The sequence below is a fragment of the Capricornis sumatraensis genome, chromosome 3 (genome assembly GCF_032405125.1).
Source record: "Capricornis sumatraensis isolate serow.1 chromosome 3, serow.2, whole genome shotgun sequence".
Taxonomy (NCBI): Eukaryota; Metazoa; Chordata; class Mammalia; order Artiodactyla; family Bovidae; genus Capricornis; species Capricornis sumatraensis.
Window position 1 is genome coordinate 151,884,290 of NC_091071.1, and position 134,241 is coordinate 152,018,530.

At 57.4% G+C, this 134,241-nt stretch overlaps 8 protein-coding genes and 1 non-coding gene across 17 annotated transcripts in view; 6 read left to right on the plus strand and 3 right to left on the minus strand.

The window, feature by feature from the left end:
- Positions 1–3,460: 3,460 nt before the first annotated feature.
- On the plus strand, positions 3,461–10,443 carry DES (desmin). 2 transcript variants are annotated; one of them, XM_068967293.1, is made up of 9 exons: positions 3,461–4,038; positions 5,016–5,076; positions 5,198–5,293; positions 5,412–5,573; positions 5,743–5,868; positions 6,280–6,500; positions 7,792–7,835; positions 9,357–9,439; positions 9,652–10,443. In XM_068967293.1, exons 1-9 carry the CDS (start codon positions 3,461–3,463, stop codon positions 9,691–9,693), a joined length of 1,413 nt encoding a protein of 470 aa, XP_068823394.1. In that variant the 3' UTR covers positions 9,694–10,443. The 2 variants fall into 2 exon arrangements, with proteins under 2 accessions (XP_068823394.1, XP_068823395.1); XM_068967294.1 differs by lacking the exons at positions 5,412–5,573; positions 5,743–5,868 and having other exon boundaries at positions 6,424–6,500.
- A 6,982-nt stretch (positions 10,444–17,425) lies between these two features.
- SPEG (striated muscle enriched protein kinase) lies at positions 17,426–75,079 on the plus strand. Of its 2 annotated transcripts, XM_068967617.1 has the most exons (41): positions 17,426–17,813; positions 27,036–27,125; positions 27,208–27,544; positions 30,360–31,660; positions 33,711–33,854; positions 34,230–34,412; positions 44,401–44,576; positions 44,804–44,892; positions 45,893–46,068; positions 48,546–48,806; positions 49,931–50,089; positions 50,193–50,382; positions 50,497–50,720; positions 53,396–53,515; positions 53,754–53,858; positions 54,440–54,646; positions 55,040–55,163; positions 55,275–55,450; positions 57,969–58,081; positions 58,370–58,538; positions 58,748–58,844; positions 58,946–59,146; positions 60,492–60,549; positions 61,098–61,175; positions 61,291–61,469; positions 61,999–62,025; positions 62,652–62,804; positions 62,978–63,020; positions 64,291–64,359; positions 64,603–66,604; positions 67,114–67,245; positions 70,274–70,390; positions 70,541–70,708; positions 70,807–70,929; positions 71,082–71,249; positions 71,377–71,992; positions 72,458–72,697; positions 72,778–73,001; positions 73,833–73,908; positions 74,133–74,282; positions 74,632–75,079. In XM_068967617.1, the coding sequence occupies exons 1-41, from the start codon at positions 17,426–17,428 to the stop codon at positions 74,822–74,824; spliced, it is 9,846 nt and encodes a 3,281-aa protein (XP_068823718.1). In that variant the 3' UTR covers positions 74,825–75,079. The 2 variants fall into 2 exon arrangements, with proteins under 2 accessions (XP_068823718.1, XP_068823719.1); XM_068967618.1 differs by lacking the exons at positions 17,426–17,813; positions 27,036–27,125; positions 27,208–27,544; ... (30 more) ...; positions 74,133–74,282; positions 74,632–75,079 and adding an exon at positions 47,412–47,883 and having other exon boundaries at positions 31,172–31,660.
- On the minus strand, positions 35,230–35,302 carry TRNAC-ACA (transfer RNA cysteine (anticodon ACA)). The gene has a single exon. It is a non-coding gene; the product is annotated as a tRNA-Cys (tRNA).
- Positions 75,080–78,121: 3,042 nt separating the features above from the next.
- SPEGNB (SPEG neighbor) lies at positions 78,122–80,241 on the plus strand. The gene is given in 7 exon segments (XM_068968482.1): positions 78,122–78,264; positions 78,868–78,925; positions 78,927–79,185; positions 79,784–79,906; positions 79,909–79,921; positions 80,104–80,210; positions 80,213–80,241. Coding segments are annotated over 7 exon segments (732 nt in total).
- A 702-nt stretch (positions 80,242–80,943) lies between these two features.
- Positions 80,944–88,199, plus strand: GMPPA (GDP-mannose pyrophosphorylase A). Of its 4 annotated transcripts, XM_068967528.1 has the most exons (13): positions 80,944–81,207; positions 81,873–81,933; positions 82,039–82,136; positions 83,339–83,442; positions 83,700–83,886; positions 84,249–84,308; positions 85,367–85,497; positions 86,530–86,664; positions 86,771–86,868; positions 87,035–87,081; positions 87,293–87,385; positions 87,496–87,664; positions 87,946–88,199. In XM_068967528.1, the coding sequence occupies exons 2-13, from the start codon at positions 81,894–81,896 to the stop codon at positions 88,044–88,046; spliced, it is 1,263 nt and encodes a 420-aa protein (XP_068823629.1). In that variant the 5' UTR covers positions 80,944–81,207; positions 81,873–81,893; the 3' UTR covers positions 88,047–88,199. The 4 variants fall into 4 exon arrangements, with proteins under 4 accessions (XP_068823629.1, XP_068823632.1, XP_068823630.1 ...); XM_068967531.1 differs by lacking the exons at positions 81,873–81,933; positions 82,039–82,136 and adding an exon at positions 83,607–83,632 and having other exon boundaries at positions 83,761–83,886; XM_068967530.1 differs by lacking the exons at positions 80,944–81,207; positions 81,873–81,933 and adding an exon at positions 83,607–83,632 and having other exon boundaries at positions 82,040–82,136; positions 83,761–83,886.
- A 7,546-nt stretch (positions 88,200–95,745) lies between these two features.
- On the plus strand, positions 95,746–117,641 carry ASIC4 (acid sensing ion channel subunit family member 4). Of its 2 annotated transcripts, XM_068968156.1 has the most exons (10): positions 96,134–96,715; positions 112,111–112,255; positions 112,343–112,470; positions 112,659–112,821; positions 113,334–113,390; positions 115,116–115,269; positions 116,680–116,771; positions 116,848–116,927; positions 117,240–117,344; positions 117,528–117,641. In XM_068968156.1, the coding sequence occupies exons 1-10, from the start codon at positions 96,134–96,136 to the stop codon at positions 117,639–117,641; spliced, it is 1,620 nt and encodes a 539-aa protein (XP_068824257.1). The 2 variants fall into 2 exon arrangements, with proteins under 2 accessions (XP_068824256.1, XP_068824257.1); XM_068968155.1 differs by lacking the exon at positions 113,334–113,390 and having other exon boundaries at positions 95,746–96,715.
- A 1,071-nt stretch (positions 117,642–118,712) lies between these two features.
- Positions 118,713–123,905, minus strand: CHPF (chondroitin polymerizing factor). 3 transcript variants are annotated; one of them, XM_068967941.1, is made up of 5 exons: positions 123,497–123,905; positions 123,343–123,421; positions 121,291–121,864; positions 120,616–120,795; positions 118,713–120,227 (listed from the first exon to the last, which is right to left on the minus strand). In XM_068967941.1, the coding sequence occupies exons 1-5, from the start codon at positions 123,654–123,656 to the stop codon at positions 118,968–118,970; spliced, it is 2,253 nt and encodes a 750-aa protein (XP_068824042.1). In that variant the 5' UTR covers positions 123,657–123,905; the 3' UTR covers positions 118,713–118,967. The 3 variants fall into 3 exon arrangements, with proteins under 3 accessions (XP_068824042.1, XP_068824044.1, XP_068824041.1); XM_068967943.1 differs by lacking the exon at positions 120,616–120,795; XM_068967940.1 differs by having other exon boundaries at positions 123,343–123,905.
- Positions 123,906–124,849: 944 nt separating this feature from the next.
- On the plus strand, positions 124,850–129,490 carry TMEM198 (transmembrane protein 198). Its single transcript, XM_068969504.1, has 4 exons — positions 124,850–125,015; positions 127,167–127,742; positions 128,780–128,982; positions 129,353–129,490. The coding sequence occupies exons 1-4, from the start codon at positions 124,850–124,852 to the stop codon at positions 129,488–129,490; spliced, it is 1,083 nt and encodes a 360-aa protein (XP_068825605.1).
- Positions 129,491–131,205: 1,715 nt separating this feature from the next.
- The window catches only part of OBSL1 (obscurin like cytoskeletal adaptor 1), a 21,008-nt gene continuing 17,972 nt past the window's right edge, over positions 131,206–134,241 (minus strand). The window contains exons 15-20 of the mRNA XM_068968082.1: positions 133,983–134,241; positions 133,188–133,300; positions 132,501–132,657; positions 132,168–132,329; positions 131,787–131,891; positions 131,206–131,483 (exon numbers count right to left, since the gene is read on the minus strand). The exon at positions 133,983–134,241 is cut by the window's right edge and continues 8 nt beyond it. Coding sequence (XP_068824183.1) covers positions 131,206–131,483; positions 131,787–131,891; positions 132,168–132,329; positions 132,501–132,657; positions 133,188–133,300; positions 133,983–134,241 — 1,074 coding nt within the window. The remainder of the gene's footprint in view (positions 131,484–131,786; positions 131,892–132,167; positions 132,330–132,500; positions 132,658–133,187; positions 133,301–133,982) is intronic.

The window sequence follows — 134,241 nt, forward strand, 5'->3', positions numbered from 1 at the left end:
CAATGGACCATAACAGAGAGCCTAGAAAAAAAAAAAAAAAACTTCAAATATATGGCTAAATTGTTTTCAATAAGAGGAAAAGGACAGTCTTGTCAACAAATGGTGCTGGGGAAATTATCTATCATATAAAATTCATATAACGTGTTAATAAGAAAAAGAATGAAGTTGAACCCTGATACTGTATATGAAAATTATTTCATAATGGATCAAAGACATAAAACTGTAAAGCTCTCAGAAGAAAACACAAGGGATAATGTTCTTCATATTGGATTTGGCAATGATTTCTTGGATATGACACCCAAAGCATAGGAAATAAAAGAATACATAGATAAACTGGACTTCACCAAAATTAAAAACTTTTGTGCATCAAAGGATAATATCAAGAGAGTGAAAAGGCAACCCACAGAATGATACCTTTTGCATTTTATGCTAAAGGTATGCATTACCCATCCAGATAAATTATCATTATTTTTAGCATGTCTAGTTCTAAAAAGTCCCAAGGGAAGTCTAAACTCTTACTTCGGTGGTGCTGCCTGGTTCAGAACACGCTTTGGAATGCTTCTCTTTCACCTGCCTTCCAAGCCTCCGAGTGTTGTTTTGCTGCCCTCCATGGTAGCAAATCCTTAGGGGTGGAACCAAATTTTGGAAACAGCTCCAAGTGGTTCAGAGCCAAGTCTGGTAGATGTTGATTTTGACTAGAGAATAGATGGTATAATTTATTTATTTGCTTTCTGTCTCATTTCACTAAGGAACTGAGGCCTCAGGCTGGTCCAAAGGGCAATTTCCTTATGTGGTCTGGAGACTGTTCCCAGAGAGGAGTCCCAAAAGTGTTCTGGCCTCTATAGTGTTGTGGAAATGGGCGCACAGTCTCCTTATAGCATATTAGCCAAGGTTGTTTTGATTACAAATGGCAATAGCCAATACCAAGTCTATTCAGTTAAAAATAAAAGGAAGAAAAGAAAAGTTTATTGGCCCCAAACCCAGGAAGGATACTGGGAGAGCTCACAAAATGGAGAACTGAAGAAGCAGGATCCCAGGAGATGGAATTTAGGACTTCCAGCCTCACATTCTCCTTCTCTCTGGGTGTCTCTGCTTCTCCCGGCATGCTGACCTTTTCTTTCCTATGCCAGAAAGACCTCCCCAGTGGGTAGGAAACATGGTTGCCAGAAGCTCCAGTTTAGTAATCCCAGTTCCATGTATAAATTCCAAGGTGGGTCTCTGATTGGCCCTGGTCAGGTCCAGGCCTGCCCCTTGAGCCAACCGCTGCAGTCAGAGGGATGCAGTTATAAGAGTGGCTGGGAGCTGAATCACCTGTCCACTCATGTACAGGTGTGTCTCATGGACATGTGTGTTTGTGTGCACGCAGTGTATGTTAACAAAAGAAGGGGATGGGAAAGAAATCTTTCAGGCTACTTTGAACAAGGACAGTGCTGCCTGTCCAAAGGGACGTGCAAAGGAGTCACATGGTCTCCCAAAAATTCTCCAGGAGCCTACAATCTAGTTTGGGAGACGAGACACAAAAATAACCAGAACACAACAGCTTGCACTGACTCGAAGGCTGCATAAGAATATCTGGAACTCCCCACCCACCTCATAAGCTTGTCTCTTGGATAAAAATTAGAAACTGAATGTGAAAGGGCTTTGCAAAGACAGCAGCAACAAAGCTCTTTGCAGTTAACCTGGCACATTCACACATACCCTGGGGACAAAGCATGGGCTCTGGAGTCAGACTGCCTCAGCTTCCTGAGCTGCAACATGGGAAGGGTACTAGCTCTTACTTCACAGGGGTGTCAAGAGAATTGGGGATCATGGGTGGGGAGTGCTTAGCAGAGTGACACATGGTGGGTGCTCAGAATATACAAGGTAGTATTATTTGCATGTTGTTACTTGAGCCTCTTCAAACCCATAGTCGGTAGACACTGCCAGGGTGACCATTCCTACTTTATAGTGAGGACACAGAGAAGGGAAGGACTAGCCTGCTTGTAATTACATCTTCAGGTGATGGCAGAGCTAGGATAAGACCAGACCTCTATTTCCAAACTTTGCATTCCTAAAGGGTCAGGCCTAAGAGAGACATGAATAGTGCCAGGTGGAGGTATGAAGAGACAGCCAATACTCATGGAGAAGCGGAAATGTCCTTAGGGGTCAGCCAATGCCTTGTACTAAGGAGGAGACCTGTGAAGGGATGGGCAAGCCCTATTCGGGGCTTCTCTGCTGGGGGCTTGGAGCATGAAGTGGGTGGGAAGTGATTGGGGCTCATCGCCTCAAGCTTCCTCCACCATCTGACACCCACGTCTCCTCAGGTACCTGACCCCCACCCCCCCTAGAGCTCCTCTCCTGTGCGCTTGTTTCCCGGACTGATGCATTCTCCTCTATAAATACCAGCTCTGGTATTTGGGGTTGGCAGCTGTTGCTGCCAGGGAGATGGCTGGGTTGACATGAGGCTCCTGACAAAACACAAACCCCTGGGGGTGGGGGTGGTGTGAGGAAGGGGGATGAATCAGAGAGGGGGTGGGGGTGGGCTCACGGGGACAGAAGCCCAGAGAAGTTGGCTGTGTGGGGGTGAGAGTATACAGTTATAATTGTTATAATTGGAAACTGAGAGCCTACCAGGCCCTTTCTGGAAATCACCCTGTCGTTTGTAAACTTGAGGCTACACCCTCACTGGTAGGGGTGGGGTGGAAAAGGGCCTTCATGAATCCAGAGGGAAACTGAGGCTGGGAGCTGGCCCTCAGATGCTAGTGGACATTCCTGAGGAGGTGGGCTCTGGTGGGGATGGCTGCCTGACCCAGGGAGGCCTTCCCATCCTCCCTGTCTGTCAGAGACCCTCCTCCACTAGGCCTGGCTGGGGCATTCCTGGTCTTTGCCTGAGCCCTCCGAAATGTTTGCCACTTTCGGAGAACCTTTAGGGAAAAAAAAAAAAAAAAAGGTGATTTGCAGACTGTCTTGGAAATAGGCCTTGTCTCTTCAGGAAATGACCAGAAGTATCTCCTTGGAGCCAAAAGAAGCCCCTCAAACTAAATGGAAGCCTTTCCCTAGTTCTCTCCCCTGATCACCCCAGGATCAGGCAGGCACCCAAGGACTGAAAGGGGGCCTGGCCGGGGGCTCCAGACATGCTTGCGCCCCGGTGAAGCAGCTGGCAGGCCTGCCCATCTTCTGCCCTCCTAGGTCCGCCAGCCTCTCCCACACCCCGCAGGGGCCCCCAACCACCCGCCCGCTGAGGGGCTCAGGCCTCTTGCGGGGGAGCTGGCCTCCCCGCCCCCACGCCAGGGGCCGCCCTTTCCTGGCAGGACAGCGGGATCCTGCAGCTGTCAGGGGAGGGGCGGCGGGGGCTGATGTCAGGAGGGATACAAATAGTGCGGACGGCCGGGGGCCCTGTCTCCCCTCGCCACATCCACTCTCCGGCCGGCCGCCCGCCGCCTCCTTCTCCGCGCCGCCCAGCCTCGCCCGCGCCGCCACCATGAGCCAGGCCTACTCGTCCAGCCAGCGGGTGTCGTCCTACCGCCGCACTTTCGGCGGGGCCCCCAGCTTCCCGCTCGGCTCCCCGCTGAGCTCGCCGGTGTTCCCGCGCGCGGGCTTCGGCACCAAGGGCTCCTCGAGCTCGGTGACGTCCCGCGTGTACCAGGTGTCGCGCACGTCGGGCGGGGCCGGGGGCCTGGGGGCGCTGCGGGCCAGCCGGCTGGGCTCGACCCGCGTGCCCTCCTCCTACGGCGCGGGCGAGCTGCTGGACTTCTCGCTGGCCGATGCCGTGAACCAGGAGTTCCTGACCACGCGCACCAACGAGAAGGTGGAGCTGCAGGAGCTCAATGATCGCTTCGCCAACTACATCGAGAAGGTGCGCTTCCTGGAGCAGCAGAACGCGGCTCTTGCTGCGGAGGTGAACCGGCTCAAGGGCCGCGAGCCGACGCGCGTGGCCGAGATCTACGAGGAGGAGCTGCGAGAGCTGCGGCGCCAGGTGGAGGTGCTCACCAACCAGCGCGCCCGCGTCGACGTCGAGCGGGACAACCTGCTGGACGACCTGCAGCGGCTCAAGGCCAAGTGAGCACCCGCGAGCGCCCCCAGAACCCCCTCCCTCTCCAGGGGCCGGGCATGGGAGGCTAGGCCTGGGGCTGGGTCCAGTGGTCAGTACCTCATCGTACCCAGGGTGAGGGTGGGCTAGCTGTGTCTCCGGGGGAGGGGGAAGAGGCGCCATGCCTTTCCCTGTGCTCTCAGGCTGCAGACGAGGCTACGGCCCCAATTTTCTTGGGGACATCATGGAGTGGAAATGGGCGACCTTGGGAGACCAGGTGCTTCTTACAAAGCATCTTAAGATGCTGGGGTGATGTTTCTAGGTTCAGGTGGGCACATGGAAGGAGAAAGGAGGCCCATAGGCAGTGGGAGGAAGAGGACAGGTTGGTAGGAGACAAGGAAATCTGGAGCCAGCAGTAGTTCTCAGTTCATCTGTGATGAAGCCCTGTGGTTGGGGGTAGAGAAGGGATCTTGACCCCTGGGCCAGACTTAAGCTTTACAGGGAGGATGGATAAACTGGAGGAAAGGAGAGAGTGAGTCTGGGAGGAGGGGGGGATGTGCAGCCCTCAGACAGATTGGAACACTGATTGTGGCTCCACCAGGCTCCCTGTGCTTCAGGCAGCAAGAATAGAGCAAATACTGGTGGGTCCTGCTTTTCTGCCCAAGTGATCACTGTCCTACCACCCAGGTCACAAACGTTAAATGAGCACCTACATGGGTCAGGCTGGGGCTGGAGCCTGGGAACCCGGAGGTGGATAAAATAAGAACCTGGAGGTGGACAAAATAAGACGCAGTTCTTAATCCCAGGGAGGTCACAAACTAGTGAGGACATGGACTTCCAGGGTGTGGCTCCAGGGCAGAGATTGGGCCACTTCCTGTCCCCTCCCTGTGTGGGCGGGCCCTGCTCACTCTATTCTGAGCCCACTCCCTGGGCAGCCCCCAGTCAGTCTTCTCCCCAGCCTGTTTCATCCTCACCATCTGTCTGTCCTTCTGCCTGTGTCTGCCAGGCTGCAAGAGGAAATTCAGCTGAAAGAAGAAGCGGAGAACAATTTGGCTGCCTTCCGAGCCGTGAGTCCTCTTGGGTCTCCCAGCTGCCTTACCCCTTCTGTCCCCTCTGTGTCACGCCTGGTCTCCCTCTGCCCTGCCCGGGTGATCAGTGTCCCTCTCCCTCTCACTTGACCTTTCCCAGGACGTGGATGCAGCTACTCTAGCTCGAATTGACCTGGAGCGCAGGATCGAATCTCTCAACGAGGAAATCGCGTTCCTTAAGAAAGTGCACGAAGAGGTACTACACCCTGGTGAAAGCGGCTGGAGGGGTGGCAGTGGTGCTGGACTCTGGGAGTGAGGGTGTGAGGGTATGTGTCGGGGCTGGTTGGGGACTGAAGCCTAGCCATACCCTGCAGGAGATCCGCGAGCTACAGGCCCAGCTTCAGGAACAGCAGGTCCAGGTGGAGATGGACATGTCGAAACCAGACCTCACAGCTGCCCTCAGGGACATCCGTGCTCAGTATGAGACCATCGCAGCCAAGAATATCTCGGAAGCTGAAGAATGGTACAAGTCAAAGGTGAGACTCTGGCGGCCCCTCTGCCCCTTCAATCCCAGTCTGGAGGTATTTCCTATGGCTCCATCTCTGGGGAGGAGGGTGAGCCCGGGGTCTCCATGCTTCTTTGCCCACCCCTTCCTGCATTCTGCATCCTCCCGTCATCTCAGGGACCCCCTCTCTCTGCCCGTAGGTGTCCGACCTGACCCAGGCAGCCAACAAGAACAATGACGCTCTGCGCCAGGCCAAGCAGGAGATGATGGAGTACCGCCACCAGATCCAGTCCTACACCTGCGAGATTGACGCCCTCAAGGGCACCGTGAGTCCCTGCCCACCTCGCCTGGCCCAGCCCTTCCCATCTGCAGCTCACACTCTGTGACCTCGGGCGCATCACACACCCTCTCTGGGCCCCTGTCTCCTCATACCTACCACAGGAGTAGAAACAGACAGGTGGACTCCCAGGGGGGCTCTCAGGAATCGTGGGACTCCTGCGTGGAGGCAGGAAGGGTGGACAGCCATGTTCCCTTGTTTCAGCTGTATTCTCTGATATTCCACATAAGGCTTCATTTGAGTTCCGAGTTCCCTGGCTCAGAGGACTTTGACAAGTCCTAGGCTTGGCCATCTGGGGTGCCTCCCGGCCCAGAGACTGTGCCTCTCTCCATCCTGGGCCCCGCGTGTCCCCCTGACCACCAGCACAGCCCATCCTTGACCTGGGCACCCCCTCCTGCAGAACGACTCACTGATGAGGCAGATGAGGGAGCTGGAGGACCGCTTTGCTAGTGAGGCCAGCGGCTACCAGGACAACATTGCCCGCCTGGAGGAGGAGATACGACACCTCAAGGATGAGATGGCCCGCCACCTGCGCGAGTACCAGGACCTGCTTAATGTCAAGATGGCCTTGGACGTGGAGATTGCCACCTACCGGAAGCTGCTGGAGGGCGAGGAGAGCCGGTGAGGGGCGCGGCAGAGGCTGGCCATGGGCTCCTGGAGGGGGTTGTGCTGAGGGCCCCCTCCTGCCCTGAAACGGGGCTCAGGATCACCATCACAAGATCTAGAAACAATATTATACAAGAGGCCACCACTCCGCTGATTACAGAGAATTAACCAAAGCCACCTGGGTAAAAAGTGATTTAATTAATAGCTTTTATAAAAAGAGAAATATAAGTATTCCCACATCCACCTTCAGAATTAAGAACCAGCAGCATAAAACCATATTCAGCAACTAGTAATAAAACATTACTGCCAGTCAAGGGAGAGATGGAAGCAGAGCGGGGAGTGATGAGGAAGGAAAGGGAGGGGGCAGATACAGATGAATAGAGACAGATGGAGCTGGGACATGATAGGCTAAGAGAGAAGGTGCAGAGATTTATGCTCAGAGGGTGCACACACATGTGTGGGTACACACACACATGTGCTCACAGGAAAAGATGCAATGACACGCTCAGAACAAATCACCTTTAGACACAAAAACACCATGCAACAAGAAAGGGACACAAGGGAACCTTCTTCATCGATGGAAATGTTCTATATCTTGATTTGGACTGGTGGTTACATGGATGTAGACACTGATCAAAACTCACTGGATTGCACTCTAAAGATCTGTGCATTTCACTATGTAAACTTAACATCAATTCAAAACAGGTCATTTACTCAACAAAATGATGCCCACTGATGCTCACAAAAATGATAAAATCTGAAGTTTAAAAAAATCAGCTGACATATTTAGATACAGATTTTTAGAGAGGAAGATTTCAGATACTGTAGAATAATATCCTCATATAATGACCCCTTAAGGTAGCTAAGGTCACACTGCATTTTCCCAGCTCTAGGCATAAAGGGGTGGGGGGTGGCAGTTCCTAGAACTTGCCTTCCTGTGAGTGGGCCAGAGATTCCCAGACTGACTGGAGGGTGGGCACATGCAGTGGATGTCATCCACAGCTCCTGTTGATACACCCTGCAATGCCAAGGGCAAGAAAGAAATCTGGGTACAGTGGAGGGTGCAGTGGGGGTCCTGGTGTCACACCAGCAGGTCAGAGATGGACTGGGGTGATCCTTCCAGAAGGGACAGTTCCTGGGACAGCTCGAGTTGGCCTTTGGCCCCATGCCCCAAGCAGTGTTGAAGTCAGTGGGACTGGGACAGCTGAGGATGATGTTTACAGAGGATCAGGGCAAGATTTGAGGGGTGGTGACGAGAGAGATGGAGGGTCCTAACCCTTTGGGGGCCTGGTCTCTCTCCTTTTAGGATCAACCTCCCTATCCAGACCTTCTCTGCCCTCAACTTCCGAGGTAAGTGCGTGTTGGCAAGTAGAAGCTGGAGTGGCAGAGGGTAGGAGGCCAGCGGGCACTGCCCGAGGCCAGCCAGGAGGGGAGGATACACCATAGGGACAGGGCTGGGGTCTGGGGAACAGAAAGGGGGCTGCTGCGGGAGAATGGGGACGTTTAGGTAGAGACATCTTCTGACAAAGGGAGCTTTTTATTATTATTTTTTAAATTTCATGGTGTTGTATTATATGACCATGTCCCCTGCATCTTCTGGGAATATTAAGTGGCCAACAGTTTCTTTTTTCTAATATACCCAAACTCTGAGGAAGTACCAGGGTATCCTTGGGAACCTGGCAGCAGAAGCATCTAGAACCCTATGCCTGAGCTACAAGGCACCCACCACTTATTGTCTGTTTGACAAGTTGCCAAGCACCCTCCACTGGCCTCCAGCTGCTTGCTGAACATTTCCAGCTTTCTGGAGCAAGATGTTGGGTGCTTGCTTTAAAAAATGAAGCCAAACCTTAGCAAAGCCAAACAATTAAAAGAACGAACTCCTAGGGCATTCTGCCATTCTGACATTAGTAATATGCAGATGGAGTGGCTTCCCAACCCCGGAGAGCAGAAAAACACGCTCTAATGATACATTAGGAAAGCAAGTTGGAGTCCTTGGCAGCTTCGCCTTTCCTAGATCAAATCTTTTATATATTCAATGTTCATTTCCATCAGAAAAAAATACATGCTGTGCTCCATCGAGTTGCAGTGTTCATCACAGGCTGGCTGACTGCTAAGGAGATTTATGAACACCAAACTCATAACACCAAGGACCTAAATTTGACCCTTCCAATAAAACTCAGAATGGCTCTCTTCGGTTAGCAGTTTATGCAGATACCAAGTGTGAGCCTTGCATTTAAAATCGCTTAATGGTTTTTCAAGTCAGTAGTTCTGGGCCATGACAGGGCAAGTACTGCTGTTACCGTTCATTTCACAGTGGGGAAACTGAGGCATGGAGGGACAAGTGACTGGCCATCTACACAATAAATCAGTGACTGATTCCTGTCCATCTCTCTTTCATTAAGACATCAAGTTGTTCATCCGGAGTCAAAGGGGGCTGGGTACCATGAGATCCTTCAAAAGAGTGCCTTGGTTCTGGGCTCTAGGGTCCTCACTGTCAGGGTTCAAATTCCTGCAGGGATCTCCTGGGGACCAGGGGTGGAGGGGGAGTGAGGAGGGGTGTTGGTGCGGGGGCGGGAATGCTGGGTGGCCTGGGGCCTAGGTGATCCCTCACCCTCTTGAACCTGCCAACACCTGGAGCACACCTGTTGGCTCTTTGTCTTAGCTCAGCCCTGGGCAGCCCCTTGGGTCTGCAGAGCCACCTACTGGGTGCTGGGCACAAGGAAGATGTTTTGCTGAAAAAGTAACAGGCCCATATTGAGGGGGTGGGCGTCTTCCGGGCTTTGCCCAGTGAGACCAGGGAAGGACTCCCAGCCACAGGAACAGCCAGGCCTGGCCTTGGTCAGGCTGAGCATGTGGATGAATCTGTTACAGAAACAAGCCCTGAGCAGAGGGGTTCTGAGGTCCATACCAAGAAGACGGTGATGATCAAGACCATCGAGACTCGGGACGGGGAGGTGAGTGGTCTGCCTGGAACCCTTACCCCTGAGGTGGGGGGGCCTGTGGGGTGTGTCTGGGGGGGGGTGCTGTCAGCCAGGTGTCTTCTACCAGCCGTGCTGGTTCTGCCTGGGGGCAGAAGGGTCTGCCATGCTGGGGAGGAGGTGTCCCGGGGTCATGACTCCATTCTCTGGCCAGCCCTGGGTTAGACTGGGTTTCTCTTCCTCTCCAGGTCGTCAGTGAGGCCACACAGCAGCAGCATGAGGTGCTCTAAAGCCAGAGACCTCTCTGCCGCCAGAGACCGTGCTCACCTCTGTCCTCACTGCCTCCTAAAGCCAGCCTCCCTCCATCCCAGGGCACCACCCCCAGCCACAGTGCTCCGCTCACAGCCTCTGACCCCTGCTCACTGCGACCACCCGTCCTGGTCCCCACAGGGGACCTGGCCCAACCCTCCCGGGCACAGGGAGCCCCTGCCGTGTGAGGTCTGGATGTTGAAGTGAGGGGGCCTGGCCCTGGGCCGCCCTTGGAGTGTGCTGGGCAGGGCCAGGCTGGAGCCAAGACATGGCAGTGACCTTACCCTTCCCACCTCCGTGACCTCAGGCTCTAGCATATGGCTTTGAAGGGGACTCCAGAGCAGGACGTAGGAACCCCTCAGGGTCAGGTCAAGCCCTGTGGACCTCCCCATTACCCCCTCCCCGGCCTGAGTCAGAAAGGCAGCATCCTCGGCAAGCCATGCAGGTAACTGGGGACATAGCCCCCACCCCCGTGGAGACTGGGGGGCTCAAGACTGACCCCATGGTCCCTTACTTTCCCGAGGTGGGCTTACAAGGCAGGGGCTGCAAGAGAGAACCCCCGAAGGTGCCAGATGTGGGAGCAGGAGATGCAGAAAGAGAGAGGGTGGGCGAGATGCTGGAGAGAAGAGGAGAGAGGAGAGAGCGGTCTCAGGCAGGTGGCAGGGGGGCCCACCTCCCCATGCCTGCCCCTTCCCCGCTGCAGGGGCTCTGAACAGAAAGAAACAATAAAAAAGATAAGCACAAGCCTAGCACGGCCCCTGCTGTTTTGACTGCCAGGTCTTCTCTGAGAGAGCCCTGTCGCACTACCTCTTTTTTTTTTTTCTTTTTTTAATATTTTTGGGCCACATAACACAACATGTGAGATCTTAGTTACCTGACCAGGGATTGAACCTGTGCCCTTGCAAGGGAAGCATGGAGTCCTAACCACTAGACCACCAGGAAATTCCTTGTATCACTTCTTGAGGTGAACTGTGTGCTGCCTTCCTGCGAGATCTTAGTTACCTAACCAGGGATCTTAGTTACCTGACCAGGGATTGAACCTGTGCCCTTGCAAGGGAAGCATGGAGTCCTAACCACTAGACCACCAGGAAATTCCTTGTATCGCTTCTTGAGGTGAACTGTGTGCTGCCTTCCTACCCAGCCAGACTGTCCCCCAGGGCCTGCCACCCCTTCTGTTCCCAGAGCCTTGCAGCCTGGCTGTATGTGTGTAGCATATGAGGGAGGGGGCTTTTGCTGGGGACTCACACATACCTCTTGTTATGCCCCATTACCAGGACTGCCCCCACGCACTGCTCTGAAGTAGGGCTCCTGTGGTCCTTGCCTAAGGTAGCTTACACCCTCTTCACACTAAACCTGGATCTTCGAAGCTCCAAGGCCAATTCAGGAAAAATGACCTTGTTAAGAAAAACAGAAAGCTCTATCTCATCCTTGGAAAAGAAGACTCACTGCTCTAAAAAAGTTGTCAAGTCATCCTATGTTAGCTTATAATTTCAGTGTAATACAATCTTAATTAAAATACCAAAGGGAAATCTTGGGAGAATTTGGGAAGATAGGGAATGTAGGACATATGGAAAAAAAAATCATAAAATAAAACATTAACACAGATATCTTAAAGGTTTCTGTGGGGAAACCTTAATTATTCAGTTCTGGGCATGGTAGACATGGACAGGGGCAGCAGTGAAATCTGTCTTTTCACTCCTTCCAAAAAATAAATTCCAGGTGGATTAGAGATTTAGGAAGCTTGATGGATCCATGTAGGTCTCTGTCTTCCAACCACTCCTCAGATTTAAGAGGTTACCCTTTAGAAGCGGGAAGAGGGTAGAGATCACAGACATGATAAATTTGGACAGTTTGTAAGGGAAATAAATCCAATAGAGCTTTAGTCCTAAAGTCCTTAATATGTTGTTCCTAACTGGCTTTTTCCAGAAGCTTCCAAAAACCTTTCTGGTGTCTCTTTCTCCCCCTTCTTGGATGCAGCCCTGGCTCATGAGTTGCCAGCCCCCCCCCCCCCCAACCCGTAACTTGTGCGGTCCCTCCCTCCAGGGCTCCAGGAGGGACCCCCTTCTTTAAGGTATGCTATCCTTCATCTTGCCCTGGGAGCATCTGGGGCTAAAACCCCATGTCTCCCCCCTCCCTTCCTTTCCCCACAATCCTCCAACAGAGTGAACCCTGCAGGCCCCAGAACACCCCCCCCCCCCCAATCAACCCGTGGTGGACCCCCAACAGAAATGAGCAGGGGCATTTCCTGTGCACACTGGGATAGAGGAGGGCAGCGCCTTCTTATCCTGGGCCTATGAGGGGCCCTGGAATCTGAGCTCCTCTGTGTGAGAGAGACTCCTGGGTGAGGTGGGCCCATGTGGGCGTGGTGGTGTTTGTGTATCTGTGAGTAACCTCCGGAGTCTCTCAGCTTGCTCTTCCCTCTGAATGAGTTCCGAGCATTCATCTACCGCACAAAGGATAAAGGGACATGAGGTCAGAGAAAGGCTTAGGGGCTTCCCTACCTTCCCAAAAAAGGTTTAGGTGTAGACTGGTCACTAGAAGGAGGAAGTGGAGGACTCTTTAAGACTGGCAGACCCGGATCTCAAAGGCCCCCAGGCCATGACTTGACCCCCAGGAAGTCCCACATCTTGACTAGCTGTCCTAAGGCTACGCTTGAATGTCTCTTGGGTCTAAGAACACACTGCCTCTTTGGGGGCCACTTCTTGCTGGGACAGCTCTGAAGGTCAGAAAGCCCTTCCTTCCCACACATATTTGTCTCTGTGATGGCTACCCACCTGGGAGGAGGCCCAGGGGAAAGCATGGTCTGAGTCAAGCCTTCCTGGACTGGAGCTTCTGGTTCTAAGCCCTCTGGTTTGTCTGTCTCCCTGGGGGTTGGACCATGACCTAGGAATCTGGGGCAGAGGAGATGCATGTGGCCTGATCCCAGAGAATGAACAAAAATAAACTGAAAAAGATCTGGGTCTCTGGTGGTCATACCCATACACCCAGATCTTCAGTGTGCACCCACGCACACGTACACCCCATCCCCTCCATGGCTAAACCTCTCCTACTCCTTGGGAACTGGCATCTGAACACTGAGAAATAAGAGGGTTCAGAGGGCTGACCAGCTTCCCACCATGGGAGCAGTTCCAGACCAACTCAGACCCCACCTGAGCAGGTGGAGTGGGAAGGATTGTGGAAGCAAATATGTCCATAAGCCAAGAACTGACGTCTCAGCAGGCCCTTTCCTATCCTGTCTGTCTCTGGCTATCCCGCCACCCCTGCGCCTGGAGACAAAGCATTCCACTCACTCACCGCTTCTCAAACTCCTCCTCTGACCACCAGCCTGCCCAGGACTCATATGCAAATCACTGGCCTTTGCTTCAATACCTAAAATGTCAGCTAACCAAGGGCAAGGTTTTCATTCATTTTATTCACTACTCTTGGTGCCTGGGAAAGGGCTTTGTCCATAGAAGGTGCCCATCAAATATTTAAATACTTGTTGAATGAATACCCACTGGGCACTTTTATTTACTTTTCTCTAAATTAAATATTTACCAGAAAGGTTGACGGTCCCCACTTCATTCACTGATTCATCAAACAGTGAGCTTTTGCCATGTGCCAGGCACATGGTGCCTCATTATGACTTGGAGGAATCTCCCGCGGCCCAGAGAGACGGGTGAACTGCCAAGGTCACACAGCGTATCATTGGCAGAGGAGGACAGGGGCCCCTGCTCCTTGGCCTCCAGAGAGCAGATTTCTTTCCATGACACCACAGGCTTGTGATTGCAAAGCAGGGCAGACTGGCAGCACACACCAGCTGGGCGCCAGGCCGCAGGGCACTGTGGGGCCGTTCTGAGGGACAGATGAGCGCCTTGCAGCCAGCTGCTCTAGGTGAGGGCCCTGGCGAGGGCTGGAGGGCTTCCGGCGTCACAGCCAGTGCGGGCTCCGCCAGGAGAGGGCGCCCGCGACTTGCCAGGGCCTGTGCCCTCCCGACCCAGGCCCACACACTCCTCCCCACACCTCAGCGAAAGCCCCCATTATGGTCATTCAACCAGGAGAGAACAAGCCACGTTCCAGGCTCTGTGCCAGGCCCTTTTAAATAGTTAATATTTGTTTTAATATTTAATATAATAATTTAAAGCCATCACAACAACCTAAGTCAGATCATGTAATTCCTCGGCTCAGAATCCTCTGAGATGGCTTCTCATTTCACTAGGAATAAAAGGGTCATGGCCTACAAGATGCTAGGCCATCTGGCCCCCACTGCCTGTCTGACCTCATGTCCCTCTAGCTCCCCCACACTCTCCCCAGCCCTGCTCTTCTGGAGCCTACAGGGCATATGCTTCCTGGAGCAGTCCTGCCCAGACTTCTGCTCCGTTGGTCTCCTCACCCCTTCAAGATTGGCTCAACAATTCCTGGTGAGGCCAATTCCTACCACTCTGTTCCGAAGTGCAAGCCCCCATCACACTCCCATCTCCCGTGTGTGTGTGAAGTCACTTCAGTTGTGTCCAACCCTTTGTGATGCTGTGGACTGTAGCCCACCAGGTTCCTCTGTCCATAGGATTCTCCAGGCAACAATACTGGAATAGGTTGCCATTTCCTCCTCCAGGGCATCTTTCTGACCCAGGGATCGAACCTGAGTTTCCTGCGCCTCCTGCATTGGCAGGTGGACCCTTTACCAGTAGTGCCACCTGGGAAGTACCCCCTCCCATCTCCCTTACCCTGCTTCATTGCCCCAGAATACTTATCTTCTACTGATCTTTATAATTTGTTTCTCTATAGTTGTCTCCTTCCTTGAGTATAAGCAACACGGGGGTAGGAACCCTCTGTTTCTTTTTTAAAATTTGTTTATTTATTTTTGGCTGCACTGAGTCTTTGTTGCTGTGTGCAGGCAGTCTTTCTCTGATTGAGGCGAGTAGGGGCTACTCTCTTGTTGTGGTGCCTGGGCTTTTCCTTGTGGTGGCTTCCCTTGTTGAGGAACTCGGGCTCGAGAGCACAGGCTCTGGAAGTTGTGGCATGGGATTCGCTGCCCTTCGGCAAATGGAAATCTTCCTGGACTAGGGATCAAACCCATGTCCCCTGCATTGGCAGGCGGATTCCCAATGACTGGATCACCAGGGAGGTCTCCTTTGTCTGTTTTGTTCGCTGCTATTTCTCTAGAGGCCAGCACAGTGCTGGGCACACAGGAGGAACTAAAAAGTGTTTGTTGAATGAATGAATAAACCCTGAGTTGAGCTACTCCAATTTATAGTTGAGGAAACTGAGGCTGAGAGATGTTAAATAACTTGATCAAGATCACAGAGTTAATTTATTCAACCAACCAGCCAACGTTTATTTGCAGACCACCTACTACATTCCATGCAAATTGTTGAGGCATAGTGCTAGAAAGTTTTGGGTTATTGGTTTTTAAAAAATAGTCTCAAATCTTTCTTTTAGTCTTGGTGTTCCATGTGCTTACAATGTCTTCCCCGCCTCCCCATTTTTACTTTATAGAATTCAATTTACGTTTGAGAATTCAACATCTGTGGGTGCCTGAGTTGGTGGAGGGGGCATGGTTGACTATGAAGGAGACACTCAGGCCCATCTTTAGGGTGATGAGACTGTTCTGTACGGTCCTGGGGAACCAGGTGCACAGTCGTCCACATTTGTCAAAACCAGCAGAACTGCACATCACGAAAAGTAAGCGTTAATGTACGTAAACTAAAGCCAGAGATTTCATTCGTCAAGGCTCTCATCCCTGTAGACATAATCCAGTGTTTACATGGTTTCTTCTCTGCCCTCTCCGTGTACACATAGACACAAGCACACTTTCTTGAGCCTCCCAGAATGACAGTGGGGATGGGGAGGGTTGGCAGGGAGGGAAAAGGCTAACTTTCTCCATCTAATGACTCCCAGCTCCTCCCTGCTTTTCCCAGGCTTCATCCCTCAGGGCTCAAGGTCAGATCTGGCTTTCTCACCTAAACTTTTTTAAAGCATTTTATTTTGAGATCATTGTAGATTCACATGCAGTTATAAGAAACAGTACAGAGAGATCCTGTGTATCATTTACCTGGTTTCCTAGAATGGTAACATCTTAGATAACTCTAGTACAGTATCACAGCCAGGAAACTGCCATTGATACAGTCCACCATCTTCTTCAGATTTTATCAGTTTGTGCACTCATGTGTGTGTGTGTGTGTGTGCGCACGCGTGTGTGCGCGTGCAGGTATTTGGTTCTATGAAATTTTATTACATGTGTAGACTCACACGACTACCACCAGAGTTAAGACACAGATCGTCTCATCATATAAGCCTCACTTAGACTTTTAAAAGCAATAATGTCTTCGCTTGACGTTTTTCAAAGTACAGCTCTCAGGTGCATCAGAGTCACTGGGCCAATTCCAGGGCCCTCCCAGGAATGGAGCCCTCTGGGAGTGGAGCTCGGAAAGCTGTGCTTTTAACAGAGGCCCATGGACAGGGGAGCCTGGCGGGCCATGGGGTAGCAAAGAGTCAGACACGATGGAAGCGACCCAGCACAGTACACAATACTTTAAGAACCACAGGTTCTAACGGGCTCCCAAGTCTTCCATCTCAAATCCACCCTCCCCACTGTGGCTGCCAGAGGAATCCTTCTAAAAAACAGTTCTGACCATATTATCCTACTGCTTAATGCCCTGCAGTGCCCTACTCGCGTCCCCCACCCCCCACCCCAGGGCCATCAGGATAGAGACCTTAGGGAGCAAAGGTCCTCCTGTCAGGACTCACCCACTGAGGTTCAATCCTTGCAGACTCCTCTGATTCTCCTTTTGGCTTTGCTGGGTGGCCTGTGAGATCTTCCTTCCCCTACCATAGCTCAAACCCTGTGCACTTGGCAATCAAAGTGTGAGTTCTAACCACTGGACCGCCAAAGAACTCCCCAGACTCCTCTCATTCTTGGCACACATCATCTATTTTCACATGCTCTGATTTTGGTCATGTTGTTCCCTCTGCCTGGAACATCCTTCCCACTCTTCTCTGCCTGTTGCAACTCTGTACAACGACTCAGTTCTTACAAATGAAGATGTGGAGGTTGAGAGAGGTTTGATGTCACCCAGCAAGTAAGGGCAGGGACTAGCTGGGGGCTGGTCCACCTGACTCCCTGCTCCAGGTCTTACTGTTCACCACGGCTGTCATGGAGGCTGGGGGAAGCCACTGGTCCCTCTTGCCCAGCCTCTGCTCACCTCCACTTGGGCCTGCTTGCCCATCTGCCTCTCAGAGGTCTCACCCGGGACCTTCTCTCTCTCTCTCCTCCTGCCGCGTGGGGCTGGGAATCAGAGACCTAGGAGGAGGGAGGAAGGGAAATGGGATTTAGCCCAAGGGTAACCCGACTCCATGAGTGGGTGGCTAGGGGGCGGGGCACACCACAGGGTAGGGGGCTTGGAAAAGGCCTCAGGGACCCGTATAAGCCAAGGGGGTGGGGGCGACGGGGACTCCTAAAGGAGGGAGAAGAAGCAGAACAGAGTCCAAGTCCCCTCCTCTGCTGCCCCCTCCCTCCACTGCTCCCTCGCAACCCGAGCCGGGGGGCCTAAAAATAGCCCCCGAGGCGCAACCGCGGCCGCCCCGGTGACCTTCTGGGTAGCACAGGCCGAAGGCGGGCGGGCGGCAGGAAGGCAGGGCGCCGGCCCCCCAGGACTCATCTCCCAGGGCAACATCCCCCGGGTGCCCCCGTGGCCGTCCAGTTCCGGCGTCTCCCCAGCTCAACTCGCAGAGGCCATGCAGAAAGCCCGGGGCACGCGAGGCGAGGACGCGGGCACGAGGGCACCCCCCAGCCCCGGGGTGCCCCCGAAGAGGGCCAAAGTGGGGGCCGGCGGAGGGGCGGCGGCCGCGGTGGCCGGGGCGCCGGTCTTCCTGCGGCCCCTGAAGGACGCGGCGGTGTCTGCGGGCAGCGACGTGCGGCTGCGGGTGGTAGTGAGCGGGACGCCCCAGCCCAGCCTCAGCTGGTTCCGGGATGGGCAGCGCTTGCCCCCGCCGGCCCCCGAGCCCAGCTGCCTGTGGCTGCGGAGCTGCGGGCCGCGGGATGCCGGCGTGTACAGCTGCAGGGCCCAGAACGAGCGGGGCCAGGCCTCCTGCGAGGCGGTTCTCACCGTGCTGGAGGTCGGAGGTAATGCGGCGGTGGGGGCCAAGCCGGGGGGGGAGGGGGTGCTCATAGGTAGAGAAGGTTACCCTGGCCGCCGCTCGGTAGAGGCATCTGCTCATCCAGCCTTTTCCTGGGTGCTCTGGCTTCTCAGATGTGCTGACCCAGGAGTGCCCGTCAAGAGGAAAGTGCAGGGAAAGTGGGTGTCAAGGTAGAGAGGCTCCCCACAGGAAGGTCAGAGGTTAAGGGTCAGCGTTTGGTAAGCCAAGCCTGAGCCCCACTCAGGCCTCTCTGAGCACTGCATAGTGGGAACCCTCCTAATTTCCCTGTAGAGGGGGGCCTCCTGGGGAAACTGTTTTCCCCAGCTCTGATAATTTAGACTCGGAATCTGCCTCTTCAGCCATGCCTGCATGTCTGAAGGAGGAGGCGGGCTCCCCTGGTTTGGCTGTGGTGTTGAGGGGATGGGTCAGAACTCCTCATAGTCCATTGCCAGGGCAGGTTGGTGTGGTCAGCACTAGGCTGGAAGGGGCCAGTGGGTGGACAAGTACGGATAGGGTGCAGAGCAGCAGGATAGAGTGCAGAGCAGCAGGATAGGGTGCAGAGCAGCAGGAGGCAGAGCCTGGGTTGGGGGTTCCCAGCACATATGGAGGGGAGTGCCTGAGAATCCACACGCAAGCCCGCCGTGTGCATGTGCACGGGCGGGCAGTGCAGGGGTCTGGTGGTGCCAGCAGATGAGGGGCTTGTGGAATTGGTATGGGAAGTGCATGGGCCATGTCTCCCCCAGGTTCAGAGGGCATGGAAGGGGGCATGGCCCTGCTTGTATCTGTGAAGGAGTGGGTGATGGTCCTAGGTGGAAGGGAAGGGGCATAAGACTGGGCCCTGTGCTCAGGGTCCTGCTGGGGCTGGTGTGGGTGCAGGCCAGGGCCAAATCTCCTTGGGTCAGTGTTTTAGGCTTCCTTTTTGACTTCCTCAGCCCCTAAACCAGTTCTTCTCTAGGCTGAAGACAGAATCTCAGCAGACTGAGTCTTACGAAATAGATTTCTGAGGAAGAAAGCTGCAACTGGGGGAGATGGCAAAGAGCTTGGAGATCATGAGTTTGTCCTGGACATTTTCAAGAGGGAATTCTCACCTTGGCTGGGTAGTGTCATGTAGGGGGACTGCTGAGGGACTGAGGAGAAGGCATACCATGCTCCCCGGGTATAGCAAGCTGCACAGCTCCAGCATCCTGAAGGAACTCAGCAGCTGGAGGGTAAAGAAGGCTGCAGGGTGCAGCTGCGGGAGCTGGAGAGGAGGCTCAGCCTCCCTCTGCCAGCATCTCCACTCTCTCCCTAGCTCTGCCCTGCCCACCTTCCTCTTCAATGATCGAGAGGGCCAAGGCTGGCTTGTCTTGGTTGGCTTCACACCTGGCCAGGTACAGGCTTTCCTCGCACTCACTCTGGTGCTGGGGCTGGGGCTCGTCCTGGCAGAACTCTGAGCTGGGGGAAGATGGGACTCCTTGAGGGCCTTTGTTCAGGGGCAAAGGGGGCTGAAAACAGAACATAAATAAAGGCACAATCGACAAGTTGATGTGAACACAACTTGGAGGAGAGAGATATGGGACAAAGAGAAGTGCTGAGAAGGATCCTGGTATCATTATGTTTGTTTAGAGTCAGAAAGGACCACAGAGAACTGCAGGTCCACAGGCTGCAGCTTTAAGGGTGAGAATGCTGTGGTCCAGAGCAGAGGGGGAGGTCACGACTAGCTGTCTGCTTAAAGACAAACAGCTAGTTATGCCCATCCCAGATCTCAGAACCCAGTCCTCTGAGTTTGGGCTCTGGGGGCTTTTTTACCTCTTAAGTTCTGGAGGGAGGAGAAAGAAAAGGGAGAAGGAGCTGTCTGTCGTATGGAGAGCCTTTCTGAAGATGAGAACCTCCTTGCCTGCCCTGGTCCCCCAGAGTGGGAAGAGTGACAGGATGCTAGAGCCCCCCCCCAGCCCCTCTGGAATCCAGGTGGCAGGGTCAGCAGATCTGAGCCCTGGCTGGACATACCTAGCCAGAGGCCAGGAGGCCGGTCTGCAGGCTGCTCTAATGGAACAGCATATTTGAAAGGCTGGGGTAAGGAAAGGATCCTGGGTGCTGGGGGACTGGATTGGAGACCTTTTGTCACTCATGTCAAAACAGGAAGAGGGTTGGGCTGCAGCAAGTCACATCTGAGAACTTTTCATACTGGTAGGAGCTTTGCCCCAATAGCAGCTTTGCAATTATGATTCATTGGTAATAATTCTTAGTAGCAATTTTTAATAGTATGAATAGCCACTATGCTGCTGTGTGGCAGGCAATATGCTATCGTACCCTTTGATATATCATTTAAGTCCCACAGCAACCCTAGGGAACCTGAGGCCCAGAGGGATTAAATGAAGCATCTTGGTTTTACTGATAGGAGATGGCAAGGCAAGGATGGAAGCCTGGGTCTGTCCCACTGCCAAGAACCACATGCTTGACTACTATGCCCCTCCCACCTGATTGGTGAGGGAGGGGCTTTGCTTTGGTAATGTTGGCTGAGTCTGGCTTCCTTCTCTTCCTACTGCCCACCCTCCACCAGTCCCTGCCCAGCGAGAGGTCTCCGTCAAGATCAGTTGGGCAAGCAGCTCAGCGTCGCTCAGACTTCCTCATGGAAAACTTTCTTGGTTGGGATCAATGCAGGAGGACTTCAGGGTTCTCGAGGAAGTCCAGCCAGGACCTGGCTGCAGAGGGAAGCAGGCAGTTTCCTGGCTGGGATTGCCATCTGGCTCAGCAAGACAGGGTGATGCTAAGGTTCCTGGCACTTCTGAGGCCCAAGATGTTAGCTCAGGGATAGAGGGATATTGGCATGGTTGGGGAAGCTGGGGCCTTGAGAAGACAATGAGGAAAGACTAGAAATAGTGAAGATGGCAGAGATGCAGGATACTTGTGTTTAACATGTGTAAAGCACCCTATCTCATTTCAGTATTTAGTTTTCTAAGTTCCAGGTTACTGTTATGACCATTATACATAAAAGAAAACTGGTGTTCAAAGAGGGAATTTACCCAACGTCACCTGGTGAGTGAGGTGGCAGACCCAGATCTGAGTCTAGGTCCACAGTGCCTGTCCTCAGAAAGAGAGGAGTGGGAAGACTGAGGCCAGGATCTAGCATCGTAACTATCCCTCTGTCGGTATCCCCAAGTATCCCCCTGCCAGCATCTCCACTCTCTCCCTAGCCTCTGCTGTCTCCAAAATAGGCAGGCATTCTTCTCTGTCAAAACATCAGGCTCCCATTTGGATGGGCTGAGAAGCTATGTGCCAGTCAAGTAATCAGGGCAAACACCACCCTCAAAGCTTGGGGCATGTGTGACTGGAGAGGGAGGCCTATACTGAAGGGTGGGGTTAAGGAGGAGAGAGCACAGCCAAGGGAGGGCGCAAGCTGACAATGCTCACCGTGTTTGGCAGTCAGAAGTCTCATAGCCAGGGCCTGGGGTACCCTGGTGCGAATCAGAACGGCCAGAGGTCAACAGATGGTAATAAAACATGCAGGGGACTTGAAGGCATGGAGAGGAGAGATTAGAGAGAAGTAAGGAAGGCCAATTTAGCAAGAGAAAGGTTGGGGACTCCAGCAGGAGCTGCCTGGAGCTAGACGGTGCAGTATCATCTTTTACACCTAGAATGTGGACAGTGTGGAAGAAAAGCCGGGAGGAAACCAGCATGGAGTTGGGAATGGGTATGGAGAGTGGCCCCCTCCTTTCATGCCAAGTCCTAATTAGGGAGGAGGGGGGCCAGATCAGGAGCAGTGAGGAGCCATGGAGGGGAAGAAAGAGACTAGAGAGGCTGTTAAGTCAGCCAAAGCACACACAAGACAACTTTCCTAAAGCGAGGGTAGCCCTCCCAGGAAGATCCTGGGTGGAAACAAGATGGTCACGTCTCCAGTTTCTAGAAAAGTCTGGGTCAGAACAGAGATGGAAGGAAGGCTGGAGAATGACCTGCTCCAGCAAGATTCTTAGTCCCCATCCCCCCACCCCCATCCTCACTACCAACAGCTCTGTGCCCCCTCCCCTGTGCCACATGTATGGAGTGCCCACCGAGTGCCCATCACTATGTTAGGTGCTTGAGATTTATAAGTCAGGGGAGGGGGGGAAGACCAAAATCCCTGTCCTCTTAGAGATGACATTCCAGGGAGGGAACATATTATGCATGCAATAATCATAACTATATGAAAATTATATAGTATGTCAGAAAATCAGAGCAGGGTGAACAGGAGGAAGGAAGGGAGAAGATGAGAACAAGGCAGCAAAGAGTGGGGTGTGGGTGTCTGGCTCAGTGGAGGCTCTTTGTGAGAGATGAGGCATGGCTTTTCTCTGGTTAAGGGGACACGCGGGGCAGAAGTTGGAAGTCTGGTTTGGAGAAATGGCAGGGCGGCCCAGCTGCCCAACCTTGGAAGAAAATGGGGCATTCAGGGGCCAGCTTGGGGAGGCCCACCCTGAGAGTATGCTCCAGGCTGGCCTGTGTGGGTGAGCAGTGCGAGCCCAGAGCAGGAACCGTGTCTCATGGGCCCCTCTTCAGCCCAGCTGTCCCGTCACTCACGCCTGCTGCCCATTGGTTATTTTTGCTACGGAATGTGCCAGCCCCTCGGATTCTCCTGGGGAACAGGGGCTCAAGTTACCCCCTCTCCTCACTCAGCTCCCCCATCTGTGAGTGGGTGTGTTTGGGGGTGGGCAGGGAAATCGCCTACGTGTGTCCGGAGTCCTCCGACTGGAATTGATAAAGACATACACGTGTCCCCTTCTCATTGCATGTCCTGTGTGTGTGTCTGTAGGTGCAACCTCTGCTTCTGGGGGTCTGGGTAACAGGACCACCTGCAGGCACTCAGAATGTACAAGACATGACCTAAAACTTTACAGAGCCACAAAACTCAAACAACTTCAGGATCCAAGTAGAAACTGAAAAGGAGAGAGGTGGTCTTGTCAGTAGTTGAATTTGAGCAGGCTTGCCCAACTTAAAATATTGTACAGGCTGAACAAAACTCATCAGTTGGCTCAGTATTTATTTTGAACCCATGCTTTAAAGAAAAAAACTTAGGGGTCCTCCTAACCAATCAGTATATGAGGTTTTATGGCATGGTGGTCAGTAACTCAGTCATGGTGCCTGGGTGAGAATCCCTGGCTGCCAACTACAGGCTCTGTGGCCTTGGGCAAGTAACCTCTCTGTGCCTGTGTACATATTGAGTTTATTCATCTAAAGTGCCTAGGCCATTGCTCGGTACATACTAAGCCTGCTGTCAGTGTTAATGATAATGACTTTGTAATCACATCTCAGCAACCAGGATTGGCACTACTTGTGTGTATTGGGGTGGGAATTCGGATCTGGGCAATTGTGGAGGCACAGAACCTGTGTGGCTTTGGCTAAATGATAGGACTTGTCTGAGCCTTAGTCACTTATTGATTAAATGGAGTCAGTTACATGTTCTTCAGAGTTTCAAACTCACAGAGTTGTCGTCAGTGAGGTAACCTTTATAAAGTGCCTGAAGTTGCTCAGTCTGTCTGACTCTTTGCAACCCTATGGACTGTAGCCCTCCAGTCTCCTCTGTCCACCGGGTTTCCCAGGCAAGAATACTGAAGTGGGTTGCTATTCCCTTCTCCAGGGGATCTTCTGACCCAGGGATGGAACTCAGTTCTCCTGCATTGCAGGCAGATTCTTTACCATCTGAGCAACCAGGGAAGCCCTGATAAAGTGCCTGACACTTAATAAATGTTTAGGAAACTTAGTTATAATGATTGTGTGTCGGGGGGAGGGGTAGTGTTTTGTGCAAGCAAAATATGCATGGTGCCAAATGCCAGGAGGATAAAGAAAATTTGATGTGTGCTCACCCATGAATGAGAGTTGGGTTATATTTGTGAATAACAGGAAAATTTCTGGGCACCTTAGCTCGTGTGTGTGTGTGTGTGTGTGTGTGTGTGTGTGTGTGTGTGTGTATGCCAGGGTGCAGGGACAGAGGACCTACAATCAGGGAACTTGAGGGCCTTCTTTGACCTTCCTGAGCAGCCTGAGGGGGTTCGCGTTCTGGGTCCAGGTCTCTAGGAGGACCCGTGCCCTGTGTATGATCCGGGCGCCCCCGCCCGGTGCCGCGGCTCTGCGATGTGTCGGGTACTGCCTGGCAGGGCGGACGCGCGCGCATGTTTGTGGAGTGAGCCAGTGGAGATGCGGCTGACCTTCTGGAGCGGCCCAGCGGGAGGCGGGCGAAGGTGGTGTGGACGCCGCGCTGGGCGGCCAATGAGCGAGTGGCCCGAACTCTCCTAGGGGCCAGTGCACCCTTTTCTGTGCCTCAGTTTCCCCATGTGCCCAGGACCCAGGAGGCCGATGCGGGGTGGGGGAGCCGCAAGGCAGGTGATTGCCGCCCCCGGGGACGCAGGGCAGCCGGCGAGGGAAGGGGCTCCTGGGGGGTTGCGGGCTGGCGGGGGAAGAGCGGGCTCCGGCCGCAGCCGCCGCCGCCGCCTTCCCCCGGCCCGGGCTCCGGCGGCCCCGAGGCTCCTTCCGCCACCGGCGCCGTCCCCCGCCCGCTCCCCGCCTCGCCCCCGGCCCCGCCTCCGACTCCGCCCCGCCCCCGCCCGTCCCCTCCTCGCCCGGCCGCCGGCCCGGCCCCCTCCCCCGCCATGAAGAAGCTGTGGGTGAAGAAGCGTTTCCAGGTGAGGGCTCCGGGGGCGGGCGGCGCCGGGAGGGGGCAGGAAGGGCTGGGCGCCCCGGAGGGAGGGCGGGTCGCCGCGGCGGGGCCCGGGGGAGGGGGCGCCGGAGCCGAGCCTGCCCCACCCCGGCGGACAAGGCGGCGAGCAGGGCGCGCTCCAGGGGGCTCCCCGGCCTACGTCAGGCCCCTCCCCGCGCCCAAGGGCAGAGCCCCCACCCGACCAACCCCCAGCACCCGCGATCGCCGCGACCCCCGGGGAGACCTCCGCAGCCGCCCTGGCGTGGAGCGCCCACGGGCTTCTGTACCACCTCTCGCCTCTGTCCAACCCCTCCGTGCCCCTGGCTGGCTCCCCCAGCCCCCCACTCGGGAGCCTTCCATCTCCCGGGGCTCCTGGAAGCCACGGCGCAGGGATCCGCGCTGAGCTCAGTGCATTCCACTAGCCCTGCCCTGTCCTCCGTGGACCCAGGCCTCCTTCTTGCTTTCCTGAGGCTCCCGTCCTTTGGGGGGGACCTTGCCCTCTGCCCCCGCAACACCCTCGTGCCCTCTTGACACCTATCTGAGGCGTCTGTTCCCCACCCCCCACCCTGCCCCCAAGCAGGAATCTGTGTCCTTATCCTTCCATCTCCCAGTCATCCAAGCATGCCCCCCCAAATTTCTTCCTTCACATCAGTCAGCCTCTCTATCTCTGGGAGTGTCGCTCAGGTCCCCAGTTCTCTGACCAGCGTTTGACCCTTAGTCCACCCTTCTTCCTCCCCAGCTCCTCCCCAGAGCCTCGCGGGAGCTCCAGGGGGAGGGCTGACAAGCAAGGAAAACTGGAGATATTTTTTCCCTTTAGAGGAAGCTAGCTGCCGGGGTCTCTTCCACTTCCCCTGCCCCCAGTGGCCCCTGGGCCGAGTTTCTGATTGATACAGAGGTTTGGACGAGAGGTATAGGGAGGTCGGAGCATCAGGAGCGAGCCTTCCCCTCAACTCCTCATTCTGGCTTTTCTCTTTCAGAAAACCGGCCACTCCCGCCGGGCCTTTGGCCGACTCACCCATGGTGCGTGGACCGTGAGCTGCCTGCTCTAGCCCGTGCACACTCCTCCTCTTGGTCCATATCCCTTCATGAGGCACCCAGGCCTGAAGACGGCCCATGAGATACAGGACCCCCACATTCCCCCACCCATCTACCTACCCACCCACCCACCCACCCACCCAAGAAAGCCCCTTACAGCTGAGAAAGGACCTAGCAATAGGGGTGGGGGTTAGCTGGCACACCCCCTCATGGGTCCCAGACTTATTATTCTTCATCTGTGGGCCAGGTGGGGATGAGTTAAGTGCCATGCTTCTACAACCAGCACGTGGCTCCTGCTTGTCATGGCACTCAGGGATAAACTGAGGCACAGAACCTGATAGAATCTGGGAAAGTTAAAAGAAACATGCCCAAGAAACTTTGCTCCTAGCCTGACCACATTTTTGAGGACCATTCAGCAGTAGCAGAGAGGGTTTGGGAAGAAGGTGCAGGTCATGTCATGATGCCAAATAGATGGAGAGGTTCTTTTGAGAGGTCAAAGCACAATGCAGATCTGTACCAGAAGATGGGCCTGACCCCTAATGGGGGGCCTGGGTCTGCGGCTGGGCTGAGTGCAAGTGGGTGTATGTGTGTGTAGGTGTGTGTGTGTGTGTACGTGTGTGTGTGTGTGTGTGTGTGTGTGGCCAGTGGGAGCACCAGTGAAAATGCGAAGGGTGCAGAATCACTGGAGTCATTGGAAGAATCCCCCAAAGCACACTGGCTCCCCAGTACTGGGCCCACTGGGGCCGGCAGGCAGTTAGCGAATGAGAGAGGCTTTGCTCATGCTAGGTGTCTCCCTCCCCTGACTCCCATCCCATCTTTGGGCACCGGGTACCCTGATGGCCCCTCTGTCCTGCCTGCCCCACCATGCCCTACCCCACAAACGCTCTGATAACAGTCTGTCCATGTCTCTCTCCTGCTGCTCCTATGGAAGCGAAGTTTTCCGCTCCTGCAGAAAGCAAAGTTACGGTAGGAAACTGGCTCCTGCCCTTGCCCTCCACTCCCCTGCTTCCCTGCCCAAACCCGGCCTCTCCTCACCCTGCCTCAGCTGCACCCTGATGTGTTCCGGCTGGTTTGGGGTGGAGGACAGGCTGGCCCTGCGGTTGGTCGAGTGCCCTGACAGTACGACTCTGAGGTGACTCCCCTTTGTTCCTGGGTACCAGAACCCGGACTTTAGAACCTTGAAACCTAGGGTCTTGTTATTTGGGGGGCTGTGCGGGAACTTATCACTGACGGAGAGGAGGGGGAGGGGCTACAGCCCTGCAGTCCATCAAGTGGCCGGGTGGGGGGACTGCAGGTAGCTTTGAGGGCACTACCACGGAGGCAGGGGTGAGGAGCCAGAGGACTGGCATGAGAGGGTTGACCCTGAGGCTCCCAGGATGGGCAGCGGGATGTGGGGAGCTAAAAGGGAGAAAGGATAGATGATGGAAGTCCTTCTGATGGCGATGTGGAGCCTGCTGTGGGGGAGGCAGGAGGGAAGAGTCGGAGTCAGGGGGAGGAGAGCCCTGCCCACACAGACCCCTTCTCCTCCAGACTCGGAGACTGGCGAGGATGACATCAGCGACGGGCAGGGGACCCAGCGCCTGGAGCTTCGGGATGATGGGGCCTTCAGCACCCCCACGGGTGAGCTCTCTGGGGTGCACACAGAGCCAGCAGGTGGCCTTCCCTTCAAAGATGCCTGGCTTCACTGTGTTCCTCTCTCTAGGGGGCTCTGATACCCTGGTGGGCACCTCCCTGGACACACCCCCGACCTCCGTGACAGGCACCTCAGAGGAGCAAGTGAGCTGGTGGGGCAGCGGGCAGACGGTCCTGGAGCAGGAAGCGGGCAGCAGGGCTGGCACCCGCCGCCTCCCGGGCAGCCCAAGGCAAGCACAGGCAACCGGGGCCGGGCCACGGCACCTGGGGGTGGAGCCGCTGGTACGGGCGTCTCGAGCTAATCTGGTGGGCGCAAGCTGGGGGTCAGAGGATAGCCTTTCGGTGGCCAGTGACCTGTACGGCAGCGCATTCAGCCTGTACAGAGGACGGGCGCTCTCGATCCACGTGTAAGTAACGGCCTTACCTGGGCCCTTCACTGTCCCACCTCACCATGCCGTCCCGCACTGCCCCTCACCATCCATTAGCCTCCACACCCCACGTCCCCTGCACCATCCATCCCTCTGTGCACTTCTCCAACCCCCCATTGCTTCCTCTCCTGGCCCCAGCTGCCCACTCTGTCTTCCCACACGGCTCCGTCCTCCTCCTATTCCATCACCACCCACATGCTCCTGCTCCCACCTGTCCTGGCTCACTGTGCCATCTCCATGGTCTCGTGGACCCCTCTCTCCCTTCCTTGTCTCCTGCAAGATCTCCACTCTCCCGGGGGCCCTCTCCCGCCTCACCCATTCAGGCTCCAGTTGTCCCCAGGATCCCCACTCCCCCCCCCTCAGGGGCCCCCTCCGTGCCTGCTGTCTCAGCAGCTGCTGCCTTTTCATCTCTGCACATTCCTGTTCCCATGTGGGCCTTTTTCTGGGAGGAACGGAACCTTTCTGCACGGCAGCTCCCGGGAGAGCAGGAGGGAGCGAGCGAGAGCACAGCCAGGAGACAGAAGAGAGCGAGGTGGTCAGGGGGTTGTTGGGGCCAGGGGCCTGGGAGAGCAGGGGGCTGTGAAGTGTGTGGGCGGCAGGGGGCTGGGGCAGGGTGGGATGGAGATTGGGGGTTGGGGGGGCTAGGCTGGAGGCAGAGGGCTCGGAGTGATGGAGGTGGGAGCATGTGAGGACCCCACGTGGGAGACACCTCAGGGTGGGGTTGAAGGTGGTCCTGGGAGGCTATGGTGAGGAGCGGAGGTCTTGGAGTGAGGCGTTGGAGCTGGTTTTGGGTTTTGGAGATGTGGGACTGGCAGATGCAGAAGGGAGTGCTATGGTAGAAGAGGGGAGTGGCTGATGAGAGAGGTTATCAGGGGGCATTTGGGGAGCTGAGGGGGGCCTGATTTGTGATGGGTATGGTGTGTGTCAGGGAGGTACCACCCTGGAAGAGAAAGAAAGGGCCTGATGGGGGGAGGCCTTTTTGTGGGTGGCTGAGGTGGCTGGTGGTACACAGGGAAGAGGTCTGGGGGCAGGTGCAGAGGAGGCGCCCTTGCTTTATCCGACTGGCATTAACCAGGTGCTCCCATGCCCTGGACTTGCCTTTTCCTTCCCTGCCTTTCTTTGCCAGGCCCCAGCCGGAGCCTGGAGTTGCTATGGCAACTTCCGAGGAACCCATTTCCTTAGTGATGTCTGTGGTACACAAGCTGGCCTGGAGCTTGAAACTGCCAGCAAGAGATCTCCTCTGCTGTCCCCAATTTCTCTCCCTGCCTCACCCAGTTCCCACAGGCCATTCCTCAGGGACTCTGCTGTCCCTCCCCCAGAGTAGACTCTGCCTCCCTGCAGGTGGCTGGTTGAGGTTTTTCTCCCTAGGGCACTCTAGATTGCATGCCCCCCACCCCCACCCCACACCCTGTTGGAGGTGAGGTTTGCTGTGTAGGTGGCTGACCCAGGTAGCCTGACACTCAGGCACTGGAGAATTTATGCTCATGGCCAATACCATACAATTTCTCCCCTCTCTGTGCCCCCAGAATCCCAGACATTTTGGAGGGAACAAGGCCTTTTAAGCCAGACTACTGGGGTTTCAATCTAGCACCAGCTATTTCCTAGCTCTGTTACCTTGGTAAGGCACCTCACCTCTCTAAACCTCAGTTTCTTCATCTGTAAACGGAGATAATAACAGTCCTTGTCGAAAAGGATTGTTGTGAGGATTAAATGACTCAATGCATTTTAAGCATTCAGTACATGCCTGATACACAATAAGTACTCAATGAGCCATTTCATAAGTTTTTATTAAGCTCTCTCTAATGTGTTAGGTAGGATGTTAATATCTCCGATTCCTTTTCTTGCTAATCTCTTATGTTCGGTGTGCCCCCAAGAGTCCAGATGGGGGAAACTGAGGCCCAGCTCTTGGGCATCAAAGCTCTGGAGGTGAGAGGGGCAGTCTGGGGATGCCCAGCTCCTTCCTTCCTCCTCTTCTCCCACACCCACTGTTCAGGCCCACGCAGTAGTTATTTTGGAGCTGAGTTATTCCTGAGCATACCCCTTTGGGGGAGCTTCTGTGTTTCTCAGGGGGTGGTTTCCAAGGACTCAAGGTAACTTTCCCAGGGGCAGGACAAAGTCAAAGGCCTTCTACCGGGGGCAGATTAATCAAAGGCACGGGAACCTGGGTACCCTTGTCTCCTGCTCCAGGGACCTCAGCTGTCACCTGCTGTCAGCACTGGTGGGGGCTCAGGTCTGAGGAGGTGCTAGGCAATCCCGGGGATGCTGGCATTGCTCCTGGAAGGCGTGTGCCTGTTCTTCCCGGGGCACAGTGAAGGGGTATGCCCTGCTGAGGAAGGGCAGGGCTGTGGGGGCCAGCTGGGGGCAGGAATGAGTGGGAGGCTGAATTCCTGAGAGGGCCCCGCCCCATCCCGCCCTCCCGCCTTCCCTGCCCACTTCATCTTTTGGGTCTTCAGCCTCATCCTTCCCCCGCAACCCTACCACTTAGTTTCTGTTTCTGCTGTTTCCCAGCTTCTGGAGCTGGGGAGAGGGGGCTGGCCAGAGCCCCGGGGACTGAGTCTGTTCCTGGACCCAGCCACCAGCCCAATCTTCCGGGGCCAGAGCCACCAGCCTCTCCCCAGCACCTGCTATGGCTGTGCGTTCCTCTTGGGGGGTGGAGGGGCGGAGGAGGGGCTGGCCGATGTCACCCCCAAGCCTTCCCAGCATGCCCACCGCCCGATTCCTGCCTGTCACGACCCGAAGGCCTGGAAGGGGAGACCCCCTGAATCTCCTGCCCCTCTTCGTCTTGGTCCCGCAGCAGTGTCCCTCAGAGCGGACTGCACAAGGAGGAGCCTGACCTTCAGCCTCAGCCCGCCAGCGAAGCCCCTCGTCGCCCAGCCCTGCCGCCCCCCTCCAAATCCGCGCTGCTGCCCCCACCGTCCCCTCGGGTGGGTAAGCGGCCCCCCCCGGGAACCGGCGGCCAGCCCCTGGCCACCCCTACGCCGCCCCACCGGCGCTCTCGGGAGCCGGTGCTGCCCGAGGACGCCACCGCCGAAGAGAAGCGAGGGAAAAAGTCCAAGTCGTCCGGGCCCTCGCTAGCGGGCACGGCGGAGTCCCGGTCTCAGACGCCCCTGAGCGAGGCCTCGGGCCGCCAGTCGGCGCTGGGCCGCTCCCCGAGGCTGGTGCGCGCTGGCTCCCGCATCCTGGACAAGCTGCAGTTCTTCGAGGAGCGCCGGCGCAGCCTGGAGCGCAGCGACTCGCCGCCGGCGCCCCTGCGGCCCTGGGTTCCCCTGCGCAAGGCCCGTTCGCTGGAGCAGCCCAAGTCCGAGGGCGGCGGGCCGTGGGGCACGCCCAGGGCCTCGCAGGAGGAGCTGCGGGCGCCGGCGGGCAGCGTGGCTGAGCGGCGCCGCCTATTCCAGCAGAAGGCGGCCTCGCTGGACGAGCGCACGCGTCAGCGCAGCCCGGCGTCCGACCTCGAGCTGCGCTTCGCCCAGGAGCTGGGCCGCATCCGCCGCTCCACGTCGCGGGAGGAGCTGGTGCGCTCTCACGAGTCCCTACGCGCCACGCTGCAGCGCGCCCCGTCCCCCCGAGAGCCCGGCGAGCCGCCCCTCTTCTCCCAGCCCTCCACCCCCAAGACCCCGCGGGCCTTGAGCCCCGCCGCCGCCCAGCCGCCCCCTGCGAGCGTCGCGGAAAAGCCCGGGGATGAGCCAGGGAGGCCCCGGGGCCGTGGGCCAGCGGGCAGGACGGAGCCGGGGGAAGGCCCGCAGCAGGAGGTTAGGCGCCGGGACCAGTTCCCGCTGACCCGGAGCAGAGCCATCCAGGAGTGCCGGAGCCCAGTGCCGCCCCCCACCTCCGAGCCCCCCGAGACCAGGACGAAAGCTCCCCCGGGTCGGAAGCGGGAGCCCCCGCCGCAGGCCGTGCGCTTCCTGCCCTGGGCCACGCCGGGCCAGGAGGGCGCTGCTGTGCCCCAGACCTTGGAGAAGAACAGGGCGGGGCCCGAGGCCGAGAAGAGGCTGCGCAGAGGGCCGGAGGAGGACGGTCCTTGGGGGGCCTGGGACCGCCGAGGGGCCCGCAGCCAGGGCAGAGGTCGCCGGGCGCGGCCCACCTCGCCTGAGCTCGGTAAGAACTCGGGGAGGGTAGACGGTGCTGAATGAGACCTGGGTGGGAGCATGTCCGGAAAGAGCGAGACTGCTAGGCAGTTGCGAGGGTGCGGTTTCAGAGGAAATGCATGGTCCCAGGTTCCAGTTTGAGTGAAGGATTGTTGAAAGCCCCTTGTATATGACCTGTCCGATGGTGAGAGTGTGAGAATGTTTTGATGGAGACTGGGCAGAGCGGAGCTGGGAGCAGAGATCCCATGCCCAATGCCTTCTATAATGTCCCTTGGATTTAGTGGCCTGCTGGGCTGTTGGGTCAAGGATTTAATGGTGGGGGGAAACCCTCCACACCCCCACTGGTCTGTGGGGGAAGAGACCAAATTCCATCTCAATAAATTATTGGTCATGTCCCTCTTACTGTTGAGCTTAGGGCCAGCCAGTTCTCAGCATTGATCTTCTCATTTCCATACATCACCTGACCAATCACGGCTACTAAGATCTCACCTAGACTCCCTTCTAGCCTCATCTCTCCTATCTTTTGAGTCCCCGCGTGGCTGAGCTGACTGTGATCACATGCCAACCAGTGTGTTGTCTCACACTCCTGTGGATGGTGGCCAGTACCCCAAATGCCTCTACCCCTAACTGCTCAACTGAACATCAACTTGGGGCCACTTCTGGTGCAAGACTGAGGAAGCCATCCTCAACTCTCTCCTGCCTCTGCTGTTTTTCCAGGCCAGATATGTCAACCCCCTGCTCTTAGGACACATTGTTGGTGTCTCTTGCAGTGCACTTGCCATTCCTCCCCCTTTTTTGCATCACATTATTCTTCATTTTAGTATTATTGTCTCAAGATCTTTAGAGATGATTAGGCACCTGTTCATCGTCCTACTAGCCACATTATCGAGCATCCACAGCCATGTTCCAGGCATTGTGTTAACTGGGTGTATTACTGTATTTTAATCTATATGCCAGTTCTATAGGATGTTGGGTGCTATTTATCAGCTCCATTTAACAGATAAAACTGAGGCACAGAGATTATCTAATTTGTCCAAGGTTTTGTAGCTAGAAAACAGCATAACTGAGATCTCCATGGCTCTTTTGGCTACAGACACTGCGTTATCTGGCTCATGTGCTGTGTTCAGTCACTTTAGTCGTGTCCAACTCTTTGCGATCCCATGGATTGTAGCCTGCCCAGGCTTCTCTGTCCATGGAATTTTACAGGCAAGAATACTGGAGTGGGTTGCCGTGTTCTTCTCCAGGAAATCTTCCCAACCCAGGGACTGAGCCGACATCTTTTAGTTCTCCTGCCAATGCGAGTTCTTTACCACCATGCCACCTGGGAAGCCCGTTATCTAGCTTATAGAATGTCAGAATTAGAAAACACCCAGAGAGAGTCACGGCCGTGGAGTTTTATGGTCTCTTCATGTGTACGAGCTCTCTTCCTGTGTGTGTATGGTGTCTTCCTGTAAGCAGAGACTGCCTCTTGTTTCCTATTGTGTCGCTGGTACCCATACAGAGTAACTAAGTACAGTGCTACTGTTTGGTGAATGGACACAATCAAAGCTGATCTTCATGAGGTCTCTCATGGGTACCAGAAGCCCCTGCTGCTCCCTTTTTTTAATCCAGTGGCATCACTAGTTTGACAGTTTACCACATATTGCCCTGTCACACTAGCATTGCTTAGGTCTTGGGTTGCTATTGGCTTATTCTCTGTTTGGAAGCTTCTGAAGTCGTGTCCTCCTCAGAGCGCCTTGCACAGGGCCTGATCTATGATCGCTGATGACTGATTTGTGTAAAGACACACACAGCACAGGCCCTGTCTTCCTCCAGAAGCCAGCCTCCTAACTGTGGCTAAAATTAAGCAGCCAAACCACCATAGTGTCCCGCCACCCTGTTCTGTTTGAGAACTCCCTTCTGTTTTCCTTTCTTCCCTGTCTCAGGAGGTTCAGGAGAGAGACCCTTTGCTCTCCAACCCTTGCCTTCCAGAAGGCCCGCTCCCTGGGTTTGCCCCCTCTCCCCCCGAGTCATTCCCACAGGGACATGTCCCCTTGCCCTCTCGCCCATGTGTCCTGCAGAGTCTTCGGATGACTCCTACGTGTCTGCTGGAGAAGAGCCCCTGGAGGCCCCTGTGTTTGAGATCCCCCTGCAAAATGCAGTGGTGGCCCCAGGGGTGGACGTGCTGCTCAAGTGTATTGTCACCGCCAACCCCCCGCCGCAAGGTGAGCTCTAGGCCTGGGGTCAGGCTAAGATTGAGAGAAGGAGGGGAGATTCTCCCTTCCCTGCTTCCCACCCCAGTCCTTGGGGGGAAGGGGAGGGAGGGGGTGAGGGGAGCGGGCGGGGAGATCATCCATGCCCTGGGGCTAGCGGGACTGCTGTGTCGTGTATGTGTGTGTCTGGGTGTGCTAGGGGGTCACAGTCCCTTGAGAGAGGGGAAGGTGGGCCTGGACTTTTGTGACTGAGGGGCCAGTCCTCGGGATTCCCTGGGGTGGGGAGAGGAGTGCTGTGGGCCCTGTATGGGGTGGGGTGGGGGGAGATTGGCCCCAGTGGGTCCCTGTGGGCAAGGACAACCTGGTCACCCCACTGCTTCCCCACAGTGTCCTGGCAGAAAGATGGGTCCCCGCTGCGCAGTGATGGCCGCCTTCTCATCCGGGCAGAAGGCGAGCGGCACACCCTGCTGCTCCGGGAGGCCCGGGCTGCCGATGCCGGGAGCTATGCAGCCACTGCCACCAACGAGCTGGGCCAGGCCCGCTGCGCTGCCACGCTGGCTGTGAGACCTGGTAGGGAGCCCGCGGGCCCCGGGGCTGGGCGGGGTGAGCAGTGACCCTTCCCACTCCTAGCCTGGTGCTTGGGCTCTCAAGCAGTGTGCATTCTAGTCCATTCTCCTGTGTTGGCTGCTCTAGTGCAAGCATTTTAAATGGCTCTGGCCCCAAGACAGTGGCCAAATTCCCAAGGCACATGCCAGAGAGGCCAATTCATGAAGTCACTGAAGTGTGTCTTTCGACATCCTCTAAATGCCCTCCTCCCATGGCATTTCCCTGAACCAGGTTCTGTGGGGAAAGCAAATTATCCTTGAGTCTCAGAGATAAAGAATCTCCCACCTTAAAGGGTTTAAAAGCCATCAGGAGTCTTCTGAGGTCATTTCCTCTCTAGAATGGTCACCCCTATTCCCACCTCCTATAAAAACAGATGCATTTAAGTGCCACAACCTTCCCCTGCTCCCTTGCTCCTTCAGTTGAACCCAGAGCCCGAAAGAAGATGCATCTGAGAGTACCTCCTGGGACGTAGCTGAAGCTGCTTCGTTTTCTATTTTTATGAAAGTCCTTTCTTGGTGTCAGACTACTTCCTTTGGATTTGAGCCCGGTTTCTTTCAGGTTGAGGACTGGTGTTGGTGTGCATGGCCGGTTCAAGTCATTCAGGTTGCTGGGCTGACAAAGTGCTGGCCCTGGGCAGTGGTGGGGTGGGGAGGTGAGAGAGGGTAGGGGGTGTTTCAAAAGGAAAAGTCGCACGTGGGCTGTAGCCTACCAGGCTCCTCCGTCCGTGGGATTTTCCAGGCAAGGATACTGGAGTGGGTTGCTATTTCCTTCTCCAGGAGATCTTCCTGACCCAGGGATCGAACCTGGGTCTCCTGCATTGTAGGCAGACGCTTTACCATCTGAGCCACCAGGGAAGTTCATTAAGGAAATTACCACTGGGTAATCAACCTAGGTCAGCAGACCTGGGATAGAGGACAGTGCAGAGTAGATGAACCTGGTCCCTAGACTGGCCAAGCGGACTGTGGTGTTGTGAGATCCTGGACTGAGAGACATCAGAGCCCTGAAGGAGCCTGGGAATTAGGCGGGCAGGGGGAGGGGCTAGGCGTGCCTGGACAGGGAATAGTACGCCTTGTTCTGTCCTTTACTTTCACTCAGTGCTGCCAGAGACAAGATTACAGAGCCCACTGTGCTGTGGTCCTGGGTCCTCAGCACCTTCACGATCAAAGAGATTAGGGAGTTCTTGGCAGTGTCTGACCTGAGTCCCAGTCCTGCATTAGGTCCTTTGGTCCTTTGCACCTGTCTGGCTTTGCAGGCCTGCAGGTCTGCCTGTTCCTTAGCCTACATCCCCCTCCCAGGAGCCCACGTGTTAGGTATTCTTCTGCTCGCCCCTCCCACTGCGCTGAATCATACCCATCCCTCCACTGCATGCTTCCGTCCTTCCATCACCTCCGGGATCTGGCTTCTGACTCAGCTCCCCGCTCCTCTTCGGGGGCCCAGGCCTGGCTCCAGGATTCCGGTCAATACCTGGCTTGGGCTGAGATTTGGCCGAGGGTTGTATGTGTGTGGTGGTGGTTGGGGTGGGGGGGCAGGTTTACCCCAGTACTGGCTCAGGGCCATTTGAAAGCCTTTTAAGGTTGGGAAGGAGGCTTGGGGCAAGGCAACTGTCAGCACTTGACTGGGAGTTCTATGTTCGCCACACGGAACCTCCCTGCACTTTAGTTTCCTCATTTGTAAGCCAGAGATAATTATACCATCCTCACGAATGAAAGCAAATGTGTGAACAAGCTTTATGAACTGTAAAGCTGTAGACAAATGTTAGTTGTTAGCATTATTAAGGGGTGATGTTGAGCACAGGAGCATGGGTTGCCAGGAGGCTCCCAGAAAACTGCCTCTTCCTTTTCTGCCCTTCCTTCAGCCTGTCTGGGCCTTGGGGACTCCTTCCCTGCCCTCCCCAGGCCTGCGACCCACAGCCCTTCTGTATTTCCCAGTCCCTGGATCTTCAGCCTGCCACAGCGTCTCTGTGCCTCCTCCAGCCTGGGGAGCCAGAAAGCTCCATCACATTAGTCAGCCGCACCAGGCACTGTGGCCACAGAGCCGTTCCCATAAGCCAGGCTGGCTGGAGGGCCCCAGGGCTTGAGGGACAAGCACGTGAGTCTAGACGCGGCTGTCGTGGAGAAAGCAGATTTTCTTACCCTACAAGGCGCTGTTTGGTCCAGAGCAGCTGGACAGGGGCCAGTGGACCTAGAGAGCAGCAGGAATGGGCGGAACCTGTGGGTGGCACATACATTTGGCAAGGGAGGGGGTCCCAGGCCTGGAGTCTGTGGGGATTGAGGGGGTGGGGCAAGGGAAGGGTGTCAGGCAGTGTGGCTGTGGGTGGGGTGGGAGTGGGTTGAGGGAGGGAGGGTATGGTGTCTTTTAGGAAGAGGCCTCTTGGAACCATCTTCCTTTCTTGCTCCTTCTGGCCCCCCTTGGTAACCAGGGGTGGCTGCCCAGTGCCCTCTTGGGGTTCCTCCCCCCAACAGGACAAACTTTTGAGATCCAACAGATCTCAGTTCCGGGCTGGGAACTTCGGGAACAGGGGTAACTGAAGAATAGAGTTCCATGGGTGCTGGATTTGTAGGGCTGCCTTTGCAACCCCACCCCAACCCTGGTTCCCTCCCCACCCGCCCCACCCTGCTGGATAACTCTGTAGAGACCCAGTCATGCTCCCAAGGGGTGTGTGTGTGTGTTGGGGTGAGCGGTGGGCGTGTGTGGGAGGTGTGCCTAACTGAAGCTAAGCATTCTCAGTGCTGCCTGCATCCATCACACACACATTTACTGAGTACCAACTGGGTGCCAAGTGCTTCATGTCTCTGAGCAGCTTCTTGTGTTTGAAGGGTGTCAGATACTTTTTTCCAAACCCTTTCACATTTCTCCCTTCACTTGAGCTGCATCCCACCACATGCACCCCTTGGAGAGGAACATTTCAGGGAGTAACATGGCTGCTTTAGACTGGATGATGAAAGGGTAAAGTGACAGAGTTAGCACAAGGGCAGCAGCCTTTATTGAGCATCTGTAATCTGCTTCAGAATGCTAGAAGCAACAGGTGATTTAAAGCGATGGAAATACCCATGAAACAAAAAAACTTAGCATGGATGGCAGAATACGGTAACATGTTATTGTTGTTCAGTCAGTGAGCTGTAGCCGACTGTTTGCAACCCCATAGGCTGCAGCGTGCCAGGCTTCCCTGTCCTTCACTGTCTCCCGGAGTTTGCTCAAACTCATGTCCATTGAGTTGGTGATGCCATGCAACCATCTCATTCTCTGTCACCCTCTTCTCCTCCTGCCCTCAATCTTTCCCAGCATCAGAGTCTTTTTCCAATGAGTTGGCTCTTTGAATCAGGTGGCCAGAGGATTGGAGCTTCAGCTTCAGTCCTTCCAATGAATATTCAGGGTTGATTTCCTTTAGGATTGACTGGTTGAATCTCCTTGCTGTGCAAGGGACTCTTTAGGAGTCTTTTCCAGCACCACAGTTTGAAAGCATCAATTCTTCAGTGCTCAGCCTTGTTTATGGTCCAGCTCTCACGTCCACACATGACTACTGAAAAAACCATAGCTTTGACTATACAGACCTTTGTCGGCAAAGTGATGTCTCTGCTTTTTATGTGATCAGCTCTTGTGTTGATTGGGTTCTCATATGAAATCCCACCCTGGGAGGTAGGCTTTATTATTATGCTCCTGCTGTTGTTGTTGTTCAGTCGCCCAGTCATGTCCCACTCTTTGCAACCCCATGGACTGCAGCACGCCAAGCCTCTCTATCTTTCACCATCTCCCAAAGTTTGCCCAAGTTCATGTCCATTGCATCAGTGATACCATCCAGCCATCTCATCCTCTGACGCCCTCTTCTCCTTCTGCGTGCAATCTTTCCCAGCATCAGGGACTTTTCCAGTGAGTCAGCTGTTCGCATTAAATGACCAAAATACTGGAGTTTCAACTTCAGCATCAATCCTTTCAATGAGTGCAGGCTTGATTACCCTTAAGATTGACTGATTAGATCTCCTTGCTGTCCAAGGGACTCTCAGGAGTCTTCTCCAGGACCACAGTTTGAAGGTATCTGTTCTTCAGCTCTCTGCCTTCTCTATAGTCCAACTCTTAATGTGAGTTGGGAAGACCATAGTCTTGACTATATATGGACTTTTGTCAGCAGAGTAATGTCTCTGCTTTTCAGCACACTGTCTAAGTTTGTCATGACCATGTTACAGATAAGGAAGTGGAGACTTGGGAAGCTTTAGCAAATTGCTCCAGAGCATCACTGATCATAGAACTTCCTGTGATGACAGAAACGTTCTTACTTGCCCTAATAGGGTAGCCACTAACTATAGGTGGCTGCTGAGGACATGAAAGGTGGCCAGTGTGACTGAAGAGCTGACTCTTTTGTTGTATTTCATTTTAGTTAAAGTGCACTGAAATTGTCTCAAGCAGCCGGTGGCTACCCTGTTGGGTGCTCAGCTCTAGGAGCAGAGGCCGCTGGAGGCCAGATCATGGTTTGAAGCCCTGTTCCTGGGTCTCCCAAGCTTGTCCTCCTAATCGCTGCACTGTACCATCCCCTCTTCCGCTACCCAAAAGGGGTCAGGGTTCAAGGCACAAGGGTAAAGTTGTGCCCCGGAGCTCCTAGGGCGGGGGCAGAGACCGTCCCTGCCCGCTGTGGGCGGGTCAGCCTGGGGGCACGTTTCTGTGCTTCCTCTCTGGCCCCCACCTTCCCCGCGGCTGTAATGCTGCTTTGCGTGCCTGGTGGCTGCGGTCAGCTCACCCCCGCTGCATGCTCTGGTCAGGAGGAGGGCAGATGTGGGGGACTCACGCACCCAGGCCTCCATCCAGCTGCCTTCAGCCCTCCCCTCACACACAGGTCTTCTGTATTTGAGTCTACGGTTCTAGCATTTTCCAGCTGAGACCTTGGCCCCAGCTGGTGGCGTGTTCTCATCTACAAAGCAAGGGTCACTTTGTAACTCCTGGGCTACTTTCCTTGGTAAGATTTGTGAGGCTCTGTGGGGCTAATGATTAGGCTAAGGACATTTGGGCCAGAAGATAAGGCTTAACAAAGCTCATTCTGGTCCCACCAATAGGACCAACACTATCATAATAGGGAAGAAGTGGTTTATTGGAGGTCATCAGTGTAAAAAGAGAGGAAGAAGAAATCATGGTGCCAACATCCACCCCCCCCAACCCCCTGCTTCTTCTGGCCCCTGGTCTTGGCCTGTTGCTGCAGAATCACAGGTTTTTCCTTGGGAAGGCAGCAGCTGCCCATGGAGGGGACCTTGAAATGCCGCATGGCCCTTTTGTCCATCTTTGCTGGCAGTTTGGACAGCATCTAAGAAAGCAACGTGGTCCCTTGACCTGACTCAGCTCACCCCCACCCTGCTCTCTACTGGAAGCAAGTTGGCCTACAAAAGCTGCTATCCCAGAGTGGGAGTCATCACACACAGCTGGCAGAAGAATGAGGGGGTGTCCAGTGGTTAGGACTTCGTGCTTTCACCACTGAAGGCCCTGGGTTCAATCCCTGGTCAGAGGACTAAGATCCCACAAGCCATGTGGTATGGCCAAAAAAGAAGAAAAAAAAAGAATGGGGGCTTCATCCACCATTAGTGGCAATTTATCTAAATGTGTGGCAGCCCCAAGTAGGGAATTAACCGCTTCCATGGCTAGGTCAGGCCCACCACGTGAAATTCTCTCCACTTCCAGGTCCATTTTAAGCCAAAACAGAAACACTCTCAGCACAGCCCTTCTCCTTCTCCAAGTGGGGACACTTCCTGGCAGCGCCTGTGGATGCTCCCAGCTGCAGGCCAGCCTGTGCCCTCCCTTCCCTCACTTCCCTGGCGGGGTTACCCAGCAGACATTTAGAGGAATTGCCTCTAGAGGACCTCCTGAGACAGTGTGTGTGAAGAGCGGGCTGTGAACTACCCAACCACATATGTCAGTGCTGTGAGCCTCCAGCACGTTACCCCTTCCTCAGGTACCTCCCAGAGCTCCCCTTTGCCCTCAGAGTGAAGGCTGCACCCCTGAAGCAGACCTTGACTGCCTGGGCCTGAGCATGACCCCGCAATGGCCAGAGACACTGACGCTCACGTCTCACTTCTTTCTTCTTTACCTAGTTTTGAGCCAGAAGGATGAGCTACAGTTCACTGCACACGCTTTCTGCCTTTGAGCATTTGCTCAGCTGGTTTCCTCTGCCAGGAATGCTTTTTCCTACTTAAACCAAACTCTGAATTCTAATACCACCCTTCCATCAGTTCTCCCTTCTTCCCTGAGCCGGAAGTAACATCCTGTTCTCTGTATTCATCTGGCCCTTATCAGTAAGCCCCAGTCTTGCCACCTTATTCATGCTGGATATTATAGTCGTGTGAGCATCTGGTTTGTCATCTCAACCAGCTGGAAGTTTCCTGAGGACACTGCTCTTTTCTTCACCCCTGCCAGCTCTCCCAGTCATACCTGGAGGCCCTCCTGGACAGCCAGAGCTGGAGTGGACCACAGAAATGGCAGTGAGGGTAGAAGCTTTCACAAACCTCTGGGAAAGCCTAGGTCACATGCAGAGGCTGGGCGGGATGCGAATCTGCCAAGGGAGGTGAGGATCTGCCTGAGAGTGGAGGTTGGGATGGCAGCAGAGACCACAGAGTAGAGGTCCCCCAGGTGTGGACCCCAGACCAGGAGCATCAGCATCGCCTTGGGGACGTGTTAGAGATGGAGGGTAAGAGCCCCAGCCAGACATACAGCATTAGAAACTCTGGGGCTGGGGCCCAGTGAGCTTGGATTTAAGAAGCTCTCCACATGATTCTGGTGCCAGGTGAACTCTGAGAAGCACCACCATGAGTCAGGGGCCTTGTGCCAGGTGAGAGGCCAGTGAAGCCAGTCCTCCAAGGTTTGGAGCTTGGCCTTGAAGTTTGTTGGCCGGCTGAGGTGGGACTTAGTGATATCACTTCTTTGGGTTGTCCTCATCCACTGAGGGTCCTGGGGTCCCTAAATGTTTCTATGCATAAGAATCTCCCTGGGGACATGCCATTAAAAAAATTCTTTTGTTTCAGAAAATATAATTCTTCAGGTCAGAAATCTATAGTTTAATAGGCTGCCAGGTGGTCCTGATACGGGTAGTTCAGGGCCACTTTGAGAAGCCCTGATGTAGAGGCTTTTCATGTAGGTGGCTGTGACTGTGTCTATACCAGCGACACCTCTGGGATGTTGAGATGCACTGGTCTTAAGAGGGAGGGCTCCCCAACTTGTGGGCTTCCTAATTCCCAACCCAGGAATCGAACTGGGGTCTCCCGAATTGCTGGCAAATTCTTTACTAGCTAAGCTACCCAGGAAGCCACTAAGGGACTTGAAAGTGAAAGTGAAAGTTGCTCTGTCATGTCCTACTCTTTGCAACCCCTTGGACTATAGAGTTCATGGAATTCTCCAGGCCAGAATACTAGAGTGGGTAGCCTTTCCCTTCTCCAGGGGATCTTCCCAACCCAGGGATCGAACCCAGGTCTCCTGCATTGCAGGCAGATTCTTTACCAGCTGAGCCACAAGGGAAGCCCAAGAATAATGGAGTGGGTAGCCTACCCCTTCTCCAGCGGATCTTCCCGACCTAGGAATGGAACCGGGGTCTCCTGCTTTGCAGGTGGATTCCTGAATCACTTGATCACCCCATGCCCCAGGTGCTATTCCCCCAGCCACCACCAGGGGTCTCAGGCTCCCTGCAAACCCTGCCAGTCAAGCTCTAATCTCTGCAGTCTCTCTTTGGGCACTTGAGCTGCCTTAGTGCTGTTCAACCTGCAGGTGACCCCAGGGGTCACTAGACTCCACAGAGAGGAGGGGGATGCCTGCCTCCAGGGGCTATGCCTGTGATCTCGGCATCAACTAGTGCTCAAACCCTGAGCAGATGCTCATCAAGTGCCATTCTGACTTCCCTCTCCATCTCCATGTCAGGACAGCCAACCTGAATGGTGGGCCCTCCCCCCTGCTTCACTGGCAGTGCTGGGAAACACAGGTCATAGCTTGGGAATGTGGCCGTGGGGCGGGGGTGATTGCAGGCGGGAGAAGGCCATGTGACCTCTCCTCAACAGCCTCCCTGCTCTGCTGCTCTGTCTCCGAGCCCCATGCCCATCCAAGTGCAGATGGGTGCTAGAGGTGAGGGGCCACCGTGGGCAGCGGCCTCTGTCCTCCTGACCTGTCGGCTCTGGTGGGCAGAGAGGGTGAGGGATGTCACCAGCTGGTCCCCCCGGTAGAGGAGGCGGCTGGGTGCAAGGCTCAGGAACCCACGGTCACTGTGGGGCCACACCTGCCGTGGCAGGACTGGGGAGGCAGAGGGGGGACTCCAGGCCCCTCGAGTAGAAGTCAGAGGTTTTGAGAGCTCTCTGATCCTCAGCACCAGGGAGGACTGGGTATGGTCCAGCTCTAGCAGTTGAGGTTCGGTGGTGTGGATTCCAGCATCAGGGAGCTTGGCCATTTGGTCAGGGAAAAGGGCATCATAGGGGCCATTTGCCGTCAGTACCTCCTGTGGTGGACACTGCAAGACAAATGGGTCAGTGCACGCATCTTGACTGCTGCAGCCAAGTGTCACTCTCGTCTTCCCCTGGGATTGAGCGGCACCCCCCCGCTTTGAGCCAAGGCACCATTAAGGGGGTTTCTCATTTGTCAGGGTCCGGAAGCTGTAAGGAGAGAAAAGGCAGATCCCGCTGCTTGGGAATGAGCAGGGTGGCTAAATAGGGAGGCCTCTCTGTCCCTCCCCTCTCCTCCCCCTCTGCTCCAGGGCCCAGGCACCACCTCCCCCGGCCAGCTGCCTGCCTGCCACCCAGCCTGTCCCGGCCAGCCTAGCCCCTACTCCTCCTTCCCCCTCCCCAAGCTCCTTCCCCTCCCCCCAGACCTCGTGCAGAGCCTCAGCAGAGTGAGTGGGGCTGGGCAGGCTGGGCTCCGGCTCCCTGGGGAGCCGGAGGGGTGGGCAGTGGGCAGGCCACAGGAGGCCTGGTGCCAGGACAGAGCCTTCAGGACAAGCGCCGGCTGGGGTCCGTGTGCAGAGTCTTGCGGGGTAAGTTGGGGTGCAAGCCCTGCCCCTGGGCGAAGCCAAAGGGGCTTGGGGTGGGGGACCAGGAGGAGGGGCCAGGGGGCTGTGGCGGATTCATGTCTGTATTTGGCAGTCGGATTGGAGCCAGCTCAGTGAGGCTGGGCCCTTGGCCAGTTGCAGGGGAGGGCGTCAGGGCCCTGGGGACACCCCTCTCCCAAAGCAGTGTTGGTGCCCCCTCCTTTTCCCCTGAGCCGCCCTTCTCTGTGGATGACTCAAAACTCTGCCTTCCTGGCCCCTGAGAGTTTGGGGGTTTGTGCTCAAGGGCTGGGGCCAACAGGTGCCCCTGGGGTATCTGGGGCAGGAAGCTGAGAAGGGAGTGGGGGAAGGGCTGGCTGGACAGTGCCGCCTCATGGGCCCTGGCACTGAGGTCAGGATGGGGCTTGTCCGAGGCGTGTGTTCCTCTGCACCAGGCCCAGCTGACTGGAGAAACGGGTGTCCTGGTTGTGCCACTCTGGGGCCCAGAGCCATGACCCACCTGCACTGGGGGCCTGCAGTTCAATGCTGGGAATGTGGGTTCCCGGCTCCGGTGGAATCCCAAATCTCCCACAAGGTCCAGGAACAGCCCCTTTGGGGCCTGAATTCTTTGCCCCAGGCCATTCTCTATGGTTGCCCCACTCAAGAGGATCAGCAGGGTCAGGATTGGGAACGTCTGGCAGATCACGAGTCCAGGGCTCTGGGACAGGAAACACCTGGGCAAGGTCATACAGCGAGTGAGTAGGAGCCCCAGGATGTGAAGTCAGGGCAGAGCTGGCCTACGGAGCTTCCTTGGCTCCTGGGCCTTTACAGAGCTACATCAACTCCTGGGCTCTGCAACTTTGCAGACCTTATCAGGTCCTTGACCCCAGACTATTCCACCAGCTGTCTCAGTCTCCCTGCCCACCCCCCCTTTCTTCCAGACATCTCTATGTCATTGTTTCTCCTCTGTCTCTCCTCCAGGTGGGTCAACATCTCCTTTCAGCAGTCCTATCACCTCTGACGAGGAGTATCTGAGCCCCCCAGAGGAGTTCCCGGAACCTGGGGAGACCTGGCCCCGAGCCCCCACCATGAAGCTCAGTCCTGGCCAGAATCGCCGTTCCTCGGACACTGGCTCCAAGGCGCCCCCTACTTTCAAGGTCAGACCCCCTAAGGCCAGCCCCCAGCCCTATTCCTTTGCGTGGCCCTTTGTTCTTGGGACCACACCAGGCTCCAGCAAGGCCTGGGGCTTTGTCCCATCAACCCTTCTTACCCAGAGTCGGCCTCCGTCAGACTGGTGTGGAAGAGACCTTTGACCCAGGGTCCCCCTGACCCTAAGAGTCAAAGCTGGGCCCTGTCTCACCTGTCACCTCGGGGTCCCCTGCAGGTCTCACTTATGGACCAGTCAGTAAGGGAAGGCCAAGATGTCACCATGAGCATCCGTGTGCAGGGCGAGCCCAAGCCAGTGGTCTCCTGGTGAGTAGCAGCCCCTGACTACCATCTTCCAGCTTTGCCGGTTCCAGGCTGGACCCTGTGAAGCCTGGCTTTGGGTGGGGTGTCAGTGAACACTTTGTGGACTTCAGTCTGTCCGAAGGGGCATCATCCCAGGCACAGTGGGATCCCAGGCTACCTGCACTGTGGCCCCACCCCTGCCCTGGTGTTCACACTCATTCAGGGCTTCCCCTCTGCAAGGGGTTTGGGTAACAGATGGTCTCCTGTCTGTCCGCTTGGTGTGAATGACCAGGTGTCCTCTCACTCCAGAGGAAGCCTCCCAACCCCCATCCCAACCTCAGCCCTGTCGTTTGACAATAGGGTGATTTTTTGAGGCCTGTGCTGTGCCCAGCCCTGCACTGGGCCCACACTTAATAATTTGTTACTGAGTTGCCAGTGTCCAGAGTTAAACTTGGGCCTTAGCTTCCGGGCTTCATCTCAGGTACCATTTGATGACTCATTTGGCTTAGCTTTCTATTGGTTTGGGTTCTCTTTTTCAGTTTTAAATGATTATCTGGTCCCCAGTGTAGTTTTTTTTAACACTAAGTTATTTCCTATTCCTTTTGGGAAGCGAGAAAGCTATCTGTCCATTAACATAAGTAAAAACAAGACAAAAATCTAAGAATTATCAAGAGCTGAATAGCTTGGTGTTACTCTTAACTGCAATTACCAGGAGCCTGGCGGGCTACAGTCCATAAGGCCACAAAGAGTTGGATGCCACTAAGCGCACGCACACACAAATGCAGTTAGGTTCCAAGAAGGGAGTGACCCAGGTGGGCAGAGGGTGTCTGGAAGTTCCTGGGGGGCGGGGAGCAGTGGTGGGATTGTGAGTCAGGGTGAAAAGCAAGCCTTGTAACCCAGGGGTGCCCATGCCCAGTGAGACATATCTGGGGAGCGGACAAACGATGTTGGGGTGGGAGGCCTGCTTGGCTTTGCAGCCCCGTGCTCGCAGGGCCTGGGGACTGAGTTCTCACCCTTCCCACAGGCTGAGAAACCGTCAGCCTGTGCGCCCAGACCAGCGGCGCTTTGCCGAGGAGGCAGAGGATGGGCTATGCCGGCTTCGGATCCTGGCTGCTGAGCGGGGCGACGCTGGCTTCTACACCTGCAAGGCGGTTAACGAGTATGGCGCTCGACAGTGCGAGGCGCGCCTGGAGGTCAGAGGTGAGTACCTCAAGCTCTCTGTGAACCCCTCACCCTGGCCCCGGCCTCATCCCTGCCCGGTTGCCAATTTTCACACAAGCTTAGTTAATGGCGTGCCACAACTGAAAGGGCCTTTGAGGTCCCTAGGTTCAGCTGCTTATGCTGTAGTGAGTAAAATGAGACCCAGAGAGGGGAGGCAATTTGCCCTAGGTCACACAGCAAATTGTTGAGCGCTCAGCTTACTACGCAGTACTGCCTTCCCTACCCTCCATCACGCCTGCTCCAGTGCCAGCTTGAGAGACCCTGCTTCCTGTCGCCGGCGGTCCTCATCTCACACTCTTCTAAGCCTTGGTCACCTTGCCAGGCCCTTTCCTCACACCCACTCCCCGCTCCTCTCTTGCCTGTTCCACCCATCCCATCACTGTGTGGACGATACCGTGGTTGGGCGTGGCAGTGGGGAGTGTTTGATAGTTGGACCCGTCCGGAGGGGCCCTTGAAGTGATTTGGGCATGAAGCTTTGCAGGGACCCCAGGGTTGCCAGAGTGAGCAGAGCTGGGAAGAGATGGAGAGGACTGGGCCCCCAGAGTCGGGGCGTAAGGGCAGGTGGCCTCTAGGCCTCAGGGACAGCAGGCGGCTCCTTGGGGCTGGTGCTTGTCCTCCCCTGGGCAGGCTGTCTGCCTCACCTTCTACTCCCTCTCTTCCCTGTGGGCAGTTCAGGGTCAGGAACCCCCTCCTCAGCTCCACACTCAGCCACCTCCCCCTCTTCCTGGCAGAGGCCAGCTCTGAGGAGCCCCCCAGCCCCCTGCTGGAGCCTGGACCCAGAGTCATGGTCCCCGCCCCCCGCCCCGCCCCCAGTCCCCATGTGCTTAGTGACCACGCCCGTGCCTCCAGAGCCTGGGGCTGCCACCTCTTCCATCTCTGAATTCTTCAGCTCTCCTCCTGCCCACCCCCCAGCCCAGCCCCCTTCCTGGTCCTGCTCCTTCCCCCACCGCCCCCCTGCACCCCCACATCAGGGCCTGGCTCTGCCTTGCTTCTCTGTGTTAACCCACGTCTCGGTGCTCCTCTCTTTGGGATTCCCCCCAGTGTCCCCCAGGTGGTGAGGGTGCTCCTGACTCCTAGGAATGCCTTTTTCTTGATTGCCCAGGGCCTCTGCCTGCCCAGGAACCCTGGAGACCTGGCCTCTGGCTGACTGCTGCCCCCTCCCCCCAGGGCTGACCTGGGGGGTAGCTGAAAGTAGCAATGCCGCCCTGGAAGTCTTAAGAGGGGCCCTAGCCAGGTCTGCGTGCGTGTGCGTGCCTGTGCGTGCGTGTGCGTGTGCTGCACTAACCTGCCGCTTGCTGACTGAGGTTTTTGTCTGTACACAGGCGAGTGAGCTCTCAGGGGGCCACCTGCGCTCCCCCCCGCTACCCTCCGAGCCGCGCCCCTGTCTCAGGCACCTCTCGGACCTCGCTGTGTTTCACTGCCTCCTGCCCACAGACCCTGCCGGCCCGGACCCTGTCCCAGCCTCCCCTCCCCTCCCCACCCACGCAGCGTCCTGGGACAGCCCATGAGCCCTTATGGACCCCACTCCCCAAGTGGACACATGGTCGGGCAGGCTGGGAGCTCCCCCACGGACTGGGTGCCAGGAGGGGAGGGCTGCTGTGAGGAGTATCAAGACCACCCCCCAGTCTCTCCCTGAAGGGGAGCACCCAGCGAGTGCATGTGCTGCCTCTGCTATAGGCCCTGTCTGTCTTTCTGTTTGTCTGTCTGTGTGTCTGTGACAGTCAGGGAAGGATGCCCTCCAGCTGGCATGGGGTCAGGCAAAGGGGGAGAGGACATGGCCTGGCATCCGTAGGATAGAGGGAACCAGAGGGGCAGGGGGCTGTGGGCAAGGGGCTCAGGGGGCACTGACCATTCCAGAAATGGGTTTCAAATGGCACAATCCTTTCTATTTCACAAGAGACCAAAAGCCAGAGGCCCTTGGGCCCTGTGCTGATGAGGAGGCCTGGCTGAGGCCCGGCCCTGGGCGGCAGGCTTAGGGCCCTTAGGGGCTCCCTTGTTCACCATCAGGGCCAGGGATGCTCTATCTGAGAATGAGAGTTAGCCAGGCTTGGCGCAGGAGTAGGGGCCTGCTGTAGTTGGTGTGGGCATATTCAGAAATACCTGTTTCTTAGTTCAAATAAAGTCCAGTTTGTACCCAGCTGGTGTGCTGTGTCTTCTTTTTCCGCCGCCGTCTCTGTCCCCACGTGGCCCTCTCGGTTTTCATGCCCTTGATCCCTTCCCACTTCCCCTGAGTTCCCCCTCTCTGGCCCAGGTGGGATGGCCATGCAGAAGCCAGGCCTGGGAGCTCCTTGCTGTCTTGGCCTGCTGGGCGGGCGGGCTTTCCCTGTCTCCAAAGGAACAAAAATGCATCTCTCTCTCTGTGTCTGTCTGTCTCTCTGTGTGTGTGCGTGTGTGTCTCCCTCTCCCCATGTTTCTCTGCTCCGTGTGTGCCCCCTGTGGCTGCTTCCCCCACCCAGCACACCCTGAAAGCCGGTCCCTGGCCGTGCTGGCCCCTCTGCAGGACGTGGACGTGGGGGCCGGGGAGATGGCGCTGTTTGAGTGCCTGGTGGCGGGTCCCACCGACGTGGAGGTAGACTGGCTGTGCCGAGGCCGCCTGCTGCAGCCCGCACTACTCAAATGCAAGATGCATTTTGATGGCCGCAAATGCAAGCTGCTGCTCACCTCTGTGCATGAGGACGACAGTGGCGTCTACACCTGCAAGCTCAGCACGGCCAAAGGTAACTGCCCACTTGGGCCCGAGGGCTGCTGCCGGCTCCCCAGAGCTGGAGGGAGGGGAGTGGACGTGTAGGAGCCCTGATGGAGCTGGTGTGGAATAAGACGGCCAGAAAACGGGCCTCCATCTCTGGGGAGAAGAGCAGTGGGATGAGACAGTGCAGTGCACCCGCCTCCATCAAGTCGGCACTGGCAGTCACAGCTGGCACAAAGCAGGTGTTTGACACAGTGTCCCGGTTCACTGTCGTTCCTGTTGGGGAGTCCAGTGCCAACCTGTAGCAACCACACCTGGACTGGGGTTCCCAGTCCTGCCATACAGCAGCCCTGCCATACAGCAGCCACGTAACTGGACAAGTCATTTCATTTCTCGGAGCTTTAGGCTGTTCGCCTGTAAACAGGGATCGTAGCGGGAGCGATAGGGCTAATGAGATAATGTATGGATGGACAAAGCTAAGCACCTGGCGAAGGATGGCGCCTAATGAATGTCTGCTGTTATTAATGACACCTCTGGCCTGGTCCCCGTCCTCGTTTGAGGAACTGAGATAATGCCTCATCTGGTTGTGGTGACGTGCACCTAAAGGGGACCTTGAGGCCTTTGTAAGCAGGAAGGGATCAGGTCAGCATCAGGGGCTGCTGTTTGCCCAGAAGATTCTGTGTGCAGTGGTAGTGTGGGGCACAGGGGCATGTGCTCTGGGTCTGGGATGGGGGCGAGGGAGTGTGGGCACGACCTGGCCATAGAGGAGAGTTCCAAGGGTAGGGGGAAGGGGTCTGGAGGACGGAGTGGGCTTGGCTTTAGCCCCTTCTCTTAGAGCTGTGCTGAGTTTCACCCTGGGTGGGCAGGACGAGGTGAGGAGGGGAGAGCCAGGCCATGCCCTGGTCTCCCACATATCCCCACTGCCCCAGCAGCCTGGTGCCTGCTCTCACTGCCCACCAGCCTCTGGAGATGGTCCGGCCTCGCGATCTTGCCCGTGGCCTCAGTCTGGTGCGCTGGGACCTAGCTGGGCTCTTCGCAGGCTCCAGTTTTTGCCCGAGCTCCTTTTACCTGCCCAGCATGAGGGCGGGACTGGTGGGTTGGGGTGCCCAGGGTTCCACAGCCTTCCCTGCCCCAATGCTGACCCCTCCCTGCCAGATGAACTGACCTGCAGTGCCCGACTGACCGTGCGTCCCTCGCTGGCGCCCCTGTTCACGCGGCTGCTGGAGGATGTGGAAGTGCTGGAGGGCCGCGCTGCCCGCTTCGACTGCAAGATCAGCGGGAGCCCGCCCCCCTCTGTTACCTGGACTCACTTTGGTATGGCCCTCCACCCCGCAGATGTTGGGAGGGGGACCCCTCCCCAGGGGTGAGAGGGCAGGGCCCCTGTCTGAGGCTGCCGCCTGACCCCCGTCCCTCGCAGGCCGCCCCGTGGAGGAGAGCGAGAACGTGCGGCTGCGGCAGGACGGGGGCCTACACTCGCTGCACATCGTGCACGTGGGCAGTGAGGATGAGGGGCTCTACGCGGTCAGTGCTGCCAACACCCACGGCCAGGCCCACTGCTCAGCCCAGCTCTACGTGGAGGAGCCTCGGACGGCCGCCACCGGCCCTAGGTACCGCCCTGAGCCCCCCACCGCCCCCGCGCAGCCAGGGCTGCCTCCGGGGGCCCCAGCCCTGAGGTAGGAGGTGTGACTCCGAGCCGCTGGGCCGCTGTGTGGTTCTTATAGCTCCAAGCTGGAGAAGATGCCCTCCATCCCCGAGGAGCCCGAGCAGGGTGAGCTGGAGCGGCTGTCCATGCCTGACTTCCTGCGGCCGCTGCAGGATCTGGACGTGGGACTGGCCAAGGAGGCCATGCTGGAGTGCCAGGTGACTGGCCTGCCCTACCCTACCATCAGCTGGTTCCACAACGGCCACCGCATCCAGAGCAGTGACGACCGGCGCATGACACAGTGTACGTGTCCGGGAAGGGGCTCTGGGGCTGTCCCCTCCAGCACCTTCTTTGCTTGCAAGAGCCCATCCCCTCTCCCCACCCTTGGGCCTTCCTTCTCTCACCTGGTCAGGGATGAGGTGCCTGGGAGCCCAGAGAGGCTATGGGGTCGCAGCCTCCTGCCTTGAGCCCACCCAGCCCCCATCAGCTGGGTCACCACTCTCGGCCTCAGAGGCTGGTTAGCACTTACTGGCCCAGCAGTCCAGCCTGCTACTGACTGTGGGCAAGTTACAGAACTCTCCAAGCCTCAGATGAGGATCTGTGGTAGGCTTGTTGTGGGAATTGAATCAGTTAATACACAGAGAGCATATAGGGCAAATAGCAAGGGGCCAGTGAGTGTTAAATGTCACTGTTACGGCTGCTGTTGTTACCATTACCATCATCCTAGTTGATAAAGTGATGCTTCTCACACCCTCCTGGAGAAATTCCAGTGAAAATCCCGACATGGGTAGCGTCTGCATCAAAAGGATGCTTGGTTCAGGGTTGTTCAATAACAAATAAAGAAGAAAGAGCAGCAGGAAAATTACACAGGAGTGTATTTGGGATGGTGTCCTCCTGCTCCTCCTCTTACTAAGTCACTTCAGTTGTGTCTGATTCTGTGCAACCGCACAGACGGCAGCCCACCAGGCTCCCCCGTCCCTGGGGTTCTCCAGGCAAGAACACTGAAGTGGGTTGCCATTTCCTTCTCCAGTGCATGAAAGTGAAAAGTGAAAGTGAAGTTGCTCAGTCGTGTCCGACTCCTAGTGACCCCATGGACTGCACCCCACCAGGCTCCTCCGTCCATGGATTTTCCAGGCGAGGATACTGGAGCGGTGTGCCATTGGCTTCTCTGGGTGTCCTCCTAGCCTTGGGTGTTTTCTCAAGGGGTATCTCAGTTCCATCCTTGAAGGAATCTGAGCCTCGTGTGAGAAGGTCTAGCTACGCCCTCTCAGACAGTACCACATGCAACCCATGATGGGTTCCTCTAACTGCTGCTGCAGTGTGACAAAACTCACCTTTGGTAAGCACTTCTTGAGTGGCAGGCCCTGATGCTAAAGGCCTGACATGAGAATCCCGCCTTCCTCACCATAGGACTGTAAGGCAAGTATTATGGTCCCTGTTTACAGATGGGAAAACTGAGGCTTGCAGAGGGACAGAGATTTACATAAAGGCAGACAAATACCATCCGACTGCCTAACCAGGACATCTGTCACCCGTGCTCCACGCACCCCTCCCATCCCCAGTGTCACCGCCTTGGCTCTGACTCTCCCCTCGATCCCCATCCACCACTGTCTTTGCTCAGCCCACAGGCTTCCCATCTCCCAATCTGCTCTCAGGCCCAGGCTGAGCGTCTGTCTCAGGATCTGAGCCGGCGCCTCTGTTTCTGTCTGTATCTGGGGTCAGCACTGGCCTTGGGCTTCTCTTCCTTTATAAATAGTGTCAGCAGAGATAAATGAATGGGTGGCTGTTCCGAGCAGAGATAACCTCTAAGAGCGGGGAGGGGTGTTTGGGGACGGCCCTGACGTCGAGGAGGAAGGACAGTGCACATCTCTTCCCCTTCATGTCCCTCCGGGGAATGGCCTCCTCTCCGTCATTCAGGAAGCACGGTGTAGGGAGAGAGCTTGGGAATCAAAGGTAACCAAGTTCAAGCCATGGCTTCATTGTCTATTAGTGGTGTGACCTTGGGACAAGTCTGTTAATGTCTCTGACCTCATTGGTAACATGAGGACACTCTTGCAGGGTTGTTGAAAGGATATGGAGAAAAAAATGCACGTCAAATATCTGGCATGGACTGAGCACAGTGCAAACAAATTTTATTATAATTTATAATCTAATGTATTTGGCACTTAGTGCATGCAAGGCATCCAGTTTTGAGCCTGGTAGGACAAATCAGCTCTGTCTTCAAGGAGCTTACAGAAGGCAGGACGCATGCAAGAAAAGAGGAAGGACCACCTGAAGTAGTGTGGGCTGGGTGCTGGGCATCCTGGGGAGGGAGTCAGAGGTGGAGGGGCAGAGGGGACCAGGGGCATTGAGAGGAGTGCCCTGGGCTGGCACTCACTAAACTGTATGTTGAAGGAGAAGGAGGCCTCAGGTAAGAGAACAGTCCAGAAGAGAGGAATTTTGTGAGCAGAGACCTGGAGATGGGACTCATGTGGCTTGTTCAGGAACCTGATGGTGGGTCAGGGTCAGGACATGGAAGAATAGCAGGAGACGGAGTGGATGAGAGTTTGGACTGAGGGCTTTGGAGGCCACCTGTTTGGCAGTAGGTGCCGTGAAGGTCCTCAGGTGGAGCGATCGCATGTGATGAGGCTGGTGGGTGTGGACCACGCCAGTGGAGGCTTTCATGGGCTCTGAGCTAGAGATGGGTTGGGCAGTGGCTCTGAGGATGGAAAGAGGGAACTGTCCGGGGTAGGAACCTGCAGAGGGTGAAGTGTCGTAGAGGACGATGAGAAGGTGTGGGCCTGGGGCTGCAGGTGTGGATGGGCAGCCTGGACCTAGAGTGTAGCTCCCTTCTTGTGTCTGCCCTGCCCTTCCCTCCCGCCTATAGTGGATAGTGGGGGGGTAGCAGGGGGTGAAGGGCCAGGCCTGGATGGCGTGGGCCCATCCTCTGGAGTATCCTCCCAGCTCAGGCCCAGTGTCATGTGCCTCCCCGCCCCCAGACAGGGATGTCCATCGCTTGGTGTTCCCGGCCGTGGGACCTCAGCATGCTGGCGTCTACAAGAGCGTCATTGCTAACAAGCTGGGCAAAGCCGCCTGCTATGCTCATCTCTACGTCACAGGTGAGGCAGGTACCCTCCAGTCAGCTGGGTACATAGCCTAGCCTCTGGCCCACCTGGGGACCTGGGTGAGGGCAGGGCCTCTGCACCAGCTCTCTTTCCCCTCCGTTCTCTGGGGAGCCACCTGGCCTTGCCTGTGCCCCTGGGGCTTTACCTCCAGCCCATGCCCCAAGGCTTGGTGATCCCGTGGGGTGGTTGGGCCCTAAAGGACCCCCATGGACGGTGAACCTGTGGCTTTCAGATGTGGTTCCAGGCCCCCCAGACGGTGCCCCTCAGGTAGTGGCTGTGACCGGGAGGATGATCACACTTGCATGGAATCCCCCCAGGAGTCTGGACATGGCTATCGGTGGGTTCCGGCCACATGGGGCCATGGGTGGGGGGCGGGGCATGGACAAGACAGGCTCAGGCAGGGTACCGGGGGGCCCAGGAGAGGAAGGCAAGGCCCAGGGGGACATAGAGGTCAGAGTGGGAGTGGATGGAGCGTTGAAAATAGGACAGAAGTGGCTTTACGGGCCCCCTCCCCATGGTCGACAGAGCCCTGGCTCTGGGTCGGGGAGGTGGCAAAGCAGGGGCTGCCATGTTGCCTTCTCTTCTCAGAGGAACTGGGTGCCTGGGTGGTGGTTCTTCCCCGTGCACAGCATCCTCCTGCTCTGTGCCTCAGTCTGTCTACCTTGGGTGGTAGCAAGGAATTAGAACTAAGTTAAGCTCCCTGCCCGCCTGTAACTGGACCGCATGCCTGACTCCTCGTGGGCTCTGAGCTTTCCCCCGCTTGTGGCTGGGCAGGAGTGGGTGGGGGAACGGGCAGAAGCGACAGGAGAAACAGGTCCTCAGACCAGACTGATGATGAGTCCCTGGGTCCCGAGCCAGCAGAACGGGGGCAGGGGGCACCCCAACCAGGCCCGCCTCTAGCAGCTGCCTCCCCACCAGACCCAGACGCCCTGACCTACACCGTGCAGCACCAGGTGCTGGGCTCAGACCAGTGGACAGCGCTGGTCACGGGCCTGCGGCAGCCTGGGTGGGCAGCCACTGGATTGCGAAAGGGGGTCCAGCACATCTTCCGGGTTCTCAGCACCACCATCAAGAGCAGCAGCAAGCCCTCGCCCCCGTCCGAGCCCGCGCAGCTGCTGGAGCGTGGTGAGTCTGGTGTTCCTGGAGGGGGGTGAGCGAGAGCCATCGGGCCAGGGGACTGGGTGTCCATGGAGGAGGCTCCAGGGCTGGTGTGGACACAATAACTGGCAGGATTGGCATGGCTGCGCACAACTCCTACCTGTCAAGAGTGCTTCCTTCTCACTCCTGAAAGCTGCATGCACCAAAGTTGAGGCTGAGGCTCTGGGTCAGAGGAGCTGGAGGTCCAATCCCAGATCTGCCGCTCCTGGCTGAGTTTCCTAGACGAGTTGCTAAACCTCTGTGAGCCTCGGCTTCCTCGTCTATAAAAAAATGGAGCTCACGGGGTGATGGGTTCCGAGAGCAGTGGGTGCTGAGGGTCTGATGTCAGGCCCAGCACTGAGCCAGCCCTCCTGTCCGCAGGCCCGCCCCTGGAGGAGGCGCCTGCCGTGCTGGACAAGCCAGACGTCGTGTATGTCGTGGAGGGCCAGCCCACCAGTGTCACCGTCACCTTCAACCATGTGGAGGCCCAGGTCGTCTGGAGGAGGTGAGCCCGCCTTGCCTGCCCTGCTGCTCACATGAGGTGCCTGCTCCAGCTGGCCAGGCTGACCTCCCTGGGGCTGGATCCTGGGTGACCGCCCCTTCCTGTGTCCCTCAGCTGCCGAGGAGCCCTCCTAGAGGCCCGGCCGGGTGTGTACGAGCTGAGCCAGCCGGATGACAACCAGTACTCTCTTCGGATCTGCCGGGTGAGCCGCCGGGACCTGGGAGCCCTCACTTGCACTGCCCGCAACCGCCACGGCACACAGGCCTGCTCAGTCACCCTGGAGCTGGCAGGTGGGTGACCGCGGCCTCTTTAGCTCTCCCTACTCTGAGGCCCACAGCCCTCTCCTCAGCCCCCAGGTGTACACACCCACCTGACAATCCTAAGTGCCTCTGCTCAGGCTTGTCCATCTAATGGCTATAATAACTGCAGCAGTAGTAACAATAACGATACCAGTACTAATAAGATATTTATTGAGAAACTGTATGTGCTGGGCTCGGTGCTGAGTACCTTACATTTATTACTTGTTTAATATTTAGATCAACCCTGTGAGATGGAATCAGCTATTTTCTGCATGTTACAGATGGGGAAACTGAGGCCCAGAGAATGTGCTAAGTAACAGGCCCGGAGTCACACAATGTAATAAGTCAGGAGCTGAGATTCAAGCCTGGATGCCCTACTCCAAAGCCAGACAGTGTTCCTAGCTCCTGTGTTAAACATAGCAGGAAATAGTACTTCCAGAATAACACACTGGGGTGGGGCTGGGGGCAGGGGTGGAGCAGTGCAGGGGATGAAGGTAGAGAGAAAGGCCCAGGCGAAAGCATCTTATCACCGGACTCCCAGCTCTGGGATCCTGGCTGCTGCTCTTTTGCACAAGCCTGTGTGACAGAGCCTCCCAACCTTTGCAGTGAGGTTTCTCCTTTCAAGATGTAGTCTCTCAGACCATAGCCTGCATTAAGTAGTAATTGTCTTGTTTTCCGGTTTGTTAATTAACTCTAGACACATGTAACTGCCACTCAGAACTTCGGATCTACGTGAGCTAAACAGTTACCTGCTGAGTAGATAAGATTCCAAGCAAATGCAAAGAAAGTGACATTTTAGTTAGCACAGGCCATCTTATCACGGGGTAAATGTACATCTTCTGGTGCTTTAAAAAAATTGTTGAAGTCCACTCAAAACTTTCTGATTCTTTTGACCTTCGTAGACTGACCCCTGCCACCACCTCCACCCCATACCCAGCAGACTAGGGACCAGATTCCTAGAGGACAGGACGGGCAGCTTTAAAGTGGGAGAGAGGTGGCCGTGGGGTGTGTGAGGAGGAGATATGGGGGCCTTGCTGGCCCTGCTGTGGATGGTGGATGGGGTGGAGCCACTGATGGTCTGGGTCTCTGGTTTCCCTTTTCTGTGTCTTCCCTTCTGCCTTGCATCCTCCCACCATACCCCACCCCTGCACTTCCCACTCAGCCACCCCTTTGCTTCTTGGTTGTGATTTTTTCGGGTTTTTTTGGCCATACCACATGGCTTGTGGGATCTCAGTTCCCCAGCGAGGGATCAAACCTGGGCCCCTGGCAGTGGAAGCAGAGTCCTAACCCCTAGACCACCAGGGAAGTCCCAACCACTGGCTCCTTATTAGTAGCATCTGTAGGATTCATCTTTCTTCCCAGGTGTAGGAGGAGCCCTGGGGTTTGGGGAGGCCCTGGATACTGAGAGAGCAGCAGCCAGCCTGGACAGGACAGTGACTGAGGGAGACTGAGTCCCATCTGGCCAGAGCTAGAGCAGGCCTGGGCTTGCATCCACACCCCTTCCTGTTGTGCCCACCCCCGTCCCCCAGGCAGGTGGAATGGTCCCTTCCCTCTATACCGGGGCCATGGATGCATTTTCCCCAGGATGCTGTCCCTTTTGTTCTGTGCAGAAGTCGAGCTATGTGCCTGAGGCTGGGTGGTGCTCCCTGCCCAGCACTCCTGCTTTCCCCCCTACTCCCCTTAAAGCCCAGATCCTCAAACACTCAGAAAGGAGGGGGAGGGCACCAGAAGTTTCTCCAAAACACACAAGCACATTGGAATATGTATTAAATTCCGTCATGAGAATTAGGAGCTGCTTTACCAGGAGATAACATGATATGTGTGGAGAATAAAATCAGTCACATGGGGGAGAACTAAACTGAGAACTGTTGACTATTCATCTTGCCATCTTCCAGATGGTAAAAGGCCCCTTAAATATTTAAATAAGATTCAGAGAGAAAACCTCAAGATGGAGGCAGTGCCATCCGTGAACTCCACGCGGGGTCACAGACTGAGCCGCCCACTGGGCCCTGGATGGGTACAGTCAGAGAAGCCCGAAGTAGGACTGTGCTGAGGGCCACCACCCACAGGGGGCAGTGTCGGGCCACTCCGGGACAGCCCATTAATGCAGTGAGGGAAGCAGCTCAGGACAGCCAGTCCTGTTTTTCCAATAGAGGCAGGAAATCCAGATTTCTTTTGTCTGTGAAAATCTCCTAATTTCAAAGCTGGCCAATGAATCCTGAGAGCCCAACAAAGCAAGCCTGCACCCCCTGGCTGAGGTTTTCCGAGATTTGCAGAACATCACGTTTAGATTTACAGGGAGAGTGCTTGGTTCAGGCCAGGAATTCATGTTCTTTGGCCAAGTTTGAGAGCCCCAGGGTCGGGTGTTGGGACTCTGAGGGGTGCGGGAGGGGTGCGGGGTCTGATGTTCTGCCTGAGCTGGTTGCTGAGGGAGGGTTCAGAGAGGGGCTGAGGAGGGAGGCCCTTGTGACCCCAACGTTCTGTTTCCCCACCACCACCCGTGTTTCAGAGGCCCCTCGGTTTGAGTCCATCATGGAGGATGTGGAGGTGGGGGCTGGAGAGACCGCTCGCTTTGCCGTGGTGGTGGACGGGAAGCCCCTGCCGGATATCATGTGGTACAAGGTCAGAGGCTGGCTGCAGCCTCCTTCTGAGCATGGGTGGAGGGGGTCGAATGGAGGGGTGACTTCCTGGGGGCTTGGAAGGGGTCAGGGAAGCCTGGACAGAGAGGAGGAGGAAGTGGGACCCAGAGGTGTTGGTGACACTGGGAAACAAGGGTGGCGCCAGGCCTCTAGGGGAGCTAGCGCTAGACCCTGAGGGCAGGGTGAGACTGGGTCTCTGGTGTGGAGGTAGAACTGGGTCCCAGGCAGACAGGAAGCTGGGCCCAGGCTGGGGTGACGGCCATCTCTGCAGGATGAGGCGCTGCTGACCGAGAGCAACCATGTGAGCTTTGTGTATGAAGAGAACGAGTGCTCCCTGGTGGTGCTCAGCGCCGGGGCCCAGGATGGAGGGGTCTACACCTGCACGGCCCGTAACCTGGCTGGCGAAGTCTCCTGCAAAGCAGAGCTGGCTGTGCACTCAGGTGGGTTGGAACTCAAGGGGAGCAAGGCAGAGTGCTCACCCAAGGATCCAATGATATGGGCCCAGCCTTTCACTGCAGACCACGCCCCCCTCCAGCCCCAGCTCCAACATTCATGCTTCTCTTCTGTGTCTTCCGGCTGCCCGCGTGGCTGAGTCTGCCCCATCCCTCGTCTTGTCCTCCCCACCTAACACCAGGCATCTCTTCCTCAGCTCAGACAGCTATGGAGGTGGAAGGGATCGGGGAAGACGAGGAGCAGCGAGGAAGGAGGCTCAGCGACTTCTATGACATCCACCAGGAGATTGGCAGGTGTGGGGCTCAGAGTGGGTGCGGTGTCTGGGGGCCGATAGAGGCTGGGCCTGAGGCTCAGCAACAGCTGAGCCCTGTCCTCTCCTCGCATCCTCACCCAGGGGTGCCTTCTCCTACCTGCGCCGTGTAGTGGAGCGAAGCTCCGGACTGGAGTTTGCAGCCAAGTTCATCCCCAGCCAGGCCAAGCCAAAGGCATCGGCGTGGCGGGAGGCACGGCTGCTGGCCCGGCTCCAGCATGACTGCATCCTCTACTTCCACGAGGCCTTCGAGAGGCGCCGGGGACTGGTCATTGTCACCGAGCTGTATCCTGGGACAGGCTGGGCGGGTGGGGGATATGTGGCCTGAACGACTGGTCCTTGGAACAGCCAATTAGCAACATGTTTTACATTTTACGAAGTGGTCCCGTTGACAACTGGGATTTCTCGAGGCATCTTTTTTTTTTTTTTAATTTTTCTTTATTTTTGGCTGCACTGGGTTATTTTGTTGCTGCGTGCAGGCTTTCTCTAGTTGCAGCGAGCAGGGGCTACTCTTCCGTACAGCGCACAGCCTTCTCATTGCAGTGGCTTCTCCGGTTGCGGAGCACAGGCTCTAGAGAGCATGGGCTCCAGGAGCTGTGGCACACAGACTTAGTTGCTCTGAGGCATGTGAGATCTTCTTGGACTAGGGATCAAACCCGTGTCCCCTGCACTGGCACGTGGATTCTTTACCACTGGACCACCAGGGAAGTCCAAGACATCTTATAAACACTTACAGAATGGAGTCTGGAGACATATGTGAAGACCAGCATTTTTTAGCTTAAATTTACAAAGTACTTGATGTGTGCCTGGCAGTGTTCTAGGAGCTTTACCAATATCTATTTCATTATCATGTATACTTATCTCTCGGAATTTTATTATCCCCATTTTATAGATGATGAAACTAAGGTGTAATGAGATAAAGTAACTCACCCAAGATCACACAGTTGGCGAGAGGCACATGATTTTTATCATGGAATGCAGTACAGTATATCCAAACATTTGCAGTGACCCGCATTTCAGATGCACGTTAATACTTGGCTTTATTTGAGAGGCTCTTCTCATACAGAACAGATTTTATTCTTTCATAAGAGCTGTAGTTAAACAAAGTCACACTGAGGTAAGGATGCTGGGCAGCTGGTTTGTCACTGCCACTAGCAGGGTGACTGTGTCTTACACGCTAGCCTCCCAGTCTGCACTGTTAGAACCCTGACCTCAGCAAAATGACAAATTATTATGTGTCATGGGCCTTCTGGGTCATTCTCAAATAGAGTCAAGAGGTTCCATCCACAGTCAACAAAACACTGCTCTAACTTGAGCCTTTCAGACACTTCACGGGGTAGGTGAGAAGAACATTATCCCTATTTGACACCGGCAGGAACCTAGGCTCAGAGAGGTTAGGTGACTTGCCTGAGATCCCACAGTGAGAGTTCAAGCAGGGTTGTCCCATCTACGCACCCAGATGACAGGGGAAGGGGAAGATGCAGTTGATAACTGGTAGCAGATGTGCTTTTTGGGGAAAGAGAACCCTGTGCTGAGCTAGGGCCCAACCAGAGCTCTGGGAGTGGAGGGCACCGCCTAAGGTGGGCCCGGCTGTTGGCACTGGTCACTGTTTCCTTGATCCAGGACATAGCTGCACAGAGGAGCTTCTGGAGCGAATGGCCAGGAAACCCACCGTGTGTGAGTCTGAGGTGAGGGCAGTGGGTGGGAGGGGCCAGGCTGGGCACCAGCGTTCACCGACCTGAGCTCTGAGACCTGAGGGGTACATCCCAGGCATGCCATCTGTGCCCACAAACAGGCCAAGGTGGTGTGGATGGCACTGTCAGGCAGGCAGCAGACCCCCACACTGGGACGTGCACTGTCTTCTATAAATCTCAGCGCCCACCCTGGCCCCCAGCTCTGCTTTCTCAGTCTTCCTCCCATAAAGATCACTCAGACGTTACCCCAGAAAGAGCCCCATCCAGACTCTGTTCAGCCTCAGTGCTATCCTGCCGTGTAGGGCTGTACAAATTGTGCACTGCACAATTCTACTTATTATCATGTAAATGGTGTCCTCCTCTAATTGTTCTGTGCTCAGCCTGTGCAGCTGCACATGGAAACCCTGAACCTCAGTAACCCCAAACCTATGTTTTGGCCCCCTCCTGAAGGCCACTTCCCAGGCATAGCCTGGCTTCTTGCCACAACCCTGGTGGTGATCAAACATAATACTCCCCGGACTCTGGGCCTCCTGTCTCCACAGATCCGGGCCTACATGCGGCAGGTGCTAGAAGGAATATGCTACTTGCACGAGAACCATGTGCTGCACCTGGATGTCAAGGTGCGATGCAGGTGTGGGGGGGGGGGGGTGGGAGCAGGCAGCACCTGTGGGAGCCAGGCCCTGGGGTGTCCTCCCCTTGGCCCTCAGCTCTCACGTCTTGCCTTGTGTCCCACAGCCCGAGAACCTGCTGGTGTGGGATGGTGTTGAGGGCGAGGAGCAGGTGAGGATCTGTGACTTTGGGAACGCTCAGGAGCTGACACCAGGAGAGCCCCAGTATTGCCAGTACGGCACACCGGAGTTCGTGGCACCCGAGATTGTCAACCAGACCCCTGTGTCTGGAGTCACTGACATCTGGTAATGTTGGCATGCTGAGCTGCTGGGGTGGGCCGGGGCAGCTTCCCCCCATGCCATGCTGAGGACTCACTCAGGGACAGAGAGGAGCTTTACTAAGCCCGAATGCCTGCCTTCTCTGACAGTCAGCTGGTGACCTTGTTCACAGGGGTCTCCTGCCCTTGTTACTACCTCCCTCTCCTCCCTCAGGGCCAACCCAGCCACTCAAGGCCTCAGCCCTAGTCCTGGGTGCCACACCTCCCCACCTACAGCCACCTTGCCTCCCCCCGCCAAGTGAAGCAGGCACAGTCTCTTGGTCCCCAGATTCCTCCAGACTTCCTAGGCCAGCCTTGCCATGATCCTTGAGTCCTCCAGGCACATCATGACCTCTGGATTCAGGGTCTTCCCCAAAGGAGGCGACCCTGTGCCCGTTTGTCCATGGCAGTGTTCATAGGGAGGACCCTGCCTCAGTAGGTCAGCAGTAGCGAGAGGATTGCTCACTTCTGGTGGAGCAGGGCTGCCCTCTTACCTGCTCACTCTCCTTTCCCCACAGGCCTGTGGGTGTCGTCGCCTTCCTCTGGTAAGAACCCCTTTGCTCTCAGGAACCCCGTCTCCTAACAGTTTCTCATAGCAGGCCCAACTGTTGGCAGAGCCTGGGGCAACAGAACATTTGAGGGCTGCAGCCTGCCCCTTCTCTTCCATGCCCTGGCTGCTTCCTACACTGGAAGGGGCCTCACGAGCATAAACGTGGACACTCTGCCTGCGTGTCCAAGCTTTGTCCACCACCATGTGCCTCCACAATGGTCGGACACACTGGTAGTATGCTTGGGAAGGCCAGTGCTGACTCAGTGCCATTTAGACAGGGGATTAGTCCAGAAGATGGGCTAGAAAGGGAAGGGCCAGACTCCTGGGACATATCCCATGAGCACAGACTCCTCACTGCAGGGACAGGCCGCAGCTGGGGGAGGGCTGGCACAGGTCTGCTAGAGCACAGGCCGAGGGCAGGGGTCTGGCTGCCCAGGGCTCAAGGCAGTGCTGCCGTCAGGGGCCCGTGTAGGGGCAGGATGGGCAAGAATCTGCAAGGTTCTGCCCAGATTCACCCAGCACCCACTCACGTCCCCAGCCCTGTTGCTCTTGCTGGCTTCCTACTCTCTCCTCTCAGCCCCTGGTGCCCCACCCTCACTGCAGCCCTCTCCACCCATGCAGCCTGACCGGAATCTCCCCGTTCGTTGGGGAAAACGATCGGACGACATTGATGAACATCCGAAACTACAACGTGGCCTTTGAGGAGACCACATTCCTGAGCCTGAGCAGGGAGGCCCGGGGCTTCCTCATCAAAGTGCTGGTGCGGGACCGGCTGTGAGTACGAGGCCCAAGGTGCCTCCCCGCTGCAGAGTTCTCCAACGCCACCCCTATTCCAGCCCAAGCCTTTGCCTGCAGTCAGTCAGTCCCCCAACTCCTTAGTGGCCCCATTTTCCCAAACATTTAATGAATGAATGCTAAATACCTTTTTAATACTCCTTCCTTTACAGGAGGCCTACTGCAGAGGAGACCCTCGAACATCCTTGGTTTAAAGTGAGTCTTGTCTTCCAAAACGGTGGTAGAAGAGGTTGAAGGAGAGAGAATGTTATTAGCAGCTCCATTTATTGAGTCCCTCCTGTGTGCAGTAACCATGATATGCATTTTATTTACATATAATCTGTTAGCCTCACAATAGCTCTACAAAGGAAGGTATGTATTATCACTCCCCTTTGGTTGATAAGGAAACAGGCTCAAATTGGAGTATCACAGACTGCAAGGCACAGGTCTGACCTGCCCCCTCCCCTGACATCCTAGGGATACTCATGAGAGTTCTCCTTGGCTCTTGAGATCAGCCCTGGGCCTCCTCACTCCTGGGGCTCACCTCTCTCCTGCCCTAGTCCTGCATACTGTGGTTGGTGGGTGGCCTGGCTGGTTTGTCCTCTTGGTTTTGAGCTCCCTGTGGGCAGAGTTCTCACTCATCTTCAAACCCCAGCACCACAGGGCATAGCACCAGGCAGAGGGAGGGCTTCAGCAAATGACCCAGTACAAGCAAACTGTTCATGGAGAACTGTGCTGAGTCCACAGAAGGCTGAGGTCATTCTGGTGTCTGTGCTTGGAATACAAGCCTGGTCTCTCAGATCAAAAACGAGCTCTCAAAAGGACAGCCTGGGTGGGTGGCTGAGGAGGGCATCTGAGGTCTGGCCCACCAAGGCTGCAGATGTCTGGGGCTCTGGCTGTTTAGGAAGGCAGTTGGTAAACTGAGGAGCAGGTTTCAAGTGAGAGGCCTGAGCACAGGCCTCCCAGGGCAGCCAGTGCGCCGTGGTAGGGCCTCGAGCCCTGGTGTAAGGTCTGGAGTCTGGGAGCCACTGATGTCCTCTCTCTGTACTTGGACGTGTGCTCAGTCGCTTCAGTCGTGCCCGCCTTTCTGCAATGCTATGGCCTGTAGCCCACCAGGCTCCTCTGTCCATGGGGCTCTCCAAACAAAAATACTGGAGTGGGTTGCTGTGTCTTCCTCCAGGGGATCTTCCTGAGCCAGGGATCGAACCCACATCTCTAATGTCTTCTGCGTTGGCAGGCGTGTTCTTTACCACTAGCACCGTGTGGGAAACCTCTCCATTTAGCTTCAGGGAATTTGTCCACACGTGGGCACCTTGACGGTGGGAGTTGTTGTGACAGACCCCCCTGGGAAGGGAGCCTGAGGAGCCCAGACTCGATGCTGCTGTATCTGCTGTCCCCTTCTGTGGACATTATCTCTGCACTGCTGAAGCCGGAACGTTAGGGTTGACGGAGGACTTTGCCTCAGGCCCTCTTTCTTGCTTTACAGGCACAGGCAAAGGGTGCAGAGGTGAGCACGGATCACCTAAAGCTATTCCTCTCCCGGAGGAGGTGGCAGGTAAACTTGTCTGGGCCCCACCTCTCTGCCTTCATCTTCAACATTCTACAGCTTGCTCTCTCTAACGCTGCCTTTTCTGTCAGATGCTCTCACTTCTGCACATCTGTCTTCATACACTTTTTAATTCTCTCGGCTGCCACGCCTGCCTGCGTTAGGCCTTCTCCCCTGAGGATAAGGTGGGCCTGAGTGGGTCAGTTTGGCCCCGAAGGGCCCTCAGGTCTGACTCTGGTACCCTGTCTCCAGCGCTCCCAGATCAGCTACAAGTGCCACCTGGTGCTGCGCCCTATCCCGGAGCTGCTTCGGGCACCCCCGGAGCGGGTGTGGGTGGCTGTGCCCCGAAGACCACCCCCCAGTGGAGGGCTGTCATCATCGTCCGACTCTGAAGAGGAAGAGCTGGAGGAGCTGCCTTCTGTGCCCCGACCTCTGCAGCCTGAGTTTTCGGGCTCCCGGGTGTCCCTCACCGACATTCCCACCGAGGATGAGGCCCTCGGGGCCCCGGAGGCTGGGGCGCCCACCCCCATGGACTGGCAGGAACAAGGAAAGGCCCCCTCTCAGGACCAGGAGGCCCCCAGCCCTCAGGAACTCCCCTCCCCAGGCCAGGAGTCCCCGTCCGGGCCCAGCCCCCGGCGGGGAGAGCTCCGCAGGGGCAGCTCGGCTGAGAGCGCCCTGCCCCGGGCCGGGCCGAGGGAACCGGGCCGGGGCCTGCACAAGGCAGCGTCCGTCGAGCTGCCGCAGCGCCGAAGCCCCAGCCCGGGGGCCACCCGCCTGACCCGAGGAGGCCTGGGCGAGGGCGAGTATGCCCAGAGGCTGCAGGCCCTGCGCCAGCGGCTGCTGAGGGGTGGCCCCGATGATGGCAAGGTCAGCGGCCTCAGGGGCCCCCTGCTGGAGAGCCTGGGGGGCCGGGCTCGGGACCCCCGGCTGGCGCGGGCGGCCTCCAGCGAGGCAGCACCCCACTACCAGCACCCACCTGAGGCTCGGGGCCTGCAGAAGAGCAGCAGCTTCTCGCAGGGTGAGGCAGAGCCCCGTGGCCGGCACCGCCGAGCTGGGGCACCCCTCGAGATCCCTGTGGCCCGGCTGGGGGCCCGCAAGCTGCAGGAGTCTCCCTCCTTGTCCGCCCTCAGCGAGGCCCAACCACCTAGCCCCGTGCGGCCCAGTGCAGCCAAGCCCAGCACCCCTAAGGCTTCAGAACCTCCTGTGGGCGCCCCCAGTGAGGCTGCACAGCCTCCAGCACCGCAGCCTGCCCGAGAGAAGGCCCCAGAATCCACGCCAGAACCAGCCCGGGCCCCCAAGCCCACACAGCCCCCGACAGCTCTGCAAACCCTAGCGGCTCCGCTCACTCCGTACGCCCAGATTATGCAGTCGCTCCAGCTGCCAGGCCAGGCGCAAGGCCCCCCGCAGGGAGCAGTCGTATCTCCTGCATCTCGGTCTCCAGCATCTCGGTTGGAGCCCAAGGCCCACCCGGCTGTGTTCTCGAGGGTGGCCTCCCCACCTCCTGGAGCCTCCGAGAAGCGCCTGCTCCCGGGAGCTGGAGCAACCCCAGGGCCAGCCGAAAAAGCCCGGGTCCCCGCGGTGCCCCGCAGGCCAGGGAGCAGTCTCAGCAGCAGCATCGAGAACCTGGAGTCGGAGGCCGTGTTCGAGGCCAAGTTCAAGCGCAGCCGGGAGTCGCCCCTGTCTCGGGGGCTGCGGCTGCTGAGCCGCTCGCGGTCGGAGGAGCGCGGCCCCTTCCGCGGGGCTGAGGAGGAGGACGGCATTTACAGGCCCAGCCCGGCGGGCACGCCGCTGGAGCTGGTGCGACGGCCCGAGCGCTCGCGCTCCGTGCAGGACCTCAGGGCGGTCGGGGAGCCGGGCCTCGTGCGCCGCCTCTCGCTGTCGCTGTCCCAGCGTCTGCGGCGGACCCCACCCGCGCAGCGCCACCCGGCCTGGGAGCCCCGCGGCGGGGACGGCGAGAGCTCGGAGGGCGGCAGCTCGGCGCGGGGCTCCCCGGTGCTGACGGTGCGCCGGAGGCTCAGCTCCACGCTGGAGCGGCTGTCGAGCCGGTTGCAGCGCAGCGGCAGCAGCGAGGACTCGGGGGGCGCGTCGGGCCGCAGCACGCCGCTGTTCGGCCGGCTGCGCAGGGCCACATCCGAGGGCGAGAGTCTGCGGCGCCTGGGTCTCGCGCAAAACCAGCTGGCGGCCCAAGCCGGCGCCGCCACGCCTTCCGCAGAGTCCCTGGGCTCCGAGGCCAGCGCTACGTCGGGCTCCTCGGGTGAGAAGGGGCCCCAGGGGGTGAGTGGAGGGTGAAAGTGTAAACAGGTGTGGTGGGATCTGGCGGGGGCGGGGCTGATATGTCAGGAGCTGGGAGAATGAGAGGGTCATGGACTCCCAGCGCAAAGAAGCGGAGACATTTCTGGAGGCCCCCAGGACAGAACTGGCAGGACTAGGGCGGCAGAAGGCTGAAGGATAGAGACTGTTGCAGGAGCCGGCCAGTGTCAAGGCTGTGTGTTAGTCGCTTCGAGTCTTTGTGACTCTTTGTGGCCCTATGGACTGTGGCCTGCCAGGCTCATCTGTTCATGGAATTCTCCAAGCAAGGATACTGGAGTGGGTTGCCATGCCCTTCTCCAGAGGCTCTCTCTAACACCCAGGGATTGAGCCCTGGGTTTCCTGCATTTCAGGCAGATTCTTTACCGACTGAACCACCAGTGAAGGGTCAGGGCTAGAAGTCCTCTATTCCCTGGTAGTGGCCAGGCAAGAGCTCACAGGCTTGATTCTTCACAGCTCCTGCAGAAAGTCGAAGCCGCCTGCGCTGGGGCCTCTCTCGGCTGCGGAAGGACAAGGGGTTGTCACAGCCAAACCTCTCTGGTAGTGTCCAGGAGGATTTGGGTCACCAGTATGTGCGCAGTGAGTCAGGTAATCCAGGCCTGCTGGGTGAGTAGCCCGCTGCGAGCCCCAGGGAAGTTATAGCTGGGTACAACTTGGCTACAAGTTGTAGCGTGGAGCAGCCCTGGCAGTGGTGGAGGGGGCCTGGAGTCAGGAAAGAACAACAATCATCATAATTGCTTCAGCTGCCATTAATTAGCAACACCTCACTTTAGCATTGCCTCACTCACCCCTCACACGTTGCTTAGGAGCTAGTCTTGTCATCTGCCCATTTTACAGGTGAGGGAACAGAGGCTTAGCCATGCTAATAGCTTGTCCAAGTCACAGAGCTGGTAGTAAGTTGGACTGTATGACCCTCTGCACCCAGAGCCCCCCTCTCCCCGCCCCCCAGAAGGTCTCTGTCCCTGGGTGTGGTTCTGATGGAGCTCAGGATCAGACTCCCTGCCCTTCAACACCCCCTGGTGCTGTGTGTATACAGGATTGTTGTGTGAGTTCTCATTCGCATGCGACTCTGCAACCCCATGGTTATAGCCCGCCAGGTTCCTCTGTCCACGGAATTTTCCAGGCATGAATACTGGGGTGGGTTGCCATTTCCCACTCCAGGGGATCTTCCTGACCCAGGGATCAAACCCTCGTCTCTTGAGTCTCCTGCATTAGCAGGCAGATTCTTTACCCCATGAGCCATCTGGGAAGCCTGTGAACGTGCTCCCAAAGACTCTCTTTCTCTCCCAGCCTAGAGGCCCACAGTCTGGATTGTGCCTTCAACCTTCCATTTCTCTATAGCCCCAAACACCCGATCGCCCCTCCCTATCCACTCTGCCCCCACCAAAAGCTCTGCACACAGACAAGCCACCTCCGAGGCTCTTTGCTGGGAGGAGCAACACCTGGGATATGCCCTGGTCTATCTGACCACGTGTCCCGGGGCTACAGCCGCGGAGGTATTTCCCCCCTGGGTCACCTCAGTCCTCCCCTTGAAAGTGGGGAGCATTACCCATGGATGGCAGAAGTTCAGAAGGCCAGGGTTTCCAGACCAACCTGCAGAGAGGAGCAGGCCCACCACACCAGGCTACATGCAGGGCCTTTATCAGTCACAGATCTCTTCTCCAGTTTCCGATAAAACTCCTCAGAACTGTTCCAGATGCATCTCAGCAGGGCTCGTGACTGAACATGTGACCTCGTCCGTCCTTGGCTGGGGTGGGGAGGGGGGGTCTGGGCATCTCACCCTAGGCAGTGGGTGGAGGGGGCTGTAGTGAGGGAAGAGGGAGGGAGGGAGGGAGGCCAGCCAGTGGGGGCAGGGGCAGTGAAGGAGGGGTAGGGGGTTGCGTAGAGAGAGAAGCCAGCCTGAGGCCTGGGGACAGTTGATCCCCTCCCACCTGGGCCCCCCTCCCGATTCCATGTTGCTTGTGCAGCTGGTTTCTTGCTGAGGCCATGTCTCCTTACTTCATCCTCTGCCCCCTCCCCTCGGGAAGAAGGCTGCCCCACACCCACCTTCCCAAGTCGGGCTGGCCCCTGGGAGGATCGGGAGTGGGACTGGCAGAGCTGGACCAGGGTCACCTTTCATCTCTCCTTCTCCTTGGCTCCCTCTCTCCCTGCTACCCAGTATCCTCCCTTGATCTGAAGGTGGTCATTGACAAAACCATATTCCCTTCATCTTGATGGCACCTGGGTGTGGGAGCCCTCCTAGGGGAACGCTGGGGTACAGTGGGAAAAGGGGCAGGCTGACGTCCTGTCAGCCTCTTCTGCAGATCCTCTTCTCCCAGCTCATCCACACCCCGCCCAATGCTGGTTCTGCAGACAGACAGGAGCCAGGGCTCCCAGGTGTATCTACCTCTCAGTCCACATGAAAGAAATCCACCCCCCTCCCCCCCCTCCCCCACACACACCACTACCATCACCAGACCAGGATGGGATTTTTCTAAAAAGACATTCCCAGGGAGCAGAAGTGCAAATCCTCAGGGAACTAATGAGCCACAGGCTAGCAAAGACCTGGAGCAAAGACAGTGGCCATCTGCAGCTCTGCCGTGGGCCCATTCACCAGCCTGCTGTGAAGCCAGCTTTGCTGAAACAGCCTCTTTGGGGGTCTGTGCCTGGCTTCTCCACTGGGCATGTTAACGAGATAATAATCACAACAATAGAAGCTAGCATCTATGAGCGTTTATTATATGTTAGACATCTGCTAAGCGCTTTACTTGCCTCTTTGAATGCTCATGACAACTCTGTGAGCTTGGTGTTATTATTTTCCTCCATTTACAGATATGGTCCAAGGTCATGCAGATATTGTCTTTCCATTTCAAAAGCTCTCACTTAGCTAATATGCGCGAGGGTGTAGAAGGTCTGGGACAGGTGCCCCAGACCCTAGGGGGGACAAGGGATGGGGGAGACTGACACACTTGCAGGGTCTGCCCCAGGTTTGCCTTGACTTTCGGTCTTTTGAAATTGCACATTGTGACTGAACATATGTTCGGTCTTGGGAGTCTCAGGCCAGGTCACCAGCTCCTGTCGCTTGCCCTACGGTTCCCTAGAATGAATGGGTATTGCAGGAGCTTAACCATTGTAGCTTTTCAATATTTGTTTTCATCTTACTTAGCAAGTGCTTATAGGGATTTCTCTGGTGTTCCAGTGGTTAAGACTCTGTGCTACCACTGCAAGGGGGCGCAAGTTCAATCCCTGGTCAGGGAACTAAGATCTTGCATGCTGTGCAGCATAGCCAAATAAACAAAAATAGAACAAAACCAGGTGTTTGTAGAGCACTTATATAGTGCCAGGCTGTGCTTAAAGTGACTTACAAACATACGAGGTAGCAACTACAACATGTCTTCAATAATCAGTGAAAGGAAAAATAGTTCTACACACAGCAAGTGCCTGGGAAAGTGATGCTCACCCCAAAGGAAATTTCTCAAAGGCAAGACCTTCTCCTTCCCCCATCTGCCTGGGAAGAGATGGCCTTTCACTCTGCCCTCTGCAGGCAGTGGTAGCTCTCACATGCCTCCTCCCCTCCATCAGCGGTGAGGGAGCCGGGGTCCCTGCAGACCCATGACCATCTTTGCTCTTGCTTCAGACTTTCCCCCAGTCTTCCACATCAAACTCAAGGACCAGGTGCTGCTGGAGGGAGAGGCAGCCACCCTGCTCTGCCTACCGGCAGCCTGCCCTGCACCCCACATCTCCTGGATGAAAGGTGAGGCGATCATATCTCCCCCAGAGAGAGAGGGGTAGGCAAGTGGCCCCACGGCCAGGGGATGTTCAGCGGGAAGTGGCAGCTGAGGGGCCCAGAGGACATGTGTGCTGCTTCACTCTGTAGCCCCTCCTTCTCCTCTTTTGCCCGCAGACAAGCAGTCCCTGCGGTCAGAGCCCTCGGTGATCATCGTGTCCTGCAAAGATGGTCGTCAGCTACTGAGCATCCCCCGGGTGGGCAAGCAGCATGCGGGGCTCTACGAGTGCTCTGCCACCAACGTCCTGGGCAGCATCACCAGCTCCTGTACCGTGGCTGTGGCTCGTGAGTCCAGGGCAGGGACCCAGGAGGTAGTGATGCGGGTGGTGGGACAGGGCTCGATGGGGTGCAGGGGCTCACTGGGGCTCCACTTCTCTTCTCAGGTACCCCAGGAAAGCTAGCTCCTCCCGAGGTGCCCCAGACCTACCAGGACACAGCACTGGTGCTCTGGAAGCCGGGAGACAGCAAGGCACCTTGCACATACACGCTGGAGCGGCGGGTGGATGGTGAGGGACTGGCAGGCTGGTCAGGGGTGGGAGGCAGGTGGAGGATGGAGAAGCTGGGGAGACAAGTACCTTCCCTGAGCTCCTCACAGATGGCACTGGGAGCTTGGGCCACCTTTTTTGTGGCCTCAGCCCCTGCCCCATGCTGCCTGTAGGGGAGTCTTCCTGGCACCTCGTGAGCTCGGGCGTCCCCGACTGCTACTACAACGTGACCCACCTACCAGTCGGCATGACTGTGAGGTTCCGTGTGGCCTGTGCCAACCGTGCTGGGCAAGGGCCTTTCAGCAACCCTTCTGAGAAAGTCCTCGTCAGGGGCGTGCAAGGTCAGTGGGACAGGGCGGGGGTGGCCAGGGAGGGCAGGGTCACTGAGCCCCGGGTCCAGCCCCTCCTTGGAGCACCTGGTTTTGCCCCCAAGGCACCATGGTGATGGTTTTCTCTGTCTCTACTTAGATTCCTCAGCTCTGCCATCTGCTGCTCACAGAGATGCCCCTGTTACCTCAGGGCCAGCCAGGGCCCCGCCTCCTGATGCTCCTACCTCACTGGCCCCTCCACTGAGCCCCTCCCCAGCTCCTGCTCCCCCAGGCTCCCAGGCAGCCCCTCTTGGCCCCTCATCTTCCCCAGCACCCCCGAGCCAGGCCTTGTCCTCCCTCAAGGCTGTGGGTCCACCACCCCAAACCCCCCCACGAAAGCACCGGGGCCTGCAGGCTGTCCAGCAAGTAGAACCTACCCCACCCAGTGCCCAGGACTCCCCAAGTGAGCCCACGTCTTCCGTCCCTGACACTGGGACCCCCACCCCAGCCTCCGCCCCTCAAGCGGTAAAAACAGCCTCTTCCTCAATGCCCCTGTATATGGTGACCTCCTTTGTGTCTGCACCACCAGCCCCTGAGCCCCCAGCCCCCGAGCCCCCTCCTGAGCCCCCCAAAGTGACTGTGCGGAGCCTCAGCCCAGCCAAGGAGGTGGTAGGCTCCCCTGGGGGTGGTCCCCCCAGGGCTCCTGGGCCAGGGGGCACCACTCTTCGACAGGGCCCCCCTCAGAAACCCTACACCTTCCTGGAGGAGAAGGCCAGGCAAGTGGGACCAGGGCTGGGGGAGGGAAGGAAGACAGAGGTGGGAGTGCATGGAGCTTCGGCAACAACAGGGATTCAGAGAGAAGACCAGCCTGCCTGGGGAGTTGGGGGTGCCTGGGAAGATGAGATCTGGGTCCTTAGCATGAGTCAGTTCAGATTTTCTCTGTGCCATGCGTCATCCCCAGTGCTTTGGCCTCGTGATCTTAATTTTCACAGCTGAGAGGGACGCTGCATTATTCCATTCCATGGATGGGTTGGGGAAGTTACAGGATATGCCTGAAGTGCCGAGTCAGTGAAGAGCAGAGCTGGGACTCAAACCCAGGATCTCAGGAGTGAACTCCAGGGCCCACCCTGGGAACCACAGCATCCTTGCTCCCAGGGGTCCCTGCTTACCCTCCGCTTAGCCGGCACAGTACAAGTGCCCCTTCGCTCCTCTGAGCCTATGATATGCCCCCCAATGCATAGGGGTCGCTTTGGTGTGGTGCGTGCCTGCCGGGAGAATGCCACCGGGCGAACATTCGTGGCTAAGATTGTGCCATACGCGGCCGAGGGCAAGCGGCGGGTCCTGCAGGAGTACGAGGTGCTGAGGACTCTGCACCACGAGCGGCTCATGGCCCTGCACGAGGCCTACATCACCCCGCGTTACCTGGTGCTCATCGCCGAGAGCTGCGGCAACCGGGAACTCCTCTGTGGACTCAGCGACCGGTAGCTGGGCATCTGGGGGGCAAGGAGCTGGGGTGGGCGGAGCTGGGCTCGGCTATCCTCTGACACCCCCATCCCTCCAGATTCCGGTATTCAGAGGACGACGTGGCCACCTATGTGGTGCAGCTGCTGCAAGGCCTGGACTACCTCCATGGCCGCCACGTGCTGCACCTGGACATCAAGCCAGACAACCTGCTGCTGGCCCCTGACAACGCCCTCAAGATCGTGGACTTTGGCAGTGCCCAGCCCTACAACCCCCAGGCTCTGAGGCCCCTGGGTCACCGCACAGGCACACTGGAGTTCATGGGTGAGGGCAGCATGCCATCCAAGGGGGAATGGGGTACTGGCAAAGGGGCGGCAGCCAGGGCTCACCCCACTTCACCCACATATATGGCATATATTGAGTACTTACTATATGTGAGCCACGAATTAAGTCCTTTCCATGGATTTTTTTTCAATTTTTGTTTACAGTAGCCCTGGAGATTGGCATAGTATTACCCCTATTTTACAGAAGAAGAAACAGAGGTGTAGGGAGGTGTTTGTTCAGTATCAGTGTACATGGTAGACCCAGGATGTGATAAAGACAGGAGAATTGATTATTAATTTATATAAATAAGGGAAACTAGCTACCATTTAGCTACCTGCTAAATACTCTGTTCATCATCTCCATTCCCTAGAATAACTGTGCAAGCCACGCTTTACAGAGGAGATGGAAAGCCAGATGGGTTTAGTACATTGCTCAGGGTCCTGTCACTAGAAGGGGCAGGCTGGGATTAGAGCCAGCCTGGCTGACTTCAGAGGCTCTTAATCTTAGTGTTGGCCACACTCTTTGTGAATGGGCGCCCACCTTTGGAGCTGATCTGAGAGAGCTTGTGATCATCTGCTTCTTAGCTCCTCTGTAGTTCTGGGGACCCCCACACACACACATTCAGTGCCTGGGATGATTCCTCAGGTGCCCCAAGTCTCCCCCATGGGCCACGCAGCCCACCAGTATCCGGGGCCTGCTGCTCTGCTTGTACCCGTGGTCTGGTGACCTGGGCACCGTCCTGCTTCCCAAGCCCCCATTGGCACACGCTGCCTCTCTCTGCTCCCTTGCCACCCGGAAGCTGGCTCACCAAGGCCTCTTGTCTCCTGTCAGCTCCTGAGATGGTGAAGGGAGACCCCATCGGCTCTGCCACGGACATCTGGGGAGCGGGTGTGCTCACTTACATCATGTGAGTGCCCCCGGGCCCCGCCCTCTGCCTGCACCCCCACCTCCCCAGCCACACATGCATGTGCACGAGTCGTGCACACATACACACATGCACGTACACACACAAGTACCCAGGTATCCTTGTCCCCGAGTGCTGTGCCCCTAGAAACCCCCACACTGCTGTCCCCCTGGACCTGTGAGTTGACGCTCAGTCTGCATCTGTTAACTGAACTGTCCCCTCTGCAGGCTCAGTGGACGCTCCCCATTCTATGAGCCAGACCCCCAGGAAACAGAAGCTCGCATTGTGGGGGGCCGCTTTGATGCCTTCCAGCTGTACCCCAACACATCCCAGAGTGCCACCCTCTTCTTGCGAAAGGTCCTCTCAGTACATCCCTGGTGAGTGGGTCTCACACCTGCCAGCCTCCCAGCATGACCTTCTCCCTGGCCCAGCCCACACCTAAGCCCCCCAACTCCTACCCCACACCAATAATACACTGCTGCTGCTATTATTACAGTTACTACTCCTACTTTTCCTAAGTGGCTGTTCTGCCACCTTTTAAAGCCCATAACAGCCCTATGACACAGGCAGAATCATTGTCCCCATTTCAGAGACTGGGAAACTGAGTCCCAGAGTTGTCCAAGCTCACTCCCTAGGGATGAATCCAGGATTGGGAGTCCTGTCTCTGGGAGGGTGGAGTCTGTCCTGCTCTGGGAGCCATGCCTCCAGCCTCACTGTCCCTGGCAGGAGCCGGCCCTCCGTGCAGGACTGCCTGGCCCACCCGTGGCTGCAGGATGCCTACCTGATGAAACTGCGCCGCCAGACGCTCACCTTCACCACCAACCGGCTCAAAGAGTTCCTGGGCGAGCAGCGGCGCCGCAGGGCCGAGGCCGCCACCCGCCACAAGGTGCTGCTCCGCTCTTACCCAGGCAGCCCCTAGCGCCTCGGACCACAGCCCGGCCTCGGGCTTCGACTTGGGGTTCCCTCTGATGCCCCGGGACATTCCAGGGCCCCCGCGGAGCCGGGTGGGCCGGGGGGGCTTCGGACACCACCAGCAGCAACGTCCGGCCGGGCTATTACCTCATGGACCTGTGGGGACAGAGACCCTGGGCTTCGGCCAATGCCACCCAGCTGGAGCCAAAGCGGGAGACCCATGGGCCAGGCTGGGTGGGGTCAGGATCAGGTCAAGAGGGACAAGGAGGGAATGGGCAAGTGAGGAAAAGAAGCCGAGGCATAGGGAGGGGAGACTCTACGGAGGTTCCGGGGGAGGGAGACAGAGCATCTGGGGGAGAGCCAACCCAGGAGGGTGTGAATGAATGGAGAGGAGGAAAGTGAGGGGGACCCCAGGGTGTCTACAGGCCAGGGGCTGGGAGTGTCACTGAAGCAAGGACAGGACGTGGAGACAGTGTCTGGGAGCCAGAGGCAGTAGGTGAGAGAGGGCAGTGAGGGGGGAGAGGGAGAGGAGAGAGGAGAGAGGACTCAGGTCGGGGCGTGTGGCCAGCAGCCAGCCTCCCCAGAAGGAGAAGCGCGGAGGGCTGAAGGCTGGAGGCGGGGTCTCAAGCCAGCAGCGCTTTCCTCCTACCCCGGTGAACGCAGCGCTGGGCCCTCTGCGCTGGCCCAAGGATGTCCCCACCACCTCTCTGTGGCCTTCACCCTCCTTCTCATTCATATTTATTTATTTATTGACTTTTATGAAGTCTCCCTGCCATCCAATCCCTCTTGCCTATGTTGTCCTGACCATCCCCACCCCACCCTTCCAGCCATCCAGCTGTCTGTGCAGCTGTCTGTCTGTCTGTCACAAGGAAAATAAAAACAACAAGCAGCAGGACCTATGTGTGTGGTCTATGGGGAGGGATGGCCGGGGGGTACAGCGCATACATGATGCTAGGGTACTGGGACGGGGCATTCCAGCCTTTTCTGGGCCAGTGAGAACCAAGGTATACCACCTAGCACCTTAGGACCTTCCTCCCCTGCACCTGACCCTCCTGGCCCCTCACCTGTCCCTTATTCCTTGAGAGAGGAAAGATGTGGGTGTGTTTCTCCCTCTAAAGTTTCTGAAATCCTGGCAGGACCACTGAATCCCCACCCCCAGCCTCTAACCATATGGGTGGCCCCCACCTCTTCTCACATGTTCCATCATCACAATGGGAGCCCTTCCTGGGCTCTGGAAGGGACCAGCCCATACCCCCATCCTGGGCTCAGCCTTCTTCACTCTGTTCAGGGGACAGGGCAGCTTTGTCCTGACCCCTGGAGCAGAGGGGGTTTCATCATGATGATTGGTGAGAGGAGATGGTGAAAAGAGCTGTAGAGGAAAGCAGGACAGGCTCATGCGCCCACGCTCTGTGTCAGAGCACCAATCAGCACACACGGGGCAGCTGTGAGTGCTGTCAGTACGCCTGCTGCGATGGGCCATAGATGAGGATTTCCCTGGGGCCCAGGGACACTCAGTCTGGCCCTTATTCCCACGGCAAGCCAGGGATCCACTGGGTGCTAAGGTGCCTTGACTCTAGCTGCCCTCCTGCAGTGCCACAGGAGGGTCACTGGGTCCTGTAACTGGGCTGCCCTGCCCTGAGGTGGATGGAGGGGGAGCCAGTTCCTGTGTCCAGAGGGACTGTGCCCCCCTGTCCCTCCCCAGACTGAAAACTCTGTTCTTGGCCATGTAAAATGAATAAAGCCTTTCACCATGAGCACATTGAGCTGGTGCTGGTGTGTTGCTGATCAAGTTTGAGGCTCCCGTGGCTGTAGTCCAAACCACCTTTTGCCCAGCCCAGCCTCTCTGACTTCTCAGGACACAAGGGAAGAGCCAAACCCCATCATCATAAAATAACAGGATATTAGGGCCAGCTGGAAGGGGCCAGAGAGCCACCTTTCCCACCTGCCATTTTAGCGATGAAGATATACAGTTTGCCTGTGAGAGTCTCTAATCCCCTACACACTGCAAGTGTTTTCATATAAAAATGAGGTGCCTGAACTCATATCTTGATAAATGGTAAAATTCTTCTCCCGTCCCCCCTCTGATCTTGAGCTTCCCTCTCATCTCCATTGGAAATGGCATGTGAACTGCTTGTTCCAAACCCGGAGGAGCAAAGGTAATTTATGTCAGCAGAGCCTTGTCAAAACTGCTCTGATCAAAAGCTGACAGCCCTCCACACCTGGGCAGGCAGTTACAGTGAAGGAAGAAAGGTTTATCTAGTGCCCTGGCCTGGGTGAACTGGACTCCAGGCAAATCTCAGAGGAGTTAGCCCCCTCATCCCTGGTGGTCTGATCCCCCTATACACCAGCTTATGCCCAGGGAGGGAGCTTGGGCAGACCTAGAGTGTCAGAGTCAGTACCAATCTCCAGGGACAGTGTAGCCCAGCCAGACCCTACGATGTCACATGGAGGGGAGTGTGGGAATGGGGCTGCAGGAGGGGCTGCTGTTCTCAAAAATCCTTAAGGTCCCTTCTAGGTTTATCTGTTTACCACCAGGAGGCATAGCATAGAAATGACAACCCTAGACTCCTGGGGTTGGGGGGAGTATGGTGTTTCCAGATTGGTCCTGACTGCCACGTGGGCCTCTCATAATTGGCTAGCTGGACAGTGAAGCCCATCACCACTCTGGCTTTATTCAAGGGCACCTCCACAAACACTCACACCCCTTAACTGACTGCGTCCAGGAAGATGTGTTGTCTCTCTCTGCAGGGACTGACCTGAGTGTAAACTGCCCCAGCAGGGAGCTGAGTCTCCTGTCGACCTGAAGCATGCCTAGTTCTCCTGGGAGTGAGATTGATAGCGCCTGCTCTGGGAAGGGGATGGGGCCATGCCCAGCTGCCCAGCTCTCCAGGTGCTGACGTGTGGTGCATCCCAGAGCTGCTCAGGTTTCCCCTGGGGGCTGCCCCAGTGGCTGAGCTAGCATCCCAGGCATCCTCAGGCTAAATAAGGAGACTGTGTGGGTCAGGGAATGGGAGCTGGGGTCCCCGGGGGCTTGGGTCAACCACGCCAAAGAAGGCAAGGAGGGGAGCCATGTATAAAACCTGGGCCTGGGGCTCAACACCTACCTGCACCCTGGCCCTGCCGTTTAGAAGGGCATGCCGCCTGCCACCCAGCAGGGTGAAGTTGAGCCCTCACAGCGAGTCTAGATCTTCAGGTCAGCCTAGACACTCTCACACAGGGGGATGTTCTGAACTTACAGGGTAAAGGCTGAAGTTCAGAATATCTGTGTCAGCCTAGACCTCTTTGTTTGTTTCCTGCTCCCCAGATGTCCAAAGCGGCTCCTGCCAGAAAACCAGCAGCTGTGTTCTGCTCTGCTGCAGCCCCTCCCCCTGGACGTATGCTGGATATCAACGACCCCCAAGTTCAGAAAGCAGCCATTCGCATCCAGGCCTTTTACCAGGCCCACAGGTAAGGGGAAGCTCTGGAGAACCGCTGGAGGAAGGAAGCTGGAGCTGCAGAACACTCACAACTGCATTTGGGGGATGGCATAGACTGAATACTGTATTTGGGGGTGAGGGGAGACTGATGCTGAAGCTGAAACTCCAATACTCTGGCCACCTGATGCAAAGACCTGATGCTGGGAAAGATTGAAGGTGGGAGGAGAATGGAAGGGTGGTTGGATGGCATCACCAACTAGATGGACATGAGTTTGAGTAAGCTCCAGGAGTTGGTGATGGACAGGGAAGCCTGGCGGTGCTGCAGTCCATGGGGCCGCAAAGAGTCGACACGACTGAGCAACTGAACTGATACTGAGAACAGTGTCATGTACCTGTAGGGTCACTGGACTTAGAGTAGAGCGGTTTCTGAGGGGTGGAGGGGTGGCTGCCAGAGTAGACAATTTTACTAACAATTTAGGAGCAGCTGCCTTCCCTACCCACCCTCACAAGTTTAAGGGTCTAGTGGGCTGGGTGGTGGTGGGGAGAAAGGGATGCTGTACAGATGGACAGGGCTGCAGGTGGGCCCGGGCCGTGTCATGAGAGCTTGGGGCCCGGACCTGGACCGTGTGGGTAGGTCCCGGAAGGAGCTGCGCGAGAAGGGGCCACCGAGAGTGTTGGAGACACCGAAGGACGAAGGACGTGGTGCTGCTGATGGAGGGCAGAGCGGCGAAGCTGACTTGCTGCGTTTCGGCTTTCTCGGACCTATTCACCCGCTGGGGCAAGGACCGCAAGGAGCTGCGCGACGGGCCCAAGTGTCGTTATGTCTTCAAGGACCCTGACATAGTGGCACTGGTGGTGCACGATGGCGAGCTGGCAGATCTGAACCAGTACAGCATCAACGTAACCAACCCCTTCGGCCAGTGCTCCGGCTCGGCGCGCATCCTTGTGAAAGGTACTACGCGCCCTTGGGGGCAGTGTCACTGCGCGGAGTAGCACCAGCTGGCGGGCGCCCACAGCCTGGTCTTGCTGCGCTTACCGCTGGGCCTCCCCGAGTCCGCATGGGATGTGGCCCAGCCCCCGCACAGCCTGAGCCGCAGACCAGGGCGCAGCACCGGCCGTGCGCGTACTCCTTTCCTACCCCCAGAATTCCATCCCATCCGGCCTAAGAAGTCCGCCAAGGGCTTCAGTCACGCTATTCCAGGGCCCTAAGGTCACTGAGAGCCAGAAGCAGAGGCAGGGTTAGAGCCCTGGTCTTCTGGCTCTCAGCCCAGAGCAATTTCTGAGGCACCGCTAGATGTGCGAACATTTCCAGATTTTCAGCCCTAGAATCTTAATTGATCCTTCTTCATTAACCTCTGCGAAGGGCGGGATTAGTCCCGCTTGACAGTTGAGGAGATGATGCCCCAGCGAGGTTAAAGACCTGACCAACATCACACAGCGAGCTTAAAACCATCTAGTATTTAGAGACGGGTGTTAGCTGGGGAGGTGATGACCTGCCTGCCACATCTCTAGGTCCTTTACTGAGTGGCAGTCCCTCTCCCTTCGTCTAGTTCCAGCGGAGATTCAGAAGGGACCGGATAACACTAAGGCGCGCAAAGGCGCCAAGGTAACGCTGATTGCCGAGATCCTGGGTGAGCCTGCGCCCAACGTGGGCTGGACCAAGAACGGGGAAGACAAGAAGACGACAGGTGAGGGCGGGGACGTGCACAAGGACAGCACCTGGAGCGGGAGCTTGGGCGGGGCGGGGTCCAGAAACTGGCGGGAGTGGGAAGGGGGCGGGGACCTGGGCGGCGAAGAACTGAGTTCTGTACCCCGGGCGGAACCCGCGTAAACTGACCCCAGGCCCTGCCCTCCTCTTCTTCCCACCTAGAGTGTTCTTTGAGATCGGCAGTACCACCACGACGCTGACTATCCGCCAGGCCACGCCGGAGGACAGCGGCAAGTACGAGGTGTAAGTGGAGAACAGCCTGGGCATGGACCATCCATCGCTCGCGTGGATGTGACCTGAAAGGAATCCTCAGACCCGTCTCCCTGGCCGGAGCCCCGGGTGGGTGGGTCAGACAACCCTCCTTCATCTTGCTTAATAAAGCTGCTCTCTGACCCGCGGCGTCTATTCTGCTCTTTCGAGACGCCATTTCCCCTGCACTTGCACCCACACTTATTCCAGATCAACACACCAAGGTCACAGAAAGTTGGGATCAGAATGTTTGGAGGGCGCCTAGTCCAGTGGTTCATTTTGCAGACAGTGACTCTGAGATATGACTTCTTCTCACGGTCAAAAAGTTCCTGCACTACGAAGTCTATCACTCGTCTTGTGTTCGTTTGCATAGCTCAAGCCCCACCTTCTCCTGGGGGATTTGCACTCTGGCCCCGTCCATCTCAAGGCTGGCCACACTCCCTCAGGTCTCTAGCCTCGCTCTTCCCTGGGACCTGGCTCTCTGCTTTGGCTGATACCCCTGGGCCTTTTCCCAGACAGCTCAGGTCCTAATCTTAAATTCCAATCTCAGTTTCTCAGGCTCCATTCTTCTAATTTGGATCCGGCCCACTCGATTCCTTGGCCCCGCCCCCGTGCTCTCCCATAAATCTCACCTTCTCGCTCTTGGTTAGAAATCAAGAGGCTAGTTAAGAACTACAATTCCCGGCAGACTCTGCGAAGGAGTTATCGCGAGTTGCGAGAAGACACGTGCGCGGAAGGAGCAAGCAGTAGCGGGCGACAGATCTGGCGAAAGGGGACTAGTGGTAAAGGGAGCTGATGGAGGGGTGCCGAAAGGGTTAGAGGGCAGAGGACGGTAGACCGAGAGCGGCTCGGAGCTCTTGACTGGCTCTCCGCCCTAACGCTCTTGTGTTGGTCCCAAAATCTCTGGCTGCTTGAGGCTAGGATTTATTAGTCAGGTGTGGGGTTCAGAGGGTCAACAATCAGTTCTGCGAATCCAGAGATTCAGTACTTGTCTTCAGTATCCGTGCTCAGCGCTTGGTAGGTTCGGTGTTTGGGACTCTAAGGGAATCTGTCTTTTGATTCAGGGTTCATCACCTAGAGGTTAGTTTTAGGATTCAGTTTCAGCCTGTATATCAGTTCAGTTCAGTCGCTCAGGTTTATTTTAAATTGAATTTGGGATGCATTATATACGCATCAGTGTTAGTTCAGTACTTGGGAGCCATTCTTAGGATTGTAGTTAGATATTTGGGACTCAGGGTCTGAGGTTCAATATTCAGGGTTCACTGTTGGGGTACAGGACTTAAGATCTAGAGTCAGGATGCAACAGTTGGGAATTGATGGGTTTGGAGTTTAGGTTTCTTGAGGTTTGAGATCTGAGAAGGGTGTCTCTTGTTGAGTTTCTGAGTTTGCTGAATCTGTGGCCAGAGGGAAGACTGTTAGGGGTCAAATTGTGGGGTGTGAATTCCAGAATTTGGGTGGATTCATTGTGGGGTTTGAAGGCCAGCTGGAGTCTGGGCTGGGATTTGAGTTGTGTGAAATATATGAGGTGTTGTGTCCTGGGCAGATGCATATTGAACTTTGGATTTGCATCCTTAGAGAAGGCTAAGTGTTACTATTTGGGGTTTGGGGCCTAATTAGGGTATGAATCAGGTTCCTGGGTTGAGTTGTGAGATCTGAGCCTGACTTCTCTCTTGGGATTTGAGGTTTAGGTAGCAATCGCCATCATGCTCAAAGCTGTGATCCTGATTGGAGGCCCTCAAAAGGGTGAGGAGCCAGGGGAATGAGGGGAGGAGGTTGGGCCGAAGTGGTTGACTGGGTGGGCGCAGAGGAAAGCAGGAAGCTGAAATGTGCTTCTTTCTCTTCTCCCAGGGACTCGCTTCAGGCCTTTGTCATTTGAGGTGCCCAAACCCCTGTTTCCTGTGGCGGGGGTGCCTATGATCCAGCACCATATTGAGGCTTGTGCCCAGGTAACCCCATAGGCTCCCCTCTCCCACTTCACTTCCTGCTCATCTCCTTCATGCCGTATTTCCCCCTTTTCCAACCATGACTTTCCCACAAGGCATAATTTCAGGGACCACCATTTACAAATGAAAACGTGGATGTTGCCCCCTGGAGTTGTTCTGTACGGCTGCCCTCCTGCCCTAACCTAGTCTCTCATCTGGCCTCGTGCTCAGATTCCACTCCTATTTTTAAAGCATGGAATGTGAGATCAGGCAAAAATCTTAGAGACAATTTAACGCTGTAGCTGGGGGAACCTTAATGATAGCAAAGCACAGAACTCATACCTTTGCTCACTGAGGAGTTAATTTCTTTATTGCTTTTGGTATTGAAGCAGGCAGGGTTTTATTTGAATCTAGTTTCTACCTGCTATAAGGACATGAGCAAATTTCCCAGTCTTTCTGAGCCTTAGTTTCCTTATTTGTAAAAACAGAGATGATTAAACCTGCATTGTGAGGTGGCAAAGCTTGCAGTTGTGTTTGTAAAGTGCCTAGTATGCTGCTGCTGCTGCTGCTAAGTTGCTTCAGTCGCGTCCGAGTCCGACTCTGTGTGACCCCATAGACGGCAGCCCACCAGGCTCCGCCATCCCTGGGATTCTCCAGGCAAGAACACTGGAGTGGGTTGCCATTTCCTTCTCCAACGCATGAAAGTGAAAAGTGAAAATGAAGTTGCTTAGTTGTGTCGGACTCCTAGCGACCCCATAGATTGCAGCCTACCAGGCTCCTCTGTCCATGGGATTTGCCAGGCAAGAGTACTGGAGTGGGGTGCCATCGCCTTCTCTGCTAGTATAGTATAGGCGCTTGATAAATTATATCCTCATCTCAAGCTCAGATTGACAGATGATAAATATTGGGGTGGGGGAATGAATGGGTTATTTAATACAGCTTGGTAGGCAAAATCTTCCCTAGGGTGAGCCCCAATTCAGATGTGAGAGGGCAGGGGATAATAGAATAATAAAAGATTAAAACATCAGGGACTGAGACTTTCTCCAAACTTCCTCATCGTCCAGAGGAGGAAACAGGCCAGAGTGGTAAAGTGAGTGCCCAGGGGCCTCACAGCTGAGAAGGAAACTGTGGTCTCCAGACTTTGTGGCCAGCACCAGGGATTACTCCCCATTTTCATTCTTTCCTATCAGATATTTTTTTCTTCCAACCTCTTCCTTTGTGCCCAGGTCCCTGGGATGCAGGAGATTCTGCTCATTGGCTTCTACCAGCCTGATGAGCCCCTTACCCGGTTCCTGGAAGCTGCCCAGCAGGAGTTTAACCTTCCCATCAGGTGTTTGTGCCCATGGGTGGTGTGGGGGTTGGGGGGCAGTGCCCTAAACTTCTGGTTCTCGGGAGTGGGGTCCATCCACTGGACTTCACTCTCGCACACTAGGAGGATTCTTACTGGGGCATCTGTGAATCCCTGAGTTTATTTTCTCTGTGAACCGCGGGCAGGTGTACCTCAGAGCAGGAGGAGTCAGGTACCCAGGCTTCTCATATCTGTCTCTTCTGATCTCACTGAGCTGGCCCTGGGGTCCTTGGGGACAGGTACCTGCAGGAATTTGCCCCCCTGGGTACAGGGGGTGGTCTCTACCATTTCCGGGACCAGATCCTGGCTGGAGGCCCTGAAGCCTTCTTCGTGCTCAACGCTGACGTCTGCTCCGACTTTCCCTTGAGCGCTATGTTGGATGTCCACAGACACCAGCCACACCCTTTCTTGCTCCTTGGCACCACGGTGAGGGGACCCCGGGGGGTGCTGGAAGGTGCCAAGGGGGTGTGATCCAGAAATGTTTCTGGAATGCAGGGTGTCGGGGAGGCAGCCCAGGGGCTTGGACTGGGAACGGGCATCAGGAGGGAGTTGTGCCAGAAACCCCAGGAGCAGTGGAGGTGGTGGTGGAGATCCCAAGCCCTTTGGCTGCTCAGCCGCAGGGAGCGGGTGACGGGGTGGCGGCAGCTGTCAGTTCTCACCCTTGCTGAAGCCCTATCTGCCGTGGAGGTGCGTGCCAGGTGCTATAGGAGAGGGAAAGAAAGACAGAGGAAAGAGACCCTGCTGCTCTGGAGCTAGCAGGTCACTGTCTCTGTGTGTCTGTCTTTCAGGCTAACAGGACACAGTCCCTCAACTATGGCTGCATTGTGGAGAATCCACAGACGCATGAGGTGAGAGCAGAGAGGGGGCTGGCAGGTGCTTGCTCTGGGAATGAGAACATGGTGATGAGTGAATGAGGCATGAGATAGGAGATGGGTGTGGGAGGAGGGAGTGAAGGGCCTGTGTGTGTCATCATTCTCCAACCACTCCACCTCTGGAAATGCTGCACCACTTTGGGGTGGCCCCACTCTTGTCAAACAAGTAGGGCATGTCCTCGGTCGTTCATCTTGTACCCCTTCTAGAGGGATTGCGAGAGTGAAGGCGTCACAGTAGATAAATGATTGGGGTGCTATGAGAGCACAAAAAGAGGCCCAACCCAGCCTTGCCTGGCTGGGAGAGGGGAGGGCTACCTGGAGAAGATCTGTTTAGATGAAGGAGACGGGAAGGCACTGCATATGGAGGGACCGGCATGTGCAAAGGCCCGGAGGCAGGAAGCCACATAGCGTCTCCAGAATTACGGAAGTCAGAGCACAATCAGCAAGGCAGAGAGCCTCTGTCCTTGTTTGTGAAGCTCCCTGAGCCTTTCACATACCCCTTTTATTTGTTTCAGCTTTAGTATTAAAAATACATGTACACACACACGTGCATGCATAAATTTTATTTTGAAGTTTTGAGCTAGGCACCAACTCGGTGTAAGAGAAGTAGAGCTGAAGGACAGTTCCTGTTTCTAAGGATGTCAGACTAGTGGGAAATCCAGCCATCACAAATGATACAAATGCTATGTGAGGTGTGGCCAGAGGTCAGGGATGCCCGGATCTGAGAAGCCAGCTCTGGGGCAGAGTGGACTCACACTGGGTTTTGAAAGCCTAGTTTTTCAGATAAAGAGATGGGAAGGGGGATTCCCAGAGGAGGTATGCGATACCATGGAGTTGTATTCTGGAAACACTGGGAAGTGGAGAGGAGAAAGGCATGTAGTTCAGACTTACCTTGAAGGTGAAGGCCAGAAGCTGGGGGCAGTCTGCGTTGCAGGAGGACCACTCTGGCAGCAGGCAGGACCTGGAGCTCAGGGGGTCTTAGAGGTGGTGGCAGTGGCCTCTCCTCCCCTAACCCCAGCCTACTCTGTCCTCAGGTCCTGCACTATGTGGAGAAGCCCAGCACGTTCGTCAGTGACATCATCAACTGCGGCATTTACCTCTTTTCCCCGGAAGCCCTGAAACCCCTCCGGGATGTCTTCCAGCGAAATCAGCAGGATGGGCAACTGTGAGGCAGGCCCCATGACCCTGTGACCCCAAGTGCCCCTGGTCACTGACCCCCTGCGCCAGCTCCCCCCCAGTCTCTGCAGGCTCCACATCCACCCGCTCACCTTCCTTGTCCTTCTTGTCTCCACTTGTCATCTCCAGCCGAACCTCCCCATCCCTCCCTTCCTAACCTCATTCTGTCCCTCTTCCTTATCCATCTCAGTTCCTCTTCTGTCACTGCCTGCCCACTCCCCTTCTGGTCCATTTCTCTCAAGCCCTGAGTGTCCCAGAGATGCCTTTCTGAACAGACGGCAACACACACACACGGGTGCACACAGGCTTGTGTGTGCGCGCGCACATGTGCACGTGTGTACACCCGTACTCTCAGGCCCAGGCTCCCCCTGGAGCACAGTGCCCCAGAGCCCTGCTCACTATCAACCACAGCCCAGGGTCATCATCCTAGGCTGGGACCTGCTCCTTCTGTGGATCCCTGTCTTCACTCCCTCCTCCCCTGCCCATCTCCCATCTCATGCCTCATTCACGCATCACCATCTTCTCACTCCCACCCATCTCTCTGCTTTTCTTTCCATCTCTCCTGGCCTCTCTGTTTCTGCTGAGCTGGCATCTCCACCATCTCTCTCTCTCTCTCCCTCTCTTTCTGTGACTGTCTCTGCCCTCACCAGCTGCCTTCCTCTGGGGTGAGTCTGTCTGTGTTTCATTCCATCCAGTTGAGAGGGAGGGCGGATGGCGGGGAGAATGGGAAAAGGGGGGAGAACCTAGGTCTGGTCGAACTCCCTCTGGATGTAGGGCAGGATGGGCAGCAGGTCTGTGCCTGGGGACGCAGCAACTCGGGGGGTGGCAGTGGGGAGAGGCCAGTGATGTGTGCAAGGGTGATGGGAGAGCTTCCTGAGATGTGAGCATCCCTCTGGAGCAGATCTGACCAGACCTGGAGAGGTGGTGGGATTCACTCTGATTCCTGTCCCCAGGAGATTGTGTTGGCCCCCAGTCAGGCTCAGCTGGGGAACAGATGTCAGCATCTCTCCCTCTGTGCCAGGGAGGACTCTTCAGGCCTATGGCCCGGGGCAGGAACCATCCGCTTGGAGCAGGACGTGTTCTCTGCCCTGGCTGGGCAGGGCCAGATCTACGTGCACCTCACTGATGGGATCTGGAGCCAGATCAAGTCTGCAGGGTATGGGAGCAGCCTCTGATGGAGTGGTTGGGTCATCTGAGACTTTGGAGCAATGGGCGCAGGCCCTGCTGGCCCCTGAGCCCCTGTTCCACTTTCTGGCCCCCAGCTCAGCCCTCTATGCCTCCCGCCTCTATCTGAGCCAGTACCAGCTCACTCACCCAGAACGCCTGGCCAAGCACACGCCAGGGGGTCCACGGATTCGAGGTACCCATCCTGCCCCAATCCCTAACCTTTGCCCCTCAGCCCAGCCCCCCTCCCCTCTGAGCTGTGACTCCCGGTCACAGATCCAGAGGTGAAGTCTTAGCCCCACACTCCCTGAACCAGGTGTGGTTTAGGGGCATGTGCCCCCAGTCCTTTCTTCTGCTTCTAGGAAATGTTTACATCCACCCAACGGCTAAGGTGGCCCCATCGGCGGTGGTAAGCAGTGGCCCAACCCAGAGGAAGGGAGGGAGGGAGGTGGCCATCAGGATGGGTGGGGCGGTACAGATTCTCCCGAGCTCAGGGTGGGGTGTCTCCTTCGTGCACGGCTTGTAGGGTGGCCTCAAGCAGGTCCCTTCTCCTTTATCTGTTCTGTGAGGGGACTGGATTTGGGGCCCCCCAAGGCCTATGGTTGTGCTATTCTCCACAGCTGGGCCCCAACGTCTCCATTGGGGAGGGTGTGACCATAGGTGAGGGCGTGCGGCTCCGAGAGAGCATCGTCCTCCACGGAGCCACACTGCAGGTAGGCACCCAGGCCCATGCCACCCACGTGGCGCCCCCAGAGGCCAAGCGGAGGGGTGCGCCCCATGGGCTCTGCATCTGGCCCCTCACTCCCTGCTTGCTGTTTGTCAGGAGCACACGTGTGTTCTGCACAGCATCGTGGGCTGGGGGAGCACCGTGGGGCGCTGGGCCCGCGTGGAGGGTACCCCCAATGACCCCAATCCCAACGATCCCCGAGCCCACATGGACAGTGAGAGCCTGTTCAAGGACGGGAAGCTGCTGCCTGCCATCACTATCCTAGGTATGCTTTCCGGGGTGCTTGGCTGCGAGAAACTTCTGCAGGTGATGGCCATGCCCTGTGGGAGCATTTGTGTGCCTGTGTGTGTGTGTGTCTGTGTGTGTGTATTCCTTGAGCAAACATTTACCCAGTGTCTGCTGTGTGTCAGGTCCTGTGTGAGTCACAGGGGGCACAGATGGGCAGGGAGGGGTCCCCCCCACCCCCAGAGGGCGGTGGCCCCCAGCTCATTGCCCCTCACCTCCCCTCCCCACGGCTTCCCCCTGGTGCCCTGGTCCACACTGCAGGCTGCCGCGTCCGGATCCCTGCCGAGGTGCTCATCCTGAACTCGATTGTTCTGCCACACAAGGAGCTGAGCCGCAGCTTCACCAACCAGATCATCCTCTGAGGGGGCCTGCCAGAAGGCCCCCCTGAACTCCCATCTGCTCCCGTGAGGCTCCTGCCTGCCTGCAAGGCCAGCCTCTATCCAGGCAGGCTCTCCACAGATGCACTTACGGGGAGCAACGTGGGTGGTCGGAGGACTCCTGGCCTCCCTCTCCACTCCCTAATAAACCCGGGTGATCCCTGGAGCCAGCACTGACTCCGCTTGTGCCTGGGCTGGGGGTGATGGTGGAAGGGGGGCAGCTGAGTCAGGCCCCCCCACATTAGCATTTAAATTGGAGTCGTTGCTGCGGGCTCATGAATAATGAATCTGGAGCCCTGGTAAATTTCCCCCTCCTACAGCCTCAGCGTCTCTGCTGCTCTGGAGGAAGGCCCTCCAGGCTCCTAGCCCACAGGACCTGCCTTCACCCCGATGCTGCCTCCCTGTTCCCCTTCACTGGGCCTGGCTCAGGCTCTGGAGTGTAAGGGTTCCAGGGGAAAGGGGGAGGGATTTCGGTTGGCCAGTAGGGTGCAGGCGGCAGGCATGGGAATTGGGCCTGGGAACCCAGGGCCCAAGGTTGGATCACCTGGTGTCCGGTCTCTCTGGTTCCTGCCCAGTCCCGGCCCGCTTTTCCACTTTGCCAGCTCCATCTGTTCCCAGCTTGGCTTTTGGCGGGATGGGGGGATTCTCCCCCGCCCGAGGTCGGATCTCTTGTCTTCTAGTCCCTGGCAGGCAGGATGGGCCTGAGCTGCTGCCTTTCTCTCCAGAAGCACAGAGGGAGCTACTCCATTCTGGGAGGGGAGGAGCCCTGGCCACCTCCCACACCCTGGCTCTGCCCTCTTCAGGCCGGTGGGTGGGTAGGTGGAGGGTCCTCAGTCTTCCTTCCACATTCCTGAAGCCCCAGAGAAACCCAGCTCTCTCTGGTGTTCACCCGTGACCCCCGTGTGCCCCTCCTGGTGCCCCCCCCCTTCCCCAGCTGTGGGTGCAGAGCTTAGTTGCCAGATGAGCTGGTAATGATCGTAATCTGCTAATTGAGAGGAATCTAATTACCCGAAGAGACTTGGGTGGGGGGCAGGGCGTGGGTGGGAGGGAGGAGGGGGTCCTGGCAGCCGGCAGGGGTGGCAGACAGCAGGGTGCCAGGCCCTTTATCAAAGCCCAGGATTGCAGAGCTTCGGAGCTGGGCACTTAGAAAGATGTGCTTTCTCAGGGGCTGGGCTGAGGCTGACCTGGGGATTGGGCTAGGTGTGACCTCCCAGCCCCTGGAGGCCCCTGCAGGCTGAGTCAGAGCACCTGTGAAACATCCCGGGGGTTTCAGCACTCCTGATCTACAATACAGTCTGCCTTGACTCAGCCTCTTGCCTCGTTCCCACTCCTGGTCCTTCCAGTCCCTTGCCTCCAGCCCGGACCTTCTGTCGCCTCTGCGTGGGGTCCGCAGGGGGCTGCAGATGGCTCCTCTAGGCTGGGGTCAGCCCCTGAGGGAAGGGCTGGGGGCGGGGGGCCACGGGGCCAGGGGCCCGGTCCCTTCCTCTCCTCCCCCCAGTCCTGACCCTTCTGTTCCGAGTGGTTGGTGGAGGCCATGGCAGCTTCATCATAAATATGATAATTTAATTATTTTCTCAGCAAAACACCATGAAATCCAATAAGTCTGTGTCAGGCCCTGGCCCCCAGGAACCCCCTCCTGGGCCCAGTGAGGGTGGGGGCAGGGGCAGGGTCAGTGTCAAAAGTGGAGGGGGCTAGTGAAGCTGAGGTCTCTGTGGTGTGCCCCCCACCCCAGGCAGAGCAGGTCCCTGTTGTCTGTGTGCTTAGGTGGAGAGGGGGGTTCTAAGGAGAGAAGTTCCATTGCTCTTCACTGTCTTCAAGCCTAGTCTGTCTGGCAGGGGCCTAGTCCCCCTCCACCGCAAAAAGAACATCCCATGACCCAGAACGTGGGAGTGTCCGGCCTCCTGAGGGGAGAGCGCTGGGTCCCCTTTCACTACCTCCTGGACCTCATTGGCCCTGTAAGGGTAGGAGGGTGCTGGCCTGTGGGGAGAACGGAGGGAACTGGGGTGGGAAGTATGGGATGGGGGGGGAGGGATGCGGGGGAGGGGTGCGCTCCTGCCATTAGCGGTTTTTTTTTTTTTTTAAATATCAGTTTCCATAAAAAGATTATTCTGTAAAATCAGCGAGGGGGAGCTAGCTGGGGGCCGAGGGGGTGGGGGGCGGGGAGGCAGGTCCCTGGCACCAAGCTGGATGGGGTGACAGAGGAGAGCTGGGGACGGGGACTGAGCGTGGAGAGAAATTTGGACGGGCTTCAGGAGCCAGCCAGGGGGAAGAGGCCGAGCCAAGAACACAGATTTGGGGGAGGCCGGCCAGGGTGGGGTGCGGCGGGGACCGGGCCTCCTTCCCACCCCCGTCTCCATCCCCTCCCCCTGGCACTTAGCAGCCATTATCGGGGGAGCAGATTGCAGCCCCTCCCCCTCTCCGGGAAGCCAGCACAGCTGGGGCCCCGCCACATCTGCCGCTTCAGCACGGAGCACAGCTGGGTGTGCCCAGAGCCGCGCTCCCCAAGACACGACGTGGGGGCGGGGGTGCCAGGGAGAGCCCAGACCCCCTGAGACAGACACACTGACACCTCTGCCAACAGACACAGACTCCTGGAGGCGAAGCTACACCCACCGCTACACAGGCTCCATCGTGCGCGGAGACGGGAGAACTGACAAACACGCAATTACTCTGCCCCGCCCGCCGCCCTCGCCCCTTCCGCCTCCTCCTCCCTTTCCTTCCCTCCAGGCTCCCCTCCGCAGCCCGGGCCACCTCTGAACCGCCCTCGGCCCTCGTCCGTAGGAATCAGGGATTTCTCCCTCCCCAGACACCCTTCAGGAAGGTTTGCAGAACAGGTGGGTGGCGGGTAGTAAGGGGCATCGGGTCTGAGGCTTGAGCTGGGGGAAGCCACTGCCCCTCTCCGTGCCCACGCCCTTACCCACAGAGAAATCCCCGCTCCGAAACACTGGTCCTTGCCACCCTGGACGTAAGTGGGGGTCTCCATCCCCCAGTGGGCCGGCGGGGCACCCTTGATTGTGGTCAAGGTCCCTGTGACACGGTTTCCACTGGCCGCCTCAAGGAGGCGCTGCCTGTCCAGTCCAAGTTCTAATCAGAGCTCGGAGGTTCCCAGGGCCGGCCCCTGCCACCCGCCTCCCCAGCAGTCTCCAGTAGCCTCCCACTCCCAAGGAATGCCCCTCTCCGCTCAGCTCTGCTACCCCGAGAGCAGCTTATGGGGGCTCCATCAGTGGCGGAAAAGTCCCCCACCTCAGCACAGATGAGCAGGAAGACTCCGTCCTCTCCCCACTCCACGTTTTCTCTGGTTAAATCCTGCCCCCTCGCAGCCCTCGTTTCCCGCACTCATATTCTGGGCCCCGGGGTCTGGCCCTCAGCCCTCTCCTCCTCGCCTACCCCCACCCCGCCCCCGCCCCGGCCCCGGCCCCTCGGAGCTTTAATCCCTCCCGCTGCCGTACCGCCTTATCTGCTCCCAGCAGCTTTCACTGCTGCAAAGCCCTCTCCCCCCTCCTTCCCTGGATCTTCTTCCTCCTTTTTCCGCGTCCTCTCTTCTCTCTGACCACCACCACCACCCCCACCCGCCACCCCCGGCCTGCCTCTGCTTCTCAGGCCCCTAGGATGACTCCTGGCTGCCACCAGATAGACCGCCAGTGCCCTTGGCCCTCTCTCCAGCCTCAGCTCCGAGGTTGCCAGCTGCCTACCCGGGCCCACATTGGCCTCTCCCCACCCCAACCCTCCCCCGACAGACTCCACAGACTTGGTCAGCTTCTGACCAGCCGAGATTTTGCATCTTTCTTCCCTCCCTGCCCTCCCTTCTCTGTCCCCCACCCCTTGTTCCTCCAGCCGCCCCCTCGATCTCAGATGTGGTCCCCTTCAACCTCCCGTCACCCACTGTCTCGGCCTGGGCGGGCCCCAAAACCGGACGCGGGGCTGTCGGTGCCACCCACAGGAGAGGGGTCAAGGCCGGGCAGACCCGGCCCTCGGACAGAGGAGGGGATGCCTAGTGCGGTGGCCAGCGGGGGCAGGGCCCGGTGGCGGGACGCTAACCCTCTTCAGTTACCTCAGATCACGTCCGGGCCTCCCCACCCCCCTCGCTGGGACTCTCATTAACCGCTTCTCCTGCCTCGTCGGCGGCATAAATAACCCAGATAAATCAGCCGCCGTCCGTCCCCCGCCCCCCGGCCCCCGCACAGCCCGTTTGTCACCGCTGCTCGCTCACCAGCCAGGACTGGCCCAGTCCCGGCCTCCGCCCCCTGATCCGTGTCCCTTTCCCACCCACGTCTGTCCCACACTGGCCGGTGCCCTGGGTCCCCAGCAGAGCCAGGCCTGGGACAGGCATCAGCTAGGGTGGCAGGGGGGTGTACTCTGGGAGCTGAGGGTAGCTGGGGCCTTGCTCTAGGACCATTCTGTGGAGTTTGGGGGTCGTGTCACCCAGGCTGGGAGCGTGAGACCCACGAAGAGGGGGTAAGGAGCAAATGCAGCTTAGCTTGGGGGTCCCGGCTGGGAGAAGAGGCAACCCAAGGCCTGGGGGCAGGGGGCAAGATAGCTAGAACCCCCAAGCTGGATCCTGAGAGGCCTCCAGGTCTACCTTCTGGAGCACTTTGCCCAAATAAAACCTCCATGTCCCCTACCAGGGGCTCTGAGTCAGAACCCTCTGGCCCTCCCTCACCTATCAGCCCCCAATTCCCACGCCCTGCCTGGTCATGCCGTACAGATGCCAATCTAATCACTGCCTCAGTCCATCCACTGAGCTCTCTCTGTCAGGAAGCCTGCTTCAGCTGGGTGGAGAACTGGACTGGGGAACAAGTCTGGGCAGTGGGGCCAACGGGAGGGCGGGCGGAGGACGACTGGCTAAGGCTTCACGTCCTGACCCTGCCCTCCCCCATCCCCCCAACTCCTCCCCCCCAACCTGCACCCACATTCCCACCCCGAGTCCTGGGCAGCCCCTCCCCCCTTGTTCCCACCTGGCCGAATCCCAGCTAGCCACACTTGGCCCTGAGGCTCACTGCAGGGGGCAGCCCCTCCCCCTTGTTCCCACCCGGCCGAATCCCAGCTAGCCACACTTGGCCCTGAGGCTCACTGCAGGGGGCAGCCGGTCCCCTGGGAGTGGACGGGAGAAGCAGCGAGGAAAGGGAAGGGGGAGCTTGGGCGCAGGGCTGGGGCTGGGGGTGGGGAAGAAGCTGGGCCGGGCCCCAGGGACCAGCTGGGCAATGAGCCGGGGAAGCAGCCGGGAGGCTAAATGAGGGAGATTATCACCCAACTGCAGCCGGGCAGAGAGGGAGGCAAGCAGGGAAGCGGGGAGAGGGAGGGGAGAAGGGACGGGGGCCAGAGGGGAAGCGGGTGTACAGGGGATGGGGGTGGGGGTGACAGGGGAGGCTGGAGGGATGGGGGGTAAGGCCACGGGATGGGCTGGAAGGACATGGAGGGGCTCCCACTGAGCACAGCCATATTCCCGGGATCTGGGAGACTGGATGGTGGGGACTTGGGAACAATTGGAGACAGCTGGCTGTGGGGCAGTGGGGGGGGCGGTGCGCTTGTGGCTCACTGCTGCTCCACTTCGCAGTGGCCTGGAGCTCCCCTCACCACCCTCCGCCCCCTGCCCCCCCTTATCCCCACACCAAGTTACCACCCGACTTCACTCCTGCTAGAGGCTGAAGGCTTCCTGACGCACCCTCAGGAGGAAAAGGGTGTGCTTTGGGCTCACGATGGAAGCCAGTTATGTTGGGGAGCATAACCTGTGTTCACAGGATGATTTAGTAAAACGCACGGAGTCTTGGGCACCAACCAGTGCTGGGGGAGAGCTTGGGGGTAGCTCCCCGTTTCTTGGCAGAGCCCCAGACTGAAGTAATCTTAAAAAAGCAATTAAATCACCTTTTTAAAAAGAAAAAAAAAACAGTAAAGAAAAATCAATACCAGGAGAAAGGGGGAAGAGAGGCTGGGGAGGACAAGGAGGTGGGGGAGGAAGGCTGGAAGGGTCTGGCGGTCTACAGGGAGGGGTGAGCATGGCAGGGGCAGCGATGGGGCTGTTGGTGGTCACTTGGCGACTCTGAGTGCTAACTCAGCAGCTGCTTTCAGTACCAATCCCTGTCCCCTCTGGGACTTGGCCAGACAAAGCCCCTGGCCCCAGGAGTCTGGGCTCCTCAGAGTAAAGGAGCTGGCCCAGCCAAGGGGTCCCTGAGGAAGCTACTTTGATGAGAGGCTGGGGCCAACCCCCGCAGGGTGCCACGCAGGGCTGGGGTCAGGTGGGGGGGGGCTGTGTGTGTGTGTGGGGGGGGGCTCCACGCTTGGGTGACCTGCAATGGACACGGCCTGACCTGGGCTTGCAGCCAAGGGTGTGCAGAGCCGTCCCCTGCCCCACCCCCGGGGAGCCACCCCGGGGCCCCTTTCCGGGGCAGGGCAGGCCTGCCGCAGGGGAGGAGTGGCCACTGGGCAGTGGGTGGACCTCAGGCTCTAATCCCCGGCAGCAGCCGTTTCCCTCAGATCGATTCCCTTCTCACTTTTTTTTTTCAGCTGCTGGTTCCACGGCTCGGATCGATGGAGCCGCCTTCCCCGCCCCTCTGAGCTTCCTCTCCCTGCTGCTCATTAGCGCCCCGATTAATCAGCCCCCCTTTTCTTCTAGGGGACAAGTGCTTCTTCTCCCATGAGGGCTCTCACTTTCACACAAGCCTCCCCACCAGGGCACAGGCAGCTCACTGTGACCACCCCACCCTGGGGGTACCCCGGCATCATCCCTTCTGGGCCAGCCACCATGGGCCCCATCCTGACTCTCCTCAGCAAGGCACGGCCACCCCAGCGCTCCCCTGCCCTTCTGCCTGGCACCCCCTGCGCCTGCTTCTTTAGGACTGCATTCCCTCCGATTCAAACCCAGCATATCTGGGCTCCCTCCAAACCCCTTATTTGGGCTCTTCCTGACCTCCATGCCATACCCTCTCCCCCACATCATACGTCCTCTGCTCCCTGGCCTGGCCACCCAACACGTTCCCTGACCCCACCACAGGCCTGGCTGTGGCAAGGGATTTGGGAAATATTTGGGGAGGCAAAGTGGCCACAGATGCTTATGCCAGCCAGGGTGCCCTCTATCCCAGACACAGGAGAGACTGAGTTTGGGGATGGAGATGAAGTGGGGGAGAGGGCGGCCAGAATCGGACAGCGGGCAGGGGCATGGTGGATGTTAAGTCCAGAGCAAAGCTCTAGGGAAGTCAAGTATCTTGATGGAGCCATTCACTGACCCCTTGTCTGTCTTGCCTGCCATTCTCTGCCCTCCCCTCCCCTCCCTCATTCAAACAAGTGGTTTTCCCAAGGAGTTCTCTGGAAGGTGCTGTGAGTGGGGTAGCGAGGTCAGGTGGTGGTTGGGTGCTGGTGTTAGGAGTCAGGGAGGCCAGGAGGTGGGGTATGGAGTTGGCTGACCCTTCTCGGGGTGTGGTCCAGAAAAGTGGCAGAATAAGCTAAGGACTCTGGGTGCAAGCCTCTTCCCTGGTGGCCTGGGAATGGGGCCAGGTGGGGACCCCACGCGTGACGAGGGTGTAGCAAGAGTTTGGGGGCCTCCCGACGAGGTCCCAGGCAGGGGCCGGAGATCCCTGTCCTGGGCTGGGGGCTGCCCCCCTCCCCTGGCCTGGCTCCTGCTGCCTGTGCCGCCGGTGAAACGCTGTTGACATGTCCTGAATTATTAAGCATGGGGTGGGCTCCGGAGCACATGCTGAGCGGAGCGGCTGGGGCTGCACGGGCGGCGTGGCGGAGCAGCGCTCGCTCCCTCGCTCACTCGCTCGCTCGCAGGGACACACGCAGGGGCTGACAGCTGTGCTGGTGCTGATAAGGGAAGCCACAAGGAGACGATCGAGGAGAGAGACAAGCGGCAGCAGAGGCAGCAGAGGCAGAGGCATCATCAGGGCTGCGGAGCTGCTGGGAGTGGGAGTGACTCCCCCACCTCGGGCCCCCACCCTGTCCCCATCCTCTTCCCCGTTTGCCCTGAGTTTAGAAGAGCCGCTGCTGCCACCACCGCCACTCCGGAGGGCACCAGGGGCTGCTGGCCAGGGAGGGACAGGGGCAGGAAGGCTCCGGCTGGTCCCAGCAGCTGGGGACAGATGCCGATCGAGATTGTGTGCAAAATCAAATTTGCAGAGGAGGATGCGAAACCCAAGGAGAAGGAGGCAGGGGATGAGCAGAGCCTCCTGGGGGCTGCTCAGGGGGCAGCAGCCCCCCGGGACCTGGCCACCTTCGCCAGCACCAGCACTCTGCATGGGCTGGGCCGGGCCTGTGGCCCAGGCCCCCATGGACTGCGGAGAACCCTCTGGGCACTGGCCCTCCTCACCTCTCTGGCTGCCTTCCTGTACCAGGCAGCCGGCCTGGCCCGGGGCTACCTGACCCGGCCTCACCTGGTGGTGATGGACCCCGCTGCCCCAGCCCCGGTGGCCGGCTTCCCCGCCGTCACCCTCTGCAACATCAACCGCTTCCGGCATTCGGCCCTCAGCGACGCCGACATCTTCCACCTGGCCAACCTGACCGGGCTGCCCCCCAAAGACCGGGACGGGCACCGTGCCGCCGGCCTGCGCTACCCGGAGCCCGACATGGTAGACATCCTCAACCGCACTGGCCACCAGCTCGCCGACATGCTCAAGAGCTGCAACTTCAGCGGGCACCACTGCTCTGCCAGCAACTTCTCCGTGGTGAGTCCTCCCAGGCGGCCCGGCCAGCCTGGGGTGGCCAGAGGCTGGCAGTGGGGATGGGGGTGGCGCTCAGGGCATCCTCCTTGACAGGGCTTCCCCTGCTTCCACTGCCAGAGGCTGGCCTCATGTCACCCCCCAGCTTGGTGTTTCCCTCGGGGCTCCCCGGCGGGGAGCGGTGGACGCTCCTGGTGGCTTACCCAGCGGCTGCTGCTGCTCCTCCACGGGCTCTCCTGCTGCCGCAGCGCCTGGATCTGGGGGGCCGGGGGTCCTGGGATGGGCCCGGGGGGGGGCCCGGAAGCCAGTCAGCTTGCTGGGAAGGGATGCACCAGGCCATAGACAGACCAACTGACCCCTGCTTTTCTCTTACTCCCCTTTTCTTCTGTGGCCGCTGGATTTTTCTACCCCCCCCACCCCGCCACCAAACAAGGGTGATGGGGAGAGCATGTCTGGGGGCTCCAGCAAGGGAGGGACTCGGGGCTGCGTCTGGGGGAGCCGATCTTCGCGGACACTGGGTGCCAGTGTCTCCTGCTGTCTCTGTGTCTCACACACACCCCCTTTCACGAACTCCCTCACACATCCCTCTTTCATGCTCCCCTCCAGCTTCTCCCTCGGCCCAGGCCCTCCCTCCTTTTCCTGGTTCTTGCTGCTCCCTTGCCTGGCTCTAGCTCTTACACTGAGAATCACTCATTCACTCTCACAAGCGTGGCTCACCCTCACTGCTGCCCCCGGCACACACGTACGTGCAACACACACACAGACACACACACACCTACTGCATGGGGACATAGTTCCTGCACACTCACACACACTCAGCGTCCCTGTCGCTACGCTCCTGTGCACACCTGCACACCCACGCACGCATCCAGAGAGCTACTCATCCACGTGCCCACAGCCCAGCCCTTACCCAGCTTCCCAGGACAGGGTCACCCCCTGGATGCCGACCCCTTTCATGACCCCAGCTACCTCAGCCCCTGCTTCCTGTCTCACATATGTGTGAATGCACGCAGACACACACACACTCTCACATGGAGGCGTGGAACTGCCCTCCCATGCACATCTCCCATAATCCAGGTGTGTGAGGTATGTGTGTGGGGTGGGGGTGTGTGTCTTGTACGCTGACTGTTGGTGCTCCATTCACCCATAGTCACAGGCTGTCTGGTATTCCCGGGGCTTGAGATGCTGTCCCTGGTCCAGTTTACTCCCGGCATTATGTGTGTGTGGAGTGCGGGGTGTGTGTTTTCATTCTTGTGACCGTGCCCAGCACATATGCAAATACATGGCATCAACATGGTGCCCATCCAGCCCAGGCTTTAAAGCCAGCCCCAAATGGGGGACTCTTCCTTGTCATGACTCGGGGCCCCCACCCAGGGTCTCCTTCACTCACTGCCTCAGTAGCAACAGGAAATATGCTCCAGCCATGTTCCTGCCCCCACCAAGCCTGCAGCCTCGGGGTCCTCCTGCTGTGGGGTGGGGGCAGTTGGGTAGAAATGGAGGAAGGGACGAGAAGGAGGATTGTGCTGAGAGAGGAATGGGGGGGTGGGTGCTAGCCCTGTGGTCCAACCACACACCCCTTCTTCCAGGAAAAATCACTGCTCTCAAAGCAATTGTCCCTAAGGAGTGTGTGAATGTGGCCTCTTGGGTCCGAGGGGCTCCTCCTGTGACATCCCCACCCCTCCGGGTTGGTGGGGGGACAGAGCCCAGTGTCAGCAGGTGTTGTTGGGGCAGAAATCAATGGGGGCTTTGTGTCCCTGAGTGGGAGTTTGTGTCCCAGGCCCCAGTGCGGGGGTGGAAGGAAAAGGGGAAGAGTGATGAAACCTCAGTGGGGAGGGAGAGATAGGGGTTGAAGGAGCAAGGTGAGGGAGGCCAGAGGTTCCTCCCTGGCCTCCAGGGAAGGAGGACATGCCTGGAGGATATGGGAGCAGGGAGTCCCGGGATCAAAGCTGGTGAGTCCCTTTGAATGTGGGGATGGCCAGGCACGGGTGAGCGTGGATCTCCCACAGGCCCTTTGCGATGGAGAGAAAAGGACAGAAGATTGTGGTTCTCTGCTCTGGATGCAGCAGGACAGTGAGGGGCAGAGGAGCAGAGCCAGCATTGGGGGAGAGGAATGTCCCTTGGACCCACCTGTCCCCTCATCCAGCCTAGGTCCCGTACCCTTCTCCCAAACCCCAACCCCCGTGTGCCAAGTGGAACTCTTCCCTGGACCTGGCATTCTAGGCTGAGTCCTTATTGCCAGTTAACCATGGTCTGGCATTATGGTTGGGACAGGAGGATCCATGGCAATGGGGAAACTGGGGGTGTGCTGTGTGGGCAAGACTGGAGAAGGGGTATGGAAAGACAAAGACATCAGGCTCTCTGATGGGGACGTGAGGTCACAGTAGACTCTATGGTGAGAATATGGAGCCCACGATGGGGATTTGGGACCCATGGAGGGGAGACGGGTACAGGGATCAGTGGCGGGAACCTCCAGCCCATGGGTGCTGAGACAGTCAGTGACAGCGATAGATGGGGTGTGGGTAAGGGGCTGCTGTGTGTTTTCTGCTGCTTTCCCCGTTTTCTCCTTCCCACTCCCCACTCCGCTGTGACCTTTCCTCCGAATCCAAGTTAATAAATGTCACATTTTCCAGCCTATTTTTACTCTGGGTAATGCGCCCTCCCCCAGCCCCCTCAGCCGCAGCTCTTGCTTCTGTTACCACTGCCGTCGCTCTCACCCCCTGCTCCCTAATGTCCCCTCACCGACTCCCAATCCGTCACTCAATCAACATGGAGTTCTGAGCTCCTACTATGTGCCAGGCTCCCTGCCAGGTGCTATGGGGGCAAAGAACAAAGAACGGGGGAGTCCTGGTCCCCAGTCCCTGTCCTCAGGCAGCCTCCAGTCTCGTGGTGGGGCGGGGACAGGGAGACTTCAGAGCTTAACCAACCATGCAAGAGTTAACCAGCCATGCAAGCAGTGTCAGGAGGCGCCAGGATTAATTGCCAAACGAGGTACATGGATAGTGAGAGCCAAGGTTCGGAGAGCCACTCTGCTGAAGAGGGCTTGGAAGGCTTAAAAGGGATGAGGCAGGCTGGGCGAGGTCTGGGGAGGAGGGGAGAGGGGTGAGAGAGAGGAGAGGGCATATGGGTGGAGAGGTGGGAGCATCCACTCTCCACCCATATGCCCCTCCACCTAGCTCACCCCATCTCTTCTCTTTCCCGCCCCCCGCCCCCCGCCTCACCCAGTCTCATACCAACCCACTCTCACCTCCACCTCTTCCTTCCATCATCACCTATATACTCTCTCTTCCTCCTCGATTCCTACCACCATCGGCTCCCCCACCCCAGTGTGCCAAGCCCCATCCATACTTTCCCTGGCTGCGGCTTGCTCTGAGCCTGCCCACTTATTAGAAGGCAGAAATCACTCTTTCTCCCTAGGCTTCGTTTCTTAAGCTGTAAAACGGAGCTCTAAAACTCAGCATCTCCTCTCATCTGGGGATTGTACGGTGAAGCAATCAAGTGTGTGGGTTCTGGAGCCAGACCACCTGGATTCGAACCTTGGCTGTGTGGCCTTGGAGAAGTCAGAAAGCTGCTGTGAGCATCCGCTTCTGTATTCGTTAAATACAATAGTAGAACCTAAAAAAAAATTGGGTGGTTGTGATAATCAAAAGAGATGGCTGTAAAGGGCTTAGCCCACTGCCTGGCACACACACACACACGTAGTGTGCACTCAGAGTGTCAGCTGTTAGAAACGCCAGCTCCTGGCCCTCCCTAACATGACTGTTCCCAGCACCACTTTTCCAACTCATGTGCTGGCATCTTTGCTGCTCTCCATCACCTAGCCTTGCTCCTCTCCTGACCCTTGAGCCCACACCCCCACTCTGTCAGAGCATCCCCATGCTCCCCACCCCTCCCCAAGATTCAGGCACGTGTGTGCATGCAAAGGAGTGCACACACTCTCGATCCATGCTGACCCACAGAACACTCTGTGATGATGGAAACGTCCTGAATCTGTGCTGTCCACGGTGGTCGTCACTAGCCACACTGGCCAGGGAGCATCTGTGGTGTGATTAGCATGACGGAGGACCAACATTCCATTCAAACAGCCAAGCATGGCCAGTGACTGCGGTATCAGACCGTGGGGCTCCAGGTGGTCGTGGGGATGGGGTTCAAGCTGCCAGGTTGGGGAGGATAGGCTTTCCAACAGGCATAAAAGGATATGAAGTGGTGGCAGTGGGCTGTGATCAGAAGTCTGGCCATCTACTAAGGTCCCAGGTTGAGCCAAGGATGGGGCCTGTGCCTGGGGACATCGAGGTGTCTGCTCACCATGTGAGCAGGTACACCTTACTTCCCAAGTGTAGGATGTGACCCTGGTGTTTTCCATTCTGTTGTCTGGAAAACTGAGGCACGGGGAAGGTGGAGAATCCGTGAGGAGGTAGAGGGAGGCCAACTCATCTCAGTTTGTCCTTTGGGGTCTGGGCAGCCCCCCGGCGGGGCAGTGACCAGGGAGCTGTGTGCGCTTCCCTGTCTCTATCCCCTCTCAGACTTCCCTCCCCCTCCCAACCCTCCTCCCCCTTGCGCTGGTGACTGCCGTGACTATTAATCACTCGCCCTGTTCTCTTCCTCTCTACTAATCAGGCACAATTAGACAAGGCCTCTTCCAGCTGGGCAGTCCCCCTCCCTGCCCTCTTCCCTCCTCTCCCAGCCCCACCCCAGCTGCCATCAGGATGGCTCTGAGGCAGAGGGAGCAGCAAGTCGCCCTCATCACTCTTTGGCTGCCCCAGCCCCCAGTTGGAGGCTCCTCCGCCATCTCCTGCCTTCAATCCAAGCTTCCACCTGAACCCGCCCCTTCCTCGGTAAGGTCTAGCCAGTACCCCCTTCCCTGGTATGGTCAGGCCAGTACTGACAGTCTCCACACCGCACCCGCTCCTCAACTGTGGCAGGGGCTCCTCTGCAGACATCCCAACTCCATGACTTTGCCTGAAGGCCGCCCCTCCTCGCCCCCTTGACTCAGGAGGGGAGAGGGTTCCAGCTGAGCTTGGTCCAGGCCATTCATCTTCATATGAGCTGCCTCTGACCCTCACTGCCAGTCCAGCCCTCTGTGCCCTCCAGCCCCACCTTCTCCTGAGGCAAGAACCGGGAGAACATTTAACTCAACATCTAGTTCAGGGTTGGTCCTACCTTTCACCCAGTAGGGAAGGGTGGGGGATGAGACAGGAAGGTCACTTACCCTTGAAGGGAGCAGCAGCTTCTCAGCCTCACCTGATTATTGCCCTCGGGCCAGGATGCCCAGTGTTGGGTGGGGGGGTGGGGTGGTGGTCTTCCAGTTTGTCCAGAGAAGCCGAGAGTCTTGATTACTTTAATTAAAAATTTCTTGATTAAAAAAATAATCCCAAGAGCTACCTACAACTTGGACTGCAGAACTCAGTGAGCCTGCCCTCCCCAAGGCGGGCCCCATCACTGGCTGCTGCTCCTCGGGCCCACCTGAAGGGGGCGCTCTCAGCCTGGGTACCTCCCATTGGCTAGTAGCGTTGCTGGGGGGGATTTGAGTGGCGTGGCCCAGACACCGCGGGCAGGCACTGTTACTGTTACCCAGGGCTGGTTTGCAAGGGCAAAGGGGAGGGCCGTGCCCCACCCGGCCCCACTCAGCAGCCCGGTGGCCTCTTTATTAATCAGGAATCAGCCCCGAGCTGGGCTCATTATCAGCTCAGCTTCTTGTGGCACTGCCGGAAGATGCTGATTAGCATTTGAAGAAATGGCCCCCGCATTCTTGTCTTCCTTCTGTCTCCCCTACCTGTGTTCCTTCCGGAGCCCTCACCCCTGCCCTTATGTTCCCTCTCCTGGCTGGTGGCAGGGCCGGCTCTGCTGCCAAGCCCAGGCTAGGGGCAGAAGAAATAAGGGATTTTGGGGGGTGGGACTGCAGGGAGGCAGGAAGACCACTCGGAGTGCAGAGCTTCCGGGATACTCAGTTTGGGGCCCCCCCGAGTCAGAGTCCCACGGGAGGAGGAGGGGGAGTGAAGACTTAGGGTGGTCTCAAGAGATGGATAGCTTCCCTGGAGGAGGGGGGTGAGAGGGCAGCTTCAAGCTGAGTTATCAGTGTTTCCCTGCCCTTCCAGGCTCTCCCAGTAATGCCACCTCCCTGGAGCAGTGGGCAGAGAGGGTGGGGACAGTCAGAACCGTGGACAGGAGGCATGAGGGTTTTTTTTTTTTTGGGGGGGGGGTGGCAAATCCCGCCAGAAGCTTAGGGTCTTGGAGCCATCCCACATGAATGGGGGTGGGAGGACAGAGACCCCCCCAGGGCAGGAGCTCAGAGGCTTCAGAGTGCAGTTTCCCAGAAAAGGGAGGGGTGCATGCAGTTCTTCCCCGGCTCCCAGCCCCCAGGTCCCCAGCCCCCAGGCCGGGGCTGGCAGCACTGAAAATCCAACCCACCCCCCAAATGTTCACTGTGCCCTTGGGACACCCATTTTGAGTCAGAGGGAGAACAGTTCCAGAAAGACAGGCAGAGGCTGCAGCCGCCGAGGCAGCAGTGAGAGAGTTCAGAGAGGAGCCACGGGATGATTAAGGGGAAATGGAGGATTGATTTAGGAGGAAAGATTAAAGGAGCTAAATCCGTGGCGCTTGGCTCAGCGGTGACTAAGCGTGGACAGGATAATAGCTTACAAATGTGTGAAAGGTGTAAATACCAAACGGGGGGAGGGGAGGCGGCTCGGCGGCCAGGGGAGCGGGGCTGCGGGCCTGGGGAGGCCCCCGGAAGGGCAGGGGGCCCTCGGGGGATGGCCCCGTAGAGGGCTAACTCCTCTCCAGTGGGGGTGCAGCGCAAACGGAGGTGTCGGGGAGCCCGGGTTCCCAGCAGGGGTTCCATTTCGGGGGCACGGCTTCGCCGGCCTGTGCTATCTCCACGTCCCACTCTCGCCCCGCTGAGGATCTGATGCCGCGGGTTCAAATCCCTTCGGAGTCCCTCCGCGGCCCTGGGCACCCCGCCTTCCCCTCTGCAGCCCTCGGATGGGGCCCCCGCCCGTCCCCGACCGAGGAGGCCGGCGGGAGGCGGGGTCTCCCTCCGCGGTGGAAGCCTTTGGCGCGGCTGTGTGCGGAGGTCACTTTGCCGAGGAGCCGGGAGCCGGGGGAATGCAAATGAGGCAAACCCAGGGAGGAGAGCGGAGGAGACGGGAGGGAGGGAGCCCGGGCTCCGTGATGGATGCCTACCCCGCGGGAGGGACGAGGGAGGCGGCGAGGAGCGCCAGGCGGTGGGTGCGGCCCTCTGGGTGCGCGTGGGCCCGGCCTGGATGCTCCGGTGCACCTGCGGGATGGGAGCGATGGCACACCCACCGTCTCACCGCCGCTGCCACCTTCTCGTTCCCGGCTCCGGAACTCCCGCCGGGCTACGGGTGCGATTCACTGTGCAAGCAAACTCTTTTAACTACGAACTTTGCTGGAACATCAGGGAAGGACTTCGTTACAAATTTAAAATATTCCTGCCTGCAAGACTGGGGCTTCCCGGGTAGCTCAGACTCTAAAAAAAAAGAAAAAAGAAAATCCTCCTGCAATGAGGGAGACCTGGGTTCGATCCCCTGGAGAAGCGAAAGGCTACCCACTCCAGTATTCTTGCCTGGAGAATTCCAGGAACAGAGGAGCCTGGCGGGCCACAGTTGATGGGACTGAGCGACTTTTACTTATGCAAGACTGACTTTCTAGGGTTTAAGGCCTATGCGGTCACTACTGGAAACAGGTCCGGCTGCTTACCTGGGTCCCGGGGGCCGCCCTCTCTCCTCCCTGAAATAGCCGTGTTCTCTCACAGCCTCACGTGCTTCTGCTACCGGCTGCAGCTCGGCCTCAGCCTGGAGTCGCAAGGCCCTGACTGTCTCGTACTTCTCCACCGCTGCTCATGCATTTACATTTGAACAAACATCGTGCCCATTTCCTGCTAGACTCACAATCACCTCTACCTTGGAGAAGAAGTAGCCTTGAAAAGTACCTGGGCGGCTGGGGGCTGGGGTGTGCAGCGTCATGGTCCCAGCGGTAGGGGAGGGGGGGGTCAGGTTTATGGGGTGGGGGTAGTGCGTGCTAAGTCTCTTCATTCGTGTCCCCAACACTTTGCGACCCTATGGACCGTAGCCTGCCAGGCTCCTCTGTCCTTGGGATTCTTCAAGCAAGATTACTGGAGTGGGTTGCCATGTCCTCCTCCAGGGGGACCTTCCCTACCCAGAGATCTCCATCGGCAGGTGGGTTCTTTACTACTATAGTGTGCCCCTTAGGAATCCCTTTAGGGGGCGGGGTGGGGGGGTATGCTCCCTGGGTCTGATTGTTCTGTGATCAGATGCCCTTCCTGGGTGGGTGAGTGCTCTTGCTCTGGGAAGCTTGACTCTCCAACCCAAGTTAAATTCCTGTTCCACAGTCATAGGGCTTGGAGCCGTCCCCCTATCACAGCCCACATCCCAGCTACTAACATTTGCTTGTCCCGGGGATTGTTGGTTTTGTGTGCTTTGTTCTCCACCGTTGTACACCTGGCTCCCAGCATTGGTGCTCAACAAACACTTTTGGAATGAATAAATGCCTCTGGGGCCAAACAGCCAACTCCTTCAGGGCAGAAGCCAGCGATTTTGTTCTCTGAATTGTCCCCAACAGCAAGCACAGGGCCAGGCATACTGTACAGGCTCAAGGAACAGTGTAGGACAAGTAAGCCCGATGTGAATGCCCACCACTTCATGAGCTCCTCCTAGTCTTTGGGGCTGTGCCAGGTGTGTATCAGTACACAGTGGCCTTGAGCACAGAGTCCCATGCCCCTGACCCAGTCCCCTCCTCTGCTACCTCACGTGACTCTGGCTTGCTCCTTACCCTGTCTGGTCTTCCATTGTCTTGTCTGTAAAATGGAGATGTTAAGACGTCTCCAGTAGAGGGTTTTTGTGAGAATTAAGGTCCCTGGGTTGGAAAGATCCCCTGGAGGAGGGCATGGCAACCGACTCCAGTATTCTTGCCTGGAGAATCCCATGGATAGAGGAGCCCAGCAGTCCTATAGTCCATCAGTTCAGTCGTTCAGTTGTGTCTGGCTCTGTGCCACCCCATGGACTGCTATAGTCCACGGGGTGGCACAGAGTCAGACATGACTGAAATGCCTTAGCATGCATGCACACAAGGAGTTAATTTATATAAAAGGCTTAGGACTGTGCTTGCCACAGAGTAAGCACTGAATAAATGTTAACTGTCGCTATTATTTATGTATTCAATACATTTTCTCTTTTTCATTACTCCGATGATGCCTATTATTATTCCCATTTTACAGAAGAAAAATGGAGGGTCAGAGAGGTTAAATGACTGAACCCGAATCTCACAGACAGTTCGGGGCTGCTGGCCTGCACCCTCCTCTGGTAGGACAGCCAGATCTCAGAGCCTGGGGGTTTTGCTTTGACAGTGTTTCATCCTCGCCCACAACTGCTGAGAGAGCCTTTACCAAGGGGCATTGTGCCCAGTGAGAATGGGCCCCGGAGGGATCCAAGGTCAAATGGCTGCCCCAGTTGGGCTCCCCCACTTTCTTGAGCACCTTGCATGCATCTCTCTGGACTTACCTCTGGTCCTCACTGTGAACCTCAGGAGGAGGAATTACCATTGCCCCTTTTACAGAAGAGTAATCTGAAGCTCAGAGAGGTTAAATCACCACCCAAGGTTGTCCAAGGCTGGTGGCAGAGCCAGAATTTGAACCCTGTTCTGTTAGACTTCAAAATGTGTGCCCATTTTTCCACCTTAAGAATCTTACGTGGGTCCTTTCCCAGCACCACATCCGCTGGCCGATCTCTGCCCCAGTTTGGATCTTATTGGTCTCCACAACACGCTTATAACTAATATTGAAGCCTCATGTATGTGATTTTACCTTGCAAATGCCTGTCACCTACTTCATCTCTTTTGAGACTTATAACCAACCTATGAGATAAGGCGAGCAGAAATTTCTGTCCCCACTCGACTGATGAGGAAATTGAGGACCAAAGAAGTCAGTAAATCACTTTACTAACCAAGTTACACAGCTGTCACTGGTGGAGCAAAGGCTGGGACCAGGGTCTACTGACCTCCAGGGTACATAATGGAGGTTAGTGGACAATGCTGGGGCCCAGTGGGGGCTGGGGGCTGGGTACTAGTTCTGAATGTGCCCTCTTTTTTCTGTATGCCCCTGGGTATGTCCCTTGTCATTTCTAGGCTTCAGATTTGGCATTTGTACAATGAGGCTTTGGACTGAGTGACCTCCCAGTTCTGACCAGTGCAGACACCCCAGGCATTTTGAGTTGGCACTGTCTTCCCTGGTGAGGACAGAGAAGGAGGAGGCTTTGAACCTGGATGCTTGGGCTGGCCCTGAGTGAAGCTGGGGCCGAAGAGCCATCTGACCTGGGATGCTAGTCACGATCCATGGCAGATGAAAACATAACCCCTTCCACTGGCTACCTTGGACCCCTGGGCACTGTAGGATTAAGGGGAGTTCGTTCCAGGGGCTGAAGTGAGAGGCATGGGGCTGGACCAGATCAGGGGAGGGCTGATGGAATTTGGAGGGATAAAGCTGCCGTGGAAAAGAGGGGTGGGGGGAGGTGCCAAGGCCTTGGCAGAGGCAGGGTGCCCAGAAGGCACTGGAGATAAAGCCCAGGCCACAGATTAGTGCTGGGATTAGCCCAGCCTCAGCTGCTCCTGGCTGGTTCTTATCTCCTGGAGGCCCGGAGCCCTCTCCCCCACCACTCTGAGCCCTGGCCTTGCTAATTGCCTGTTAACCCGGTGGGCTCCATGACTGCAGGGAGGATGAGGGGGTGGGAAGGGGTGAGGGCGGATACCAGCCAGCCAGCCAGGGAGAGCTTTTCAAGGCAACCGGAGCTGTGGACAGATGGAACTCAAGGGGCTGAGAGAGAAGCCATTGCTCAGAGGAGCACACTCTGGACAGGTCTCTCCCAGTCTCTGGTTGTTGGTCGTCATCTGGGGCAGACCCAGAGAAGGATGGAGGTGTGCCTGGGCAGGGACTCTTGGTCAGGGAGGTGGTTTCAGGCCCAGGGAAAAATCAAGAGGAGGAAGACAAGAGTCAGACACTGGACATCTAGCCTAGGGGATAGACAGGGAGAAAAGCAAGCAGGTAGAAATGCAGTGGGCAAAAGAACAGAGGCGGCGGGGGGATGGAGGGTGTAGCCAGGCCAATGGGGAAAAGGCCAGGCCAGGGGGGTGGACAGGCAGGCAGAGGGCACAGAGCAGAGACACAGGCCAGATGAATACCTGATTAGGTGCTGAGGACAGAGAAAGACTCAAGAGGATGCAGAGAGGCTTGAGAGACAAACTGAGATCAGCGGACAGGGAGGCTGGAGAGGCAGACAGACCCAGGCCAACGCTGAAAGGGGGGGTGGTCCGGGAGGGACAGGTAGAGGGCTGGCAGGAAGTAAGCTGGGGGAGGGGTCCCAGGGTCTGCCTGCAGTGCAGACATAGTGCTGTTGAGAAGCTGTCAGAGCAAGGGAGGGCCGAGAAGAGGGAGAACCAGGCGGGAGATGGAGGTGTTGCTGGGATGGGAACAGGCTGAGAGGCTGAGGCCAGTGGTGGCAGATCTGGAAATAGCCCCTCAGTCCCTCAGGGCACCTCCTGGCCCAGGACATGCCTCTTTCCATGGCCGGACTCTGAAGCCTCAACTCCTGTGCACACACCCTCCTCTGGAGCCAGTCCTTGGGGAGAGCGCAGTGGACAGCCAGTGGGACCTTGTGGCTGAGCGGCCGTGCCGTCTCCATGGAAGAGTCTGTGGACTGTGCTGCCACCAGGGTTCTGCCACTTAGGAGCCGGCAGCTCCACCCGCTGCTGCCTGCCTGGCCCAGGGACCGTCTCCAGGGCAACGCTCTGCTCTGCCCAGGAGTGGGGCCTGACCCAGGCGGTGCAGGTGGCCTGGCCCTGCCAGTCGGGCCTGTCCACTCCATGCAGAGCATTGTCCATCAGACCCAGAGTCCTTCCACCCATCTTCCTTTGTCACCTTCTCTCTGCACAATCGCCTCGAGGGCAGAGGTACCAGGTAGCCACCCCCATCTGAAGCCATTGGAGCCAAAGTCTTCCCAGTTGGCTCTATTCTGCACAAGAGTAGTCTCAGTGTCATGTAGTCTGTGTCTGTGTGTGTGTGGTGGAAGGATCAGGTAGGGAGGCGGCCCTGGCCCCACCCAGGTTCAGACTCAGGAGACACAGGTTTGATCCCTGGGTCAGGAAGATCCCCTGGAGGAGGGCATGCCAACGCACTCCAGTGTTCTTGTCTGAAGGAGCCCATGAACGGAGGAGGAGGCTGGCAGGCTACAATCCATGGGGTCACAAAGAGTCAGACACAACTGAAGCGACTTAGCAGGCACTGGGGATACCCAGACGGTGAAATGGGGGCTCGCAGTCTCAAGGAGTCCACGGTCCCAAGGGAGAGATCATGACAGTGCCCAGGGGTCAGGGTCAATCGCTGCACGCTGGGGGGCACGTGCGAGCAGCTCCCTACCAGGGTCCCCCATGCAGCCCGGTACCTTGTTTCGCTGCCCCGCTGGAGCCCACACTGAAAAATGGCTGCAGCAGCAAAAGCTGATTCCAGCATCTGTTTGGCTCAGAATAGGAAGAGGGTGAGTGCTTTGAGAATTGGGGCAAATGCTTACATATTCTCCCCCCTCTCCCTTTCCCACACCACTGAGGATCCAGCAATCTTGCCCCCAGCCCTGTTCAAAGCTCTCTTCCCTCTGGGGACATGTTGTGAAAACACAGATCTAGAGTTGGGCTGTCTTGCTGGATTCTGGCCCTTTTGTCTAGGGACTTTTGACCCACAGTGTGGTCTGCAGACCAGCAGGTTGTTAGAAATGCAGAATCTCAGTCCTGCTCCCCAACGCACATTTGCTGACTCAGAACCTGCCTTTTAACAAGACCTTTAGGTGCTCGGTGTGCACATTAGAGTTTAAAAAGCACTGATCTTGGAGACCTTGGCAAATCAGCCAACCTTGGGACCTCAGTTTCCTCATCTGTAGGATGTCGGGTGGCTGTGAGATTGGATTGGAATTGGAGAGAGCGTGTGAAGCACTGAGCGCAGTGCCTGGGGCAGAGCAAATGCTCTGGGACTGTCAGCCATGCCCACTCCTGCCCCACTGATGGACACACAGCAGGGAGCTGGGGCAGGGGTGTGACAGAAAGGGTCAGTGACGACTGGAGACTGGAACCCAGCAGCTAGCGTGGGTGCAGAAGGCGGAGGGGAGGGACAGGTGAGGGACTGAAGGAGAGGCAGCAGATACGGAAGGAAAAGCGAGTAAGGAAGGTGTAGAGGAGTGGAGCGAATGGGGAGGTGGGATGGAAGAAAAGGGGTTGAGTGTTGAGACTCCAGTCTCATTTCGGCTGGATGGGGCCGGGGCAGGGGCTGGGACTTGGGGCAGGGTAGGTGGGGGAGTTGCCAGCCCTGGATGGTGGGAACCCCTGAGTTCTGCATCTAGCTCAGACAGCTCCACCTCTCCCACTGACTAGTTGTGTGACCTTGGGCAACTCACATCACCTCTCTGAGCTGCTGTAATCATCAGGCTAATTAAACCTACCTGATACCAGGGTGGCCGAGGAGATGCAATGGGGCAGCAGTCCTTTTGTTTTGAGAATCTGAGGCGGGATGCTTGGATGATAGAAGAACTGTCTGAGAGGGAAGAATTAGCAGGATCATTCACTTAGTAGAGATGGGAGGGTGAGACAGCCCTGCCCCACAGACGGGGGCACCCCAGTCCCCCGTTTCCTAGAACTCCTCATTCCCGCTGCCCTCAACCCAGCCCTCCCCTTTCCCTGGAGCAAGGCGTTTAGGAATCTTTTCCCTTACACGGCCTCTTCATGCCTCTCCTCCCAGCTTTCACAGAGTGAAAATGTTCCCGCGGAGAGGGGGAGAGAGAGAGAGATTGAGTGCGCTGACCTCCTTACCCCCAGGGAAGGTGCTGCCTGTGATGGGTTTGACCCGGGGGCTGGTCTCTGTAGGGTGAGACCGGCAGGGGGTAACTTCCATCTGCCTCCCTCCCTCAACCTCCTCCCCACCCCCAGCCGCTTGCAACTAACTGCCAACTGCAGCTCTGTCCCCGCCGGAGCCTCGGCTTCCATCTCCGGGGCGCCAGCGCCATCTGGTGTCCATATGGGAGAACTTTCCGCAGAGGAAACCAGGGATGGGCTTCGTTCAGCGCCGGCCCTCTTTTCTGAAAGCATCTCTTGTGTAGCATGAAGTCGAGTGAGGGATGATGACCGCTGCTCGGGGAGACAAACAGATAAGCAAGGTTATCTCAAGTCTTGATGAGTATTTTGAGCAAACCCACAAACACACTGATCAGCGAAGGGTGACATTGTGAACATGGGTGTGGCCTATGAGTGTGCATCTGAAGGAGGGACAATTAAGCCTAGGTTTAAAAGATGAGCAGCTGGGCCATGCCAGCTGGGTGGAAGGGAGCATTCCAGGAGAGGGAACTGCATGAACAAAGGCCCTGGGAGAGATGTTGCTCCATAAGTTTGAATTTGTCGTGGAGATCTCTTTGCAGGAGAGAGGCAAATGTCACCTCTCATGGAGACTTTCAGGCAAGGAGGGAACTTGGCTTTATTCTCTGGGGAATGGGAAACGGTTGTTGGGTTTTAAGATGGCAAGTGACTTGATTGGATCTCTGCAGTTTAGAATGAGCACTCTGGCTACCGTGTTGTGAATGGCTTGGCAAAAAAAAAACTTAAACATGCCGACGCTCAATCGTGTCTGACTTGGAAGGGAGAGGCAAAGGCAGATGCAGGGACACTAGTTAGGAGCCTGCTGCCATGGCAAGAGGCAGATGATAGTGAAAGTGGGAGATGAGATGGAAGGAAACTGGATGGATTCTAAACAGATTTCGGAAGTAGAATTGCCCAAGATGGCTGCTGGATTAGATGCCTGGTCACCCCTGTTCCGCATCTGAGCAACCAACTTACCGGAAGAGGGAGATTTCAGGGATTCTGACTCTAGAATTGAGAGCGGGGCCTTTACTCAGAGGAGGAGGAGTCAGGGACAGGATTTGGAAAACATCTAGAGTTCTGCTATTGGTATGTTAAGCTGGAAAAGAAAAGTGAAAGTGTTGGTCACTCCGTCGTGCAACCCCATGGACTGTAGTCCACCAGGCTCCTCTGTGCATAGAATTTACCAGACAAGTATACTGGAGTGGGTTGCAATTTCCTTCTCCAGAAGATCTTCCTGACCCAGGGCAGATTCTTTACTGGCTGAGCCACCAGGGAAGCTCCTTAAGCTGAAGGTGCCTTTTAATCATTGAAGAGAGGATGTCAGTAGAAAAGATGGAACTTGAGGGAGCAGCTGGGCTGTAGGTTGGTTGCTGGGATATAGGACGGGGGTGACCAGGCAGGTCTGGTGGCCGTTATAGACCGCCAAAGCTTAAGGGATTGTCTTTCATCCTGCACCCTGCCCCTCCTCTCTCTCACCCCAGGTCTATACTCGCTATGGAAAGTGTTATACCTTCAACGCGGATCCACAGAGCTCGCTGCCCAGCCGGGCGGGGGGCATGGGCAGCGGCCTGGAGATCATGTTGGACATTCAGCAGGAGGAGTACCTGCCCATCTGGAGAGAGACAAGTACGCGGGTGGGAAAGGGACAGGGGCTCCAGCCGGGGTCCTCTGCCTGCGATGAAGGTTTCCTAAGGACCCATCTCCACTGTGCAGACGAGACATCGTTTGAAGCGGGCATCCGAGTACAGATCCACAGCCAGGAAGAGCCACCCTACATCCACCAGCTGGGCTTTGGCGTGTCCCCAGGCTTCCAGACCTTTGTGTCCTGCCAGGAACAGCGGGTGAGCATGCCCAACTGGGTCCTGGGTTGGCCATGGGTGGGGCCTTTGGGCCCAGAGTGGAGGCTGACCGGATCTGCCCTCCAGAAGCTCACATCCCACCAGCCCTTCCACAGCCTTTGCTGGGGCTGTGGGTGCTGGGGGCCAGGTGAGACTTCTGTGCGTGACTCCATCGTGCCCTGCCTCTTCAGCTGACTTACCTGCCCCAGCCCTGGGGCAACTGCCGAGCGGAGAGTGGGCTCAGGGAGCCTGAGCTTCAGGGCTACTCAGCCTACAGTGTGTCTGCCTGCCGGCTGCGCTGTGAAAAGGAGGCCGTGCTTCAGCGCTGCCACTGCCGGATGGTGCACATGCCAGGTGGGCACCCCACCCCCACCAGCCCTCCGTGCCACCCTGGCAGGCTCCAGAACCTCCGAGGGCAGAACACTGCTCATGTGCATGAGGGCAGGTACATGTGTATGACCACAGGTGTGCATGCGTCTACCTACGTGAGGGTACCTGGTATGTATTTGGGATTTTGTGCATGTTTTCATATATGCACATGTATCTCTTCCTGTTACTATGTATCTCTGCATACATGTACTTGTGTAATCTGTACTTGTGTACGTGGGTTGTGTGCACGTGCTTCATCACATGCATGTAAATGCACGTGCATAGTCGTGTCCATGCAAGCGTGCACAGCTTGGATGCATGTATACACGCATACATCTCCATGCTTCTACGCACAAACCCGTACACATTCATGCATGCACATATATGTGCAAATACCCACATGTATGCACATGAACATGTGTGCCCATATTTGGGAATGTGCGCGGTGGAGCGTGGATGGAACCATAGACTCCAGGAATAATCTTCTCTCCTTTCAGGCAATGAGACCATCTGCCCGCCAAATATCTACATCGAGTGTGCAGACCACACACTGGGTCCGTGCTGCCTTCTCGCCCTGCCTCTCCGCCCCACTCCTCTTCATCTCTCTGTCCACCTTTCTCCTCACTGCCTTGGCTCCTCCCCTCCCAGTCTCTTCCTGGGGTTTTTCCCGGGGGCTGAGCCTTATCCCATACCTCCAGGGGTCTGAGGACTTTTGCAGGTGTGGTACTTGGGTAAGTGGAAGCAGCGGGGTGGGAGGTTGCCGAGAACCGGAACTGAGCGTGAGGGGCGGGGCTTCTCATCTTGGTCCAGCAAATGAACTTGCCTCTCTGGGAAGGTGAAATGACTTCTTCCTTGGTGTGAGGAAAGGTGCATTGCTGGCTATCAGTGTGGGTAAGGCAACCCCTTCTGTTCATAGATCTCGCCTGATCCACACTTCATTCATTCATTCATTTATTCATTCTACAGATGTTTACAGCCTGCGCTGGTGCCAGAGGTAAGAATGGGAATAAGAGCCCTACTCTGTGGTGCTTACTACCCAGCAGGGGTGTGGACGGGCATCACAGTGCAGCGTGTTAGTCCTTGGGTAGGGGAACCTCAGCGATTCTATGGGGCCCCAGCAAAGGCAGGCAGCCCCACCTGGGCAGGCAGGGAGGATTTCCAGAGGAAGTGACGTCTATAGGGCTGAGGCTTGAAGGATGTGGAGGAATCAGGCTGGTGAAGAGGGGGACACTTCTAGGCAGTGGGAGCAGCTCTTGCTAAGACTTGCGGCCAGAGAGGGCACACATGAGCCTGGGGCCTTGAAAGGTCAGTGTGCACAGAGGAGGCTCTGGCAAGCCAACAATGGCTTAAGGCCAGGCAAGAATGCCTTCTGCTTTTACAAAGGGGACTCTGATGAGATGCAAGGATGGAAAGGTGAGGAGGAAGAGAGGAGGTAGACTAGACTCAGAATGACTGGTCAGGGGCGCACTGAGGAATCCAGATGCTGGCCACAGGGGCGGGCTTGAGATCTGGGGGCAGAGTCACACCTTCTCTGTCCTACAACTTCATCTGTCGAAGGGGTAACTGAAGAGTGTTTCAGGAAAAAACAGACGTGAATGGGGATAAGCGGATCACAGGAGGGGTGAGACTCCACGGAACTAGGGGCACCCAGAGAGGGACCTGTGACTGTCCGAGATGGACAGGAGCTGGGAGCTGAGGCCACGAGAGGAGAGATGCAAACTGCCCCAAACCAGAGGGCAGGGAGTCCAAGTGATGCATTTGGCAGAGATCAGCTTCCTGGGACAGAGCAAGGTGGGGAGAGCGGATCTGAAGGGGCGAACAGAGAAACCCCAGCACACTGAGCACAGGGATCTTGCCCACTGTTCTGTCCGTTCAGTCATCTACTCATCCATCCATCCACTCACCCGTAGGCATATGTAAAAACATGCATTAACTCCATTCATCCCAGCATCCTCTCCAAGCCCCTCGTGTGTCTGTGGCCTCACATGATTGATTAGCTCTGGTTGGTGGGCTGAGCCCTGCCTCTAAGCCACGAGGACCTCTCTGCCCGAGGGGGCTGAGCAGCAGAGGGAGAAGGAATGTGCTGGGGGTTCTGCCTCTGTGCATTTTCTTGGATGGTCTGAAACTAGACCAGGAAGCCGGTCTCCTCCAGGCAGTGCCAGAGCTGGTCAGAACCAGCCCTCAGTGTGGGCGTGCCTGCCTCAGGCTTCCTTCCAACAGCTGGTGGGCCTCTGGGGATCCTGCCCTTCCCCACTGCACGTGGTGCCTCTGTGTTGCAGACTCCCTGGGTGGGGGCTCCGGAGGCCCGTGTTTCTGTCCTACCCCCTGCAACCTGACCCGCTACGGGAAAGAGATCTCCATGGTTAGGATCCCCAACAGGGGCTCAGCCCGGTACCTGGCAAGAAAATACAATCGCAACGAGACCTACATACGGTATGTGTGTGTGTGTGTGTGTGTGTGTGTGTATGTGTGTAATGGAGACCACCCTCAATAGGTCTAGTATATGATGGAGACTAGGAATGGATTGCAGCTTTGTTAATAATGAGCGTTCTGCCAGGAATACCTTTTAGGATCTTGATCTGTTTTTTTTCTAACTAACCCCTGCCCACCCCAAGTCACATCCATTGTCTCTGCCTCCAGGGAAGCCCTTCAGAGCCCAGATGCCTTTCATTTGAGCTCCCACAGCATGCTGTCTGTATCTATCATTGCGTTAGCCTGCTGTTTTAGAACCCTTTGTTTGCGTGTCTTTCTGCCCCAGCAACCTGGGAACTGTTCAGTGCACGTCCAGTTCTGTGCAGAGCGAGAGGAACTGGAAGGGATGGGGGAGGAGCCGGGTGGCCCACAGGTGGCCCCACTGAGCCCTGGATCTGGTTCCCTGCAGCCAATCTACAAATGCTGAGCATCCTCTGGGTGCCAGGCCCAGTGCTGGGCCCTGTGGGGATAGAGTTGTGCATAACTCCTGCCACAGTTTGTGGATGAGGCCTTGTTTGAGAGTGTTCTTAGGCCCCCAGGAGAGACGACTGCGGGTGGGGTAAAGGGAGCAGGGGAGGCATGAGCTGGGCCTCTGTGGACCCCGGGTTTGGGTCCATGAGAAGAGGAGGGAGGGGGGAATCCCAGTTAGAGATGTGTGGGATGCTGCAGAGACCAGCCTGAGCGTCAGGAAGGCCGTGTGGAGAGAAGCAGATAAGAGTGCGGTTTGGACAAGAACGTACAGTGCAGCGGATCATGGGCGGTCTTGAAAGTCGGGAAGAGGAATTATGGAGTGGACTGCAGGGTAATAGGGAGCCACTGAAGGTTCTATGGGGCTTCTCAGGTGGTGCTAGGGGTAAAGAACCTGCCTGCCAATGCAGGAGACACAAGAGACTCAGGTTTGATCCCTGGGTCAGGAAGATCCCCTGGAGGAGGCCACGGCAACCCATTCCAGTATTCTTGCCTGGAGAATCCCTTGGACAGAGGAGCCTGGCAGGCTATAGTCCATAGCGCTGCAAAGAGTCAGACATGACTGAAGCAACTTAGCATGCACGCGCACCCACACACACGAAGGTTCTACAGAGGTATGGGGATGAGGCAAAGTGAATGTTATTTGCTGCTTTAGAGAAGGCTGGAGGGAAGGCAGGCCTGGGAGTTTTGTTTTGTTCTCCCAAGCCTTTTGCTAGCCCTCAGAACACGAAGCTAACAGGAATCTGGGCCTGCTTCTCCTCACAGTCTTTGGGAGCCTGGGGGTGATCACCAGCTTCTCTGTGCAGGGGCCTCAGATCTGGGTCTGCTGGGTCTGGGATGTCCCGCCAGCTGTCTCCTTGAGACGATGGCCCCTCAGGGATACCCTGCTTCCTGTCTCTGCAGAGAGAACTTCCTGGTTCTCGATGTCTTTTTTGAAGCCCTGACCTCTGAGGCCATGGAGCAGCGAGCAGCCTACGGCCTGTCAGCCCTGCTGGGTGAGCCTGGGCCCCAACTGCACGGGGATGGAGCAGCCCAGCCTCCTCCCTCTGACCCTGTTCTCGCGCTCCCCAGGAGACCTCGGGGGACAGATGGGACTGTTCATCGGGGCCAGCATCCTCACGTTGCTGGAGATCCTCGACTACATCTATGAGGCAAGGGATAGGGGCCTGGTGGGTAGGAGGAGGGGCTGGGGGAAAGCAGAGAGGCCCAGCAGGCTTTCTGGTAGACCTGGACTGGCAGGAAGTCAAGCTCAGGGTTCTTTACTGGCCCTCTCTCCTCCCTTGACTGGCCAGAAGGTCTGAGGGCAAGGAGGGGCAAAGAGAAGGGGGATGGGGGAGGAGGGCTGGGGTGTCCCGGTGAGAGTTTGCTGGGGCAGCAAGTCCTATGTGGTGGGGCTGGTGAGGCCCATCCTTCTCTAGCAAGTTTCCTGAATCCACTGCTGTCCCCCCACCCTGAACCCCAAGGTGTCCTGGGACCGACTGAAGCGGGCGTGGCGTCGCCCCAAGAGCCCCCTCCGGACCTCTACTGGGGGCATCTCCACTTTGGGGCTTCAGGAGCTGAAGGAGCAGGTGGGGATGAGTATGCAGTCAGCTCTCTCTCCCAGGACTGAATCCCCCAATAACCTCTGAACTAGCCCTCCAAGGGTGGGGTTCCTGGAGCCTCTGCCCCCCACGGACAAGGGAAGGCTGGCTGTGAGAGGCCTGGGGGCTTCACTTGATCTCTCCCTGTCCCCCTCCCTCTTCACCTTGCAGAGTCCCTGCCCAAGCCGGGGCCGTGCTGAAGGCGGGGGTGCCAGCAGCCTGCTCCCCAACCACCACCACCCCCACGGCCCCCCAGGAAGCCTCTTTGAAGACTTCGCTTGCTAGGACGGTGCTGTGTCCTAAAGGACCCAGGAGTCTGGGACTCCTTCCTGGATCCCCACTGTGGACTCTGGCTCCCGGGACAGGAGGCCAGGGGAGTGGGGGCCCCAGGCTTAGGGAGCGAGGGCAGTGCCCACTGGAAGGGCGGGGACTCTCACTCACCCTGGCGCCAGCTGCTTTGCACAAGGCTTCCTCTTGTGCACACCCTCCACCCCCAGGCTGGTGACCAGGGAGTACTGGAGACTAGGACGTGGGCCCCTGTGGAGGAGAGAAGGGGTAGGGGAAGGAGGGAGGAGGAGGACGAGGCCCACCCTAGCAGGCGTGGAACCCTCTGTACATTTGTATATATTCAGGGAGAACAGGGTGGGGATAGGGTGCTGATGTAGAAGGTGGGTGGGGCGATGGTGATAGGGGTGGGTGGTTTAGGGACAGCCAGGGTCCCAGCCCTGCAGTGTCAGCAGGAGAGGCCAAGCCCCTCAGGACTCAGGACAGCTGGGCTGGTCCTGCTTCCTGCCCTGCTCCAGACCCGGCTCCCCTTTCGGCAGAAGAGTGGGTGATCCAGCCGGCCTGGCCCAGCTCCCAGTTTCCCCTGCCCCAACTGCACTCCCCGAAGCCTGCGCCACAGGGAGCAGTAGCTCTTCCAGACCTTGGCTGAGCTTGGGGGTGGGAAAGGGGGCTTCCTCAGGCCTCTCTGCTTCCGATCTGGTTTTATAAAGTGCTGACTAAATTGGGAATAAAGAGGTATTAAGAATTCTGTGTGTATATGTGACTAAGCTGGGAGCTGGGGCGTGGCAGGGCACACGCATGACTCGGTCCCTTGGAAGAGGAAATCCTGGCCCATCCTCAGTCCTCCCTGCCCCCACGCCCACCTTTCAAAGACTCAAGCACCACTAGTCCACACTCAGCCAGTTTATTAAAGTCAGGGAGCTTCATTAGGAATGCAGAGGGGAGAAGATGGGAGATGCCCCACCCTCCTCTCTCAGCTACCCTTCTCCAACAACTCATCTGCAGCCCAGACCCCCTGGGCTGACCCTAGGAGGTGGGGCTGGCGTCAGGCAGACTGCACTGCATAAATACTCGGAGGCCACAGCCTGAATCAGCAGCGTCAAGGGGCCAGGGAGACGGAATTTGGGGCAGAAAGAGGTGGCTCCAAGGGTACCTCTTCCCAGGCTTGCTCTGAGCCCGAGGGCGACCCCAAGCCAGAGAGAGGGGCCCCTGGGGTCCGGGGCTGCGGCCAGCCCTATCCTGCGAGTCTGGCAGGTGGCTCCATGTGGCTGGGGGAGGAGCGGGGCGGGGTGCCGCCTTGCCGGGTTCCGGGGGCGCAGGGCGGCGTCAGGTGCTGTTGCCCTGCTCCTGCTCGAAGAGCAGCATGGCCAGCTGCGTGCGGGAGCCGAGGCTCTCGAGCGCACTCTGGCGGCAGCGGTGGTATAGGTCCTCGCTGAGCCGCGCGCTGCACGTCTGCGCCCGATAGCGCTGCAGCAACGCCGGCTCCACCGCACGCAGCACGTGCAGGCTGGAGAAACGCAGGAACAGCTCGTACACATCCAGGCTCTCCATCAGCTCCTCCTCCTGGTCCGAGGACGCTGCCAGCCGTGCTCGGGCCGCCACGTAGTCGGAGTTGTAGAAGCAGGCCTCGGTGGCCGCCTGGCGATCGAAACGGCCTGTGTCGCGGCCCAGTTCGGGGGGTCCCGGGCCTTGGGGTGGGGCCACGGCCGGGTGGAAGGCCTGGAAGTGCATGGGAAAGAAGGCCTGCCAGCCAGAGATGGCATGCATGCGGCAGCGGTTCAGGAAGTCAGGCGTGAGCACCGTGTCTGGCCCGGCCAGCAGGAACAGCGTGTCCAGCGGGTGCTTCTTGGAGAGGAGATCCATGAGGCGCAGTGGTGAGGGTGCAGCTGTCTGCACGCTGAGCCAGGGCACCCGGGCACCGGGGAAACGCCGCTCCAGCTCTGCCACATGGGCCTTGACGGGGGCAAATACATCAGCATGGGCCGCCCGCTGGGCTTGTCGGGGCTCATACAGCAGCAGCAGGGTCAGGGCTGCGGCAGCATCTCCAGGCTCCAGCGCCGCCGTGGCGAAGGCCTCCAGGAAGGCAGGGGCCAGGTCACGCTCGGCTGCGGCCAGTGGGAGTAACACAGTGAGACGCGAGGCCTCGGTGACGTAGGGCACGGGCAAGATCTCCACGCGACTCAGTGGCCGTAGCAGCTGCACCCGGCGGGTGAGGGGCCGGCGGCCCCCCTGGGGGGTCAGTGCCTCCAGCTGCAAGTCCAGTGTGTACTCCATCCCCCGGGCAGGATCAAAGCGTCGGTAGCCATTAACCAGTTGCTGTTTCTGGAGCCGCAGGGCCGGGTGGTATCGGCGGTTGAGCTCCTCCAGAGCTGCCCCCAGAACGTCCGCCACATCGGCCCGGTCAGCCCCACGCAGCGGGCACCGCGGGGAGCCATCAGCGCAGGAGAAAGCATGTTGCTCTGTGAAATAGTCCCAGCGCAGTACCTCAAAGCGGGAGGCGGGGCGAGACGGTGCTGGAATGCCCACTGGCCAGGCGGCCGCCCGCTCCCCATCCGCTGCCAGGCGGCTGGTGTTCTGGATCTCCCACTGGGTTGGAAAAAGAGGCCGTGAGCCAGGTGCGGACCATGGGAGCCAGCTCGCAGCCAGGAGGCTGGGCAGGCAGCACGTGGCACTCAGCACAGGTCCCCAGTCCCTTGCCAACCTCGGCCCACTCAGTGCTCCCACCTGTCCTTTCCCCAGATGGGAGGCAGCCTAAGAATTAAATTGGAGAGGCTCCTCAGAAAAGGTAGAAGCAGACAGGCACCAGAAAGCAGGGATGCTCTGATTCTTGTGCTAATTTTTTTTATTTTCCTGGATCCCTGAGATCTCTTAGGAAACCCCACTCTCCACTCCTCACCCCCTATCCCCTATCCTCCACCTCCTACCCTCCCCACCCCCCAGACTCCCTACCCCTCACCCCCAGCCCAGACCATACCTGTAACTCCTGGATCTCCTGGTATGTGCGTTCCAGCTCAGCTCGAGCAAAAGCCTTGTGCAGCTGGTACATGTGCACAGGGTCACGGACAGGGTGAGCAGTCAGGGCACTACGGAAACGAGGGTCCCCCTCCTGCACGGGCTCCCCAGGGCTCAGCTCCAGGTAGCTAAAGTGGGCCCCCTGGGGAGAGGAAGGGAAGTGGGAAATATGAAAGGACAGCGCCTCCCCCGCAATAGTGTGTGTCTCATCTCTCCATCCTATGACCTGTTGTGGACTTGGGGTCAGAATTCTGTGGGTGTCGGCCTACTTTGACCAGTTGTGAGCTTGTGTGACCTTGGGTAAGCCTCTGCCAGCTCATCTGTGAAACAGGCATGTGTCCTATCTCAGAGCTGTCCAGGGGCTCAAATAAAATAATAATGGCCAATACCAAACACCTACTATGTGCAAGCCTCCCTTATTTTTTCTAATCCTTATAACAAGCCTGAGAAATAATTATTTCCATTGGTATGGATGAGGACGCTCAGGACATTCAGTACTTACCCAAGGTCACAGGGATAGAAAGTGACAGAACTGCATAGAAACCCAGGCCTATATCTCCAACCACCCCCTCTGCCTCTCAGGGGGAAGTGCCCACGCCCAGATGGGAGGCACCAGGGTGGTGGCTTCTCTTCCTACCTCGTGGTCGCCAGTGCAGCCCACCCCAGTGGCATCAAGGATGCAGCGGCCCAGCCACTCATCCGGGCGCGCACTGACAATGTCATTGCGGCAGGCTTCCAGGTGGGGGCGCAGCTGCTGCAGCAGTGTGCGCGACAGCAGCACCCCAAAACCCCCGTGGCAGTAGCGGCCTGGGGCAGGCTCTCCACCGATGAAGTCCTGGGGCCGGCCCAGATAGAGGTGGCCAGCGGCTGCCAGGCTGAGGCGGCCGACTAGGCGCGCCACTCCGTGCGCCTCCGTGTAGGTGGCATCGGGTACGAGGAAGAACCAGTCGAAGTCGTCGCCGTGCTGCTCCAGCAGGTGGCGCAGTGCCAGGTGCAGGTGCCCAATGGGCCGCTCCTCGCCTAGTGTCACCACGGCCATACCTGGTGGTGCCCGGCGGCCCCTCGAGCCTGTCAGGAACACCACACGCTCTAGCCTGTGCCCCAGCGTGCGGTTCACGGCCACGCCCAGCGTAGGCAACGTGGCCTGTGAGGTCAGCACCGCCACAAGCAACTTCTGCCTGATGCCCAGCTCCGTACTGATGTAGCGGGTCCTGGGGGTGGGGGAAAGATGGCACAAGGTTATCAAAAAGACAAGTAGGGCAGGCAGAGGGTAGCATACATAGGCTTCAGCAGGTCATGTCCTCGTTGGGCCTGTTTCCTCGTTTATGATAGAATAACTGTTCTAGGGGTCGTGAGGATTTAAGGGAATTATTGTCCTTACCTACCCAAGTGCTTTTAAAAGGGAGATAGTATTATCCATGCAGATATGAGAGATATATTATGGGTCTGATTCTCTGTTTTGTTATTTAGTAGTTGAGTCTTTGAGTAAGTTATTTAACCCACCTAAACCTCGACTTCCCTGGTGGCTCAGATGGTAAAGCATCTGCCCACAATGCGGGAGACCCAGGTTCAATCCCTGGGTTGGGAAGATCCTCTGGGGAAGGAAATGGCAACCCACTGCTGTACTCTTGCCTGGAAAATCCCATGGACAGAGAAGTGTGGTAGGCTATAGTCCGTGGGGTCCCAAAGAGTTGGACACAACTGAGTGACTTCACTTTCACTTTTAAACCCTGGGTAGCCTCATCTGTAAAATGGGATGATTGTATCTCTTTAAAGTACTTAGCCAAATTCTTGGCACACAGATACTACACACATCATGAACATACTTATTTCTAAAGAATATGCCATTATGCCACAAATACATCACAGAAATAATGTAAAGGGATAGATGACATTGACATTCACCATAGTGAATGTGTTTGGGGGGGGGCGGCTCAGGGGTTCCAGAAACTTATCTTCCATAATATGGAAGGTAAGTTGAAGAATTGAAATTTGAACTCAGTGTTACTTAGGAGAAATTATTTCAACTCATAGGCAGAGGCATTAATGGGATGGGTACATCATCTTTTCCCCAAAAACCTCCCTCTTTCCCAGGTGCCCACCCAGGAACAGGAGATAGAGGTAAATCCTTGTTTTTGTTTAGTCAGTAAGTCATATCTGACTCTTTATGACCCCATGGACTGTAGCCCACCAGGCTCTTCTGTCCATGGGATTTCCCAGGCAAGAATACTGGAGTGGGTTGCCAGTGCCTTCTTTAGGGGATCTTCCTGATCCAGGGGTCAAATCCAGGTCTCCTGCATTGGCAGGCGAATTCTCTTACTGCTGAGCCACCAGGGAAGCCCCCACAGGTAAATCCTAGTTCTCTCTTTTCTCTTTCCCTCTCTCAATGCACCCACTCTATATACTAGTCATTTCTCTAAACCTAACACCCACTCAGTGAGCTCTGAAGACCTTTGAGGGTCCAGGGGGTCAAGCAGATTTAGGTCAGAGGCGAGTGAGTTCTGCCCAGGTCTGGATGGGGCCTCCAAACCTTCCCAGGGAGCAGGGCCATCGGAAACGATCGGGGCCCAAAGACTTCCTGGCTTGTCAGACCCTTCCTTCCGGGGCCTGACCCAGCCCCAGGCGGCCTCCGCTGCGCACACATCCCAGCCAGTTCCCAGGCGGTGGGGCTGGCGGGTCCAATCCCTACCTGACGGCCTTTTTGGCGACCTGGCCAGGCTGTGCAGGGTGGTAGGGCAAGACACGCGGCTCCCAGTTCTCCCCGGCGCCTGCACCGGCCCCGGGCCTCTCGCGCTCCGCTCCGGGATGCACCGAGTTGGGCCGGCGCGCCGCATTGGTGTTGCCGCGCGGAGGCAGCTCAGAATCTCCGGGCTGGGGCGGCCCTGGGCCGCAAGGCTCCTCCACCCAGGTGACGCTGAGCAGGCTCAGAGTGAAGCCCAGAGAGATACCCACGGCCACGGGCCCCGCGGGCCTCAGTACCGACAACAGCAGCGATGCCCGCATGGCGCCCGGACCGCGGGCCCCCGGCCCTGGAGCAGCCCCAGAGCAGCAAGAGGAGGCTTCGAGGGGGCGGGACCGGGGAGGGGGCGGATCCGGAGGTCCCGAGCCAAGCGGGCGGGCCCCCTCCCTCCCCGCCGAGCAGGGCCAGCCGCCGTAGCGGAATCCCCTGCGCCGCGTTCCTGTGCCCCTTCAGCTGCCGCTCCGTACCGCGTAGGGTCCCGGCGCTGGGCGCGGGAGCCTCCGCCGAGGCCGCCGCTGTCCGACGTGTCACTGGAAGGGCCCCGCCCCCGGGGTGGGGTCTCGGGCTCCAGCTACCGGAGAGGGAGGAGAAGGGGGAGGTTAAAGGGGAAGGACCCCCGGAAGTGCCCCCTCCTCAGTGCGGGAGAGGCAGACGTCGGGGGCGGAGTCCCCTACCTCCCCCTCGGCGTGGTTGGTGCATCCCGTGTGACGTCAGAAGCAGCCCGCCCCTGCCTGGATGGTGCGCCCTGAGTGACGTAAGGAGCAGAGGCCGGAGCTGTCCATCAGCACCAAAGGCCGCGGGCGGGCTCAGGGCATGGGGCCGCGGCTCTGGGGCAGCCCGAGCCCCTGCTGCTGCTTCTTTCCCTTCCCCAGGCCCAGCTTAAGTCCCCGGACGTCGCGGGACTGGAGTGCCAGCCGGTGTTGGAGGCGGAGCGGCGTCGCCGCCGCGCAGGGACCGGTCCCTCCGGCCCAGCAGCCCCCTTCCCCTCACCGCGGACTTTTACCGGACCCCAGTCAGCTGGAGGCTCTGGCGCCCGGCGACCGCGGCCCCTCCGGCCCCTGCACAGCCTCTTTCGCTCAGAAGCTCAGGTCGCCTCCAGCCCAGGTAGATCTTGAATAATCCCAGATTTAGCCGCCCACAGACCAGTCTCCTGGCTGTCTTCTCTCCGGCAGCACGTTGCCCTCATCTCCCCCCAACTCAATCCACCTTTTAACTTCTTCATCCCAGCTCCCTCTAGCCAGACACTTTCCCCCTCTTTTGTCTTTTGTCCCTTACTTCAGGGATGCTTCCAGAGCTGTATAATGTGGGCACCACTCCTTTGTCCACTGTATCTTTGCCTAGTTCTCCACTCCCATCTCACCCTCATCCTGGTGGAGACCCAGGACTCCTCCTTGACCCCCAACTTCCTCTCTGTCAGGCTGACGTGGGAGGGTGACTCCCTTCTGTTCCCAGCACTATGCCGGGCACTGTGGCAACACTTCGGTTCCAGCTGCTGCCCCCGGAGCCAGATGATGCCTTCTGGGGAGCGCCCTGTGAACAGCCCCTGGAGCGCAGGTACGAGGCACTGCCGGCGCTCGTCTGCGTCATGTGCTGTCTGTTTGGAGTCGTCTACTGCTTCTTCGGTAAGACCCCATCATTCCTTACTTGGGCCCCCCGCTGTTTCCCCAAGTTATTTTTCTGAGGCACCCCAAACCTTCTTTGGAACTTTACCATGAACCATCTGTCTTTTCTCTTTTTTCATCCCGTACATATTTGTAGATAATTTAGACTCGAGATCCTAGAAAACACAGGTTTTGAATTAGGCATGCTTGGATTTGAACGTGGTTCTGCACTTTACTAATTACAATGCCTTGGGCACATTAACTGTTCTAAGTCTCAGCTTTCTCATAGGAACAGTGGAAACAATGATATTTGTCTCACACGAGGTTGTTGTGAAAATAATAAGCACTCAATAAATAATAGTTATTGTGGTGAAGATGTGTTTGGGTCACTATGCTAGGTAGGCACCAAAAACATTTAGAAGGGTGAGTTAACATGGTCCCTTACCACGGGGCATAATGTCTAATAAGGGAGAGACTTCTGGCACATTCATACCTGCGATACATATTAGAGGGAGCTAAATGGTGATCACATACATGGAGATATATATACATGGCAGGCTCCAGTAATCAGTGCTGCTGCAGATGGTTGTCCAGGACACAAGGGAGTTGGTTGGATAGGCAAGTGGGGGCTGAAATCCAGTCCATGCTCCACTTGCCAAACTCTAGAGCTTGGTGCAAGGCTGCTTTGCCTAGAGGAAGGCACAACTTTTTCTAATTTGCACCAAAGTGCCAGATGGTCTAGTGGAGTAGGTGCCCGGTGACTCTACTGAAAGAAGTACAGAACTTCAGATAGGGAAGTGAGGTTTATTGGCTGAGCATCCAGGGAAAGCCTCCAGGCAGAGCATTACAGGTGGCTGGATGAAGTGCAAAGGAAGCTTGGAAATCTGAGTTCCAGGTTGGGCAGAAATAGGGCAGGACTTATGCTCTGCAGACTTTACACCTCCCCCTAGAATGGCTGGGTAGTAGGCAGGCATGGAAGCCAGATGGTCCCTCTCCTTCCACCTCCAAACTCTGGGCTGAACAATTGCAGAGTGGGCAGGAGGAAGAGCCCTTCTATAGGTTCAGGACACATTCTGGGTCTCCAAGGAGTCTGTGTCACCTCACCCCCTCCACTATTTATACCCAGTCCCTCTACAGTTGCTCAGTGCAGCCTGCCAATCCTCCTGGGCTTCCCTGCCCTGTGGCTCTTGGAGGCTCCCACTCTCAGGCTCTTGGACCCTTTGAGACATTGTGCATGCCCTACTCCTTTTCCTGATCCTAGAACCTCCTAGACTCCAGTGCTTCCTCTCATTCCTAGCACTGATTCTCCTTTTTATAACCTTTCTCTTTGGCTCTCCCTGATCATTTGACCCCCATCTCTGACTTCCATCTTCTCCGCTTTTCAGGGTCCCTCACACTTCCAGGTACCCTTACTGGGCCTAATGGCCCTATAACCTCCATTTTTCTGAAACTCCACACCACTATTTGCCCTATAATCCTCTTTGACTCCCTATGGCTCCTTGTGAACCCTATTGACACCCTCCACCAAGCTATCTCATTACTTTCCATCCCTCTGACTCTCTATTACTCCTAACACAGGGGAATCCCTATGACCCCATTGTCTGTTTCCCCCACCGTGATCTCAATGATTCCATTTTTTTGGCTTCAATATTATTACCCTCTCTCAAAAACCCTTTAATACACTCAATGATCCCACATCTGTCAATTCCCCTGACCTGAAAAGACTTCATCTTTCTGAACCTGTGTGACCTCATCTCTCAAGTTCTTTCTGACTTCCAAATACCTCATCCCTCTGAACAGTCCCACCCTAAGGACTCCAGGGATTTTATTGGTCATCTATCTGTGACCCCAGTGACCTCTCTCTCTGACCTCTATGATCCCAAAGACTCCAGTGACCCTGTAACTGATACAATGAACTATCTCTATTTCAAAAACCCAACATTCCTTTCAATGACTGTTTCCCAGAGACTCCCAATGACCTATCTCTCTGACCTTCCTTGACCCCAGTGGTCCCTTCACTGCTGCCCTCAGGACCCCAGGGACCCCCAATTCTCTGAGCTTAGTGTCCTGCTTCTGGTTCCCCTGTGATTCCTTGTTCCTGACCCCTCTGACCTTCTACCTCCAGCCCTGTGACCTTGTTTTGGCCTCTCACTAGCCCCTGTTTCCCTCCAGGTTACCGTTGCTTCAAGGCAGTACTCTTTCTCACCGGGTTGCTGTTTGGCTCGGTGGTCATCTTCCTGCTGTGCTACCGAGAGCGGGTGCTGGAGACACAGCTGAGTGCTGGGGCAAGCGCAGGCATCGCACTGGGCATCGGGCTGCTCTGCGGGCTGGTGGCCATGCTGGTGCGCAGTGTGGGCCTCTTCCTGGTGGGCCTGCTGCTTGGGCTTCTGCTCGCCGCTGCCGCCCTTCTGGGCTCCGCACCCTACTATCAGCCGGGCTCTGTCTGGGGCCCCCTGGGGCTGCTGCTGGGGGGCGGCCTGCTCTGCGCCCTGCTCACTCTGCGCTGGCCCCGCCCGCTCACCACCCTGGCCACCGCAGTGACCGGTGCCGCGCTCATCGCCACAGCTGCTGACTACTTTGCCGAGCTGCTGCTGCTGGCACGCTATGCGGTGGAGCGTCTGCGGGCTGCCCCTGTACCCCCCCTCTGCTGGCGGAGCTGGGCCCTGCTGGCACTGTGGCCCCTGCTCAGCCTCATGGGCGTTCTGGTGCAGTGGCGGGTGACGGCCGAGCGGGATTCCCACACGGAAGGTGAGAGGGTACATGCCAGGGTGGGCATGACAGAGATGGGTGGTTGGGTGGGGGGATCTGAGCTGTTGTGGATGGGGATGGAGCTGTAGGTACCAGCAGCAGAAGGCCTCAGTTGAGTTACAGAGAGCTGACTGGCTCAGGGTCTGGGAAAGCAGGACCTCGGTGCCACCGTCCATGCCACAACAACAGATGGAACAGCGGCTCTATGCCAAGCCCCTTCCAGGCATCTGGGGATGCAACAGAGACAAAAACGGAAAAGGCCCCCATCCTTCCAGGGTTACATTCAGGGTGAGGGAGACAGACAATAGGCAGACTAACAAGATAATTCGCATCGTGTGGACTGATATGAAAGAGGTGTGCAGGATAATGTGACATATGGACAGGGTGGCCAAGGAGGGGTGTCACATGGAAGAGCTGACATTTAAGCAGAAACCTGAAGGGTAAGGGACCAGCCATGCACAGAGCTAGAGAAGAGGGAAGAGCAAGGGCGAGAGCCTGAGAGGGAATGAGCTTGGCCTGGTGAGGAGGTGGGGCGGGAGTCGGGGGTGAGGGGGGTGACTATGTGGCCACAGTGGGCCATCATGAGGACTCCGGGTTTTATTAGAGGGCTGGTGAGATGCCACTGGAAGTTTAGCAGGAAGTATATAAACTAATTAAGTATCTTCTGGCTGCTGAGTGTAGAAAGCATCAGGGAAGGCAGGTGTAGAAGGGGAGCCAGTGGGGAGGCTTAGTTGTTCAGTTTCAAGATGATATTGGCCAATCTAGGTGAGTTACCTATGGCTCCAGACTGGGAGAGGGGTAGGGTAGCAGCCTGGAAGAGATACCTAGAGCCTAGGAATCTTCCCTAAAGAGCTTTGGAAGAAAAGACCTGTGGGAAGCCCTATCTGGCAAGTGGGAGACCAGGAAAGTAAAGGAGGAGAGGTTTCAGACCAGGGGAATCTAGGAGCCCGGAGTCCCCAGGTAGGAAGGGGCGGGGATGCTTGGGCAAGATGAGATATGTGGGCCTCTGAGAGCCTGCTCTTCCCCACCCTTTGCAGTGGTCATCAGCCGGCAGCGCCGACGTGTGCAGCTGATGCGGATTCGGCAGCAAGAAGAACGCAAGGAGAAGCGGCGCAAAAAGAGACCCCCAAGGGCTCTCCCCAGAGGCTCTCGGGCTCCTCCGAGGCCTGGGCCCCCTGACCCTGCCTATCGGCGTAGGCCAGTGCCCATCAAGCGCTTCAATGGAGACATCCTCTCCCCGGTGAGCACCCCGAGCCCTTCCCTCCAGCCCAAGTGGGGAGAAGGGGGTGTTGGACTCTGTCCAAGCAGGACTGGGCCTTCCCCAGGGCTGGTCACTGTCTAGAAGGCCTAGGGCTTGTCCACCACCATAACCCCCATAGTTAAGGGCCTGATGGGTGAGGGAGAGGTGTCCTGGGTGTGGGTTTTAATGAGGCATGGTACAGGGAAGAGTCTCAGGGCTGTGGACTCTGGGGGTGGTGAGGTCCCAGGCTGGCAGCGGACCGGGATGGATCTCAGGCTTGTGATGGTGCAGGCCGAGGCCATCTGCCTGGGTGGCTTTCAGGGCAGGGCTCCGCAGTGGCACTCTCACACCTGTATTTCCTCTCCCACAGAGTTACATCCAGAGTTTCCGGGATCGGCAGACCGGGAGCTCTCTGAGCTCCTTCATGGCCTCGCCCACAGATGCGGACTATGAGTACGGGTCCCGGGGCCCACTGACGGCCTGCTCTGGGCCTCCAGTGCGGGTATAGCAGTCCAGCTGCTCCTGCCCGCCTACACTCATTGGTCACCAGCTCTGCCAGTTTGGGGAGGCCTGCTGGGCCGAGGCTCAGCCCACCTGGCCTTGTGCCCTTTGGCTGTTCCTTTCCCCACCCTGGAGAGGGATGGCTTGGCCACCAGATGGGACGACCTGGCTCAGGCTTGGCCTGGCCTGAGGGGAGAGCCCCCTCCCAAGCTCCCCAGGAGTTCCTGAGGGACGCGAGTGTGAGCCCCACTGGGCTGTGCTCAGGGTTGTGAGTGTGTTGCCTGTGTGTGTGCGTGTGGAGGGGTGGTCTTGGAGGGGACCTTGGGACCCTTGCCTTAGATTTCTGATTGGTAGGGCTTCTCCAAGGGTGGCCCCACCTCCTCGCCCACTGCTGGGGGTCCCATGGGCCACTCTCCTGCATGTCTAAGTGGAGGAGGTCTGCCTTCCTCCCCCATCGCCTCCACCTCTCAGCCAGACTCATCTAAGGCTTCTTGTCCTTGTCCATGGGGCAGACTGCAGTGGTCTTCTCTCTGGTCCCCTGTCCTCTGCAAGTCACCAGCCCAAGGGTAGTGGCAGGGGATGGGGTGGAGGGTGCTGCTCTGGGCTGGGTCTGGCAAGGGGGATGGGAGGAGGGGGCTTAAGTGCACGGTGCGTGTTTGGTGTCTGTCATGCCACTCTGGACACCTCATGCTTCTGTCTCCTCCCACCCCTCCCTGTTTTACATCTTTTATAAATGTGCCAAACTGTGAGGCTTCTGCCAGTAGTGGTAGTCTTTGGTGGCTGGCGCTTCCAGGGGCCAAGATGGAAGCACTACAGGCTTTGGTTCTCTGTGTCACTCACTCTGGGGGGGCTCCAGGCGAGTTCTGCCCTCCCATGTCACACAGAGAGCCAGGAAAGGAGCTGTAACTATTTTATTGTCTCCCAACACCTCGGGTCCCCTCCCTCCCTACCCCCTCCCAGGGTAAGGGCATGTGCCCTCCAGGCTATCTGAGGGCACCTGCCTGGCCTGGTTCTGGCCTCCTAGCTACCTGCAGAGGAATGACTATGAGTGGGGCTGGGGAGACAGTGGGTACCACATTCCTCTCCCCTGGCAGAGCCTTGGTGCCCACACAGGAAGAACTGAGCCCTCACCCTCTGACCCACCCCTTCTAGGCCTGTTAGGGCTGGAGCAGGAGAGTGGGGGTGGTCAGTCAGAGGTGGGGCAAGGCAGGCATCTGAAGGGAACGCAGGAATTCAGGTGGAGAGTGGGGCATCTCCTATGTGGAAGAGGAAAGAGATGAGACTAGCTCAGAAGCCCGCTGCACAGGCCAAGGTGGAGCTCGCCGACATGGGCGAGAGCAGGAGAGGATGAGGGACAGGTGGGGGCACAGACCCAGGGCCAGCAGGTTGGAGGGAGAGGAACTTGGGTACAAATGGGGGTGTTCAGGAGAGATGAATGTGGTCCAGAGGCGGGAGGGAGGGAGAAGCTCAGACAGGCAGGGATGTAGCAAGGGAGGAGCAGCTGCCCTGAACCAAGTGGTTCCTGTTGACACCACAGGGCTCCTTCCTCTTCTCAGCCCTGGCTGTGTGATCTCCTGCCTCCCCCCTGCCCACCTCCAACACATCTCAGAACCAGCTTGCCATCCCAAGTCCTGGAAAACCTGCGGGAGGTGTGTCTCAGCCCACCAGCTCCTAGGAGACCCCTGGCCAGCCGGCTCGCCTCATTGACCTGTGCCGTCAGCTTTACTCACCCTCTACCAGCAGCCGTGTGTAGGCGCTGTCTTGGCCGGCCTGGCAGCAGTAGGTGCCCTGATCCTCAGGTCGAACGTCATGGATGACCAGGCTGTGGGTGGGGCCGTGGCTGCGCAGCTGATACTTGTCTCCCGGGCACAGCTCGGCCCCTTCCCGCAACCAGCACACTTGACCCCCCGGCCGGGACACTGTCACCTCCAGCACCGCCCGGCGACCGACCAGAACCGTCTTCTCGCGAGGGGGCCGGCGGAGCATCTGCAGAGGCAGTGCTGGGGGTGGAGAACGAGGGCTTATTAAGTTAATAGGGACACGCAGGACCCCAGGAGAGACGCATCTTCCTTCCCGCTCTAGCCTCCATTCCTGATCTTAGATCTCTATGCTACCAGCCCAGTTCTCTCTATCTTCAACCCAAAGTCTCCTCTTCCCCAGGAAACGCACTGCCCTCTGTGACCCGCCCCCAGAGAGTCTCTCGAGGAAGGGGTGGGGAGGCAGGTTTCGTCGGACAGATCGCCAGCCTGGCAGTTCCGGGGGAAACCGTGTTCACTCCTGGTCTTCCCTGCCCCAGGTCTTACCCTCCACCTCCAGTTGAGCCACGGACTGGGCGGGTCCCGCTTGGAAGCGGACCTCACCAGCGTCCTCGGCGCGCAGTTCGCTCAGCACCAAAATGTGTTTCTTCCCTGGGGGTATAGGAGGCGCTAGCGAGGCCAGAGCCGCCTCTGGAGAGGGTGGGGGGATGAGGGTGGGGCCAGAGTAGGTCCCGGGGAAGAAGGGGGATGCCGAGGAGGAAGAGGGGCGGTCCAGGACCCAGGACTCAAGAGCTGGAGGTCATGGAGAGGCGGAGAGACAGCTCCTGGGGCCGCGGGGCGGGATTCGTCGGAGCTGGAGGTGGGCCTTAGGGCGGGGTCTGTCTGAGCCGGAGGGATGGGGCAGCGAGGAGGCCAGAGTCGGCAGACCTTCCTGTCGGATGCGGACGCGGCCTCCGGGTCTCAGCGGGCGGCCTCCGAGCTCCCAGCTCCCAACTGTCTCGACCTCCGACACAGTGCACTCGAACGTGGCTCCGTCGCCTTCCCGGGCGCTCACGGACCGCAACTCAGAGAGGACAGACACCTTGCGCTCTGGGGCGGAGCCAGGGGGCGTGAGGAGGGCGGGGCGGAGGGGGGCGGTACCAGGTCCCGCCCACGCCACGCCCCCTCCTTAGAGGCAGCGTAGCGAGTTCCCCGGGCAGGTCCGGTCCGCAGCCACAGCACCCACAGGAGCGCCCGGCCCTGGCAGCACCTGGTACCCACCGCGCACCACCAGGTGAACGGGCCCAGTTCGGGCCATCCCCACCACGCAGCTGTAGGTCCCTGCGTCCAAGGGGCTGCAGTGCCGCAGCTGGAGAAGGCGGCGCGTGCCGAGGGCCTGGAGCCTGAGCCGAGCGCTGGGGGTGAGCGGCTGTCCGTCCTAGGGGCGGGGGTTGCAAAGGGTCGGGGTGAAAACTCGGCCAGGCACAAGCGGCCCCGGCCCTGGTAGGCGGCGGGGCCCTCTGTTGATACCAAACACTTTCGAGGCACGCTTATGCTGCGGGGTAGGGCCCTCCCGCGCCTTCCGGGTCGCGCCAGGAGTCTCATTGTGACGGTGTCACCCTTTGGGGACATTTGGTCTGAGAACGGGCGCCACGGTTGCGGGAAGCCGAGAGTCATGTACCAATCATGTCAGCCATGTGTGTGGATTCTGGAATCAGGAAACCTGGATTCAAATATGAACTCTATGTCTGCCCTGGGGCAATACTTCACCCCACTGAATATCAGTCTCCTTAGCGATAACAAGGAGATCAGAAGACCTGCCTCATCGGGCTGCTATAAGGTTAGAGGCTTAAATGTAAAGTAAACCTTAGCACATGCCAGGCACATGGCTTACTGAGTAGTAGTTCTTTCTGTTGGGGCATTGTTTGTTAACTGTTCTCATGATGCTGAGGTGGGCTGGGCTCTGACCTTCTCCCAGGTGACATCAGCCAGGGCCTGGGAAAGTGCGCACTCAAATGTAGCTGTGTCGCCCTCGGTCACTTCAAGGTCCTGGAGCCCCCGCACAATGGTCACTGGGGCCTCTGGGAGTGGGAGAAGGAGGGCACACTTGGACACAGGGGTCACTGATGGGCACACTGAGACAAGGTGATCAACAGAGGCCATCGGTGAGTGGGGGGCATGCTGGAACAAGGGGTCCACAGGGGATGCTGATCAGTGGGGGACACAGTGAAATCAGAGGGGTCAACAGGGCAGGAATGGCCAGCTGGGGATGGGTCACATTTAAGGTGGTCAGTGGGGGACATGGTGGGGCCAGAGGGGCATGGGAGAAGCTGGAGCAGAGATGCCACTAGAGTCACCCATAGGCAGGCATGGTCACAATGGCTGGAATGGACAGGAGACACTGGCCAGTGAGGGACACCACGGGTTCAGAGGAGCAATGGGGGGACCCCAGAGTAGATCTCTGGGAAACACACCAGGGCTGCAAGCAAGAGAAGGGGTCACTGAAGCGGAGTTGCCCATGGAGTCACTCTTTGGCACTGTTGGGGGTTAGTGGTTAGAGGACCACACTCAGGCAGGCAGAGAGAGCTGCAGCAGCCAGTGGTGGCCTGTGGGCTCACACAGGCAGGGCAGTCACCAGGGCCACATGTGGCAAGTCAGGGCGTCACACTCTGTAGGGAGGTCAGTGGGGGCCACACGGGTAGTGGGGTCAGTGGAATCACATCGGAGCAGTCAGCAAGCAGGCAGCAGTCCTAGAGGCCACACCTCTCACGGTGAGTCTGGCTGCACAGCGCAGTGTATCCGCAGTGAAGGAGATGCAGCCCGAGTCGGCCAGGCCCAGGCCGCTGAGGACCAGGTGGTGAATGGGGCCCTCGGCCTGAATTTGGCACTTGGGCCCCGGCTGCAGCCGGACTCCACCCCGGGCCCATTCCCCAGTCACCCCCTCCTGGGACAGCTCCAGCTGGAAGGTGGCACTGCCCCCCTCGATGGTGGTCACATCCTCCAGAGGTCGAAGCACCCTTAG

What these genes read in the sequence shown, in the direction of transcription:
- DES (XM_068967293.1), top strand. Translation starts at nt 3,461, where the DNA reads ATGAGCCAGGCCTACTCGTCCAGCCAGCGGGTGTCGTCCTACCGCCGC. An exon ending in TTGACGCCCTCAAGGGCACC is followed by an intron (nt 5,869 to 6,279) that starts GTGAGTCCCTGC and finishes CCCCTCCTGCAG; the next exon opens with AACGACTCACTGATGAGGCA. An exon ending in CTGGAGGGCGAGGAGAGCCG is followed by an intron (nt 6,501 to 7,791) that starts GTGAGGGGCGCG and finishes CTCTCCTTTTAG; the next exon opens with GATCAACCTCCCTATCCAGA.
- SPEG (XM_068967617.1), top strand. Translation starts at nt 17,426, where the DNA reads ATGCAGAAAGCCCGGGGCACGCGAGGCGAGGACGCGGGCACGAGGGCA. An exon ending in GGCCTTCAGCACCCCCACGG is followed by an intron (nt 27,126 to 27,207) that starts GTGAGCTCTCTG and finishes TCCTCTCTCTAG; the next exon opens with GGGGCTCTGATACCCTGGTG. An exon ending in CCACATCTCCTGGATGAAAG is followed by an intron (nt 70,391 to 70,540) that starts GTGAGGCGATCA and finishes TTTTGCCCGCAG; the next exon opens with ACAAGCAGTCCCTGCGGTCA.
- GMPPA (XM_068967528.1), top strand. Translation starts at nt 81,894, where the DNA reads ATGCTCAAAGCTGTGATCCTGATTGGAGGCCCTCAAAAGG. An exon ending in TCTTGCTCCTTGGCACCACG is followed by an intron (nt 83,887 to 84,248) that starts GTGAGGGGACCC and finishes TCTGTCTTTCAG; the next exon opens with GCTAACAGGACACAGTCCCT. An exon ending in AATCAGCAGGATGGGCAACT is followed by an intron (nt 85,498 to 86,529) that starts GTGAGGCAGGCC and finishes CCTCTGTGCCAG; the next exon opens with GGAGGACTCTTCAGGCCTAT.
- ASIC4 (XM_068968156.1), top strand. Translation starts at nt 96,134, where the DNA reads ATGCCGATCGAGATTGTGTGCAAAATCAAATTTGCAGAGGAGGATGCG. An exon ending in GCCCATCTGGAGAGAGACAA is followed by an intron (nt 112,256 to 112,342) that starts GTACGCGGGTGG and finishes TCCACTGTGCAG; the next exon opens with ACGAGACATCGTTTGAAGCG. An exon ending in TTCAGGAGCTGAAGGAGCAG is followed by an intron (nt 117,345 to 117,527) that starts GTGGGGATGAGT and finishes TTCACCTTGCAG; the next exon opens with AGTCCCTGCCCAAGCCGGGG.
- CHPF (XM_068967940.1), bottom strand. Translation starts at nt 123,656, where the DNA reads ATGCGGGCATCGCTGCTGTTGTCGGTACTGAGGCCCGCGGGGCCCGTG. An exon ending in GTCGCCAAAAAGGCCGTCAG is followed by an intron (nt 121,865 to 123,342) that starts GTAGGGATTGGA and finishes CCCCACCCCCAG; the next exon opens with GACCCGCTACATCAGTACGG. An exon ending in AGGAGATCCAGGAGTTACAG is followed by an intron (nt 120,228 to 120,615) that starts GTATGGTCTGGG and finishes TTTCCAACCCAG; the next exon opens with TGGGAGATCCAGAACACCAG.
- TMEM198 (XM_068969504.1), top strand. Translation starts at nt 124,850, where the DNA reads ATGCCGGGCACTGTGGCAACACTTCGGTTCCAGCTGCTGCCCCCGGAG. An exon ending in AGTCGTCTACTGCTTCTTCG is followed by an intron (nt 125,016 to 127,166) that starts GTAAGACCCCAT and finishes GTTTCCCTCCAG; the next exon opens with GTTACCGTTGCTTCAAGGCA. An exon ending in GCGGGATTCCCACACGGAAG is followed by an intron (nt 127,743 to 128,779) that starts GTGAGAGGGTAC and finishes CACCCTTTGCAG; the next exon opens with TGGTCATCAGCCGGCAGCGC.